General features: G+C 40.2%; 2 protein-coding genes across 5 annotated transcripts; both read right to left on the bottom strand.

The window, feature by feature from the left end:
• Positions 1–200: 200 nt before the first annotated feature.
• Positions 201–29,902, bottom strand: LOC120517875. Of its 2 annotated transcripts, XM_039740381.1 has the most exons (9): positions 29,352–29,902; positions 15,801–15,878; positions 15,681–15,713; positions 13,524–13,607; positions 7,724–7,821; positions 7,517–7,644; positions 6,623–6,706; positions 6,478–6,543; positions 201–510 (listed from the first exon to the last, which is right to left on the bottom strand). In XM_039740381.1, exons 1-9 carry the CDS (start codon positions 29,466–29,468, stop codon positions 422–424), a joined length of 777 nt encoding a protein of 258 aa, XP_039596315.1. In that variant the 5' UTR covers positions 29,469–29,902; the 3' UTR covers positions 201–421. The 2 variants fall into 2 exon arrangements, with proteins under 2 accessions (XP_039596315.1, XP_039596316.1); XM_039740382.1 differs by lacking the exon at positions 13,524–13,607 and having other exon boundaries at positions 29,352–29,901.
• A 5,920-nt stretch (positions 29,903–35,822) lies between these two features.
• On the bottom strand, positions 35,823–90,581 carry LOC120518227 (mitochondrial Rho GTPase 1-A). 3 transcript variants are annotated; one of them, XM_039740916.1, is made up of 20 exons: positions 90,253–90,581; positions 83,267–83,325; positions 74,453–74,534; positions 74,140–74,183; positions 73,991–74,044; positions 73,830–73,882; positions 73,250–73,358; positions 67,734–67,835; positions 65,494–65,592; positions 58,251–58,359; positions 57,984–58,104; positions 57,464–57,548; positions 57,177–57,322; positions 56,777–56,877; positions 56,572–56,702; positions 55,845–55,928; positions 55,091–55,213; positions 54,571–54,773; positions 46,201–46,323; positions 35,823–36,267 (listed from the first exon to the last, which is right to left on the bottom strand). In XM_039740916.1, the coding sequence occupies exons 1-20, from the start codon at positions 90,287–90,289 to the stop codon at positions 36,150–36,152; spliced, it is 1,983 nt and encodes a 660-aa protein (XP_039596850.1). In that variant the 5' UTR covers positions 90,290–90,581; the 3' UTR covers positions 35,823–36,149. The 3 variants fall into 3 exon arrangements, with proteins under 3 accessions (XP_039596850.1, XP_039596851.1, XP_039596852.1); XM_039740917.1 differs by lacking the exon at positions 46,201–46,323; XM_039740918.1 differs by lacking the exons at positions 73,830–73,882; positions 73,991–74,044; positions 83,267–83,325; positions 90,253–90,581 and having other exon boundaries at positions 74,453–74,536.
• Between the last annotated feature and the right edge of the window lie 17,300 nt (positions 90,582–107,881).

Raw genomic sequence — 107,881 nt, forward strand, 5'->3', positions numbered from 1 at the left:
GGGACACAGGATTTGTGAGGTGGGCACACTACCCACAGCACCAATCTAAAATCAACCTAACAATGAATAACTTTACAGCCAGATATCACTTTGAAGAGTGACTTTGGGGACCTCCACTATACAACACTCCCAAAAATGGACCTACCTTCAGAACGTGGTGAAGGAATTTCAGTCAATGATAACTGAAAGTGATCCCTAGATGTGCTTAGCCATTTTATTGCAAGTTGTTAACTGAGTTCTTTCGGGTTTGGTAGAAGTGAAAAATGTGGGATAAGCACGGAGTACCCCCTAAACAGTCATAAAGCACAGGTCTTTCAGGCAGCGAGAAGGGCCGATTGTCAGCTCTCTGGATGCACATAGTCATCATCGCCAGCACAGTGAACAGCATCATCATCATCTCTTCCCAAGCAGTGAAGGCATTTTAGCTGCTTTCCGTCTTGCTGTTGATCCAGTCTACATTAGAACTGCTTAAACTGGATTTGATGTCTTCTAGGAGGTGCATCTCAGTGTCTGAAGGAGGAATACAAGGTGAGAAAGTGGGGTCAGCAAAAGAGGACACGGGGGAGCAAGAAGACGAGCTTGATAAATAAAACGTCTAAAAGGAAGGCAGCTCAGCTTCACAAGTACTTTTCGTTAGGCATGTGCCACCAGGTCGTCTCTTCACGCGCTGGATGTTTCTGGGCACAGGGAAGGGAAATCTGAGGTAGAGAGAATAGACAACCTTGACAGGCAAGGGACCTGATTTAGGCAAAACCTGTGGTCATTATGTGAACTGTGTGGGTTGGGACACCCTGGCAATCCCTGACTCAAGTGAGAAATGGAAGGCACTTGATTTACGAGCAATCATGAATGGAGAAAACCTTGGGATCCTTGAGTGAAAAGTGTGGTAATTTTGGGACATTTCAGAGGTGAAAGGCAAAGGGACTTGATTTAGGGACGCCCTGGAGGTCACTGTGTAAACTGGGAGATGAGGGGATTTGATTTAGGGGCACCCTGGCAGTCACTGTGTAAACTGGGAGATGAGGGGACTTGATTTAGGGACGCCCTGGAGGTCACTGTGTAAACTTGGAGATGAGGGGACTTGATTTTGGGGCACCCTAGCATTCATTGTTGTCATAAAAGTGACACTGGGGTGTCACTGGTTTTGGCCAAGGTACACAAGTGGGAAAGTATGAAAGGGGACACAGAGCCACTAACCTACTTTCCATTTGTGCCTTTAAATTGGAGGACTGGCACCTGGGGGATGCCCGAGGTCACTTCTTCTTCAGTGACACTCGCCCCGTACCTTCCAGTCCAACGACTATAATATAAGTAACGGTCATTCCAGAAGCTGGCGTTCATTTGGGAACCTGCTTCTCGGGAGGACGGCGCTCCACCTTAAGGCTGTGTCACATTATACAACTTTGCCATGCAACTCTTCCTGCTTTTATCCTTCATTTACATAATATTAGCGAGTTGGTGGTGCTCAGCGGTTAAGGACAGTCGTCTAGTCTGATATACCCAGCAACTCTCTCCAACTAGTCCAAGACGCAGGTGTTTTGGACCTCACAAACAGTCTGTCTGATGTCTCGTATTTCACTTATCGCGACAGAAGGGAAAAAAGAAAAAAGGGAAGAACTCGCCCATAGCTGTTAACCCTTTGTACGCCACTTGTTCCGTCGGTCAGGCAGTACGTAATGGGCTGTCACAAAATGTGGGGAGCAGGACTGTGCCAGAATGTTGGCACATGGTCGACTAATCTCAAGGTTATTAAATAAAAAAAAGAAAAACGTAACGATATAAATCCACTAATAACTAAACACAACTCCCCCATGGGCGTCTTTCTGGATTCCTATTTGTCTGCGATCTTCAGTAAATCTTGGCATCAACTTTACTGACCGGTAAACATGGAGTAAAACAAGTGAGGCCTGTCACGGCGAAAAGTCGGAAAATATAGAAATAACCTGACTGTATGTTCAAAACCTTGTTACATTTTATATTCCTTTTCGCTGTAAATTTTCTGACAATCACTTACTGCCATTCGTTTACGGTGCGTCTTGCTTGTCTCTGTCAGGTTGTACCGTCCTGCGTTGCTGTCATGGTGAGTCTGTAGTGTCACCTATGATACAGTGGGCTCTCTTTGGTAGCCCATTACTGAACAACAACAAGCGATATTGAAATTAAATCTAAACTTACTTGTGTCACATAATTTACATGTTACACGCTTACAATGTCCAAATGAGCTTTTGAAATGAAGACAGGACTCTTAACCAGTGAATGAGGGGAGAGGCTGATCTCCAGTTCAAAAGATCGAACCCATTTGGATGTTGTGAGCGTGTGATTGGATAACCGATATTTGAATTATGCAAACGTATTTCTTGACCATCACCATAAACCACACCGGGTAAGTAACAGATTAAAACGTTTGGGCGGAGTATTCCTTAAAGTAATTTCTGTTTTCCTCTGTAACAAAGAATATATTGTTCAAATAAGAAAGAATTGTCAATCACAATTATGATGTCATTAGAAACTGATTGGTTAATTCAGTTGATCTGGACTGTCTTTGTTCTGATTGGGTGAGAGATTGTGTGTGAGTCTACCATTGCTGACGTGAGCATCTTGTAGGTGTCATCTGCACACCTATGCCACCGGGAACATTTTTTGAGGACATTTTAACTGAGAGGTGACCACTTGTGGAGTTACTGTTTTAACTGGGCAATAAGGGCATTGGGATCGGTGGCATACTGAGAGTGAGAGACTGAACTGAGAAGAAATAATCATTTAACATGGCTCATCAGACGCTGTACACCAAACATGGCTGACAAACATACTAAAAGATTAAAGGTTCCCAAAGCACTGTTTTATCTACACCAATGACTAACGCATTTCCTACAACTCTCCATGGAAGAAATATTTAATAACAGTTGTGTTAATTCACCCGTAAAAATCTTCCATCTGGGCTCCTACTCTGAAGGAAGGACTTGAAGCAACAACTTGAATTCATCATATTTAGACCCTTTATAACTGTGGGCCTTTCTATCATGTCACCTCTAATCTCCAGCTGTCTAGTTTGACACAGCGGTGCTCGAAAGTTAGTGAACCCTTCAGAAGTTTCCAGATTTCTTTATAAATAAGGACATTGTCATATTTACACACTTGTCCTAAAAGAAAGCGAAGAGAACACAATGGAGCAAATGAGACAAAAAAATCATACTCGGTCATTTATTTATTGGGGAAAACGATCCAATGTGACAAATCCGTGAGTGGCACAAGTATTTTGGTATTTGGTGTGACGCCCTTTTGCTGAAATAGCTGCAACTAAATGTCTCCGTCAGGACTTCATTAGTCCTGCAAATCAGCTTGGAGGAATTTTAGCTCATTCCTCCATACAGAAATACCTCAACTCAGGGATGTTGGTGGGTTTTCTCAAAATGAACCGCATGCTTCAGGTCCTTACACGACATTTCTAATGGGTTAAGGTCAGGACTTTGACTTGGCCATTCCAAAACCTTTATTTTGTTATTCTTCCACCACAACTTGTGCGCTTGAAGTCATTGTCTTGCTGCATGACTCAGTTTCTTTTGACATGTAGTCCACAGACAGATGTCCTGACCTTTGCCATTAGAATTTGCTGGTTTAATTCAGAATTCATTTTCCCGTCCACAATGGCCCAGACACAGCAAAACAGGCCCAACGCAAGATACTGCGACCACCATGTTTCACAGATGGGATGAGGTTCTCATGCTGGAAGGCAGTGTTTTTCTTTCTCGCTTCTCCTTTGAACCAAAAAGTTGTATTTTGGTCTCATCTGTCCATAAAGCATTACTCCAGTAGCTTGTAGGCTTGTCCACATTTTCTGCAGCAAGCTGTAGACAGAGAGTAATGTTTTTTTTGGAAAGCAGTGGCTTTCTCTTTACAACCCTGGCATGCACACCACTGCTGTTCAGTGTTCTCCTGATGGTGGACATTAACATAAGCCAGTGTGAGATGGGCTTTTAGTTGCTTAGAGGTTACCTTGGTTCTTTTGTGACTTCGCGGATAATAACACGCCTTGCACTTGAAGTGATCTTTGGTGGTCTCTTGGGGAGAGCAACAATAGTCTGAAACTTCCTCCATTTGTACACAATCTGCCTGACTGTGGATTGGTGCAGTCCAAACTCTTTAGGGATGGTTTTGTAGCCTTTCCCAATACAATGAGCATCAACAGTTCAGTTTCTGAGGTCCTCTGAAATGTCCTTTGTCCGTGACATGATACATAGATACTGCAGAAACATGTTTAAAGATGAAGCCCTCGACAGAACCCTGTTCTTGTAAAACAAGAACATCAAGTGACACATTGACTGGCAACACCTGATTCTGGTCTCACCTTCAAATTACCTGCTAGGTTCACACACCTTTGCCACTCACAGATATGTAATACTGGGTCATCTTCCTCAATAAATAAATGACCAAGTATGATATTTTTCTCTTGTTTGTTTAGCTGGGTTCTTCATATCTACTTTTAGGATTCGTCTCAAAATCTGATGATGATTTAAGTCGTACTTAAGTCGTACATGCAGGAATGTGGAAAATTCTGACGGGCTCAGTAACTTTCAAGTGCTGCTGGAATAGTCAGCCCCTGCAGTCGCCCTTCTCTTGCAGACTAGTAGACCTTCACTGGTGTCCTTACTGTATATACTGAGGAGACCAAAATGGCACAACCTACTGGAAGTCAATTGCCAAATTTCAAAATCCATTAATATTCTTATGGACATCATTCTTCTACTTTGCTTCTCCTTTTATTATACACAAGGGACTTTGTCCCCTGTTCACTTTGCTCGCCAACCATCTTCCCGGGCCTGCGCTATACGCCAGCCACTTTGTGTCTCTGCCGCTCGTGTTGTGAAGAGGGGGGCTGAAGCACCCCAAGGAGACACAGTCGCTCCTCTGAAACCCCCTCTTAAACGGTGATACAATGGGAAACAAATAGTTTTTTTTTCTTTTTTTTTACCTCCTCTTTGCTCGATCAGCTGCTGGCTTACTGCTGCTGCCATGCCGCGTGATCTGCATCTTGCGCAGCACTTTGAACATTTAAAAGCCTGTACAGCAGCTGTCCTTTGGTCTCTCTTCTCCCCTAGACATCACCTGCTCCTGTTGGGGGTCCCACTCCCAAGGTGCACCCCTATGAAGAGGAAGATTTTCTATTCTTTTAATTGAGAGATGGAACAGTTCCCTCCAACTAACCACAGAGCTCGATTCACTCCTGAAAGAGACTTATGTTTGTTTGAAATGTCTGAATAACATTTCTGTCTCTAAACTCTCCTGTGTGTCTGTGCAACTCTGTGACCCAAGCGTGACAGCGTATGTGGATTTCACTTTCACCAAACAACAAATCTTTTAATTCTCACGGATATGCCTCTTCATTGGGAAGTGAGGTATATGGCCGGCTTGTCATCCCGGCCAATACCCCCAGGCCGCCAGATGGAGCCCTCCCTGCAGTATGGAGGTTCCCTGAAGACCAGCAGGGAATCATGGACTATAAAGTTTTTATACACGGCCCTACTGAATACAACAGGGGCTACAAGAGGGAGCTGCAGGGAGGACCGAAGAATCATATGTGCCCTATAACCCGGAAGTGCGTCATAGGAAGAGCGACAACAGAAGTGACGTACTTCCGGGGTGAAGAAAAGAACTTGTACCTGACCCGGAAGTGATAAAGAATCACATGGACTGGGGATTGGGAACACTTCTGGGTCAGGGAAGATAAAAGGTCTGTGGGAGCTCCCAGACGGCAAGCTGGGCTGGGTGGAAGGGTGGCAACGCATCTGGGAGTGGTGGAGAGTATTATTGTTAGTGATTTGTGATTGTTATATGAGTATAGTGGAGGAGAGGGTGCTTTGTGCACTGTTGCATTTAAATAAAATCAACCTTTGGACTTTTTCCTGGTGTCTGAAGTCTTGGACAGGGGTTCAAGGGAGCGATACTGCCCCTATCTTTCACAGAAGTAACACTACCTTACCCTGATGGCAACATGAATCAGACGATCTTCAAGTCACCGACTTAAAAGTTTAAAGCTGAACAATAACTACATACTTCTGTCATATCGCCTATGTCCATATATTCAATCTCTTTTCGCTGTTCTGTTATTTCACCGAGTAATAATTTCCATTTGTTTGCGCTAATTTGATCTTTACCAACAGCTTTTTGAGACTTTCGAATTTTAGTACGTTCATTATCGCTAACCTGCTCTGCATGTGTATCACGCCAACGTTTTTGAATTCTTTACGATATTCTACTTTGTCATCTACTCTTTGTCTTTTATTTGCGGTCGCGGGCGTGGTTAAATCTCTTGGCACAAAGTCTCGTCTTGCGGGACGTGAAAGTGTCTCTCTTCCCAAGATTTTTTTATTATAACAGAGAGATTTGTTTTTTGTGATTAGGCCATATCACTTTGTGACAAAGCATTTTGTGGGCTCTGCCAGGAGGGACGGCATGTTTGAAACAAGCAGAAATGCTCACCCAGGTTTTCCAGCGGAGCCTCAAAGTGTAGATTTCTTGGGACATCATAGAGGTTGTGACAGCCCACTTGTTAAGAGAAGACAAAGATCGGCTTAATCAGGCGACCAATCAGCCCAGGAGAGGACAAAAACAGCATCTAACCTACCAGCAGGTCCGGGTGAGGTGGCTTTCAGAACAGACTTCGGTACATCATAAAGGTTGGCCTCTTCTGATGGATGCTGATCCTCATCTGAAATGAAAATGCAGCACAAGATCTACTGTATCATGTGTCAGTGTGAGTCTGTGTGATGAACAGCAGGCCCTGACTGGAATTATGAGTGACACCAGCAGTCAGAAACAGAAGACAGAGAAACCTGGATTGAAGTTAGTCTTCTAAAGCAATGAGCAGCACTAACCAAAGTACCACGATGCCAAACTCTGGCCTGCAATTTCATCCTGGGTGCGACGTTAATCTGCCAGCAGGTCCTCCAACTTACAGGGAAAACTGGGGGGTTGGTGGCAGGATTGGCGCTCCAGCCACCATAAAAAAACTCCCACTGTTCCAGTGTGCTGCTGAGGTGCCACCCGCTGCACTCGGGTCCCAATCCAGGTGGTTCATTGTGTGGTGGGTGCAGCAACACACTAACCTCTGCAATTTAGGTGGACAAAGCTGTACCTCCTGAAGCAGGAGAACCTCCTCTAGTTGTTAATCATTCAAGGCATTGACTGGAGAAACGTAACAAGACTCACGACTACCCCTTGACCAGACTGGCTGTATAGAAGAGGAGAGCAGTTAAGTAGAACTCAGTGCCAAACCTCTCCATGTTCAGCAGCAATAAGGTCTTTCTGAAGAGACCATGGAACAGTTAGCACCTACTCCTGTTGGTTATCTTTACAGAATTAGACCCACTTAAAAACATTCCAGGAAAGAATTTTGAAAATGGCAAAGTAACACTTTGAGGTACTTCTAAATTGCTGTAATCTCACATCCATTTATCTTGCCATCCTGGACAGTCCTAGAAGCTAAAATGTGCACAAGCAGTTGGTCTTCCCAGGTTACCTGAGGCGTTCAGGTCCCTTGCTTGTCCTGGGTGGCACGGCGGACAGACTCCAAATTCTGCTGTGTCCTGGAGAGTGCTGACTTGCGTGCCAATGAGTGCCCTCTCCTTAAGCTCGGGTATGTCATGCCTGAGAAAGAGACAAGAACATCAAACGTTTGTACAGCGAAAGCCACCCACCCCACCGCCACCTTCACCCCTCTACTCACCATGTGCAGCCTGACTGGTTGTGGCCTGGTCCAGGAAGCTGCATGGCTTTCCACAGGAACTCCATCCACACGGATCTCAGCTGCTCTGTTTCTGCTGACTGAGGAGAAGTGGAAGATGTGAAAACTGAGCCACACCTTCAAAAAGTGCGATAAATGAGTTGGATTCTTTGTAACTTTGTAACAGTTTTCATATCGTTTAGGATTTTTGGCTGTAAGGAATGGTGAGTGAAATAAATCAATGATCATAAATGGCAGCAACAGAATCCACTTTCATGTTCTAGAATGTTTTGGCAGATCTTCACCTTAGGAAACATATGAAGGTTCATGTAACGTAACGTTCTTCAACCAACTTAATCCAATTTAGAGTCATTGGGTGGCCAAGCATATCCAAGCAGCAATAAGTTCAAGTCAGGATAGGAAAGTAAATCAACAAATTAAGCAAGAACATGGGGGGTACAAACCCAGTGTCTTACTGGACTTGAAGCTATCTGAGGCCAAAGAATGGCATTCATCTTCAAAGATGCCATGACAAATGGAACCATGTTTTTATGGAAGGAAAGATATGTTTCCCCGTCTCCTTTTGAATGCTTCTTGAGGATTATTAAGGATTGTTTCGAGTCTAGGCTTTCCCTATTGGGGGCTTCTGGTTTGAGTAAAAGTCCATTTTGATGATTTAGGATTTAGGATTCAAAGCCTCATTTTGGCATCTTAAGAGGGCCTTAGGCTCGATTTCAGAGGTTTAGGCCTTACTTTCACAATAAATAAATAAATAAAATCACACAATTAGAGGAGAAAATGTATAAGAAGAATCTGTAGGGTGGTCCAGATCTAATTATGCAATTTTCAATACGCTATAATTTATTAAGTTTATTACATAGAAAATCACCTGAAAAATCCAGACCCATCGAGAAGTGTGAGAACTGATGACATGAAAAATCGTATTTGCGCCAAACTAGAATCATCCCCACATAAATCAAAGTCATCCAGACGATCTGGAACTGCATAGTCAGATCTGGACCACCCTGTATAAATAAATAACACACTCCTGATAGTGGCATACAGAGCCAAATAGCTGTGACCTATCATGTCAAACGCCATTTTCTGTTTACTTCTCTAGTGTTCTTACAGAGGAACTTGACGTAACTTTTGGACTTTCTTAACAGGAGGGTAATCCTGCCTTCAAGAAATGTGGAATTTAAATGAATTGATAACTCAGTGACTTCTTCTAAACCTGCCTATTGCTAATTTAGATATGATGCGGCCTTTAAGTGAATAAACTGTGTAACCAAGACTATATTATAGAGCAGTGTTTCTCAACCACTGGGCCCCGATTGTATTGTTCATAACAATAAGTGGTATTGTTGGTGTTGGTATTGTTCATAATAAGAAGTGGGTTGCAAGTTGGTTGTGCAGTCTGTCATGGTGGGTCCCCTCCATTCTTATGTTTGTGCTCAGTTCACCAAGAGGAAGACCCCTTGGGGGAAAAAGTGGGTTGCGACAATAGAAAGGTTAACAAAAATTGTTGTAGAGCTCATAAAAGAGAAACAATTAGATGCAATTGTGTGTATTTAAACAGGAGTTTAGAAAAATTGTTTGGGGAAACTAAATGCAGGCACAAGGTCATTCACGCACAGGTCACAAGGACTAACAACATCTTGCTGTCAGGAGATTAGAAGTGGAAAAGCTGTGGAGGGTGACTTCATATATAAGAGGGTGAACTGTGAATGAACAATGAATGCACAGGCCATCGGGAGAGGCAAAGGTTTAGGGGACATTGTGGGCCGAGTCTGAAACAACTTTAGAACAGGAGAAAAGAGAGGAATTGGATCTGCTCTTCTTTCGAAGCAGCAGCTAAACAAACTGACAGGAATAAAAAATGTGTTTTAACACAGAATTCTGGGACATGTTTACGCAAATAGATAAGAACTCTGGGAAAAATATACAAATGTAAAGCAAATGTTAAAAACTAGTGTTATTATCTATTAGACTACTACGGGGCTTTGCCCCCCTGCTTGCCTTGCTCGCCAACCCCCCGGCCTACGCTGCACATCAGCCACTTCGCATCTCTGCCACTTCGCGTCTCTGGATTTCACTTTCACGATCTTTACTATCATTTTTTTGAGATTTTCGAATTTTTGCACTTTCATAACCTCTAACCTGCTCTGCATGTGTATTGCACCAACGTTTTTGAACCTCTGTACTACTTTCTACTTTGTCTTCTACTCTTTGTCTTTTATTTCTGACCCCGCTTGGAGCTGAGGGCGCAGGAACTGTGTCTGACAATAGCTGTCACACGAATGAGAAGTGAGTGGACCGTGGGCACACCAGCTACTTCACGTCTCTGCTGCTCGCGTATGTGGATTTCACTTTCCCCAAACACCAAATCTTTTAATTCTCGCAGCTGTCCTTTTGTCTCACTGCCTTGTCTCTCTTCTCCCCCAGACATCACCTGCTCCTGTTGGGGGTCCTGCTCCCAAGGTGCACCCCTAAGAAGAGGAAGATTTTCTATTCTTTTAAATGCGAGATGGAACAGTCCCATCCAACTAAACACAGAGCTCAATTCACTCCTGGAAGAGACCTGTGTTTGTTTGAAATGTTTGAATAAAATTTCTGTCACTAAACTCTCCTGTGGATCTGTGCAACTCTGTGACCCAAGCATGACAGCGTATGTAGATTTTACTTTCACCAAACAACAAATCTTTTAATTCTCGCAGATATGCTTTGTCATAGGGAAAAAACACTACTTTTCCCTGATGGCAACATGAATTAGACGATCCACAAGTCTCAGTCTTAAAGTTTAAAGCCGAACAATAACTACAAACGTCTGTCATATCACCTATGTCCATATATTCAATCTCTTTTCGCTGTTCCGTTATTTCACCGAGCAATAAATTCTGTTTGCTAGTTGAGATCACCTCCGAGAAAGTCTTATGCCAGGATTTCCTTTTATAACAGAGAGATGTTTTTAAGCTCAGATAAATTAACCAGTGTGTATATGTTTGTAAGAAGATGTGAAATGGGGGCTTTTAGGAAATTTGCTGTTTAACTTATATGTTGTAATCACCTTAAAATAATATCAGGTCGACTGACAAAAAAAAGCAAGGGAAATTCTCAATCATCCACTTTTTGACTGATATCAGGTCAGGTCAGTTAGGTGAACATGGAGTGGTACAGTGTGTTGTCGCACCCACCACACAACGAAACAGCTTTAGATCCTGGTTGACAACCCCCCAGGCAAACACGCAGTCCAGTCGTACCCTCTGGAAATGACCCTCTATCTGCTGCAGTCAGGTGTTATGTGGACGTACCCTTGGCCTGGTCCAGCCACTCGGGTCGTCAATAATGAAGATCCAGTGAGCTGGATTGCACCACAGGCCCGTAGTGCCATAACTCCATAACTGACGTTCACTCACAATTCAGGTAATGTGCCTCATTCAGGACTCCATGAGTAACCGTTCATTTGACACAAAGTTAAACCAGCAGTACCCAAGGATTCTCCAAAGAGGCACAATACTGAAGGAGTCCAGTCTTCATCTCAGGTCACTGGATAGCATCCATGTCTCGCAACCATATAGCAAGACAGGAAGCACCAGGACTCTAAAGATTTGGATCTTCCATGTCTTTGATTGATATCACTTACTAGAAATAGCCATCAAGCCACAGTATAAGAGAAGGCACCTCTGTTGGCTTAATGGAGAAGCTATACAGCTGTTGATATGAGAAATGTGAACAGCAATGTTTAGTACAAGAAAGAGTTGGTTTAGGAAATTCGGAAGGCCGCACCGAAACAACATGTTGTCAGAATACAAAAGTAAGGCACAACATACAAAATTAAACTGCACCCCAATAGAGAAGAGGAGAAAGGCCGTGCCATGATGGCACATATACAGAATGCCTTCATTGAATAAAGAAAAAGTGACACTTTAATTTACACGGACATCCCTCTTTTGGCTATATGGACTTTGGTTTAAATCATTCAGGTTATATGCTTTCTTCTACTTTTGACTATTTGTATTTAAGGAGTGTTTTCTTTGCATATGTATATAAGTAATGGTGCTGAAGGATATAGGTGTTCCAACAGGACTGCGGCTCGTGAGAGATGCGAGTTCTGGCCCTTGCTAATATATTGAACTGAGGTAGTCAGCCTCGGCCATTACTGTCTGTTATGAGTGAATGTCACACAGGGCTGTACATGTAAATCAAAGCTAGTAATTTAGTCATTTCCACTATTATTTGTCCACCAATATTAAAAGAACCTTAGAAGTTAAACAATACAGTGGAACCTTGGTTTACGAGTAACTTGGTTTATGAGTGTTTTGCAAGACGAGCAAAATGTTTTAATACATTTTGACTTGATAAACGAGCGATGTCTTGCAATACGAGTAGTATGGATACACTTTGTCTGCTGAGTGTCATGTGATCACAACTGAGCTGATGGTTCTTCCCTCTCTCTCTCTCTCTCTCCCTCTCTCTCTTGCTCGCTCGCTTGTCCCTCTCTCTCTCTCTATCTCATGTGCGTGCGTGCGTGCGTGCGTCCGCCTGTCCGTCCCCCCCTCTCTCTCTCTCGCGTCTCTATCTTTCTCTCGCTCTCTCACTCTCTTTCTTCTCTTGAGGGCAATCGTCTCCTATTCTTTGTCTGAGTCTGCGTGCCTCACTCATATAGTCAACATCCGTACGAGCGTATACTGTTTACTACAGCATTGTGACTGTGTGTGTATGTGTGTATGTACTGTGAAGTGCAAGTCCCTGTCTTGCGCCCCAAAACACGAAGCTGAGTCTCAGTACTTTAACAACACCAGCTTTATTCAGCTTGAAACAGCAACAGCGCGGTTATTTATTGTAGCGGGACCTTTATAATGTTCCATGTATCACCCATCGACAGCAGGCGCATATAGCATGCCTGCGATCTTTTTGGATACGCTTATTCGGCGAACCGCAATAGCACTGGGAGACTGCGATTGCTTTGGGACGCTCTTCCGCGTGTCGTCCCATTGGGTGGAATCCCACAAGAGTTTAGAAACTCACTCACGCCAGCCATGATTCTTTTAAAGTGCAGGTTAATTTGTTTTATGTATTTTTACTTTAGATTTTGTATTAATCATTTTTATATGAATAGTTTTGGGTTGTGGAATGAATCATCTGAGTTTCCATTATTTCTTATGGGGAAGTGCTTTGGATTGCGAGCACGTTTCCGGAACGAATTATGCTTGCAAACCGAGGTTCCACTGTATATGGAAATCATTTGAACGAACCAGAAAGGTGCTAACTTTGGTACAGTGGTATCTACTGCTGTCTTAAAGTTCCAGGGGCTTAAGTTCAGGTCAGGCCCTCTGCATACTCTGCCTGTGCTTCTGTACCTTTCCCTCATGGCACTCAACTTTTTCACCAACATCATAAAGACGTTAATACATAACGTCTATATGGGCCTCATACAAACGGGTGTGTGTTTCCCTACACATCCAGAAGTGAGTCCTGCCTTGTGTCCAGTGCTGCCTGACACTCTGAACTGAATTACAATGGTTTGATGATGGATGGATGGATGAAAATTACAGCTACTAAAACAATCAATACGTGCCTTAGGAGGGACACAGCAATACAAACCTTGACCAGGAGTACTGGTAGATTGCCAACACTGAACAGCAAAACTTCAAAATTGGAAAGAAGTGATTTGACCCTGTAGGCCACCAACAGTCACAATCTATCAGTGCAGATTTCCTACATGAGAGCACTGAAATACATAATTGTCTTTAGATGGTGCCTTTCATTAAGATGAAGGAAGAAAAAGGAAAGTGACACCTACCAGCAGCTTCCTCTTGCCATTCTTCATGACAATCTCAAAGAGGAACTCATTGTGCTCTGTCTTCACTTCACGCACGGACTGAATCTGAAAACGTCAATGTAAAAGGGCTGCAGGTCAGGCTGACAAAGAGATGGCAGACAGTAGGACAAAGGAAATGGGAGGGGCAAGCTTATTAGTGGGCCACACTTCTCAAGAACGCCACACCCACTATGCTAATGTGTTGGGGTTGTCAGGGTGGTGGAGTGAGATTTTTGTATATAAGTTGATACGTATTTTGTATGTCTTTATTTGTAAGCTAGGCATACCAATTGTAATATTAGTGTTTACTTAAGCTTTTTGTACTTTCATGTCTAACCAACCAACCTCCGAGTTGTAAGGACTGACTCAGGATGTGAAATTTATTGCAGGTTTAGGGGGGGATACCTCGTACTGGTCTGGCAAGGGTAATTTAGTGCAGGACATTCGATTAGCTAACCCTCACTGAAGGGCCAATAACCTACCTAGTTGGCACACTTCAACTAAAAAAACGGGATGGAATTCTATAAGCCTATCCACTACTGGTAAAAAGGCAGTGTGTGCACCCATTGGTCTGAAGTATGGCTGTTTGGGCCATTCTGTACCACAACGCCCTATTGGCCTCAGGATTTGGACAGGAATATATAAAGTTGGTCGCTTTACCCTTTCCTCCCTCCCTCTCACATAGCATGGCAATGAAGAGAATACAATGAGGAGCACAACTTGGTATGCAGCCTGTCCTGGAGAAAATGGGCTAGAAATGATGACTTGACTATTGACTTTTGAGTAACTACAAGTCTGTGTGCCACCTGAAACTACACATCTAGCATTTATGAGGTTATATGATTATAATTTGTCAATATTCAAATGTAATCTGCTTTATTATTATCATTATTTTATGAATATTGTCAATAATACATTATAAAAATGTGTAACTTAACTCCTGTGTGTCTTTCCACTCCATCTAATTGCCTGACGTTATAGATGTAGAAGGGAAGGTGGGGAGAAGTGCTAAAGTACAATACCTTATGAACACTGGGAAGCTTATGGGATATGAGGCATTCTGATAAAGTCTACACAATAACGTCACATGACAAAACAATTGGCGTAGTCGGCAGGATTTTGGGGTAAGCATGTTTTTACTGTTTTGATGTATGTGTGTGTGTGTATGTAAATATAGGGCACCGAGTATACAACTGTGGTGGAAGTAAGACATTGTTTGGTTGATAAACGGCATATTATCAAAAATGTGTTGAGGCTTCACGAGTGTCACAAGGACACCCACATGTTTGTTAGTGCTGGTGATAAACATCAGTTTAGAAGAATGGTCCCCAGTGTGGAGTTTGATTTCTAGGTGGATGGTTGCATACGACACTTTCCAATTTGTTGGGGCAGGACAAGAACACCCCTACCCTCCTCCTGGCTCTGCCACTATTGGGCAATTTCTGCTAGGTTTAATCCCAGAGGGTGAACTAGGCCAAAGAATTGGGAAATACTCAAGTTTGACAGCTTCAGAGGGCAAAAAGAACACATGTTATGCCAGCACCTGAGAGAATACATACACCAGTCTCAAGGTGTAGTAGGCCATGGAGTGTATACAAAAAATGGTTGCCATGGCACACCTCATGACAGGAAGAACCACATAACAAAGTACACATTTCCATGGGTGTTGTCCCAGGTCACAGAGTCTAGTTATCTGTGGGCAGCAGGCACAGAAAGTTTTAAAATGTGCCAAGTCATATTCTCAAGGGACAACGGGGCACAGAACATGTCAGATCCTGAGGGCAAGAGGACCACATATTGTGCCTGTGAGATGCAGGTCCCAAAGTGTGAGGTTACCAGGCCACTATGGGTGGAAGATTTAAGGTGTGCCAGGTTACAGAATATGCCAGTCTGTGGAACCAGTTTAATTAAACAGTCAGTGTGGTACAGAGCAGGATTTTAGGGACCTTGAAATGTCCACTTGATGTTTTCTTAGAGAAATTAGGTGGAGAGGATTGGCAAGCTTTGTTGGGCTTTTTAAAACATTCTAATGTTCAGTCATAGGGAATGCTGGAGTGAGTGTGCCCATCTTGGACAGCCACAAAACACAACGTGACACATTTAAGAGGCTCTGCCTAGGCCCCATGCTCCCCTACTCACTGTGTACACGTAGTACTGTCCTCTCAAGTGGCTCTGTGGGCACAAGAAGAGACAAACAGCGATCAGCACAAACATCTCACATCTGGTAACATGAAAGGAAGATCAGGAACCAACACTCACCGCATCTCCGTTTTTTTTTGTGTAGAAGAACAGTGTGCAGTTATGAAGTCTGAACCAGTATGTCATCCAGGTCATCTTCTGCGAAACAGAAGTTAAAGGGTGTAACAGCCGACCCAATTGTCCGGGACGGCAGCTACACCACCAAGACACGTGGTGGCCTGGCAAGATGAGGAACGTTAGACCCGAGAAGCCGTACTTCTTCCAGATAAACTTCTCCAGTTGACAGTTAAATAATCATAAGGCAAACAGTTGGTAAAATAATAATAATGGATGTATATATTAATAGTGACAGGAAAAAAGACAGCAAAACAATATATAATTCATTCCCTTCAACGCTCCCGTCATTACACCCCAAAAGTACCTGGCAGAATAATAAACTGCTCAAAAAAATGAAAGGGACACTTTGAAAACACATCAGATCTCAATGGGAAAAAAACTCCTCCTGGATATCTCTACTGCTATGGACTGATATGGTAATGTTTTAGGAATGAAAGGACGCCACATCGTTCGATGGAAATGAAAATGATCAACCTACAGAGGGCTGAATACAAAGACACCCCCCGAAAATCAAAGGGAAAAAATAATGCGGCAGGCAGGCTCATCCATTTTGCCGAAATTTCATTGCAGCAACTCCAAATCGTACTCCGTAGTTTGTATGGCCCCCCCACACACCCCCCGTGCTTGTATACATGCCTGTCAATGTTGGGACATGCTCGTAATGAGATGACGGATGGTGTCCTGGGGGATCTCCTCCCAAATCTGGACCAGGGAATCACTGAGCTCCCGGACAGTCTGAAGTGCAACATGGCGGCGTCGGATGGACCAAAACATAATGTCCCACCCAGAGGTGTTCTATTGGATTGACGTCAGTCGAGTGAGCATGGGGGCCAGTCAATGGTATCAATTCCTTCTTCCTCCAGGAACTGTCTGCATACTCTCGCCACATAAGGCCGGACATTGTTGTCATGCACCAGGAAGAACCCAGGAGCCACTGCACCAGTATAGGGTCTGACAATGGCTCCAAGGATTTCATCCTGATACCTAATGTCAGTCAAGGTGCTGTTGTCAAGTCTTTAGAGGTCTGTGTGTCCCTCCATGGATATGCCTTCCCAGGCAGCATAACGTTCTCCACGGCTTTTCCAGACCCTTTTAACGTCTGTCACATGTGCTCAGGGTGAACCTGCTCTTATCTGTGAAAAGCACAGGGCACCAGTGGTGGACCTGCCAATTCTGGTATTCTATGGCAAATGCCAATCAAGCTCCACAGTGCCAGGCGGGCAGTGCACACAGGGCCCACTAGAGGACGTCAGGCCCTCAGGCCACCCTCATGAAATCTGTTTCTGATTGTTTGGTCAGAGACATTCACACCAATGGTCAGCCTGCTGGAGGTCATTTTGTAGGCTCTGTAGTGCTCATCCTGTTCCTCCTTGCCAGTCCTGCTGATAGGTTAAGGACCTTCTACGAGAGGCCCTGTCCAACTCTCCTAAAGTAACTGCCTGTCTCCTGGAATCCTCCTCCATGCCCCTGAGACTGTACTGAGAGACGCAGCAAACCTTCTGGCAATGCCACGTATTGATGTGCCATCCTGGAGAAGTTGGACTACCTGTGCCAGCTCTGTAGGGTCCAGGTATGGCCTCATGATACCAGTAGTGACACTGACCATAGCCAAATGCAAAACTAGTGAAGAAACAGATGAGGAGCGGAAAAATGTCAGTGGCCTCCTGTTAAGCTATTTCTGTTTTGGGGGTCGTCTCAGTGTTGCCCCTCTAGTGCACCAAAGCAGCTGAAACTGATGAACAAGCCCCTCTGCTACTTAACTGACCAGATCAACAGCCCACAAGTTTCACTGACTTGATACTATACTCTGCTCCTTTAATTTCTTTGAGCAGTATTTAATAATAAAAGGTGCAACTACAAAAACAAAATATACAACACAAGCCCACCCTTAACCCCACACTGAACATGAAACAAAATGACACACAAGGGAACACAAAACTCCTACGAAAGCCCAAAGCTTAAACAGAGGATGAATAATGGCAGTGAACTTGGTTCAATCGTAGAAGTGTCCTACGGCGATTATATACAAACAACAATGATGGCCTGCTCCTCTCCCAAAGGACAAAAAGCAGTCTCAGTGTTTTTGATTCTCGGCGTCTCAACGTGATCGCCGGGGTTTGTTTTCCGTTGTATCGGTGAAATTGTCAAGTCTGCCGTTGAAAGCGGCCTGCAGCAGAAGGTGTTGGTGATTCGAATTGTTGTGCTTTTCTTGCCTTTGCAATGAGTTGTCAGTGTGGAAACAAAACAGGTCTCCTCTCTCTTTCCCTCCTTATGTTTTAAATACTGTAGTATTGACACGGATGCAAATGATGAGACTGACAGGATGAACTATCGTGAAGGGCCACGGTTCCACGGCGTTATCCTTCCCAGTTTGTTTCCAGGGGACAATATTTACACAGACACACAAGACCATGTAAACAGGACAACGCTACGAGAGACACAACTCAGCACAAAATACATTTAAGAGGACGTTAATCATGTAGTGTCGCTGCATTGGGCTGACATTCTTTAAAATGCAGTAGTGCTGTCAAGTTGCCATCATCAAGAGCAGAAAGCAAAATTTCATGCGTTGTGGACGTTGAAGCGCTGATGGAATTAGAAGATTAACACCCTTAGACGGCCTATAAGACGCCCTGCGCTCCTCTCAGGTCCTCAGTTTTTGCTACTGTGGTGACGTGTGGCATGTTGGTTGGCCATGCAAAGAAGAATTTGTGGTAGTAAATTTTGTTATATGTGTTATTTTGTCTCTTTTTGAGTTTTGACATATGCAGTATCCGTTTTTGCTGTGATTTTCATGTTTTGCCTTTCACAAGATGCGTTGCAGTTGGGTCATGTGACCACGTCCATCATTTTGGTAACATCACTGGATGTAAGGCACGGCAGTCAATAAAGCTGGCAAGACTCAAGTGAACGAATTCGGACCCATCTGCACATAGAATCCGCACCTCCACTGGAGCGACATAACTACCGTATATACTCACGTATAAGTCGGGTCTCGAAACCCCAAAAATCGATCATAAAATCAAACCCCGACTTATACGTCCCGTTCAAAAATGCGACACTTAATTTGTTTTTTTAACATCTTCTTGCCTCCTCCAATCTCACACCAGTTTCTCAGACACAGAGAATTTTCTTCCAACGGCGCAGTTACCAATTTCTTTCGCTACTTCAACGACGTTTAATTTAAAACCAGCTTCATATTTTCTTCTGATTGAACGCTCCCATTGTAGATAAGGGATGCTCTTACGATAACGGTGTATGAGGGTGTGAGACACGAGAAACACAAATCAGTGCAAACGTCGCTTCGGAATAGTTTGGGTATTACAGTGTGGTCACGTAGGCACAATACTCTCTCAGGTGGCCGTTAGCATATCGTAATCTCTTAGAACAATAGCGGGAGTTTTCTGCATTCGACTTATACGACCGACATTATAAAATACCAGAAATTCTACAGTAAAATCAAGTCCCGAGAACTTAAACGTGAGTAAATATGGTACACGTAGCAGAGCTCCAGGGTCGACGCAGCTGCTGTTGGCAGAGGTCTATGAGGACGGCTCATGACGGACCTCGAAAAACACGCTGCTGGCAAAGTGCTTTACTGGACAAGCATGGCCCCTCACTCTTGATCCATTTGTGTCTAGATACACAGTGCAGTGGGCACACTACCTGCTGGACTGGAGAGCTGAAGGTCACTTTTATTTGAGTGACCCTTGACGTAATGAGGCACAAACTGCAGGAGTGTCATTACAATCCACGGTGAAATCGGCCTTTTAGTAATGCATCGGATTCAAAGTAAATGGTGTCATCAATGTCATCCAACTGTGCCCATTTAAGCCGTGGGGCCGTTCAACCACCATTTGTTGGGAGATGGAGGTTGGTGTTAGTGGTCTGTGCTCCAGGTAAGCCAACGCACCAGGACTGGGCAATTTAAAAGCAGGAGGGACTGCTTAGCGGTGGCATTGAGGTGGTGCAGTGACTGTTTCTCTTTGGTTCCACGTTGGCACTCACCCACCAGCCACCCTAATCTGTTTTAGGTGACAGCAGAAAGAATAATGAGGCAGATCGGCGGCGGTGTCAAAATGAAAGTAAAGGTAAAACAAGACAATCGTGAGCACATAATAAAGAAGCCAAATCGAGGAGCAAAACTCCAAGTGAAAATAAGGAAGAAAGGTCGAATGTCAGTAAATGAAAAATAACAAAGAATGAAAACATAAAGCGCAGAGAGGGTTTTTAAGGATGACCTTTGAACCGGTCGGGTTTTTAGTGTCAGGGTCAAGACCCCTGTAACTTCGCCCCTAACTACCGCAGCGGCGTCCTAACAACGGGTAATCGCAAAAAAAAAAAAAAAAGCGCTGATTAACATAAATGGAAACCAATAATATCTGTCCATCAATTAATTAATGAGCTCCTTAACTACAAAACGTACAGAAACTTAATAATAAAGTAGCAAAAAAATGAAATAGTCAAATAATTCAGAACCGCAGGGAATTCTCCAGTAGGCATGGCTGAAGTAAAAGAATGGCGTGTTTCCCTTAGGTTTTAAGGTTTTCACCCCGACCCAATTTTTGTTTATTTGTTATTGTGTTATTCGTGTAAATGTTGTACTGTTATAAGTAAGTCTCACTTTGCATATTTTTTATATATTTTTTCGTTTACTCGTTTTCCTTTAACAACAAAACAGTAAAACACCTGCAGTGGGGCGCACTGAAGCATAGACACCACTGCAGGACGGGGCGGAGTCGGATGTAAGCGGGGTTAAAAAAATGAGCATCACCATATAAGGATGGTACGGCATTAGATGTATGTTTTAATTTGCTAAAAAATTATATTCTTTAGTAATGACTTGGAGGCTTTGCCCCCTGCTCACTTCGCTCGCCAGCCCCCAGGCGGGCGCTACTTGCTAGCCACTTCGCGTCTCTGCCGCTAGCGTATGGGGATGCGGATGTACAATTTAAACAGATTTTTATTTTCATTGGAATTGTTACATATGCTTAATAGAACTATTTTACATCACAGCGAGTAATTAACCATATTAAAATAAGTATAAAACGTAATAATTTAAAAGTAAATTATGTTTCATGTTGCGTTAGAGGTATTCGTTGTGTTATACAATTTTATTCTGTTTGGCTTTGAACTTAACATGTAAATACTTTTCAAACTTACACTTTTACTGTAAAACGTCAGTCAACACAATTTTTTGAATTAAATTTTCGTCAGGATCGCATTGAATTTTGATTCTGTGTTTGGACTTTCATCGTGATAATGCAACGTATATCTGCCCGTGAGTGAGTTTTGTTTCTTTCTCTCCATTAAATAAAATGACTTTTTTGAATGTTTGTCTCTGTGATTTGTTAATTGTCTTTGCAAAAGCTATTCTAACAGGAAACTGTAGACGTTTTAATACGAATGGCATATCAAGATCTCTTTGGTGTCTAATGTTATCCCCTGATGATGTACTACATTACCTTACTCGGATACGCCCTTCTTTCTACATTAATTCGGTTGGTGGAAGACCTGACGGTGTTAACGGTTGTAGATATTCTTCATGATATTGTAAGTTGATGTTTTCCTCTTCCACATGATCACCACCGACTGTTTCAGCAGAGTCTACTGATATGCATTTAACCAATCTGCTGTGTAACCGATTGACTTTATATGTGTTAATTCATTTGACTTCATCGTTTCTCTGTGCGGGCGGCACGGTGGTGCAGTGGTAGCGCTGCTGCCTCGCAGTTAGGAGACCCGGGTTCGCTTCCCGGGTCCTCCCTGCGTGGAGTTTGTATGTTCTCCCGTGTCTGCGTGGGTTTCCTCCGGGCGCTCCGGTTTCCTCCCTCAATCCAAAGACATGCAGGTTAGGTGGGTTGGCGATTCTAAATTGGCCCTAGTGTGTGCTTGGTGTGTGGGTGTGTTTGTGTGTGTCCTGTGGTGGGTTGGCACCCTGCCCAGGATTGGTTCCTGCCTTGTGCCCTGTGTTGGCTGGGATTGGCTCCAGCTGACCCCCGTGACCCTGTATTCGGATTCAGCGGGTTAGAAAATGGTTGGTTGGTTTCTCTGTGCTAGGACTGCCCAGGTACTCATTTTTTCTGTTGATAACCCTTCGTGATGAAATTCTTCAATAAGATTTTGACATAATACGTCTTCTCTAATTGGGAACTTAAAGTGAGGAAAACGTTAAAAGTTTATAAGAGCGGAGAGATCGGGAACTGTGTCTGACAAAAGCATTCACACGAATGAGAGGTGAGAGGACTGTGTGTGGTTGAAAACGGTTGAGAGGAGGGCGGGACTTGAAAAAAATCTCATGGCCAAAGTCTCGTGAGATTTGAAAAAATCTTCCAGAAAGTCTTGTGTCATCTCAGGATTTTTTTTTATATAATCGAGAGATACTGTTTATTTGTTCATCACCATGCAAGGTAAGCAGCGGTTCTTACTGTCCCAGAATGCACTCTGTGGCCGTGCCGTGTCCGAGTCAGAGTGCGATCATACAGACTGTAAATCTGAGTCAGTAATTCCTCAAACTCATCACTACAAGTCAGACAATTCAGAGAAAACAGCACTACCTACATTTTCCAAGCTGTTAAGTAATGCTGACTTTTCACTTTAGTCAATTGTGTGAAATAAAAAAATATAACCTGTGTTATATGGTTCAAAGCCCCATACCAGGCTGAGAGACCAGTTTAATGTAAGGACAGTAGGGGGAACACTCACATGGACTATTTGCTCCCTGGTGGCATTCTCCCGGAGCTATGATGCATATATGGATACCTGCAGGGCAAGCTGGGAATTGTAGTCCTGTTAAACAGCCCTGTTGAGTTTCCATGGGTGCGGCCATTGGAAGCGGCAGGGACAGACTGTCCCAATCATTTAAGGAACTTCCGCCCGACCCAGAACTGCTTCCAACATGCAGTGCAGTAACACCAGAGGTACAGTGCATCCAGAAAGTATTCACAGCGCGTCACTTTTTCCACATTTTGTTACGTTACAGCCTTATTCCAAAATGGATTCAATTCATTTTTTTTCCTCAGAATTCTACACACAACACCCCATAATGACAACGTGAAAAAAGTTTACTTGAGGTTTTTGCAAATTTATTAAAAATAAAAAAACTGAGAAATCCCATGTACATAAGTATTCACAGCCTTTGCTCAATACTTTGTCGATGCACCTTTGGCAACAATTACAGCCTCAAGTCTTTTTGAATATGATGCCACAAGCTTGGCACACCTATCCTTGGCCAGTTTCGCCCATTCCTCTTTGCAGCACCTCTCAAGCTCAATCAGGTTGGATGGGAAGCGTCGGTGCACAGCCATTTTAAGATCTCTCCAGAGATGTTCAATCAGATTCAAGTCTGGGCTCTGGCTGGGCCACTCAAGGACATTCACAGAGTTGTCCTGAAGCCACTCCTTTGATATCTTGGCTGTGTGCTTAGGGTCGTTGTCCTGCTGAAAGATGAACCGTCGCCCCAGTCTGAGGTCAAGAGCGCTCTGGAGCAGGTTTTCATCCAGGATGTCTCTGTACATTGCTGCAGTCATCTTTCCCTTTATCCTGACTAGTCTCCCAGTTCCTGCCGCTGAAAAACATCCCCACAGCATGATGCTGCCACCACCATGCTTCACTGTAGGGATGGTATTGGCCTGGTGATGAGCGGTGCCTGGTTTCCTCCAAACGTGACACCTGGCATTCACAAGAAAGAGTTCAATCTTTGTCTCATCAGACCAGAGAATTTTGTTTCTCATGGTCTGAGAGTCCTTCAGGTGCCTTTTGGCAAACTCCAGGTGGGCTGCCATGTGCCTTTTACTAAGGAGTGGCTTTCGTCTGGCCACTCTACCATACAGGCCTGATTGGTGGATTGCTGCAGAGATGGTTGTCCTTCTGGAAGGTTCTACTCTCTCCACAGAGGACCTCTGGAGTTCTGACAGAGTGACCATCGGGTTCTTGGTCACCTCCCTGACTAAGGCCCTTCTCCCCCGATTGCTCAGTTTAGATGGCCGGCCAGCTCTAGATGAGTCCTGGTGGTTTCGAACTTCTTCCACTTACGGATGATGGAGGCCACTGTGCTCATTGGGACAGTCAAAGCAGCAGAAATTTTTCTTTAACCTTCCTCAGATTTGTGCCTCAAGACAATCCTGTATCAGAGGTCTACAGACAATTCCTTTGACTTCATGCTTGGTTTGTGCTCTGACATGAACTGTCAACTGTGGGACCTTCTATAGACAGGTGTGTGCCTTTCCAAATCATGTCCAATCAACTGAATTTACCACAGGTGGACTCCAATTAAGCTGCAGAAACATCTCAAGGATGATCAGGGGAAACAGGATGCACCAGAGCTCAATTTGGAGCTTCATGGCAAAGGCTGTGAATACTTATGTACATGTGCTTTCTCAGTTTCTTTATTTTTAATAAATTTGCAAAAACCTCAAGTAAACTTTGTTCACGTTGTCATTATGGGGTGTTGTGTGTAGAATTCTGAGGAAAAAAATGAATTGAATCCATTTTGGAATAAGGCTGTAACATAACAAAATGTGGAAAAAGTGATGCACTGTACTTCAGGGTCCGCCATAAAAGGGCTCTGATGCCTCATCTCCATCTGGAGACACGAAGCTGACCCGGAGGAGTGTAAGGTGAAGAAGAATGAGTGGGAGAGAAGGGAATTGTACTCAGATAATTCTATTTCTGAGAGAAAGAACTTTGTGAAGGTATTGTGAAAATAAAAATGACTCGCTTGAACCCAGGACTTATGTTTGTGTTTTTGAGGGTTTGGGGGTTCAGTGGTGCCTCCCTACATGTCACGCCTGATTAGCCAGAAATACCACTTTTGTGGTCAAATTGCACTTGGAGCGAAGTGATACATATTTTATATGTTAAGTTTGCTCTTTATTTCCACGGAAAATATACAGTTTACATTTGTTTTTCTTTTACAGACCATGTAACAAATCAGTACCAACCTACCTTGTGTTTCTCCAGATAGTCCGATTGGAAATTCAGATGAACGTACTGAAGTGGGACGGTGAGCTCCCCGATCAGACAGCAGTTCACTTCTTCCGCTCCATGAATCGGAAGCGGGGCGGGGCCTATTTTATACCTGGTGAAAATGACGTCAGGCTTGGAGACACGCCCCCCGCCAGCACGCTGCACGCGGACGTTTTTCTAACTAGACGCGGCGAAATATGCTCAGCAAAAAAGTTTGAAATGCACCTGCTCATCACTGTGGACCCTCACTCGCTCATAATTCACCGCTATTGGTCAATAGGTGTGCCACTTCCACTTAGGTCTGTCAATAGCAGGCACCTCACGCGCTGGTATTTGGTGCTCATCAGAGTGTATGCGGTATAAAATTAGCTGCTGCGGGGCACCGTACGAATCTAAAGATTATAATGATTCAATATTTAACATACACTGTCAATTATTGGCAAAACGCCACAATGATCCGCTTTCTGTCATGTTCGGATGCAGCCAGCTTCTTTAGCTGGTGACGTCAGCATATACTTTGAATCTCCTTCGGGTAACACTTTGAAAAATGTCATGTTTAATAATCTGAGCTCCATTTAGCCACAGAGCCTCCACCTCCAACATCTCACAAGAACACAGGAATCTTTACGTCACTTGAGCCGAGTCTGCCGGTTATGAAAGCAACTTCACTCACGTGATATTGTAAAATGCTGTAATTAAAAAACATGTTTTATGTGCCCTACTAGTACGTGTAATTATATTCAGTCGGCACTTATTTTTGAAAATGTTACTGTTACAAAAATATGTAATTACGAAAACTGTGATACAAACTCTGATAAACTTTCCACAATTGTAATAAACGCTCCAAACTTTGACAGCAGCTTGCCAAGTCTCTGAACGCTACGCCGTGCTGACATTTCCTTACTCGTTCTGTCACTTGAACGTGGAGTCTGCGGTCTGTGCAAGCTGTTGAGCTGGGTCGGCTCCAGGATTTGAGCTGCCCGGGGCGAAGTTGTAAATGGCGCCCGACATCCCCTTTGCTTTGATAGGAATCATCACTGCCAGACCTGTACTTTGAGACCTGGGGACAATACTGTCACAAAAATATACGTTCTTGAGAAGTGCAATTTCAGAAAGTAAAGTAGAAATCAGAGTATATTTCATAGTATTCATTGATTGCTTTTAACGCTTCTTCAAAGACAATTAAGTAACACTTCACTCATTGTACACGTCTATAATTATTTATTTAAACCACCAATGCAAAATGTACCTTTTGATAAGTGATATTTTATATATACATATATAATACATTGTACTGTTTTTTTTTAACTAAGACATTACCGTAACATATACATGTCGCTTAAATAACATAAATCGAAAAGTTAGCATAATGGCAACATTCAGTGAAACTGAGAATATGATTAAATATGAATCTTTACCCACAATTCCTACACAGTGTGCTCGTGTCTGCAAATAACGCAATCCACCTCTCCAAAGAAATGCACAACTGCGTTAGCGTGCGCAGAGCAAATCTTACAAATGGTGGCGAGTAACAGACGACGATATTTGTCAAGTTTTAACAGAATTTTTCATATATGTCCATTTGTGAGACAATCATAGCTTGGATTAAACCATCTTTTAGCAATTCACTCAGGAGCTACAGTCCTGTTGCCGTTTTAATCGTTTATATTTTATTTCGCCATGCCTGTCTCTTCTATACTACAGTTCGAGGATTATTATTATTGGCATCATCATCATCATCACTAATATGTGAAAATAATATAGAACAATAGAATTTGCTTCGAGTCCGAGTGCTCGTGGGTCTGTATTATTTAAATAAAAATGTCTCGTCGCTCAGATTGTGCTGTGCATCGTGCTGACAGTGCAGGCGCTGCTGAGGCGCACAACAGAAAGATTTCCTTGTGTTCCGAAGCGGTCCGGACAAATGTTTCTGAAGAAAGATAGGAATATCGCAGTAATGCACCCTGTCCACGAGAGGGCGCGCTTGTCTGGATGGCCTATGACCAGAAACGGCCCTGCCGCAGAGCCAGCCCAAGCCAATTTGGGCTCCATTTTTATCTGCGTGATGCTGTATACAGCTGTTTAAAAGCAAAGTCTACTAATGCATGCAATTACATTCTGGTATAACACATATTTTTCGCAGTTAAATAAACACAAATGTCATAACTGACTGTTTAAAGTAAATAAAAAATAGAAAAAGTCTGCAACTTTCAAATGAATCGGTACACCATGAGCCTACAATTCTAACTTGCTATGAAATGTAGCTGGGCGCCCCGTAGTGAACGCTCCAACACCGAAGAAAAGTGGCCTGAAAGAAAACAATCATCCATCCTCTCCGTATCAAGATCGCTTACTCATGTTCAGGATCAATGGAGGCTGGAGCTATCCTGCCAGCTTTGGGTGCAAGGCCAGAAGTATTTCTTATCATCTTAACATACATTATCTGAGATATAATTGGTTTTGTTTTTTTTTTTTTAAATGGATCACAGATAGGTGAAATGGCTTGCCTGTGGTCACACAGTGTCAGTAGCTGGATTTGAACCCACAGCATCCTTAACTACTACATCACGATGCCTACAGGAATAACCCTGAATGGGATGACAATCCAACATGGAGCTCACTCACATACAGTATGCTTGGCATTGAGGGTGCCAATTCACATACAATACACATTGTAAGGATGTGGAAGGAGAAGAAGCCCACACAGGCAGTGGGAGAACATGCAGACATTACTCCATCCATCTGTTGAAATGACAAATGCAATGCACAGGTCTCTGTTACATGCCACTTGATATGGGAGTCATAAAAGCAGTGTTAATGTTTGTGATGCGCTCTCTGTTGAAATGACAAATCTCTGTTGCATGTCGCTTGGTAAGGGATTCATAAAAACAGTGTTATTGCTATTTAATGCGTCATCTGTTGGAATGATAAATGCAATTCATATATCTCTGTTGCATACCATTTGGTATGGGATTTGAAAGCAGTGTTAATGTTTGTGATGCACCATCTGCTGGAATGACAGAGACATAGCAATCAGACAGACCCACATACACAGTATGCAGGCGCACAGACACTTTATGTTAAGGTGAATAATTATGAAGAATTTGTGGCACAAAGCATGATGTGCCAGTATGCAACCATTAATGTCCGGTACAGTACCATTTTAAATATTTGGAAGCTCATTTTTAGCACCGGTATACTGCTATGAGGTGACTTTAGGGCTCAGAGGATGCCCAAACAGCACAGCATCCTCAGGTTCTTCTCCATCCCTACACCGTGTCCCACATTTTCATTTTAATTAAGCACTGAGGCTACTTGATAATAATATTATTATTAAGGTGGCACGGTGGCGCAGTGGTAGCGCTGCTGCCTCGCAGTTAAGAGACCCGGGTTCGCTTTCCGGGTCCTCCCTGCGTGGAGTTTGCATGTTCTCCCCGTGTCTGCGTGGGTTTCCTCCCAAAGACATGCAGGTTAGGTGCATTGGCGATCCTAAATTGTCCCTAGTGTGTGCTTGGTGTGTTGCAAATGGATGTTTGCATTAATATAGCTCTTTTCTCACTACTCAAAGCACTCAGCAATTGCAGGTTAAGGGCAAGTTGGTCAAGGGCCCAACAGAGCAGAGTCCCTTTTGGCATTTTACAGGATTTGAGCCGGCAACCTTCCGATTGGCAGGCAGATCCCTAGCCTCAGAGCCACCACTCCGCCTACTTGCCCCCACCAGACATACTAGAGCCCCACTGTCTTCATCCTGAGGTAACTGCAGCCATCTAGTGACTTGAATGGATTAAGCCATCATCACTTGTCCTACTCTGGTGTCCCCAAGGACTTTCTTACACTCAAAGACGGACTGAGGCTACTCTTGTGACTCCCCCTTCTCCAGCATGTGGCCTCGTGATAAGCCCCTCTCCTCTCTTTTGTCACCATTTTGTCTTTGCCTGCCAGGCCGCCTGTCACGTCACACTGAGTTGTGAAAGTTGCTCACTGCAGTGCATGTGTAATCTGCAAAGTCTGAGAATTCTGAGGCACAACTTGTTTCCGTGCCACCCTGCTGTCCACATTGGCATTGCTCTTTTTTCTCCCTGCCCCCTATCTCTGCCCTTCTGGGAATGCCATCATGAGCCTCACGGGACATTTCCCTTTTTTTTTTTTTTTTGAGAGGACCGGTTCCTTTTATCAAACACGGAAGTTAAACTGCTGTATGAATATCAAGCTTTATGAGAGGGGCCAAGAGGCCATCAATGCGTGTGACTGTACAAAGGGCAGGAGGAGGAGGAAGAGGAGGAGAAGGAGTCATTTAAAAGGTCTTTAAACAGCAGGTAGACTTAGAAAAACAGCCAGGGTAGATAGATGCCAGCTGGAGAAAGCAACCTTGGCAAAAACTGAGACAGGAGGATGCCTGGAGAGGTGGGAGAGGAAACCCACCTTATCTAGTCATTTCGACCTGCCAGTGCCACCCCTTGAACCCCATGACCACCCAACCCCTCTACAGCCACCCCATCACAGAAGACAGCCCAGATGTCAACTCACCATCTTGTCCTTGCGCTTCTTGAGAAAGCCCTCAAATACCAGGTCTGCCGGCTCCTCCTGGGACATGTCTGAGTGTTGAGCGTTTTGTCGTCCAGTGTCAGCTTTTCCGTGCCACATACTGTGAGTGTGTGCGCTTTGTGTGTGTGTGTGTGTGTTTACGTACGACTCGGCCAACTTCCCTTTCTGAGCCTCTCAGTTCTAATCCAGTGAGTGAACAGGTGTGTGCGCGTGTGTCTTGTGTGCTGCCACCATTTCACTCTGAGCGACCAAGCTGGGACACAACACTCCTCATGACCACTCAAGTGCCAGCGGCAGGAGGACATGGCAATCCGCCATGCTGGCGCTGTGGTGAGAAGGTGTGTGATTTGAGTCAGTTAACTGTGTGTGTAAAGAGAGTTAGACGTGAAGAATAGAAAACGAGTCGGGTTGAGTGATTAAGGAATTGGACTGCAGGGTCTCAGGTTCAACACAACCACTGAGTGATTCACCCACACTATACAACTAAAAGTATGTGGACCCCTCTCCTCCATGTTATCCAGTTGAGGCGTTTCAGCCGCACCCATAAACTCCATGCCGTCTCCATTGACAAACATTGGCAGAAGAATGGATCATAGTGAACAGCTCAGTGACTTCAAACGTGGCACCGTCATAGGATGCCCCCTTTGCCACAAGTCAATATGTGAAATTCCTCCTCTCGTAGGTCTGCCTCGGTTAACTGTTAAGTGTAATTGTGTAGAGGAGGCATCAAGAAGCAACAGTGCTAGGTCATGCAGACTGACAGTGCTGGGCCACCAAGAAATGTCCTCTCCTCTGTTACATCTCTCACAACGGACTGGAAGCAGCATCAGCACAAGAACTGCATGTCAAGAGCTTCACAAAGTGGCCAAGAAGCTGCACACAAGCCCAGGATCACTTTGGATAATGCCAAGTGTTGGCAGCAATGGTGTAAAACTCCGACATTGGACTCTGGAGCAGTGGAAATGCGCTCTCTGGAGTGAAGAATCAACACTTCACTATCTGGCAGCCTGATGGACCAATCTGGGTTTGACACATGCCAGGAGAACACTACCTTCTGGTCTGCATGGTGCCTACTGTAAAGTCTGAGGCTGTTTATCAGGATCTGGGCTCAGCCCCTTTGGTTCCAGTGATGAGTCCAGAGACACTTTAGACAACCCGTGTGTCCAACTTTGTGAAGGCCCGTTTTGTGTTCCAGCATGACTGTAACCCCTGTGCACAAAGCCAGGTCTATAAAAACATGGAGGAACTCGAGTGGCCTACACAGAGCCCTAACCTCAACCCTACTGAACACCACTGGGATGAATGAGACCATCAGTTGCGAGCCAGGTCTTCTTGTCTAACATCAGTGCCTGGCCTCACAAATGCTCTTTTTGGCCAAAACTCCCACACACTTCAAAATCTAATATGGTGGAAAGCCTTCCCAGGAGAGTGGAGGCTGTAATAGCTGCGAATGGGTATTTCATCATCATATTAATGTCCAACAGGCTCATACAGACGTGATGGTTAGGAGTCCACAAATGTTTATTTTGACTGGGCTTATGTTTATAAACATTTGAATAGTGGACACTGGACAATGAAGTGAAGGGTGGCACAGTGGCCAGTGCTGCTGTCTTACAAATCCTCACTCCTTTTGTGACTGTGAACTAAATTATTTTGGTGTTGCTGTCTTCATTAAATTCAGATTTAAACTGCTTGTACAAGCTTCCACCTACAGTAACTTCTATAAACCATACATACAGTTGTGCTTGAAAGTTTGTGAACCCTTTAGAATTTTCTGTATTTCTGCATAAATATGACCTAAAACATCATCAGATTTTCACTCAAGTCCTAAAAGTAGATAAAGAGAAACTAGTTAAACAAATGAGACAAAAATATTATACTTGGTCATTTATTTATTAAGGAAACTGATTGAATATTACATATTTGTGAGTGGCAAAAGTATGTGAACCTTTGCTTTCAGTATCTGGTGTGACCCCCTTACTTAACGTTTCCGGTAACTTCTGATCATTCCTGCACATCGGATTGGAGGCGCGTTCCTCTGTACAGAACAGTTTCAGCTCTGGGATGTTGGTGGGTTTCCTCACATGAACTGTTTGCTTCAGGTCCTTCTACAACATTTCGATTGGATTAAGGTCAGGACTTTGACTCATCCGTCCACAAAACATTCTTCAATAGCCTTCTGGTTTGTCCACATGATCTTTAGCAAACTGCAGACGAGCAGCAATGTTTTTTTGGAGAGCAGTGGCTTTCTCTTTGCAACCCTGCCATGCACACCATTGTTGTTCAGTGTTCTCCTGATGGTGGACTCATGAACATGAGCCAATGTGAGCGAGGCCTTCAGTTACTTAGAAGTTACCCTGGGGTCCTTTGTGACCTCGCCGACTATTACACACCTTGCTTTTGGAGTGATCTTTGTTGGTCGGCCACTCCTGGGGAGGGTAACAATGGTCTTGAATTTCCTCTATTTGTACACAATCTGTCTGACTGTGGATTGGTGGAGTCCAAACTCTTTAGAGATGGTGTTGTAACCTTTTCCAGCCTGATGAGCATCAACAACTCTTTTTTTGAGGTCCTCAGAAATCTCCTTTGTTCGTGCCATGATACACTTCCACAAACATGTGTTGTGAAGAGCAGACTTTGATAGATCCCTGTTCTTTAAATAACACAGGGTGCCCACTCACACCTGATTGGCATCCCATTGATTGAAAACACCAGACTCGAATTTCACCTTCAAACTAACTGATCATCCGTGAGGTTCACATACGTTTGCCACTCACAAATATGTAATGTTCAATCAGTTTCCTTAATAAATAAATGACCAAGTATAATATTTTGGTCTCACTTGTTTAACTGGTTTTTCTTTATCTACTTTTAGGACTTGAGTGAAAATCTGATGATGTTTTAGGTCATATTTATACAGAAATATAGAAAATTCTAAAGGTTTCATAAAACTGTCAAGCACAACTGTATTTTCTTAAAGGATGTGGGGTCTAATCCATCAGCAGAGGTCAGCTTGCTTGCTATTTGCTAATGTACTGCAAATTAAAGGAAAGCCCTCATATATCACCAATTGGAAGTGGGCAAAACTCTCCAAATTAACACAAGTGACCAACAGAAAATAGTATTCTTTTCATTTGCCTCAAGCAGGCATTAGCACTGCCATGCTATTTTATCCAAGTGTTGCGCACTTCTGTACTGTTGATTCAAAACACAGCAGCAAGGATCACAAGTAGAATGAAGACGGGCAACCATATGATCGATCCCAGTACCTGAATCAATACAGTGGCTTCCAAAGGTTGTTCTCTACCTCATTACATGTTATAAATGGCTTATACTGCTTAAGTACAGTGCAGTGAAAATGTATTTGCCCCCTTCCAGAGTTTGTCTATTTTTGCTTTCTCATAACATGTAATAGTTTCTGATCACCAAACAAATTTAATATAATACAAAAGGCAAATGCAATGCAGACTCTTTAAATGATCATTTGATTGACTGAAGGAAAAAAGTCCACCAACTCGTGTATCACTGCTTTGTTGTATAGGGGTCTAGGTGACCCTAATTTCCCCTTTAGACTCTTTATTGTGTAGACCTTAACAAAATGTCTGAAATCCCTTTCAATGAGTGCTCTGTGGTCAGGTTTGTACTTCCTCACCACTGTCCTTTATCTACAACCTCAGGCAATTGGATCGTGTGAACGAGCAGGCAAAACAAGGAGCTACAGATTTATTTATGCATTATAGGTAAGTAGTCAAAGTGCCCAGGTATATTTGTACAATGGGATAATGAAAGAAAGCAAAGCTTTTTGTTTTTTTAAATGGTGACCCTGTTGTTTTTGCTAGGTGTCTCATCATTCTTCCACACTTTGGCATGCTTAAATTATGAAGAAAACCCACCAAAGCAGTTCCCCCTAACAACTCTTTGATCCTCCATTGTGTTGTGCTTAACTTCCACTCTTGATCAGGCCTCATCCAGCACCCCAGGGCAAAAGTGCACAATACTCCTTTTTATATTAGAGTACAGTACATAGGAGAGACACGCGGCGTTGCCTGGTTCAATAATGTTAAGCTCTGATCATTTTGTCTGCTAGTTTGGCTTCAGTCTGTTCAAATGTTTCACTTGTTCTGAGCCAGCAGGTGGCACTGGTATGCAAACAGAAGCATACTGGGGGCAAAAAAAAAAAACAAAACACTGGGCCGGTCAACATTTTGGGTTTCAAAGTAGTCTACCTTGTCCCTATGGACCTAGAGAGCAACTATCGAAAATCTGGTCCAGATAAGTCAATGGGTGTAGGATTGTATAGGGAATATACAGACAGAGAGGCATGTTATGGTCTTCTTATATAATACGCTACCGTGGCTGTTTGTTTGTCTATCCAGGATTTTAAATCACCTGTAACTCGCAAACCGTTTTACCCATTGACTTGAAATTTGGTACACATATATTACGCAACGTCTACTATACGCTTTCGGGGTGATGATTTTTATTACTCTTTTTATTTTATTTTAGTATCAACTCCCTGCAATGCACAGCAGGGTGGCCGTGCGCCGTATGCGTATGGGCGCCTTTCTCATTCCCTACCACCTTCGCTAACCATTCTTGAGGCGGATTGAAGACATAAGTGCCAGCTTAAGTGAAGAATTAAAGAAAACGTACTAAGTGATTGCAACAGAAAAACTAACTTAATCAGTTTTAAAGCAAAAAGATGCCGACAAAAGAAGAGAAGAAGCGGGCCGCTAGGGTGGAGAAAAGAAGAGCTGCTCAGGAAGCTGCAAGTGCATCAACCTCTGAGCAAACGAATAGTAGACAGAGACAGAGAAAGAGGAGGAAAAATAGGAATGCTCAAGTCAAGTGTATTCACAGCACGTTATCGTGCAGTAGGCCGTTACTGGTATTTTATATTCAGTATATATAGACACGCCCAAATTAATAAGCAAAATAAAATGTGTGACAAATACCATTACAGCCTAAGCAGCAGTGCACCTTGCGTCCATAGGTGGCTGTCAGTCATACGTTGTTCTGAACTAGGCGTCCCAAGGCACAAAGGACCTAAAACAGAATACTTAAAAGAGCTGAAATACAGAGCAAAAGGTCAAAAATAAAATGCAGCAGATCACAAAAAGCACAAGGCCGACCCCCATTTTTCAATTACAATATCAGAATCAGCCAATCCAGTAACATAAAACTGGTGATCGGTATCGGTCCTAAAAATCCTGACTGGAGCATCCCTGGAAACTTTACATGGTGGCATAAATGGAGCACCAGATTAATGGGCGGTGGTGCAGAAAACACGTTCTGAGAGGTGTCCTCTATTCAATGTTTATTAAAAGAAAAAAAAAGCTGTTACGACATTAAGAGCTTAGGTAATTTGTGTGGGAAGTTCAACTGCATATGGGACAAGGGTGAATTAAGCAATTAAGAAAGAAAGAAAGATGAAATGGATACTGCTGTGCAGAACTTCATTTCACAGAGAAGAAGTGCTGGGTACAATGAAAGGACTGATGTGGCAGTGGGAAGCCATTTTGTGACCAATGCGTTTTGGCACTATAGGCAGATAGAATAAGAGGTGAAAAATACCCAGTGATGAAAGTTGAGGGGAGACTGAGGAGCAGGACTGTCTGTCAGTCAAGGGTATCCATCGACCCAAACAAATGAGAAGGGAATCTGAGGCGATACCAGTGTAGGCAGAGAGGATGGGGTGCCTTTGGAAATGTCTGTCTAGGATAGGGGGGTTTCTTTGGGAATGATCTGACAGTCTGAGGAAGAGCAGGGCCATGAATCTACTGGTCCATTTCTGATTTCCCCTCCCGCTACATCTTGAATGGTATTTAAAAATCACTAGCTGAAAGTACTTTTTTTTTTAATTAGAGCTGTGTCTGCATGAATACATAAATCGATGGCTGGCACAGAAAGACATCAGACCCGGCATGTTGAGCACACAGTTGTTTATTGAAAGTATTGGGGAGAACCAGAAGTATCTGAGTAAGAAAAAAAAAAAAAAAAAAGATTACAGTAGAGACATTCAGGGGCTAGCAGGAAAAGCAAGATCTTGCAGTGTCAAAATAAAAAAATAAATAATAAATTAAATTAAAAAAAAAAAGTAAATAAAACGGTGTCAAATCCACTGCACCTTCTAAAGGACACATGCAGTTTAAACAACAAAACAAGTGTGTGTGTGCTGAGAGGGAAGTCCAAACCTAGTGGGATGCACAAAGGGTTGTAAATAGTGAAGGAAACAGAGCAGCTTTCTGTGTGCAGCCAATACTTCTACTGTAGCTAAATATAATTCATCTGGTAAGATTTATAGGAATGGGGCTTGCTGCAATTAAATGATAGGTAAGCACTTCAGGCCCCCCCACCCTTTTTCTTTTTTTTTTTTTCAGAGCAGCAGCATGACGGGGATATTTAAAATAACTTTTGTTTTCTACTTTGTGCAGCATTGCCAAATAAAAAAAACCAAGCCAAATAAATTATTTATTATAAACATCTATAATGAAACAAGATTAACATAAAAAAGCGAGATGGCTTGGAGTCAGCTTTCCTGTCCCGCTGTACATTATATACAAAGTGAAACCATTCCAGCCACAGTTCACCTCTCTCTTGAAGCCCCCCCACCCCACCAATAATACTGAAAATATACATATCCCATTTAAAATAAGAAAAAGCTTTCTGCAGTTGGGGCACATGGCAGGAATGACAGGACAATGGCTTTGCTAAAATAAAAACAAGAAGGAAACTTTACAGACTCCAAATGGAAAAAGGAAATCGAGCTCTTTTGACAGATCACCGCTGCTTCAAGAGAGCTCTATACATGGCGAATCCAAGAACGGCAAACACCGTTGCTCCCACACTCGCACGGAGCCAGAAAGTGGAGTTCTTCAAGTCAGCTTGAGTCACATGCCTGACAGAGAAAGGAGGAGAAGGTTAGCTGCGGATCAGAGAATGGTACCCTGTGGACACAAGGGAACCGGCTGGGACGTAGATGGGGCATTCGAAATTTCAGTATTCACCCACTGCTTCTGCGATAAATAGGGAGGAACTAGCGGTCAATGCAGACATCCTCCCCATTATCAGATCTCAGTCACAGAAATTTTTGCAGTAATAATCTGATTTGACTTACTTTGTGCGTTTTTTTTCAGCATATTTCGAAAAAACTGACCATATGACATTAGATGCCAAGAGCATATCTTATAGGATAGCCATCATCACACAGCCAGTCCCCTTTAGTCGTATCGTGATTCAGCTAGTCACTGATAAATGGGTATAGGATATTAAGCATTAATAATGATTGATTATTAATGTTTGTAGGGCAGCACCATCCAAATGTGTTTGTAGGGCACAAACCTCTATTTCAATTGAAATGCAGGCTCTCTCCTATATGTTAACAGTTAATGGCAAACTTTGACATTTAAAAGAGAAAAAAAAAAAGACACAAAAAGAAAAAACACACATAGCAGCAAAGGTGTCAAAAGCAAGCAGACAGAGCAGAAATAAAGCCAGATGAAGCTGAGGGTCTAAATAAAAACAAAGAATAAGGCTGGGAAAAGTGCGAGAACAGAAACAGGTGGGACAGAGAAATTCTATTCTTGGAAGAAGAACAAATAGCAGAATTAGTTTATTTTCTGCCTACTTGAATTTTAAAAATTTCATAAAACAAAGGTCTTTTAAGGTTATTTTACCATTCTTTAATTATTTACTGAGATATCTGTGACATAGACATTCATTCATTGCTTTAGGCTTGAATATTTTTTATTTGTATTCTCCAATTCGTATGTGGTAAAAAGGTTTAGCAAATGCCCATGTTATTCAAAGATAAAAGAAACTGAACAATGCAATGGAAGTGAAGCAAATATAATGAAAAAGAAAAATATGAAAACAATCACTTGGTTGTTTCTTCTTACATCTGTGGACTTCTGATTTTCTCAGTAATCCAAGGCAAAGGAATGCCAAAAAAGACTGGACTGGCAAATTAATGATGCTACATCACCAAAAAATGAAGACAAACACAATTTTCAAAGATTTCCCAAAATCACCAAACCTGCTATAAGTAGCTTATAAAAGTCTAATAAATAATTACAATCAAAATCATAAAAAGCAATATTACACCTCACAGCTAAATGTAATATGAAATTCACTTTCTGCCAGGGCCCTGACTACTGTACATTTAATGCTGTTTAATTGCATATTGATGTTGAACACATGACACTTTCTCTTCATCCATCCACATGGCCTCACTTATTGTTGATATTGCTTTTGTAGTACAATGTCTAGTTTGCTGACTAGGCTGTTGTACCGTGTTAGCCATTATGAATGTAGAGAAAAGCCAAGCAAAATGACACCTTTTATTGGCTAACTAAAAAGATTACAATATGCAAGCTTTCAAGTCAACTCAGGCCGCTTCCTCAGGCGAGATGTAAGAAGGGGCCTGAGTTGACTTGAAAGTTTGCATATTGTAATCTTTTTAGTTGCATTTAAAAGAAAAAAATGACATACAATGCAAGTATATGCAACGTTTAGGACCTTAAAGAACATTTAAACTTGGGAGTCTTAAGAAAGCACATATGGATCAGCACACTTTTGCAATGAGCCAATCTGTGTGACAAATCTCATTCAGTAAGTACTGTGATGTAGACTTAAGTTTAAATAGATAAACCTGCCATTTTTGCCTATCAATTTACACACAATAACAAAGTGAATACTGTACATGTTTTCAGAAAGAGTTTCAAATTTATTAAAAATCAAAAACTGAAATCTCTCTCAGAACCTTTGCAGTGGCACTTCAAATGCTCTTTGCATTGATTCTCCTTGAGATGTGTCTAGAACTTGACTGGCCAACTGAACGCTTCTTGGTGGCTGGGACAGGAAGACTGGTCAGAATTGAAGGAAGGATGAATGCGGCTAAATACAGAGAGGTCCTTAAAAAGAAAACTTGCACCAGAGTTCATATGACTGGGATGATGGTTCAGTTTTTAGCATGATGATCACCTGAAGCATATAGCCAAGACAATGCTGAAGTGACCCTGTGACAAGTCTCTGGCTGTCCTTGATTGGCCCTGCCAAAGCCCCAACTTAAACCGCATAGAACATCTGTGGAGAAACCTGAAGATGGCAGTTTATGGACTATTTAATCTAATGGAGATTAAAAGGATCTGCCAGGACGAATGGGATAAACTGGCCAGATCCAGATGTGCATAACTGGTAGAGACTTCCCCATGAAGACTCAAAGCTGTATCTGCTGCCAAAAGGGTCTACAAAGTACGGAATTAAGGGTCTCAATACATATGTGAATGATTTTAAATAAATTTGCAAACCTTTCTGAAAACATGTTTTCACTTTGTCATTATGGATTATTGAGTGTGGATTGATATGCAAAAATAGCAAATGTAGATTTAATTTGAAAAGGATACAACACAATAATGTGTGCAGGAAGTGGAAGTGTCTGAATGCTTTCTAAACTCACTCTAGATGTTACATGAACAACATATTATAAAATTGTTCAAATATCCATGGAGAAAATTTACATAAATTGAATGGTATCACTCCAGATTAAATCAGAATGAAAAACAAGCACTTTCATTGGATACCATGAACAAAGCTGACGTTAATTTTTCCACACAGCTAGACAATATACATCTCACTAAAGATAAAGAAGATATACAGTAAAAGAAAACCTAATTAATGCCTTTACAACCCAGCCCAAGCAAACAAGCAGTTTGTAGTAACACCACACTTCTGAATAGTAGAACTACTGACAATTTCACTGATACGATGCAGGGTGTCTTTTAATGGAAAGAAACTTATGGATGCTGACTAAATAGAAAAAGATGGGCTGCCCCTCACAATGGTGACAAAAGAGATACATATAATAGTTTATATATCAATTTGAAATTGATTTGGTGAATTGAAAGACTGTAGATAGCACTGATATTTCATACTTTAAATAATCTAAGGTTAATGTTCACTGCTTTAGACCTTTGTAGTATTTTAGTATTAAGTGTATATAGAGTATGACATTAATGCATAAGAGCGGTTTGTATTGACTGGTACTGTATTTTCATTTGGTGCTGTCTTTAGTAATTCGATGTATCATTTTATATTGCTTTATGTGCTTTGTAGTCAGTTGTATCATTTTATTCTATTTTGCATTGTATGACGAATAAAGTATTACAGGCCTCTTTCCTTACTTCTGTTTATTGCTGGTGGGCATTGTTTTGATATTAGCTGTGCATATGGAAATACTGTGGAGAAGGAAGGTTTGCAACAAATTTAAGTAGACTATATACAGTAATTGTGGGAAACATCATTTTTCTTCAGAAAGGTGAAAGATCAAGTACCCTATAACAAAAAAATACATCAATTATTAAACTCCCTAGGCCTTTACATGTTTTCAAGATACTGGCACAAAGTAACTGACTACTTCATGACAACAGAATAAGCTTTGGACCTGACAAAACCGATACAGAAATAGATAACCATGTTATGCAGTGTTCACTTGTAAAAGCAAAATACAGTTGTGCTTGAAAGTTTGTGAACCCTTTAGAATTTTCTATATTTCTGCATAAATATGACCTAAAACATCATCAGATTTTCACTCAAGACCTAAAAGTAGATAAAGAGAAACTAGTTAAACAAATGAGACAAAAATATTATACTTGGTCATTTATTTATTAAGGAAAATGATCGAATATTACATATTTGTGAGTGGCAAAAATATGTGAACCTTTGCTTTCAGTATCTGGTGTGACCCCCCTTTGCAGCAATAACTGCAACTAAACATTTCCGGTAACTTCTGATCATTCCTGCACACCATTCCTCCATACAGAGCAGCTTCAACTCTGGGATGTTGGTGGGTTTCCAGACATGAACTGCTCACTTCAGGTCCTTCCACAACATCTCGATTGGATTAAGGTCAGGACTTTGACTTGGCCATTCCAAAACATTAACTTTATTCTTCTTTAACCATTCTTTGGTAGAACGACTTGTGTGCTTAGGGTCGTTGTCTTGCGGCATGACCCTCCTTCTCTTGAGATTCAGTTCATAGACAGATGTCCTGATATTTTCCTTTAGAATTCTCTGATATAATTCAGAATTCACTGTCAATGAAGGCAAGCCATCCTGCCCCAGATGCAGCCAAACAGGCCTAAACCATGATACTACCACCACCATGTTTCACAGATTTGATAAGGTTCTTATGCTGGAATGCAGTGTTTTCCTTTCTTCAAACATAACGCTTTTCATTTACACCAAAAAGTTCTATTTCGGTCTCATCTGTCCACAAAACATTCTTCCAGTAGCCTTCTGGTTTGTCCACATGATCTTTAGTAAACTGCAGACGAGCAGCAATGTTTTTTTTGGAGAGCAGTGACTTTCTCCTTGTAACCCTGCCATGCACACCATTGTTGTTCAGTGTTCTCCTGATGGTGGACTCGTGAACATGAACATTAGCCAATGTGAGCGAGGCCTTCAGTTGCTTAGAAGTTACCCTGGGGTCCTTTGTGACCTCGCCGAATATTACACAACTTGCTCTTGGGGTGATCTTTGTTGGTCGACCACTCCTGGGGAGGGTAACGATGGTCTTGAATTTCCTCCATTTGTACACAATCTGTCTGACTGTGGATTGGTGGAGTCCAAACTCTTTAGAGATGGTGTTGTAACCTTTTCCAGCCTGATGAGCATCAACAACTCTTTTTGTGAGGTCCTCAGAAATCTCCTTTGTTCATGCCATGATACACTTCCACGAACATGTGTTGTGAAGAGCAGACTTTGATAGATCCCTGATCTTTAAATAACACAGGGTGCCCAATCACCCCTGATTGGCATCCCATTGACTGAAAACACCGGACTCAAATTTCACCTTCAAACTAACTGATCATCCGTGAGGTTCACATACTTTTGCCACTCACAAATATGTAATGTTCAATCAGTTTCCTTAATAAATAAATGACCAAGTATAATATTTTTGTCTCATTTGTTTAACTGGTTTCTCTTTGTCTACTTTTAGGACTTGAGTGAAAATCTGATGATGTTTTAGGTCATATTTATGCAGAATTCTAGAAAATTCTAAAGGGTTCACAAACTTTCAAGCACAACTGTACCCAAATAAAAAGTGCAGAAATCCACTGCTACCTTCTTGCAAAAGAAGTGCTCATTTAAAAAAAAGACAGTCCAACAAACAATATGGCGATCTCCTCTGAAAAACACCAAGAGCATCTCTTTCACAGTTTAATGCAGAAATTGTCTGAGTGTGTCTGCCAGTGGGATCCAAATCTACTTTCAAAAGGCACATTGGTAACTAAATAACTAAAGTGTACTTCAATATGTTTTTGGGTAATACCACTGGAAAAAATGTTCTACTCAAAGACTAATACCATGATTATATTTATAACAATATATATATATATATATATATATACAGTATATATATATATATATATATATATATATATATATATATATATATATATATATATATATATATATATATATAAAGTGCTTTGTGATAATTTGCTCTTTGCAAGTCATAATTGGAAGGAAATTTGCAGCTTCCTGTCACTTAGCTATTGTTCCTGGAGTAAAATAAATTTATATAAAGGCTAATAAAAATTAAAAATGCTAAAAGTTTTGATCTGATCCAAGTCAGAAAGAAGCACTAAGGTCACTATCTTTACAATCACAATTATGTAATCACTTATTTGCTTCAAACACATTCTAGAAATCAAACGTACTGTAGTTTCACACCGTCTAATCTTGGACAATTGGGGGTCTATGTTCAGTGTGACTTGAGTAGTATACCACAACAACCTCTACTATATGATTAATTACAAACATCTCTGCCACTATTTGTTTTATTGGCCTTTGGGAACATACCCAAACCAGATATTTTAAAAAGCACAGATTAAAACTGAAAAAGGGTAGCAAGCTTTTATGTAAAAAGGAAATAAAAGAGCCTTTAACCCTACAATATCAGTTATTAATTCACAAAAATACCCCCCAACCCAACATTAAAAAGTCAAATAATTAGCTGACCTGTCAATAATATACCAAGTTAAAGTTTCCCATGTATTTGACTGAAGGCTACACAGAAGGAAACAGCTATTCCAAAATAACACACTTATATTCCAGAATTCTAATTAATTAACAAATCAAATAACTAGCAGCAGCAAAAATTGTTACCAGTGTAATATATAACAAGCAACAATAATCCAAAAGTAGCCTAAATGCTGCAGGAGCTTGCCGTTCATTTAAATGTGTTTTCACAGAATGTACATTCCTGAAGTTGCAGACATAACGTACTTAAGCAGTTTCCTTACATTTGCCAAACGTATTTTTCTACTATACAGTATGCATAAAAACAGCCAGGAAAATAAAGCAGACACGGAAAAGAATGCTTCTGCATGTGAATTAGCATTCCTCAGGGCACCGTTTCCATTAATGGTGAAAATAATTTTTACAAAGTAACAAGGACTAAAGATGAAATCAGGCCCATACTGTCGCATAATGGATAACTCATTCTTGAGAAATAATGTGTCACTCCCTTACGAATGGACAGAAAGCATTTGCCAAGAATGCTTCAGTAAATTTCAAAAGTAAATTAATTGGAAGGAAGGATTTGCTGAACCTTTGAAAACCACATAAAGATAGTGAAAAATAAAAACTTATTTGAAAATGCTGGTAAAGAAAGATACCTTCTCTGTCTCATTTATATATGAGGCTTACTTTCTACACATCTGCATAAGACACTAGACATCAAAATGAATAAAAGCCCTGGGTGACCTTGTCTACAGATGTTATTTTGCTTGTCTTCATTTCCATACCATTTACATGTAGTCTGCATTACTTAGAAAAAGATAGTAGACAAATAATGTATTCAATTTAAAATCAATTTCCTGAACACCAAGAATCTGTGACATGACTTAAAAACAGCAGCCCAGAAGTGCTGTCCTAGAATCTTGTCCGAATTTGGCCTACTCTGCCATTTCGTGACTTTGTCAAATACCCACTTTAGGAATTGGAATAATAATTCAAGTAGGATATTTCAGGGTTTGAGTCTGTAATACTTGCTGACAAATTACTTTGTCTTTTAAATTTTCTCACTTCTGAACATATGCATTTGCAATACAAATTCAGTTTCATCATTATATTTAAAACTTTAAAAAAACAGTTAAAATATTTTGCAAAGCAATGTATGTTTCCGAAATAAACCATCTTCCTTCCAACACACTCCCTTCCAAAAACTACTGCATCAAACCATACTTCATCTACAGTCTACTGATATTGAAAGTCAAGAGAAAAACACAAGTGAGAAACACAGGAATTACTGCAGAGCCAGAGATGATCTGCAAAACAGATGATGTGGCATGATGTTAATCTCAAGTTTGTCTGACGAAAAATGTCTTCAGAGCTACTCAAACATCAATACATTGGAAAAACAACAGAGTCTGGTCAATTCTTCTTGTTTATCTGGATAAAAAACTCCCTTGGACTACATAGCTTGACTTTCTGCTCTCAAGTGACTATCACATTTCTTTATTTGCAAAATGGTTGGGGGATTGTTACAGAGGAGGCACAACAAAGTAAAGCTGACATGAATTGGTCTGAACATTTTAAGTGAACTTCAGTGCATAATTGATAAAATTATACATCTACCATGCATAAAGTAAAGGATGTGCCAAACGTCTCTCACCCTCCCATCATCAGGGAACTGAGAGTTCCTCCGAGAACATGATAGTGTCTGGTTGATAAAGCATGAAGGAGGAATGTGTGCGTACAGTCAGGATGCACAGGTGAGAAGAAAAGCGGCAGAAACATGACTCAGAGAAAAGTGAAAAGATGCAGAAGCACAAGAGAGAGTGCCAGCCAGACAAATGAAAATGCACACCTATGGGGGGGAAAAAAGAAGCACGTTAAGACAACAAAAACATATGGTGGTCTGTTTCAGGCGTAGTCTTCTGATAATTCAAACCAACCAGTGCAGAGTCATGCTTTCCATTGTTATGCCCAACTTGATTCTTCAGAAGAAAAAAAAAAAAAAGTTAAATTTTCTCAGCTTCTTTGGTATGTCTCCCCATGCCAGCATATGCTTGTCTCAAAAGCAACGGCATGTGGAACAGATGAGCAGTGCCTGGGATGCTCCAAAAGACCGGAAGGGTCCTAAAATAAACTTGAGGCACAATGTGTACTCCCATTCAATACACATGTGCAGTGAAGCCATTGTTAAAAGAAATAGTTTCAACTTACATGAATACTCCACCCAAAAATATACTTCCTCCAGAAAAACATGGGGTAAGTAACATATATATAAATAAATAAATAAATATAAATAAATAAATAAAAAAAATATATATATATATATATATATATATATATATATATATATATATATATATATATATATATAAATAAATACATATATAAATATAAATAAATAAATATATATAAATATATAGTACATATATACATATATAAATAAATATATACATATATATAAATAAATAAATATATATATTATATATTATATTTATATATATATTATATATATATATTTATATATTATGCGCGGGACTGGTTCCTGCCTTGTGCCCTGTGTTGGCTGGGATTGGCTCCAGCAGACCCCCCGTGACCCTGTGTTTGGATTCAGTGGGTTGGGAAATGGATGGATGGATATAATTATAATTGTATAATTTTTGGGAGGAGTATTCCTTTAAGCTACAAATTTTACCTTTTTTGTAACTACTAAATTACCTTCACAATACAAGTAACTTCACACAGAAAAGGCACTTAGTATTGATATCAAAAATGAAAATAATTTAAATTTACATTACTTCCTCCAGGGTAACTTGAAAAGCATCCTGGCAGGTTTGAAATACCAAGTCACAGCAGATTTAGACTCACAAGAAACGAGGGACATTTGAAAATTTGAATTGTTTTAGAAACTTCATAAAGGACATTCATGCATTCTCAGATGAATTCACTCTTGATACTCAGCAGCATACTCAGCTTAGAGGACACCCCAGACCACAGTGGACCTCACAGATGTTAAAACAAGAAAGGGAAACATTTCACCAGGAAGTTCTCAATAAACAAAGGTAAAATTATCATTGCAGAGACCATTAACGCAGAAAGCTAATTTAAACTGGAGACTGTAGATGGTCAAATTTCCAGTGAACATAAAACACTGGACAAATTTTTGCGAATGGGACATTTTGAATGAACTTCTTAAAATTTTCACTTTCTTTAAAATACACTATTATACATATGCTTTAACTTTAACAAGATTTAAATGTTAACACTCAGGAATAAACAAATACCATAAAAAGACCAGCCTGTGTAAATATTTAAATAGAGGTTTCACATGGTAGTAATGAAGATTAAGTTTTGAGAGCATGGGTCACAACATACATAAGGCTGCTCTGAGGACAAATAGCATGCATGAAATCTTGTATGAGGTTTCCAAAGTATGTGAAATGTATTTTATAATGAGCAGAAATACAACCAACCTGGCTGAGATTCCTGTCAGTGCCAAAGGGTAATGAATTGGCACCTCCTCAGAGGATCTGGCAGGCTGCATTTGTGCCGCACTATCGTGTTATTTACCTGCACATTTGCACTGAGCACATCCACCTGCGTCGAGTGCACAGTTTTTGACAAGTGAATTATTTACACATTTAAAAGGCAACTCATTGGTAGAGTGCCAAGCTGGCAAAAAAAAGCTAACTCTATATTTCCAAAAGCTAAGTTTCTATCTCCATACTCCAGGTATACTCTGCAAGTGGATTTGCAGGGGTGCAGACAGCAGGGTCACACGCCCACAACGCCCAGAAGGAAAAGTTGACACCTGTTCAGGACAGCAGTGAAGAGTTTGGTCTTTACAGACTGCAGCAAGTCTGAGCTCAAGAAGTTCTGACAGAGGCAAAAGGTGCACCTGTTGCAGGTGCACAGGCAGCGTAACCGGGCATGGCTGCGGAGACACACACAAGGAAAGTAGTTGAGTGCTTAACCATAAGATACCCTACCTAACAGAGAACCAGAAGACATATAGCAATTTGGCCAAAAGTAAAGCTGTGCAGAAAAAGCAATTGGAAATGGTACTATAGAGGCAGTGCTAGGGGGGCAAGCCATATGGGAAGGTTGGGGGTTGAAGGCACTTGTGGCTTCGCATAACCCTTGATACCATGCAAATGAACAGAATAGCTTTCCAGCTGTGGGAGAACATGCATGAAAAGCGGATTGCCATGTGACATATACACTGACAGAAGCACAAATAACTGAACACCTGTATGTGCGCACACACACACACACACACACACAGATTACTTATCAGCAGTTAATCAACTGCCGTGTATTCTAAGCTACACACAGATACACAAAGAAAGGTAGGGAAGTATGCTCACACCCACACAGACTATGGGCTAGTGCCTGCATAAGTATACACATAACACCATACAAACAGGCAGCCAAGCGCCCACACTCACACCCACCCACAAACAAAGAGGTTGCCAGGCAAGCAAATGTGCATGTGTACACACAGGGAGATGAACACACACACAAAATGAAGTTGCCAAACATACATACAGGCTGCTAAGTGTAAAAATGCAGATATAAGTAGACGCATAGGCAAAAATGCAAAAAAAACACACACACATACAAACGAGTGTCTGCGTATACACACACACACGCACGCACGCACGCACGCACACACACACACACACACACACAAAAGAAAACAGGCACCCTTCCACATAAATCAAAGAAAGCTGAAACGGGAACACAAATACACTAGCAGTCAAAATGTTTTAGAACACGTCAGTTTTTCCAATTTTTCTTCAAATTTAATAAGTTGAAATGCAAAGAATAACCTAAAGTGGTGAAAAGGCAAGCAGTAAACTTCCAGAGGTTTACATTTCAAGTTTAGGTTAGCAACAATTTAAAAAAAGAACATTTCAGAATATTACAACAGACTTTCTTCTGGGATCAACACATAGGTTACAGCCTACTGTTGTTCTGCAGAAATTAAAATAAATTAAGTCTTGCAGGTTGAAGCAAACAATTTGCACAGGAGTCCCAACTTCTGTTGATTACTTAAAAACCCTCCGTCTGTCTTAAAGCAGAGTGGGGACAGACTAGGTTACTACACCCTCTGAAGTCCTACTTGGACAATATTACACTGATACAGAACAAATAAAACAATGGCAAATAAAAAACTAAGTCAAGGAATCATTTACATGTACAACATTGTATTCAAATTTTTGATTCATCAAAGCAGCCACCTTTTGCTGATATAAAAGGCAAATTGTGGCAACCCCTTTGATCCAGAATGCCAGTCAAATGTGCAAGTCGTCAACTATGCCTGCAACAAAAGGACCCCAGACCATCACACTTCCTCCTCCATGTTTGAAGGTTGATTTCACACATTGAGGAATCCTCCTTTCACCAACTGGATGATTCACTGGTCCATAAGACTTTTTAATTCACTGGTCCATAAGACTTTTTAATTCACTGGTCCATAAGACTTTTTAATTCACTGGTCCATAAGACTTTCTTCCACAACTGATATTTCAGGGCCCTATTTTGTCATTTAAGGAACGGCTTTCTTACTGCCACTCATCCTGTCAAACCTGCAACACAAAGTCTCTTCATCACAGTCGAAACCGAGACTTGCTTTTTTCAACCTGCACTGTTAAGCTGTTGTGCTGTGAGGTGCCTATCATGCAAGTTGGTGACCATCGGAAACTTGTCTTCTGACTGACTTATGACTTTGGGTCTGCCAGATCTCTTCCTATCAAAGTTTTTTTCCAGTTTCCAATTGCCTTTGGACTGTGCAGGACACTATACTCACCGACACAATGATTTTTTTCCAGTTTCTCCAAATGAAAGGCCTACACTTCTAAGAGTAGTAATGCTCTGTCCCATATAATTTAATTGCCGTTTTCTTGCCATTATCACTGCTATTTTGACCAAGCAGTACTTCAGAGGGTGTAGTAACACAATCCTGTTCCCACTCTGCTTTAAGACAGACGGAGGGTTTTTAAGTAATCAACAGAAGCTGGGACACCTGTGCAAATTGTTTGCTTTAACTTGAAAGGCTTCATTTACTTCAATTATTGCAGAACCTCGGTAGGTTTTAACCTTTTAGTTGTTCCCTGAAGATGGCCCATTTGTAATATTCTGAAATGTCCTTTTTTGTTCAGTTTTTGCTAACCTGAAATTTACATTTACACCTCTGGCAGTTTACTGCTTACCTTTTCACCATTTTAGGTAATTCACTGAATTTCAATTGATTAAAGTTAAAGAAAAGCTGGAAACACTGAGGTGTTGTAAAACTTTTAACCTGCAGTGTAAATATAGGCAAACGTGCTTATACACATTAGAAAAAGTTTGCAAATTTGTACACACATAGGAAGGTGCACATATAAACAGATAAAAAGGAAAGCTCAACACACAGATATATGCAAAGGCAAGGAGAAAGCCACACACAGGTAAAAAGACAGGCAAAAAAATCAAGCACAGATTGATAAGCTTCTGTTCTGGACCACTCCCCCATCACCCTAATGAGAAAACAGATAACTTAGAGCAAATAAGTATTTAAAAGGTAGGTAAGAAGAAAAAACGCCAAAGAAGCAGCTCCCATAATGGCCACCCTTTGTAGCTCTGGCTCAGCTCAACACAGTCAGTAGCCTGGTAAGCCAGAAAGATGATCATGCTTTGCTTTTAATAGCAGAAAGCTCAGCTTATAGTTCTAAACAGTAGTCAAATTGAATTCAGCATTACTACAGAACACAGCAAGACTGAAAAAAATAAAAAGAAAGACATTTTGCAGGTAGTACTGGGAATATATAGTCATTTTGTGACTTTCTAATCTGTAAATTGAGCAAAAATAAAAAAAAAAAAAAAAAACAGCCATTTCCTTATATAAACAAGTCAAGAAAATCTAGTGATAATGGTTTCAGGAGCCTTGATATTAATTACACTCAGAATGCCACAAGCTAAAGGCAAGTAGAGAATTCACAGTTGTACAGTTTTAGCCACCAGCACAAAAAGGTGAAAATAACTAAAGTGCACACTTTCATAAGCATAGGGGTGGAGGGTGTAAGGTTTTGTCTTTAAACTAGGCGGCAGCTCTGTGAACAAAGCACTGTTGGAAGCATATATTTTTAAATATACATTTGCACAATATATTCATATGCCAAAATGTTCTACACCAAAGAGAGCAAACACACTGTCCAAACCCAAGCTTTAGATTTACGTTATTTACATACTGCATACCATACAGTGACAGGTGAGAACCTCCACCACAGGCTCAGGGGTGATATCACGATGGTAATGCCCATCATTGAAGTATGTAAAACTGTTTTTTTTTTTTTAAATGCATCCAAATGTACAGACACAAGTTAAGCAAAATACTAGCTCAAATTAACTGCATTTCATATGATTCAGTAAGTCAATACAAGCTGAAAATTGTGACTTTGTTTCATATTAAAAATACAGCATCACTCTAATAAAATTCTCCTTGTAGCCGGTTCCCCTAAATTAAATCAATTAACTAAACTGAAAAGAATGTTTTAAAAATGTTCTACTCTAATGTACTCTTTTACTTAGTTTCAGTTGTTGATTGTTGTCTTATTGTGAGCTTTTGATTATCAAAAACAATTATATGTCCAGAGATTCTGTCTTCAAACAAGTTTGAGGTTAGCTTTCTGCTTAAACCAACCTGTAGTATATCGTCATTGGAATATACGTCTTGAAATCAAACTAAATGACGGCTGTGAAGTATTTACCAGGGCCAAGGACACCATACCAAGATGACACAAGGCAGGAGGAACCTTCCAGAAAAATCATTCCAGAGGCAGATAGGGAGCACCACTGTGGCAGGAGGAAAAGAACTGCATTTGTTAATATGGTACACTAAGTAGGATACAGAGGCCATCAGGGCAGCGGTACACAAAGTGTTCTTGACTGAGTAGCAGTGAACACTTTGAGTCCAGCAGACACATACTAGCATAATTCTGTATTACATTTCCCACATTTATTTGACAAAAGGCATTTATGTGAAAAATACTAAGATTCAAATCAAGTGTTTCTGGATTGTTGAGTTAAAGTCCTGGATTTCAGCCAGTAATCCATAATATCACTCCAGCCATGAAGATCGATTAACAATAAGGCACTCTGTGAGCACTGATGTGTACATCTCCAGCAGCATGGACTTTATGGACTGCCTTGACTAGACAAGGCTCTCTAGACTAAGATCAAAAGGAGTTCAGAAGAGAGACCTAGGCAGTGACCAAGATCGGATAGACCTGAAAGAGTCTGAGATTGAAGAAGTGATGCATGTACAGCAAGCAAGGTGGTAGGGAAAGAGAGAGAACAGGGCAACCACAATGAGCAAGAAGGTGTGGAATTGAACAAAGATAGGTGGTGTGTACAGTGGTGGTAGCTTTAGATCTATTTCTCATGTATGTAATACACTGATTTAGTAGCACTGATGTCATCTAGCCGCCTTTGACTGTTACAAATAAATACTTACGAAAGTACTTGCATAACTGACTCTCACATCTGAACAATTTAAAAGTCACTTTTCCCTTATGACTGCCAAGCTGTGGATACTTCAGTCACAATTGGGGTTCACTGGTGATTCGAGGACCACACTTTTAAAACCACCGCACTTGGACAGTAGATGTAGTATGTATGCTGTGTATCACAGATGGAAGCAATACGAGATTCCATAAAATGCTAAGCAGAATAAGACCCAAACAGTTACTAAGGAAGTCTGGCCTTCTACCTAAAGGAATAGGTCAGGTAGAGAAAGCTAAGCAAGTTAAAATCTGCCACAAATAAACACATTGGATTCATTAGTATCTTTCACCTGACCCTCAGTTCATCTTCTAAAAACTAATTCATGTTGTAATTTTTTTCAAGCTATTAATATAATTGATGTTTTCTGCAAAACTCAAAGGCCACTCGGAATTCACAACCTATTTCTCCTAGTATTTGGAAAGTGATGTACTTGATACAACTGCAGATCAAAATGCAACAAAATGAAAAACCCAGACGGTGAGGGTGAAAATATTAAACGCACCAGTTAATAGAAAATTGACAATGTATGCAGAAGTGAAAAGAAAGACATGCATCTTATTCGCAAAAGAAGTGTGGTAGTCCTCAAAAAGTTAAATCTGATGCACTCTAAAGAAAAACAAGCTCATGATATTTTAGAGCTGTTGTACAAGGCCTGAAAGAAAAAAAATCTAATTAACTAAAAGCATTGCAACAAAACATCCTGCATTTCCTAAGACAATGTGGATACAGTGATTTATGTATTTCAAAAAAACTATATATGTCTTTATCTGGCCCATATTTTAGATGTTACTAATTTATCACTACAGTAACTAATGCAGACATTGTACATATTCTTGCATATTTACACCATTATTTCGTAAGTATCCTGAGACGCTAAATTAATTAGCAACAATGACAATTAAAAATAAAACAATCTGACCGGTCAGCTATCCTGTCATTAAAAAGCTCATGCTGAAGTCAGCATGCTATCATGCCAGATTATTTTCTATAGTCAAGTATGCTCCATACATCTCTCAAATAGTCTCAATAGACTGATCCTGACGCCAAGAAAAAAACTTTTTATTTCTGTTTTTGTAAACTATGGAGAAGCTGATAATAATGATACTGATGGATATACATTTTAGAGTTTCTGACTTAATGGCTTATGACTTGACAGTTGATCTACTTCCTTTTTCTGTTGTCACTATTGCTCTACTGTAAGGAATTTGTTAGCAATATTCTGTTAATGCAGCCTGTATGGTCTGAGAGGCAGTAAAGGACCTCTTTACAGTACTGTTATATGCAAGGTCAGCTTTATACTATAGAAAAGGTATTAACGCCCTCTCTAATACCAACATTATCGCAAACAATTAAAAATAATAGAATCATAAAAATGAAACAATATATGCTACAGTTTTATAGCATTCCATGCATTAACCATGAGCATCACTAGGGCTTAGAATTCTACATACAGTACAGGCCAAAAGTTTGGACGCACCTCCTCATTCAATATGTTTTATTTATTTTCATGACCATTTACATTGATAGATTCTCACTGAAGGCATCAAAACTATGAATGAACACATGTGGAGTTATGTACTTAACAAAAAAAGGTGAAATAACTGAAAACATGTTTTATATTATAGTTTCTTCAAAATAGCCACCATTTGCTCTGAGTACTGCTTTGCACACTCTTGGCATTCTCTCGATGAGCTTCAACAGGTAGTCACCTGAAATGGTTTCCACTTCACAGGTGTGCCTTATCAGGGTTATTTAGTGGGATTTCTTGCTTTATCAATGGGGTTGGGACCAGCAGTTGTGTTGTGCAGAAGTCAGGTTAGTTGGACGATCATTTATTTTTCAACAGGACAATGACCCCAAACACACCTCCAGGCTGTGTAAGGGCTATTTGACCAAGAAGGAGAGTGATGGAGTGCTGTAAATGGTCATGCAAATAAAGAAAACACATTGAATGAGGAGGTGTGTCCAAACTTTTGGCCTGTACTGTAAATATGCTTAAATCTTAGCGTCTCTCAGGTTAGGTTTTTATAATCTGAAGTGTTAAAACCAAATAACACTCAGCATTAAATTCTCTTGCTATCTAGTGGATAGAATAACATCATACTGCAAAAAAAAAACAAAACATAATGAATATTTCTATTCATTTTTATAAGCTGTAAATCCAGTTTTAAAACAAACTGAAAGTGAACCATTAGTTAAAAGTGATAGTGATGATAATGCAAATTGGTCAGCAGACATATATAGCATGAATGATTTTTATGTCACAGTATATAACCAAATCACTGTGACAATATCTGGTGACTGAAGTCGTGTAACGCTGGAGTAGGGTGCAATATGTATATTGCCAAAAAGGCAAAATGATTGCAATGAAGTGGAAAGACAAGACAGATGTTAGCCTCAGCAGCAACTCTCTACATGTGTGTCAGAGGAAAGGGGGAAGGCACTAAACATTGTGCTGTGGACGCCTACATAATGCAAGGGGTGCGTCAATTATGTGGATCAGGCACTGACATTTCACCTTCCTATGCACAAGCAACAGAAAAAATATAAGTGCACAAAGAAACACACGTCTACTGTACCGACTGCAATGTTAGGCTGTGTGTTTGTGACTGTTTCAAAACACAAAGGGTCTACATCAGTACAGTGGTGGACACCAGACATACTTTTTCTATCATATTTATGTTGACATTTTGGTATTTACATGTTTCTGTTACATGTAATAACATTTTTATTGAAAGAAAATCAACATGTTTGGCTCATTTGTCTTGGATTAAAAACTAAGGAAGCTAAGCAAGGAAACCAGAAAGGGACTTAACTTGGAGGTTCCCATGTAAAGAGAGTGTTACTAGAGGTAGTTATATCATAATAGCAATTAGCATGAAAATTAAGCTTTTGACATAGCAGTGTTTTTTAACTAAATAAATTAGATAAGTACTAAATAATACTAAACAAGCTAACACAGTAGTTCTAGGTCTGGTGTTTCTCTCTCAGGGAATGCAGAATGCATCAATCAGTTACCTGGCAGGAGACATGATAAAATCTTAAAAGGTTCATCATACAGCACATCAAACAGTAACATACAGTAATATCTGGTGTCATTTAAGTCTGCAGAGACACTTCAAGAAATGTACACAGATATACTGTAGTATAAGACGACCATGCAAAATAAAAAAACACAACAACAACATATGCCACTCTACAACATAATGTAAACGACATTGTGAGACAAAGAAGCTCTGAACCATACGTAACAACGAGTTGTGGAAAGATATATCCCAAACTTGCTTTTGGGAGTAAAAGTCACTGATTAATGACACACATAAGGCATAACAATGGTGATTAAGAATTAAGTAATGATATTATCTTTGTGTATAAAAGCATTTACATTAGATTTCAGATTTATGAAAACAGTAGAACATTTCTAATCATAGGTAATTGACTAATATATAATTATAATTTGTTTTAATTCATATGGTTGCTACACATATTCACTGTGACTTGAAGCAACACAACCCTGTAAAATGTCTTTCTTTAAAATAAAATAAAATAAAAAATTGCAAAGGGACATGCTCTAAAGTCTCATAAATAAGAGTGACACTATCAGTGCACACTGCCAGGGCACATCTCTACTTACGGATACATGGCCATGGTGGTTAGTTTGGAGTAGATGTCCTTATTGGGAACGTCCACAGTGTTGCAGGTGAACTGTTGAGGGGGTGGCAGCTTATGTTTTCTGCAGAATTCCAAGGGGGAGAGGCTGTAGTCTTGCCTCACCTCATGAAGGTCTGACTTAGCAGCTACTACCATGCAAGGTGTTTTACTGTCCATGAAGTGTTGCTGCAATGGGATAATTCTCAATTAATAAAGATTAATGTTCACTGTGTTTGGAGCTGTGACACAGTCAGCCTCATGTTGGTACACACTTTCATAGTTATTTCAGGATATTATGTTACTATCAGTAACTTTCAGAACTACACATGTTAAAAACCAACACTCAACAATGAGGGTTAATAATAATAATATAAAAGTAAACCAAAATAAACATTCCAACTAAAAAAGTGTAGAAACAAAGGTACTTGTGTTGGTTCCATAATTTAAAGTCCACGCTTTAACAGCCTATTATAATTACTAGTCTAGAACACATGTAAAGTTACCTTGAAAATTCGAGCACAGAACTCAAATGACAGAGGATTGCTGATATCGTACACAAGACAGACGGCGTCACAGGACAAATCAGAGTCACTGAGGAATTCACAATCTGGAAGTACTTCATGTAACTTTAAAAACAGAAAGCAGCGTATGTTTGGTACGTTTGGCAGCAAGGCATCCAAATGTTTTATGTTTGTATTTGATATGTGCAATTCACAAAATGTTACACAGAAAAGAAGTCATGAAACTTAGCCATTAGGCCAATTTTAGTTTGTTTAGTGTTACAAGAAAGTCGCCTGTCAGATCACATACACACTTGCCAGGCTGGGCATGGCAAGATCAAACATGCCAAGATCTTTGTGCCTTACCAGTTTCAGCCAGCTGGAGCGAGCAAGCAAACAAATAAATAGCATTGATTTTATACAACAGCTTTCAATAATGACCACCATTTTAATGTGCTTAACATGCATGTAGCTACTAGATAATGTCTAATACTTTTTGTTTAAAAATTAACTCATAAGCAGACAGAGTAACTTGCTCAGGGTCACAGGTGGAAGGGGTGACACTTCAGTCTTGTGATTTCAAATCTTTTGCCATAACCAACAGGCCATAATGAATGTAGTTCCTGTTTATATTACATTATATTTATTACATTTATATTATGCCCTAGCGCATAATTTGAGAAATCCTAAACAGTGCAAAAAAAGAATAAATTAAAAGTGACTTGCTAGTGTAATGATGCCTGAATCATTCACTTACCAGAAGGTACTTCTCCTGTCCATAGATATAAGTGGTGTTTATAGCGTAGTATGACCTGTGATCTTCACGAATTTGTCTTTGTCGCTGCAATATATAAAGATTACTCAAGAATTAATAATCTGCTGTGCAAATACTAGTCTGGCCTTCGAGAGTCTACCAGGGGCCTTACTCATACACAGTAATAAAGTGTGGATTAATATGATTTCTACAGTAACCCAAAAGCAATATCAGTGTGGTTTATATTTAAAAAGTATATTCTATATATCAGTAATAGCTATTAGTCTATGGACACATATGCAGGATTTAATTCAAGCTGTTTCTTATTCATTATGAATTAACATGCAAATATTGGGAAAAAATACTTACACTGTTATAACAGTATAATATTAAAGAAACCTAATACATTTTCAACTGCATCAATTAAACAATAGGCTATGCATTATTACCGGTTCTGTGCTAGGCACTCAAGTATTATGCAATATTTTATAAGTGTACTTTTTCTTCACTTGTGTATTTACGACATTTTTATACTATATGGTCGTTGAGTAGCTATGTGGTAATGAAAATATCAGATAATGGAATAAAGAAAAGATTCTGTATAATGTTACAAATAAGCGCAGCCCTTCAACAAAGTAAATCTGATGAAGAATGTTCAAAACTATGCACAAATGACACATGGGAAGTGATTAGAAAAGTTAAGGGCTGAATTGTGACCACGAAATCTTACCATCAGATTACGTCCCAAGAAGGCTTGCAGTAAGCCACTCTTTCCGCAGCCTCTTATACCAATAACATTACACCTGAAGACATTTCTCTGGGTTTGTTTCTTTTGCAGGTCAATCTTCTTATCTCTGGTGACTGAGGAACAAAAGTTACTTAAGAGTAGCCTTACAAATAAAACCACCAAACCACAGAATAAGACTGAAACTCACCAGTAACAGCTGCTGCCTGTGACTCCTGCTCTGTGATGATGGAGTAACCCAAATAACCTAAGTACTCAAGACATCTTTGGACATCTAGATATGTTGTCAACCTAAAGGAAAGGAAAGGAAAAGCATTGAACAAGTGAAGCAAAGGGAGAACAGAAATGCTTGGTTGCTTACTGAAGTCAAGTAGCAGTAAAATTCATAAGAATGTACGCTACCATAAATCACTCCACAAGATGACTGCAAGTCATTATACATTATTTTACTTTTCATAGGAAGTGAACTGACATCTTTACTGTTTACAGTTTAATGTATCAAGCATTAATATTAAAAAACAACACCTTCCATTTACTCCCAGTTTCCAAACATTTTATAAAATTAATTCATTAAAAAGCAAGATACTTGCGTCCACTGAGAAAGATAGCCCTGATAGGTTATCCAACCCTGGTCATTGGTGCAAACTGTATTATTCACATCAGGACCCCATGGCATGTAGGGAAATACTTTAAAAAGATCCTTTAACTCTTCTGGAGACAAAGCACAGTCCCTGTCCTATGCAAAAAGTAATAAGAACAACAATATTAACAGTTCAAAGAGCAAATACAGTATATGGAGAGGACACATTAAATCAGTTTCGTTCTCACTTCAAACTGCCTTTAGAAAAGGCAAAAGTAGTTCTTTGTATCAACATACCAAGTCATGTTTATCAAAAACACTCTGAAGGAACAAATAAGCATTGTGGTTCAACTCGGTTGTGCAGTCTGGGGGAATTTTTAGCCTGTAAGCAAAAAGGACAAAAAATGTAATAGGACACCAAAATAAAAATACACTTCACACACTTCACGTGAACTCTGATTTGAATGAAAAGGCAGTGGAGCACAATCTGTCCTTTAAAATTACCTCTTCAAAAAGAAAAGTATGGTGAACATTCAGGATGTTGAACATTTAACGTACTTTATATACTTCATTATGATCTATAAGAGGTTCTTAAAAACTTTTTTTTTTTTTTGTTTTTTAAAGATCCAGTTGAACTTTATGTCTAATAAGTAAGGTCCTTTTAAATGACAATCTTTCTTTGACACACAACACAACACAGAAAAGATAGACAGAAAAGACAAGCAGCAGAGTGACTGGAAACGAAAGAGACAAACTGGAGTTGGAGGGTAGGTTGGGATCAGGGGTATTCCATTTAAAATTGTTATTGTGTACATACGGAGGGAAGAGATAGTCCTGGGTCAGTTCCAGGTCATCATCATATCCAAAACGACGTAGTACTGTCCATGTAGTCTCATGCCTGCCTCTCTGAATAAACAGGGTATGCAGAAACAAAAATCCTGGAAATGCACACAAGAGACACTTAACAAGATAAACATTCTAAAGCATTACTTAACCATATTGTGATAGAAGAAAGAAATAAGTGAAGCAGAACAAATAATTAAATCCTGGTTCAGAATTATACAGCTCTCATCACTTTGCTTACCCTTTAAAGTAAGCCCATTGTCATAGACTCCATCACTCATGTTTTTCCTAACCACATTCTTCACATCCTCTAAAGCCTGTGGGGCCAGGGGAGTGTTAAAACATGTTCTCTGAAATAAAAAGTAAGAACAAAAATGCAGATATAACACTGTCAAGAGTAAGGAGTAAAGAAGTACATACACAATACACATTATGAATATCACAGAAGACAATAATTAACATATGAATGTTTCATAATAGAATTACATAAATGTGCAAAAATCATAGAATGCAAGTAAAGAAAATCTATGGACTAAGGTTGCAAGTAACTTACACTCTATATATACAGTGTGTATGTATATCTACTCTCTATCTATCTATCTATCTATCTATCTATATATATATATATATATATATATATATATATACACACACACACACACACACAGTTAGGTCCATAAATATTTGGACAGAGACCACTTTTTTCTCATTTTGGTTCTGTACATTATCACATTGAATTTGAAATGAAACAACTCAGATGCAGTTGAAGTGCAGACTTTCAGCTTTAATTCAGTGGGTTGAACAAAAAGATTGCATAAAAATGTGAGGCAACTAAAGTATTTTTTTAACACAATCCCTTCATTTCAGGGGCTCAGAAGTAACTGGACAATTGACTCAAAGGCAATTTCATGGGTAGGTGTAGCAAGTCCGTCGTTATGTCATTATCAATTAAGCAGATAAAAGGCCTGGAGTTGATTTGAGGTGTGCTTGCATGTGGAAGATTTTGCTGTGAACAGACAACATGCGGTCAAAGGAGCTCTCCATGCAGGTGAAAGAAGCCATCCTTAAGCTGTGAAAACAGAAAAAACCCACCCGAGAAATTGCTACAATATTACGAGTGGCAAAATCTACAGCACTGGTGAACTCAGCAACGCAAAAAGACCTGGACGTCCACGGAAGACAACAGCGATGGATGATCGCAGAATCATTTCCATGGTGAAGACAAACCCCTTCACAACAGCCAACCAAGTGAACAACACTCTCCAGGGGGTCGGCGTATCGATATCCAAGTCTACCATAAAGAGAAGACTGCATTAAAGTAAATACAGAGGGTGTACTGCAAGGTGCAAGCCACTCCTAAACCTCAACAATAGAAAGGCTAGATTGGACTTTGCTAAAGAACATCTAAAAAAGCCAACACAGTCCTGGAAAAACATTCTTTGGACAGATGAAACCAAGATCAACCTCTACCAGAATGATGGCAAGAAAAAAGTATGGAGAAGGCGTGGAACAGCTCATTATCCAAAGCATAGCACATCATCTGTAAAACACGGTGGAGTCAGGCAGTGTGATGGCTTAGGCGTGCATGGCTGCCAGTGGCACTAGGACACTAGTGTTTATTGATGATGTGACACAAGACAGAAGCAGCCGAATGAATTCTGAAGTGTTCAGAGACATACTGTCTGCTCAAATCCAGCTAAATGCAGTCAAATTGATTGGGCGGCATTTCATAATACAGATGGACAATGACCCAAAACATACAGCCAAAGCAACCCAGGAGTTTATTAAAGCAAAGAAGTGGAAAATTATTGAATGGCCAAGTCAGTCACCTGATCTTAACCCAATTGAGCAGGCATTTCACTTGTTGAAGACTAAACCTCGGCCAGAAAGGCCCACAAGCAAACAGCAACTGAAAGCCACTGCAGTAAAGGCCTGGCAGAGCATTAAAAAGGAGGAAACCCAGCATCTGGTGATGTCCATGAGTTCAAGACTACAGGCTGTCATTGCCAGCAAAGGGTTTTCAACCAAGTATTAGAAATGAACATTTTATTTCCAGTTATTTAATTTCTCCAATTACTTTTCAGCCCCTGAAATAAAGGGATTGTGTTAAAAAAATACTTTAGTTCCCACACATTTTTATGCAATCGTTTTGTTCACCCCACTGAATTAAAGCTGAAAGTCTGCACTTCAACTGCATCGGAGTTTTTCATTTAAACTTCATTGTGGTAATGTACAGAACCAAAATTAGAAAAAAGTTGTCTCTGTCCAAATATTTATGGACCTGTGTGTGTGTGTATATGTATACAGTATATATACACACACACATATATATATATATATATATATATATATATATATATATATATATATATATATATATATATATATATATATATATATACAGTGGTGTGAAAAATATTTGCCCCTTCCTGATTTCTTATTCTTTTGCATGTTTGTCACACAAAATGTTTCTGATCATCAAACACATTTAACCATTAGTCAAATATAACACAAGTAAACACAAAATGCAGTTTTAAATGATGGTTTTATTATTTAGGGAGAAAAAATCAAAACCTACATGACCCTGTGTGAAAAAGTAATTGCCCTCTGAACCTAATAACTGCTTGGGCCACCCTTAGCAGCAATAACTGCAATCAAGCGTTTGCGATAACTTGCAATGAGTCTTTTACAGCTCTGGAGGAATTTTGGCCCACTCATCTTTGCAGAATTGTTGTAATTCAGCTTTATTTGAGGGTTTTCTAGCATGAACCGCCTTTTGAAGGTCATGCCATAGCATCTCAATTGGATTCAGGTCAGGACTTTGACTAGGCCACTCCAAAGTCTTCATTTTGTTTTTCTTCAGCCATTCAGAGGTGGATTTGCTGGTGTGTTTTGGGTCATTGTCCTGTTGCAGCACCCAAGATCGCTTCAGCTTGAGTTGACGAACAGATGGCGGACATTCTCCTTCAGGATTTTTGGTAGACAGTAGAATTCATGGTTCCATCTATCACAGCAAGCCTTCCAGGTCCTGAAGCAGCAAAACAACCCCAGACCATCACACTACCACCACCATATTTTACTGTTGGTATGATGTTCTTTTTCTGAAATGCTGTGTTCCTTTTACGCCAGATGTAACGGGACATTTGCCTTCCAAAAAGTTCAACTTTTGTCTCATCAGTCCACAAGGTATTTTCCCAAAAGTCTTGGCAATCATTGAGATGTTTCTTAGCAAAATTGAGACGAGCCCTAATGTTCTTTTGCTTAACAGTGGTTTGCGTCTTGGAAATCTGCCATGCAGGCCGTTTTTGCCCAGTCTCTTTCTTATGGTGGAGTCGTGAACACTGACCTTAATTGAGGCAAGTGAGGCCTGCAGTTCTTTAGACGTTGTCCTGGGGTCTTTTGTGACCTCTCGGATGAGTCGTCTCTGCGCTCTTGGGGTAATTTTGGTCGGCCGGCCACTCCTGGGAAGGTTCACCACTGTTCCATGATTTTGCCATTTGTGGATAATGGCTCTGACTGTGGTTCACTGGAGTCCCAAAGCTTTAGAAATGGCTTTATAACCTTTACCAGACTGATAGATCTCAATTACTTCTGTTCTCATTTGTTCCTGAATTTCTTTGGATCTTGGCATGATGTCTAGCTTTTGAGGTGCTTTTGGTCTACTTCTCTGTGTCAGGCAGCTCCTATTGAAGTGATTTCTTGATTGAAACAGGTGTGGCAGTAATCAGTCCTGGGGGTGGCTACGGAAATTGAACTCAGGTGTGATACACCACAGTTAGGTTATTTTTGAACAAGGGGGCAATTACTTTTTCACACAGGGCCATGAAGGTTTGGATTTTTGTTCTCCCTAAATAATAAAAACCATCATTTAAAAACTGCATTTTGTGTTTACTTGTGTTATATTTGACTAATGGTTAAATGTGTTTGATGATCAGAAACATTTTGTGTGACAAACATGCAAAAGAAGAAGAAATCAGGAAGGGGGCAAATAGTTTTTCACACCACTGTATATATATATATATATATATACACACACACATATATACATATATATATACACATATATATAAATATATATACATATATATATATATATACACTATACACATAATATATACATACACAGTGGTGCTTGAGAGTTTGTGAACCCTTTAGAATTTTTTATATTTCTGTATAAATATGACCTAAAACATCATCAGATTTTCACTCAAGTCCTAAAAGTATATAAAGAGAAACCAGTTAAACAAATGAGACAAAAATATTATACTTGATCATTTGTTTATTGAGAAAATTATCAAATATTACATATTTGTGAGTGGCAAAAGTATGTGAACCTCATGGATGATCAGTTAGTTTGAAGGTGAAATTCGAGTCCGGTGTTTTCAATCAATGGGATGCCAATCAGGGGTGATTGGGCACCCTGTGTTATTTAAAGAACAGGATCTATCAAAGTCTGCTCTTCACAACACGTGTTTGTGGAAGTGTATCATGGCACGAACAAAGGAGATTTCTGAGGACCTCACAAAAAGAGTTGTTGATGCTCATCAGGCTAGAAAAGATTCCAAAACCATCTCTAAAGAGTTTGGACTCTACCAATCCACAGTCAGACAGATTGTGTACAAATGGAGGAAATTCAAGACCATTGTTACCCTCCCCAGGAGTGGTCGACCAACAAAGATCACCCCAAGAGCAAGGTGTGTAATAGTCGGCGAGGTCACAAAGGACCCCAGGGTAACTTCTAAGCAACTGAAGGCCTCGCTCACATTGGCTAATGTTCATGTTCATGAGTCCACCATCAGGAGAACACTGAACACTGCTCTCCAAAAAAAAAAATTGCTGCTCGTCTGCAGTTTGCTAAAGATCACATGGACAAACCAGAAGGCTACTGTAAGAATGTTTTGTGGACGGAGGAGACCAAAATAGAACTTGTTGGTTTAAATGAAAAGTGTTATGTTTGGAGAAAGGAAAACACTGCATTCCAGCATAAGAACCTTATCCCATCTGTGAAACATGGTGGTGGTAGTATCATGGTTTGGGCCTGTTTTGATCCATCTGGGCCAGGATGGTTTGCCTTCATTGTTGAAACAATGAATTCTGAATTATATGAGAGAATTCTAAAGGAAAATGTCAGGACATCTGTCCATGAACTGAATCTCAAGAGAAGGTGGGTCATGCAGCAAGACAACGACCATAAGCACACAAGTCGTTCTACCAAAGAATGGTTAAAGAAGAATAAAGTGAATGTTTTGGAATGGCCAAGTCAAAGTCCTGACCTTAATCCAGTCGAAATATTGTGGAAGGACCTGAAGCGAGCAGTTCATGTGAGGAAACCCACCAACTTCCCAGAGTTGAAGCTGTTCTGTACGAGGAATGGGCTAAAATTCCTCCAAGCCTGTGTGCAGGAATGATCAGAAGTTATCGGAAATGTTTAGTTGCAGTTATTGCTGCAGGGGGTCACACCAGATACTGAAAGCAAAGGTTCACATACTTTTGCCACTAACAAATATGTAATATTCGATCATTTTTCTTAATAAATAAATGACCAAGTATAATATTTTGTCTCAATTGTTTAACTGGTTTCTCTTTATCTACTTTTAGGACTTGCGTGAAAATCTGATGATGTTTTAGGTCATATTAATGCAGAAATATAGAAAATTCTAAAGGGTTCACAAACTTTCAAGCACCACTGCGTATATATAAAATCCTTAGCCTAAAAAGTGCCACGATTTTGGGCACTGATTTTATGTCACGTCTTTATGTCATGTTTTTTGTCACTCTTTAAATCAGGCTTATTTTAAAACCTACATATATATGTTTGGTATCATTCTTTTCAGAATTTATCAAACTTTAATGTGATGTTGTTAGATGTTCAGATTTCTATTCAGTTTTTAAATTATAAACTAAAATATCAAGAACTCATGTCCCGCGAGATAAGACTTTGAGCCAACAGATTTAACCATGCCCTGGGCCAGAAATAAAAGACAAAGAGTAGGACAGCTGCTGTACAGGCTTTTAAATGGTCAAAGTGCAGCACGAGATGCAAATCACGCGGCACGGCAGCAGGAGCAATCAAGCAGCTGATCGAGCACAGAGGAGGTATAAAAAATAAATAAATAAATAAATAAATATTTGTTTCCCATTGTTTCACCATTTAAGAGGGGGTTTCGGAGGAACGACCGTGTCCCCTTGGGGTGCGTTCAGCCCCCCTCTTCACAACACAAGAGATGAGAAGAGTCTGGCGCATTTTTTTTTAAATGGACAGCCCAGGCACCTTCATAAGGGAGATTACTTCCCCTGGAATGGCACAGGGCTGTCCCCTTGGCTTACAACTGTGCCCCAGGAATATAACTCTTCTGTTGTGCTAAACATGTTCCTGGTGTCTGCTGTTTCAGGGAGCTGGTACGCCCCCTGGAAGTTACTATATACAGTATATATATATATATATATATATATATATATATATATATATATATATATATATATATATATATATATATATATATATATATATATATATATATATATATATGCACACACACACATAGTTTATATTACATATATTCAATGGGAATTATTTTCCAAGTTTCCCACCAGAATACAAAGCACAGCATACACATATGCACACACACATACACACTCTAGCTGTGTGCACTGCTTGGGAGAAAAAAAAAATTTACTATTTCCTGAACTTGGAGAGGCATCAGCTAACTCTTTAGAATTACCCAGTGCAGAGGAAGTGGACCTACCTGTGCTTGCTGCCCCACTGGCTTTCGTAAGAAGATGCTGGCGATACCATATTTTAGCCATATGGCTGACAAGTGAGTCCCATTAAGCTTTATCTCAAGAAAATATTTTCAGATAGACAATATTTTTAGTGAAACTTTCAAGCCTTGCCCTCAATTGCTGAGGTGTTTCATTTGCATGTTGCTGAGCTTCATTTTGATGTTGTGTCTCTTCATCTGTGTTATGAGCACAACAGTCACTGCACGGTGCTGTTTGCTGCACACAGGTCTTTCATAGTGTTACTTGAGGTGCGTGCAAGTGCAAAAAAGTTTTAAAGTACATACTTGCGCCATCTAGTGACTATGTTTGAGCATGAATGGACTGCTCCATACACATATATACAGCATACACAGTATAGAAACACAAACACACAGAATGAATGGTATTTTACTGTTTATTGTAAGGTGTTTTGTGTTTTTATTGCATGTTATTCATAATTTTATTTCAACTACATATGTAGAATAATTGTGCAAATGGTTATGAGAAATATTCAAAAATAAGTGAAATCAATAAAAAAAAATGTGAGTAATCCTGAGTAAGACTACTCATCAACTGATTTGATATAGGACTTGTCAGGAAACAATCTGGAAAGGACCAGCGACAGGGGGATTACCATAGATTTTTCCCAGTATTCTTTACAACAATTCCAAAATAGAGGAAATCAGTCAAAACATTCCATGTAAAATACACCACTACCATACCTGGAAGAAGTTTAGCTCAGAATCATTGAGAATTCCATCATTGTCCTGATCCGAGATTTTAAAAATGCGAGTCAAGGCTTTAATACAGGCAGGCTTCATCTGTAATGAGACAGAAGCCGATTATTAAGTAATCCTGAACATGTGTAGCATTCTCTCCAAGTGTGAACTTCGCTGGGTCAAATCCTTAGATTCAGTGACTAGACGATGAAAATGATAATTTTGTGTACTGAGTATAGATATCAGTACTTAGCAAGAACTAAAGCAATGACTCCTTCTTCAAAAAAATCACAGTGAACATTATCACAGCAAGCTATAAATAACACTTAACATCACAGTACATGATGAAAAAATGTAAGGCATCTAAATAATAAAATAAATACTTTGACTCACAAAGGATAAAATGATTCATGGATGTCACTAGTGCTTGAATGGTTTCAATACTGCTAAACTTAGAATTAAACAAGGGATAGGTGGCACTGGACTTGAAGGGCCACAGTGGCTGCAGCCTTTTGTTACAAGCAATTTCCTAATTAGATAACAGTTCATTTGATTTAAGTAATATGTCAGCTAGTAACATACTCTGCTTACCGCACCCTTTATGCAATTATTTCACAATTTTTTTCCAGCCTATACTTTACTTTCTGAGAAATGTAACAAAATGAACTGAGGAGGATTAGAAACTCACAATTCAGCATCATCTTGACCCTTTCAATTGATTCACAAAATCTATACATATAAAGGAGAGTTGGGATCCGAGAGACTGTGTTTGTGTGTTTGTGGAGGGATGGAGAGTTAAGGCGGGTGGGGGAGTCACGTGATCATCTCCCCTCCCATTCACCTCATTTCATTCACTTCATTTCGCTCCAAGCTGAGCTCCGCAGCTGACGCGGTCTTGCCGTTCTTTTTCCTTAGTGTTTAGTCCTCTCTCCTTTACTGATTTACTGTTTACTAGACGCGGTACTTACTGAATAGTATTTTTTCCTTTAGTGTTTCTACGTGTTTAGTAGACACTGTGTGCCGCTGTTCCCGGCGGTTTTGCGGTTTACTGTTACTTTCTACTTCGTTTTTGTACTTTAGTGTTTAGTAAACTTTTACTTTATCTCATTTCCTGTTGTTTTTTACTGTTGTTCCCGGCGCTGTTGCCCTTTTTTACTTTATCTCATTCAGTGTTTGGTAGACTTTTACTTTATCTCATTTACTGTTGTTCCCGGCGCTGTTGCCGTTTTTCCCGTTTCTATTTTTTATGTAGCATGTTCACGAATTAGTCATAGAGAAAATGTATATATTTTGGCTCCAGGAGGACAAACCAAAAATGTTGTATATAAAGAAACTCTATAAGTCGCTTGTAGATACATAATTATTCCAACTACAGCAAAGCGCACGAGGCCTGCTAGTACTGTACTAAAAGTACACAAAAGTAAATAAAAATGGCACCAATTAAGTCATGGTTACCCTTCAGGATAATTGATACCTTCCAGGTTAAACTTTGCCTACAAATTAAATTACTGTTTAAATTAATAATTTAGTTAATGCATTCATCTTTGTCGTTTAGCAAACATTTATACATATTTATCCTTCTGTTAGGATCCTTAATAGTAAAAGGCGGCTACAAGGCAGCTAAATTCTAAATATTATTCACCCTCCAGTAAATACTGTAAGTGTTGTGGCTAAAAGTAAACAGTGTAAATAAAACCCAATGGTCTAAATCTTTGACTATCTTTTTATTTAAATGCAAGAGCAAAAAAGGAGGGCAGTTGAAAATGAAGTTGTATAACAAGCTTAAGTATCTGCTTCAGACTGGATGCAACAAAAACAAGCCAAGGATAACACAAAGGGACAAAATGAAATATAACTCTGTTAGAGAATTTTCCACAATGAGCGAAGGTTAGGACAGGGTCACAGTCTCATCGTGTTTAGAATAATTGACCAAAAACATCTGACAGCAGAAAAGGCCTCTTAGTATAAAAATTAAAATTCAACATACTGAGTGGTACACCAATTAGAAAAGGAAAATTTGGTTTGTGACAATGCAATAAATTATAAATGTATACAACTGTCTACATTTGTAATACAGTGTTGTGATATAAAAATGTAAATTTATGTAACCTTGTTCACACATGCACATACACATACACACAAACAAAACGAAACCTCCATTCACTATTAGGAATGCAACATGGTAAAGACAATAATAAATAAAGAATGACTGAACTAAAAAAACGATTACTGTAAGGGCGCACCTCTTTTTCTTCAGGGCAGTATAAGGGTCCTGTTGGATGCAAGACAGCTTTCTGTGCATAATAAAACAGCTCCGAGATGTTCTTCAGGTTTTTGGCCGAGCACTTGAAGAACAACAAATTTTATTATTTAAAATAAAAAAGTAGTATTCCAAAGAAAATTTACTCAACTTTGAGATCAAACATTAAACAGAACTCACAAACTGATGTGAGTTTCATGAATTTTATTTCCTTAAACATTAACTTTAACAACCACACCTTAGGCAGCCTATCTTTCATTTTTCTATTCTTTAATATGTAAAGCACTTTGAGCTACTGTTTGTATGAAAATGTGCTATAGAAATAAATGTTGTTGTTGTTGTTCTTTCAGCTCTCTAGCTACTTACATGCTTTAATAGTTTTCACATTTACATCAAATTTCTCAATTATTCCAATCTGAATATACATACATCCTAGCACAAGTCCTTTTGAACCTTAACACATTGTTTCATAAGAACCCAGTTTTGTACCACTAGGTCAGTTAATGAGATTACAATAACAAAGATTCTAATGTTTGCATAAAGCACAGTACATTAAAGCAGACTGGCACGGATATTTGCTATGTTTATTTAATGACAAGATTAAATTAATATGAAGTAAAATGCAAACATTTTGAAAACAGATCAATTCTCCAGGAGAAACAATGTAATTTTCTAGTAATAAAAACAGTTTCCAATCCAATAAAGTCAGTTTCCAACCCGCTATATCCTAACAAAGGGTCACAGGGGTCTGCTGGAACCAATCCCAGACAGCACAGGGTGCAAGGCAGAAATAAATCCCGGGTAGGGCGTCAGCCTACCGCAGGATACACACACAAATCCACAAACTAGGGACAATTTAGGATCGCCAATCCACCTAACCTGCATGTCTTTGGACTGTGGGAGGAAACCGGAGCACCCCGAGTAAACCCACGCAGACGCGGGGAGAACATGCAAACTCCACGCAGGGAGTACCCGGGAAGCGAACCCAGGTCTCCTTACTGCGAGGCAGGAGTGCTACCACTGCGCCACCATGCTGCCCAATTCATTTTTGTACATGTACAGAAATACAACACTTATAAACAAAGCATGGGTGATACATTCCCAAACATATTTAATATTACTGGTTAAATCTATAAAGAAAAGCAAATTGTCTCCTTCAGTACTTTTAGTACTTTAGTACTTAAAAGAGCATTAGCTAATATTTCACATCCCTTTCCTCATCCTACACATTTTATGTCCTTCCCTGTCACCTGCTGGTGGTAGTGGTGACCTTGTTTCTCTATGTACAATGTATTTAATGAATGATAGACAGATACTTTATTAATCCCAAGGGGAAATTTCATGATTTGCCTAAACTAAACTAAAAATCAATCATATAAATACTACAGGAAGAATAATTAAATTGACAAGATCAAAAATGTTTATAATCCATTTTCAAAGCAACCACTGAAAAGTTATTTCAGAGATCATTTATGAAAGATGAATCCTGAGAAGTTAAGAGTTAGATGCCAACTCACTATTGGTATAGAGCTATGTTTGTGATGACTTTCCTCCCATTTGTTACAGTACAGTAGACAGGATTCAAAATTGTATGGCATAACAGTTAAGAAACTGGACTATAAATATCAGAATTTCAGATTCAATCCTCACACCTGATTCAAAGTGTGAACCCTTATATATTATTATATATTATATATATATATATATAAAAAAACACAACGTGACGAAACTTTTTGGAAGAGAGATTTTTTTTCAAGTCCCACCCTTTTCTCAAAGAAGACCATGGTCCTCTCATCTTTCATGCTTTTGTCTGACACACTTCCTGCATTCTCAGCTCTTATAAATTTTAACATTTTCCTCACTTTAAGTTCCCAATTAAAAAAGACATATTATATCCAAATCTTTTTGAAGAATTTCATAAAAAAGAGTTATCAACAGAAAAAGGAGTACACGGGCAATCCTAGCACCGAGAAACAAGGAAGTTGAACAAATTAAAGCCAAAAATGACGATCGGTTACACGGCAAATTGCTTAAATGCATATCAATAGACTATGCTGAAACAGTTGGTGGTGATCGTGTTGAGGATGAAGACAACAACTTACAATATCCCAAAGAATATCTACAACCGTTAACACCATCTGTTCTTCCACCACACAAATTACTGTAGAAAGAAGGATGTATCCAAGAAAGGTAATGTAGTAAATCTTCCATGGATTACATTAGACAACAAAGGAGATCTTGATATGCCATTCGTATTAAAACATTAACAGTTGCCCCTTAGAATATCTTTTGCAAAGACAATTAACAAATCTCAGAGCCAAACATTCGAAAAAGTAATTTTATTTAATAGAGAGAAAGAAACAAAATTCAATCACAGGCAGTTATATGTTGCTTTGATACATATGTAACAATTCCCATGAAAATAAAAAATCTGTTTAAATTGTACTTCCGTATCCCCATACGTGAGTGCAGGACCGGGGGTTGGTGAACAAGGTGAGCAGGGAGCAAAGCCCCCTAGAGTGTGTGTGTGTGTGTATTTTATATACAGTGGAACCTCGGTTTGCGAGCATAACTCTTTCCGGAAACGTGCTCGCAGTCCAAAGCACTCGTATATCAAAGTGAATTTCCCCATAAGAAATAATGGAAACTCAGATGATTCGTTCCACAATCCAAAACTATTCATATAAAAATGATTAATACAAAAAAAATATAAAGTAAAAATACATAAAACAAAATAACCTGCACTTTACCTTTGAAAAGAATCATGGCTGGTGGCTCGTAAACCAAGTTATTTGCAAAACGAGGTTCCACTGTATATGTGTATATATATATATATATATATATATATATAAATATATATGTGTATATATAAATATATATATATATGTATATATATGTATATATATGTATATATATATATATATATATATATATGTATATATAAATATATATATATATAAATAAATATATATAAATATATATATAAATATATATATATATATAAATAAATAAATATATATATAAATAAATAAATATATATATATATATAAATAAATAAATATATATATATATATATATATAAATATATATATATATATATATATATTATATATATATACCTGTACATATACAAACCGGATTCCCAAAAAGTTGGGACACTATACAAATCATGAATAAAAACTGAATGCAATGATGTGGAGGTGCCAACTTCTAATATTTTATTCAGAATAGAACATAAATCACGGAACAAAGTTTAAACTGAGTAAATGTATCATTTTAAGGGAAAAATATGTTGATTCAGAATTTCATGGTGTCAACAAATCCCAAAAAAGTTGGGACAAGGCCATTTTCACCACTGTGTGGCATCTCCCCTTCTTACAACACTCAACAGACGTCTGGGGACCGAGGAGACCAGTTTCTCAAGTTTAGAAATAGGAATGCTCTCCCATTCTTGTCTAATACAGGCCTCTAACTGTTCAATCGTCTTGGGCCTTCTTTGTCGCACCTTCCTCTTTATGATGCGCCAAATGTTCTCTATAGGTGAAAGATCTGGACTGCAGACTGGCCATTTCAGTACCGGATCCTTCTCCTACGCAGCCATGATGTTGTGATTGATGCAGAATGTGGTCTGGCATTATCTTGTTGAAAAATGCAGGGTCTTCCCTGAAAGAGATGACGTCTGGATGGGAGCATATGTTGTTCTAGAACCTGAATATATTTTTCTGCATTGATGGTGCCTTTCCAGACATGCAAGCTGCCCATGCCACACGCACTCATGCAACCCCATACCATCAGAGATGCAGGCTTCTGAACTGAGTGTTGATAACAACTTGGGTTGTCCTTGTCCTCTTTGGTCCGGATGACATGGCACCCCAGATTTCCAAAAGAACTTGAATCGTGACTCGCCTGACCACAGAACAGTCTTCCATTTTGCCACACTCCATTTTAAATGATCCCTGGCCCAGTGACAACGCCTGAGCTTGTGGATCTTGCTTAGAAATGGCTTCTTCTTTGCACTGTAGAGTTTCAGCTGGCAACGGCGGATGGCACGGTGGATTGTGTTCACTGACAATGGTTTCTGGAAGTATTCCTGAGCCCATTCTGTGATTTCCTTTACACTAGCATTTCTGTTTGTGGTGCATTGTTGTTTAAGGGCCCGGAGATCACGGGCATCCAGTATGGTTTTACGGCCTTGACCCTTACTCACAGAGATTGTTCCAGATTCTCTGAATCTTCGGATGATGTTATGCACAGTTGATGATGATAGATGCAAAGTCTTTGCAATTTTTCGCTGGGTAACACCTTTCTGATATTGCTCCACTATCTTTCTGCGCAACATTGTGGGAATTGGTGATCCTCTACCCATCTTGGCTTCTGAGAGACACTGCCACTCTGAGAAGCTCTTTTTATACCCAATCATGTTGCCAATTGACCTAATTAGTGTTAATTGGTCTTCCAGCTCTTCGTTATGCTCAAATTTACTTTTTCCAGCCTCTTATTGCTACTTGTCCCAACTTTTTTGGGATTTGTTGACACCGTGAAATTTTGAATCAACATATTTTTCCTTTAAAATGATACATTTACTCGGATTAAACGTTTGATCTGTCATCTACGTTCTATTACAAATAAAATATTGACATTTGCCATCTGCACATCATTGCATTCAGTTTTTATTCACAATTTGTTTAGTGTCTCAACTTTTTTGGAATCTGGTTTGTGTGTGTGTGTGTGTGTGTGTGTGTATATATATATATATACACACACACACACATATACATATATGTATATACATATATACTGTATATATACATATATCTACAGTATATATCTATCTGCAGTGGGCTGACACCCTGCCCGGGGTTTGTTTCCTGCCTTGCGCCCTGTGCTGGCTGGGATTGGCTCCAGCAGATCCCCTGTGACCCTGTAATTAGGATATAGCCGGTTGGATCATGGATGGATGGAGGGACGGATATTATATATATATACACACACACACACACTGTATATATTAGCAAATACACTATACCTCTATATTTGTTAAGCTAATTGTGATACTGTCGATTACAGAAACCGTGCAAAGCCTAGTTCTGGTCAAATGGTGTTTCTCTTTCATAGTACATTTCTAATGTGCAATTAATATTTTATTGCATCAGATGAATATTTTGCACAAGTTTTGTCTTGCCTGACACTTTATACAGAATACTGATATTTTAATTTAAAATTGTACTAATTTATATAGATTTACTTTTCACATTTTTCGACACTGATTCTTACAATACTAGATAAATTCAAGTCTCAGCTAGCACATGATGTTGTTACTGTGCCAATGGAAATTTAAAGCCCTTGGCAAACACAAGGTATTAATCCATCCATTTTCAAAATGGCTATGACCTAAAATTACAAGCATATTGTGGCAGTAGAGAACCTACATTCCAATCTCTTGTACAGACAGGGGTACAGAGTTAAAGGTACATAGTTTAAAAATGTAATATCATTTACCTCCACACACGTCTCAATCTCTGTATACTTATTCATGATAGGAAGGATTGTTTCCATGCTGCTGTGTTCTACCAAGTCTGATTTATTTCCCACCAAGATCAATGGCACTCTTGCATGTTAAAAAATGAAAAACACAATTAGGAAACACAAGATAAAGAATAATAAACTAACACACTTCAGCAATTTAGAGTCAGCATAAAGTAAATAGTCAACCCTTAAAATGTGAACATCAGCCAGTGGAATGCTTGCCAGAACATACAGAAAAGTAGGTCACCAACAGCGGCTACTTAGATCCATCAAAATTTTGACATCGGTCAGTGATTTAATTTTCAATATCTTGAAAAATAAGCTACTAATGGTCATTAATCACGTGGGGGGAAAAAAAGAGTAGTGGAAAAATGCTAGCAGAAAAGAATAATCACAAAGTTTATAATAAGGAAAACACTTCATCTTGACTTTCCTATTGTGTTTTTGTTTTCAATCAAATCAAATTAAATATCATTAAACCACTTAATAATGCAGACCATCATATCTGCTTGTAGAGCAAATCTGAAAGCCACAACAAAACCGCTCTCTGTACCTGCTATCCTTATCGGTACGATCACTAATTAGGGGAATCCATCGACTGGTCACCTTTAAAAAAAAAATATAAAATAAAAAAAAAAATAAAAATAAAAAAACTTTTATAATTTGGCTGCTGCTAAAGCTATAACTTTTGAAATATTTTCTAAATGGATATACCTTCTCTATTGAAGTTTTATTGTTCACAGCATACACAATGCAAATTACATTGGCCTGAAAGAAGAGCATAAAATGCAAAGTTGCAGCTAAAGGAAAAAAACAACAAAAACAAAAACAACAAATGGCAGCATCTGAAGAAAAGCACATACCTTGGAGATCTCCTGGGAAAGCTGCTCATCTGTCTGCTCAGCTTCTGGAGATGAAAAGCATAAGCACGGTTTACTATGCTTAATAAAGACTTTAAATCTGACAGAAACGATAGCTATGATAGTTAAAATTGACAGTAATGATAGTTTATTTGCACAATAGCGCAAGTAAAGTGAACTTCTGTTGTAAATTTAAAAATGGCTAAAAGCCTTAGGTTCTGTTATTGACATTGAGAAATGAAGCACCTTTTGGAAGCCAATCTGATAAACAGTTGAAATACAATATTTTGTGACATTTCAGTTGAGCTTTTCTTACCTGAATAATCTACAATGTGCGTTGGGACACGCTCTGGGGTGACATCAGCAGGAATGGTGATCTCCTCAGCTCGAAGTGGAACCTTAAACAACGCGTATCAGATTACAGTTACTAACAGGTTTCTGTAATTTCTCTTTGATGCATACTACCACCGGAATGACCCAGACTTAGCATTATAATTTTCTTCTGTACCACAATTGTTCCTTTTTCAGACCATTTCACGGTTATGTAAACTAGTAGGCATGAAAAGACAGGGTAGTCTGAAAATTACAAAGAAGGAAATAAAGGCAAAGCCAGAATCCATTTGGACATAATTTTTAATTTGTAACATTTCATATTTCACAGAGATCTTAATTAGTTTCAATTTCCATTATCAAGCACTTCTTTTTTTTCTATCTAAAAAATGGCTTGCAAAGAACACTATAATGTACAGGCAAGAGGAATGTATTTTTCAGGGTAATCAATACTGACAATGCCAAGATTTTTATTCTCATCGGCCTGTGCACCACTGTAGGCAAGGGTTTGAAAAATTCCAGGTGACAGATTCACAGGCTGCTGCCAAAGAATATCATCCTAGTACTCAAGATCAGACTAATTTAAAAAAAGGTCGTAATTTGGAAAACACAAAGAATCATTTTCAGAGTTGGAGGTCTCATCTTGTTCGTCTAAAACACAAGCAACACTCTCCTATCCCCTCCCTATATTTTTATGCAATAGCTACCCGACGGTTTATACCTGGCGCTAAGTGACTTTGTGTTTCTGATAATCAGGAGCAAAACGACCAGTGGCGCTGATGCAGGCTCTTCATATTACTTTTTGATAATTGTACTGGTCAGTGCAATTGGCTGTTAATAAGTTATACTCATTTTCTTTCCCCCTTTAGTGACCTAAAACAACAGTAGAATTTATTGCCATTTTGATCTAGTTATCCCTCTTGATATTGAAGCAGAGCTTTAGGGTGCATGTGTTGTCAGCAATGATGGAGTTTGTCTGACCTTCATAGTACTGTTTGAATCTTCAGCATTTTCCTGAACTGTGGTGGTGAACTACACGATGCTTATAACTGGGTTTAGTGGGTTAACTTATGTAGGACTTTGGGAATCTTTGACACTACAAATTCACTTTTTTTCTTCCTGGTAGTAATTGAATGATTCAAGTAGCATTAGAATTACTTGAGGTAAAGAGCCATAATGCCCCCAAACAGAACAATTTTCACACTTAAAATATAATGGTGGGGTAGAAAAACAAATGCTTGCAAAAGTAAACATTATATTAGTAATAACTGTCATTACAACGCTAAAACTCAGCTTTGACTTTCTAATGTTCTACTTGAATTGTTTAACCACTTACATCTCTCCTACCTCTTCCTTATATGACCGTTACAGCAAAGCCCTCCACTATCACAAACCACAGTAACACAACCAACAGCACAATGCTCAGAACTATTAAAGAGGACAAACTATTATTTATTAGTCAATTATTTAAACATGTAGATTCAAATTACTTGAAATTAATGCTGATAAATTACCTCAACTGTATTGCCAGTCACAGACAAAAAAAAAATATTCATGGCTTGCAGGCCGCACCAATCAACCAAGTGTCACACGTTTGCATACAGTGAGCAACGGTTAATCTGATGATGGATTAGGCAAGGGCTAATCTACATTAGCAAGCAGGTTTGAAACTTGTATCAGTGGTTCTCAAAAGTATAGCCAATGAACCTCCTGAGATGTATGAAGATATGTCAAGTGTGACACTCCTCATATCTGAACAAAGTGACTTTTAAATTGTTCAGAAATATCAGTCTGTTATACAAAAATGTATAAAATCCAGGCTACCATCCAACATCTGCACTAGGAAATTAATTTAGGTCTATGAGGAACGGATCTAAAACTTCCAACTTTGGAGCACACAATCTTACTTATTTGCTAAGTAACTTTAAAGCTTCAGTGGCTTTGCCATACATTGCCACAGGGAGTACCCAAAAGAATTAATGAACAAGAACAAGTGAAAACGTTATTAATGAACAAAAAGTTAACAGTATGAATGCCTTCTCTGCTTTTTGCCAATGCCATTAAACTGCTCAAAAAAGAATTAAATGCCACCATCGGCTGCTGTGAATCAGAAAACAAGCCTGAAGCCTGTGATGATTTTCTTATGTTTTATAAATGCCTTTAGCACTTTGTGTGATTTTAAGTAAATAACATTACATGAACCACCGATGATTTGCAGTATTATCACTGGCCGCTGCCTCACCCAATCACACTGCCTCAACAAATCCATAGAAAAGAGCTGGACTAAAACTAAACTGTCACTTTATTTATAGCTTTTTGTTGCCAGATTGTATGAATCACACTCTATCTAATGTGCAACTGAGCCCTGCAAAGGGCTGGCATACTAGTATGTGCATTTCTTGCCTTATACCCAGTGCTGCTGGGAAATTAAAATACAGGTATTTTTACTTTAATAAAACAAGTGTAGTATTAGGTTACTCGTTACTTTAAAAAAATAACAGGAATACATAATGTGTTACTTTAACGCATTACCCGCAGCACTGCTCTCAAGATTGTGTTGCTGAGCTTAGCACTGTACATTCAGCTCATCAGCATAAATTTAGCTATTTCCGAAATATTGAGACAGATTAATTCAACAAGGAGGAAGAATAATGCAATTTCCCCAAGATGTGCTTCAGGAATATCATTTTTGTGGATGTTACCACCTGTGGCTGCTGAAAGCTTGTGTGAAGCTAAACACACGCGCAGGTGAACCGAGTGCAACGGCCTACAAAATCCTCAATGGTAACCCAGTCAAGGGTTTACATGGCCAAGTAACCAGGTCACTCCAGGAGAAAAACCGGAATAAGGGTTTACATGGCCTTTAAAAAAAAAAAAAAAAAAAACAGGTTTCTGTGAATAACTGTAACAGCACATGCAAATGCACTCATTGCTTTATTATAGTTAAAAAGGCAAAAAAGGGGAACTAATGGGAAATAACAAAACAGGTTAAGCATTTAAAACTACGGACCACTTTTCTGAAAGCCAAGAAGGAGAAGAGAAAACACCTGATACCTGAAAGACAAGATCAATTACAGAAAAAAATAATCACAGATTGTGAAACTGGTCACAGTGGGCCACCCAGCACTAAACTAGAAAAAAACTGATCTAACTGTGTGTGTTCATCACAAAGCATCTGTATTTATAAAATATCATCAAAGAAATGATAGACAGAAAAAAATGAAGGAGTAAGAATTACTAATCTGCTCTTGATCAAAAACCGCTAAGATGATATTCTCATAACAAAGAAATCTACGGTATAATAATGATTTTACATGACTGAATGAAAGCACTAGCCAGCCATATTCATCAGGGATTGGCTCCTAATTAAGTTATTGGGTTGTTATAAAAACAAGCAGCCATCGCATTCCACCAGGATCAAACATGAGGACCTCGACAGCGACTTTTACTTGAGTGCTGTTTCCTTCTGCTCTGCTCTGGTTTATTTCCTGTGATCTTTTCCTAACTTTTGGCACTTGTGTAAATTCAGTTCCTTTGATGTCTAACTTTTATTAGTCACTATGCAGGTCTCTCTTTTAAATTCACTTTTACATCAGCCTAGATCAGGGGTGCCCAATAATTCGATTATGATTGACTGGTAGATCGGAAAGGTAGTGCAGGTAGACCACGTTGCATTCAAAAAAATTTTTTTTTTTAAATGTTAGTCTATCATACATCCTCCCTACGGCATTTGCCACTTGATTGACATACACGGTGGCCAGTCTGAGATCTCTCTTCTTCTAACACACTGTTCATCCCGTACACACGATCAAACGCGCGAGCTACTGCAAAACTCCGGCTATCTAAGGATCTAGTTAGCCTTCCAATTTATATCGACTAAAGAAGGGATTTAAAATAAAAAATAAAAAAATTTGTTGGTTACGGGTTGGAGGTGGAATTGGAAGAGGATTTTTTTTTTTCACGATGTCACAATCAAAATGCGTTTGTCTGATCTGTCAATCTATCATTGCTATTCCAAAAAAGGAAAATGTGGAAAGGCACTTTCAAACTGTTCATAAAAACTACGAAACTGACTTCCTTCCAAAAAGCGATATGAGAAAGAGAAAGAGGGAACTAAAAGCGCAGTTAATCGGACAGCCGTCATTTTTCACTCGGCTGAATTCAAAAGCAAAGGCAGAAACACCGAAGCATCGTTCCGGGTGAGTCACTTGATCATTAAGCATAAGAAGTGCTTCCAAGATGAAGAGATGATAAAAGATGCCTTTGTTGAGGAAGAAGGCTAGGGAGAAATTCCTGCTAAGATTCCAAGACCCCCGGCCGGAGAAAAAGGAGTTTCTTCTAGTCATTAAACATGCAGAATACAAGCAACTTAATAACGATCAATGGCCATGAGACTTGCCATTTTTTTTCCAATCTGACCAACATGTTGAATGAGCTTAATTTACAGCTGCAAGGAAAAGAGAAAACCATGGTCAGTATGATTAGGTCAGTTAATGCTTTCAAACGAAAAATGCAACATCTGTCCTCAAAGCTGCAGCTCCTTGATTTGGGGGAACATCCAAAACCTCGCGTCAGAGCTGGAGACGCAATGGAAGGCGTGTGTGCAACTTGACAGCATCCACTACACAGAGCAGATTGAAAATTGTCAGTCAGACTTTAACTAATGGAAAAAAAGTAACGATTCGAGTGTTGCCCAATGTAGCGGAGTAAGAGTAGCGTTTCTTCTTCTCAAATGTACTCAGGTAAAAGTAAAAAGTATGGTGCAGTAAAACTACTCTTAGAAGTACATTTTTTTTAAAAAGTTACTCAAGTAAATGTAACTCGTTACTATCCACCTCTGATACTCAGTATATGTGTGTATATATATATATATATATATATATATATATATATATATATATATATACATATATACTCAGCAAAAAAGAAACGTCCTCTGACTTTCAACTGTTTTACTTTCAGTAAACTTAATGTGTAAATATTTGTATGAACACTAAAAGAGTCAACACCATAAGACATAAACTAAAAATGTTTCACAATGTGTCCCTGAATGAAGGGAGGCTCAAAATCCAAAGTACCAGTCAGTATCCGGTGTGGCCACCAGCTGCTTGAAGTACTGCAGTGCATCTCCTCCTCATGGACTGGACCAGATTTGTCAGTTCTTGCTGTGAGATGTTACCCCACTCTTCCACCAAGGCACCTGCAAGTTCCTGGACATTTCTGGGGAATGGCCTAGCCCTCACTCTGCGATCCAACAGGTCCCAGACGTGCTCAATTCCTTCGACGATAAACACAAATCCGTCCATCACACTGGTGAGACAAAACCGTGACTCATCAGTGAAGAGCACTTTTTGCCACTCCTGTCTGGTCCAGCGAAGGTGGGTTTGTGCCCATAGGCGGTGTTGCTGGTGATGTCTGGTAAGGACCTGCCTTACAACAGGCCTACAAGCCCTCAGTCCTATTGCGGACTGTCTGAGCACTGATGGAGGGATTGTGTGTTCCTGGTGTGACTCGGGCAGTTGTTGTGGCCATCCTGTACCTGTCACACAGGTGTGATATTCGGATGTACCGATCCTGTGCAGGTGTTGTTACACGTGGTCTTCCACTGCGAGGATGATCAGCTGTCCTTCCTGTCTCCCTGTAGCGCTGTCTTAGGCGTCTCACAGTGCGGACATGGCAGTTTATTGGCCTAGCCACATCAGCAGTCCTCATGCCTCCCTGCAGCAGGCCTAATGCACGTTCACACAGATGAGCAGGGACCCTGGGCATCTTTCTTTGGGTGTTTTTCACAGTCGGTAGACAAGTCTCTTTAGTGTCCTGCGTTTTTAGAACTGTGACCTTAAATGCCTACTTTCTGTAAGCTGTTAAGGTCTTAACGACTATTCCACAGGTGCATGTTAATTAATTGATTATGGTTAATTGAACATGCATGGAAAACATTGTTTAAACCCTTTACAATGAAAATCTGTAAAGTTATTTGGATTTTAAAACATTATTGTTGAAATACACAGTCCTGAAAAGGATGTTTCTTTTTGCTGAGTATATATATATATATATATATATATATATATATATATATATATATATATATATATATACATACACACGCACAGTACAGGCCGAAAGTTTGGACACACCTCCTCATTTAATGTGTTTTCTTTATTTATATATAGTTTGTTCAAAATAGCCACCCTTTGCTGTAATTACTGCTTTGCACACTCTTGGCATTCTCTCGATGAGCTTCAACAGGTAGTCTCCTGAAATAAAACCATTGTGTGCAAAGCAGTAATTACAGCAAAGGGTGGCTATTTTGAACAAACTAGAATATGTTTTCGGTTATTTCACCTTTTTTTGTTAAGTACATAACTCCACATGTGTTCATTCATAGTTTTGATGCCTTCAGTGAGAATCTATCAATGTAAATGGTCATGAAGATAAAGAAAACACATTGAATGAGGAGGTGTGTCCAAACTTTTGGCCTGTACTGTATATATATATAGAATTTTTAATGTAGGTAGATAATTTTGACCTGGTCATTTTAAAAGTAGCTTGCAAGCCTAAAAAAGTGTGGGCACCCCTGGCCTAGAGAGACCAACTGTGGCCACTGAATACTTTAAATTTCACGCTTCTGCTGCATCACTGCCTACTGTTATACTATCTCCATGGCCGTGTGGTCCACGGCTGAAATTCAGAAATTTAAAACATAAACCCAGCAAGAATTAATTAGAATTTTGGCAGTTTTAACATACATATCTTTAGCAAAATAAATAAATACGCATATGTTTGACAACTTTATAAAACTGACCTCAGTCTAAAACACTTTTAAGTACCTCTGACCTATATGAAATATGTCTTCTTTTGACTGGATGAATATATTGGTTAGGAATGTTTTAAAAATTAAAAAAAAGAAAGAAAACTAAATGCATACAATATTTCATTTGTCATTTTTTTCTGCTATTGATGAGACTTAGTAATCCTTTTCACTACTCTGACAAAGCAAAATGTTTGTTTCATACATTTGGGAAAAACGCCTGCAATTGTATATAAAATCCCCCTGGAATTTAATCAGTGGGGGCAAAAACCTCCCATCTAAAAAATGATTTCTTACCTTTGTCACATTACACAACTTTTCCTACAACGTTAACTTGTTTTGTTCATTTAAAAAGTCTTTAGAAAATCACAGTGAGTTGCCGATAGTAATATTACACTCCTGTTGCTCAGTTATAGCAATTTTAGCAGCAGCTAGAAGTCTCTGCAACTTGTTGATATAAAATTGATAATAATATTAATAGTATTAAAATTAGTTTGATTTTTCTATCTATCCATCCATCCATTTTCCAACCCGCTGAATCCGAATACAGGGTCACGGGGGTCTGCTGGAGCCAATCCCAGCCAACACAGGGCCACAAGGCAGGAACCAATCCTGGGCAGGGTGCCAACCCACTGCAGGACACACACCCACGCACCAAGCACACACTAGGGCCAATTTAGAATCGCCAATCCACCTAACTGGCATGTCTTTGGACTGTGGGAGGAAACCGGAGCGCCCGGAGGAAACCCACGCAGACACAGGGAGAACATGCAAACTCCACGCAGGGAGGACCCGGGAAGCGAACCCGGGTCTCCTAACTGCGAGGCAGCAGCGCTACCACTGCGCCACCGTGCCACCCAGCTTGATTTGTTCTCCTACCGATTCACACCTTGTAGGGATGACCCCTTGTTTGTACGAGTTACAAGTTAATGAAAGCTCAGACAGTAGCACAATGAATGCAATAATCACACACACCCTAAAGAACAATAATGACTTCAAGGGAACAATTAAAACAAGCATTTCAGAAAGGCTTAGCAAACTAAGGAGTCTCCACAAAGGTCTGTTCAATGCTTCGTGTTTCCTTGGTGCAGGGCACTTTGTCATGTTCTAAGGTACTCCACATTGAGCGGTTGTGAAAATGAGTTGACCCAACCAGCTTCACCGTATTTTTGTAATAATTTAGATAAACCCCAGTCAGATGCCATGAGGGGACAGTCACTCATTGTCTAATATGACAAGATTCAGCAACTGCAGCTGTTAAAGCTGACATACTCGCCAACTCGAGGTCATGTCAAGTTATGTAATATGACCCGACCTTATAATTCAAAGCAAAAAAAAAAAAAAAGAAAGAAATCACCTTGCAATGGTCTTGTTAAACCAAAGTGTAATTTAACTCTTTCTTCACATCCATAAATCACAACTTGAATTAAAAACACTGAAAATACTGTACCCTTCTTTAGAATGTAAACATATTCACATTTTCTTCTTAGCAAAATTATAACCACCAAAGCTAATCCGTGATTACAGAATTGTTGTTTGGAATCTAATGGCAATGTATAAAATTATTTCCTCCATGCATTCACTTAAGACTGAATAAACAAACTCCAGATAATAGAATAAATATGTGTCCCAAATAAAGGAACACAAAACTCAAATAATAACCATAAATGAATAAAATGATAAGAATGTGCTGCTGACACACCTAATCCTAACATTTTCAGAATAGGAGATGTAACTTCTAAAACAAAGAACATGGTTATATTTCATCTCTTCACCCAGTAATACACATTAAAAGAGCAAGAAGAAGAACGAGGTTCAGCCTGTGATGAAGAATGATGAAATTAGTGAAAGCAGCTTAGAAAGGCTGGATTGAATCTGCATTTATGATCTTAAAGTACTTGCTTTGGCCAAGATAACGGTTAGAAAATTACAAACAGATTTCTGCACCAATTCTAATTGAAGTCAGGCCTGCTTTATACAATAGCTTACCTCATCTGGAAACTCTTCACTGACCAGCGACATAATTAAAGATGTTTTACCAACTCTTGCTGCAAAACAGAACAAAGAGTAGCGTGAAACCACAGTGGCAGCTGGCCGAGGGACATAAATAATTGAATTGTACACTAAAACATCGCTGTCCAGTCCTGAGGGAACATGAATATTATTTCAAATTTGTTGCATTTTTTGCAATGAAAGTATATCTTAAGACAGGTACAAAACAAAGAGCTTTAACAATAAAAAGATTACAGATTTCAGTAGCAACTTTCTCTTCTGTCATGCCACCACCACCTACTCAAAGCATCATGATGCACCAACATTGATGGACTGAAAGCCAGAAGTCTACGTGACCATCATCATCAGGTCCTTCCATGAAAACCCTAAATACAAAGAGGACTGTTTGACTTATGTTAGGTAGATTGCCCAGAGGGGACTGGGCGGTCTCTTGGTCTGGAACCCCTACAGATTTTATTTTTTTCTCCAGCCTTTGGAGTTTTTTGTTTGTTTTTTCTGTCCACCCTGGCCATCGGACCTTACTCTTATTCTATGTTAATTAATGTTGACTTATGTTTATTTTTTATTGTGTCTTCTATTTTTCTATTCATTTTGTAAAGCACTTTGAGCTACATTTTTTTTGTATGAATATGTGCTATATAAATAAATGTTGATTGATTGATTGATGTCTCAAATGATGCACGTAACACACATCAGGAATTAAACTAAACTATGAAAAGCTACAACTGTCATTTATAAAGTGGACTGGCTATCAGAAACAAAATCACGTTAATCATTGTAATTGACAAATTTAGCATTACTTGAAAAGACAATTCCAGGTACAGTAAGAACAAGCTTCACATTGTTTGGAGTCTAAAAATGAACTGATCTGCAAAAGGTTTTATAATAGAAGTGTAGAAGGCAGGCGCATTTTATATAATTTTGTGTAACTGTGGGTCTGTATCTGATGACAAGCATTCCTTAAGAATAATATAAATTTCAACATTGACGTTGACCCTGCATTTATAAGACAGACGCATATCACAGTATTTTTCAGTTCAAACAAACACTTGTTGCATTATGTTGTAATTATTTGTATTACTTATCATTTAGCTGACACCGATGTACCTGAGATACAACTGGACGCGCTTCTTGTGGTTTTCTGCTCAAGTCACAGAGTGTCAGTACAGGGATGGGAACTCACAACCTCAGGGTCTGAAGTCTACACTCCAAAGCCTTCACCAGTACGCCACACTGACTGCATATTTTAGAATTAGACACTGGAGTGTAAATATGTGTGTGTCAAGCAAGAAATGTACTCTACAAAATTCACATTACGAAGAGAAAACGTTGATCGGCCTCAAGAAAGATTAAGTTACAGTAAAACTCACAGCCCTGCTTGGATTTTTATTAGTCTAAATACTAATGAACATTTGTATATCTTGTACACAGGTCCAGTTTTAATTCAGTTGACTTTTTCATTTCAAGTAATCAGGTAAATGGGTCTTCCCTCAGTTTCAGTCCAGATGCAGGACTATAATGATGTCGCCCAGCCTGAACGGATGATTAATGTGGCCGATTAAATTACATCTCATTCTCAACCACACAACTAAATCATCAGCCTAATGGCGCCTAGTAGTGGCCTCTCCTCGCTGTCACTGTTAAAACATTCAAGTATAAAAGACTTCCTTTTCCCCCAAATTTCCTGCATAACGCCCAGATTCTTCATTTTATCCATCCAGTCATGCCCCTAATTTCTCACAAACAAAGGTGTCACTTTTTTTAATTTCCTAAACTCCATTATTTAACACACAATACATTACACTATTGGTCTCTTTTCAATTCGTTAAGTGTTACTCTTTACAAGGATCCGATGTTAGTTATGGTCTGATTTCCATAATATTCTTGGATTGACTGTAACAGACGGCAACAGCACACACCCCCTCACTGTGCGTCAGTCACCTTCTAGGATAACATTTAATTCACATGTCAAACTTTGCCCTCATGTAGAAGTTGTGTCTCTGTTCACCAACTCATCTGCAGGTTTTATTTGTTTTTTTTACGATTTTCATTCACTTTTATGACGGCTCTGGTTTCTTCTTCCTTTCTAGTCATGCATTCTTTACTCCTTCCACGCATTTCTGTATTCCTTTAATTGTTACTATCTTCTTATTCTTTTAAACTTTGTTTCTTGACCACCACAGTGCCTCTGCCCCTATTACTAATTTCACACACTGTTTACTTTGTAGCTGTTTGACTCTTTTGAACTTTTCCATGCCACACAACACCATGTCTCGCACTATATACTTCCTTAGAAGGCTGGCGTCCTTCAACATCTGCAATAACATACTGCAGATGTTCTATCAGACAGTTGTGGCGAGCGCCCTCTTCTACGTGGTGGTGTGCAACATAAAGGACGACGCCTCACGCCTGGACAAACTGGTGAGGAAGGCAGGCTCTATTGTAGGCACGGAGCTGGGCAGCTTGACATCCATGGCAGAGCGACGGGCACTGAGCAGGCTCCTGTCAATCATGGAGAATCCACTGCATCCACTGAACAGGATCATCGCCAGACAGAGGAGCAGCTTCAGCGACAGACTGCTGTCACCATCCTGCTCCACTGACAGACTGAGGAGATCATTCCTCCACCACACCATGCGACTCTTCAAGTCCACTAGGGGGGTAAACGTTAACATTATACAAAGTTATTGTCTGTTATACCTGCATTTTTAGCACTCTTTAATTTTATATATTTTTTTTTTCTTATCATCAGTATGCTGCTGCTGGAGTATGTAAATCTCTCCTTGGGATTAATAAAGTATCTATTTCTGTTCCTTTAAACAAATTACTCCATTTTGTTTCCATTGTGTACCATAGATCTTTTACGATTTCACACATTTGCAGCGTGTTACAGTTTCTTCTTCTCTGCAAGCTTCTCTTGGGCCGATTTTTCCTTTTTCTAAATTCGACATTAAGCCTGCCACCCTTATTGGTTACACTGTCCTTACGTACTACTATGCAATATCTTTATGTTTGTTTGTTAGGTATTTACGTGTTCTCTGTTTCCATACTAGGCTTTCCAGAATTATCAAAAAAATCAATGAGTATTGATTTTAACCTTTTTTTAAGTTGTTTCATTATTCATGGCATCGGCTTACACATACACTTCCAGTTCGGTACGGCCTTTGATAATCGAGCCTCATAGGCTACCAATGGACAAGGCTAGGGTTGCAGCACTGTTTCCAGCCATTCACTGGAGTTAATAAGATGACAACTCCAGCCATCGAGGCCTTTGCCAGGTTACTTAATTAAAAAAAAAAGACAGCCAGAACGGCTGGAAATAAATCAGCTTTGTACCAGATAGAGACAGAAAAAAAATCACAAGACACACGCAAGCCTGTCTGCAAGACTTGCTACTGCACAATACCAACTAAAGGGGCTAACACAACCAATTTAGTCAGACACTTGAAGAACAGACACGTGAGTCAACACAAAAACGTTTGAGAGGTAGGTATCTTATTTTTAAATTATGGTAACATGAATCTGTAGAAGCCTGTAAACTGTTGCGTTTGAAGCTGAGATGGAACGTTTGTTTGTTTGTTTTTCCCTACAGGATAAAACATTTTATGTAGTAAGTTTAAAGAATAATGACAGAGGGTATTGTAATTATTTTTAACTGCAGGCCAGTTTCATTCTGCACTGTTCATTCAGGACAACTGTAAACTGTAATTTGTAATATATATAACAATTTCAAAAATTCTTTTTTTTGTCTGTCAATATGGGGTGCTGTGTGTACATTAATGAGGAAAAAAATTAATTTAAATGATTTTAGCAAATGGCTGCAATATAACAAAGAGTGAAAAATTGAAGGGGGTCTGTACCCACTGTGTGTATATACACATAGTGTAAGGCGCTAAAGCTTTGCATTGCTCAATTGCATAAAGAGTGCCACTACTCCTCCACGTGCTCCCTTAAACTCTTGCTGCAAACTGTAATTTGTAGAGTTTCTTCCTTTTACTATGTGCAATTTTAAAATTATACATCACCACATTTTTTATATATATATATATATATATACACACACAGTGGTGTGAAAAACTATTTGCCCCCTTCCTGATTTCTTATTCTTTTGCATGTTTGTCACACAAAATGTTTCTGATCATCAAACACATTTAACCATTAGTCAAATATAACACAAGTAAACACAAAATGCAGTTTTTAAATTATGGTTTTTATTATTTAGGGAAAAAAAAATCCAAACCTACATGGCCCTGTGTGAAAAAGTAATTGCCCCCTGAACCTAATAACTGGTTGGGCCACCTTTAGCAGCAATAACTGCAATCAGTCTTTTACAGCGCTCTGGAGGAATTGTGGCCCACTCATCTTTGCAGAATTGTTGTAATTCAGCTTTATTTGAGGGTTTTCTAGCATGAACCGCCTTTTTAAGGTCATGCCATAGCATCTCAATTGGATTCAGGTCAGGACTTTGACTAGGCCACTCCAAAGTCTTCATTTTGTTTTTCTTCAGCCATTCAGAGGTGGATTGGCTGGTGTGTTTTGGGTCATTGTCCTGTTGCAGCACCCAAGATCGCTTCAGCTTGAGTTGACGAACAGATGGCCGGACATTCTCCTTCAGGATTTTTTGTTAGACAGTAGAATTCATGGTTCCATCTATCACAGCAAGCCTTCCAGGTCCTGAAGCAGCAAAACAACCCCAGACCATCACACTACCACCACCATATTTTACTGTTGGTATGATGTTCTTTTCTGAAATGCTGTGTTCCTTTTCGCCAGATGTAGCGGGACATTTGCCTTCCAAAGAGTTCAACTTTTGTCTCATCAGTCCACAAGGTATTTTCCCAAAAGTCTTGGCAATCATTGAGATGTTTCTTAGCAAAATTGAGACGAGCCCTAATGTTCTTTTTGCTTAACAGTGGTCTGCGTCTTGGAAATCTGCCATGCAGGCCGGTTTTGCCCAGTCTCGTTCTTATGGTGGAGTCGTGAACACTGACCTTAATTGAGGCAAGTGAGGCCTGCAGTTCTTTAGATGTTGTCCTGGGGTCTTTTGTGACCTGTCGGATGAGTCGTCTCTGCGCTCTTGGGGTAATTTTGGTCGGCCGGCCACTCCTGGGAAGGTTCACCACTGTTCCATGTTTTTGCCATTTGTGGATAATGGCTCTCACTGTGGTTCTCTGGAGTCCCAAAGCTTTAGAAATGGCTTTATAACCTTTACCAGACTGATAGATCTCAATTACTTCTGTTCTCATTTGTTCCTGAATTTCTTTGGATCTTGGCATGATGTCTAGCTTTTGAGGTGCTTTTGGTCTACTTCTCTGTGTCAGGCAGCTCCTATTTAAGTGATTTCTTGATTGAAACAAGTGTGGCAGTAATCAGGCCTGGGGGTGGCTACGGAAATTGAACTCAGGTGTGATACACCACAGTTAGGTTATTTTTAACAAGGGGGCAATTACTTTTCACACAGGGCCATGTAGGTTTGGATTTTTTCTCCCTAAATAATAAAACCATCATTTAAAAACTGCATTTTGTGTTTACTTGTGTTATATTTGACTAATGGTTAAATGTGTTTGATGATCAGAAACATTTTGTGTGACAAACATGCAAAAGAATAAGAAATCAGGAAGGGGGCAAATAGTTTTTCACACCACTGTATATATATATATATATATATATATATATATACACACAAACACACACACAGTGTAAGGCGCTATAACTTTGCAGTGCTCAATCGTATAAAGAGTGCAGCTATTCCGCCACATGCTCAAATACACAGATTTAAACTTGCTAACCTTTTGTTCAGAGAGCGTCTCTCTCACCATTTACAAAAAATCTGCACTACTTGAAGTGTTTGCATTTAATGACTTAAACTTTTTTTTCATCAATTTAAAGATCTGAATGCATACAGAATTGCTATTTATTTAAGTACATTTTTTTATTGAGATCCATTTCATACTGCATTGGGTATCAGAAATGGCATCAAATTTCAAAACTTATCTTTGTATTGCATCAAAATTTGAAATTTTGGTAGTGTCAACCCTATTCCATACTATTGCTGATTTATCATATGAAAAAAATACTCTTAATTCTTCAAAGTTCTTTGAAGATAAAGTTGGAAAATTGACCAAATGTCTCCAATTTCCCCATTTCTCTGGCCTTTCCTTCCCCCTCATTTGCACTTTTTAATAGCTTTACACTCTGTCACGATGTTCTGGTCCCATTAACACGGTTGGTTTATCGAACCCCGGTTGTACAATTTGATTTTTCTCGATACAGGTCCAAATAAATATCTAGTCATATCTGTTGATTTCCCGTGTACATTTATCGCAATTAAAGCTGTACTCCAAGTCTAGTCCTGTGCCACATTCTAACAATCTGCACCAAGCCCTCGCTCTCTCAGCATCATCTTCTCACTCCTGGGACGGCTTCTCTACATCGCCTTCTCCCTCCAGGGATGCTTGCTCGGCATTACGATTTCACTCCAGTGACGTGCTCTCAGCATCGACTTTTCATATCCCTGACATTTTCCCTTTTCCTGTCACTTCTTCTATGCCCTGCTTCCAGAGATGATCACTTTTTGTCACTCTGGTCACGCCCCCCAGCCCCATTTTCACTTCAACATCCTTTACTCGGCACACAGCTATCACCTCCACAGAAGGACATGTCTCTACATTTTGGATCCCTCCTCTTGTAATCGGCGACACCGGTAATTTAGACAGCCAACATCGATTCCTCAGTCCGTCGAAAGCATGCCCTATATTTAGTGGGAAATCCCAGCACATCGTCAGCATGAACTCCACATTTCAGATAAATCATCTTTTCTTGCTATCCCCCCCCCCCCCCCCCCAAGCCATTGGTGCTCCCGCTCTTAGCTCGGTATTCTCTATCCAGGTACTTATTTCCCAACCACTAAGCGTCGCAAGGTGAAGGGATGTCTAAAATCTTTGTACATGCATGCAACTTACGCTCTCCCACCAGAAGGATCCTCACGTCCTTCCTCATGTTGGCGGCCTCCTGCTCCTCCACTCCTCTCCTCTCCGGCTCTCAGGAGTGAGTGCTCCAGGCCTGCGATTCAGCGGCCTCGACACGGAGGACAAAGCGGACAGCGCGGTTTAACGTGTATGGCTTCAACAGAGACACTCGTGACAAGGTCCACCGTTGGGCATTGCGAGGTACAACAACTTCCACAGCTTCGGGCGCCAATTCACCTCACTCCTTTCCTTCACGATTTAGGTGACATTCTGCAACGAGCACAACTCTCAGTTCACACGCGCAAACTCCTCCCTCAGCGACAGAGGCCGCTACGGCGAACAAAGAGGGTCAAACCGCGCGAACCACGCTACTCGCTGGTGATGTTCGCTCAGTAAGCGCATAATGCCTTATCTATAAGTTCACAATACAAATGTACTGCATTTGAGGAGGGTTGAAGCTAAGGTGGAAACAAGATTTTGAAAAGAACAAGGACAGTCTGTATTGGTAGAAATGGAAAACATCATTTTAACAGAAAATGACATCTAATATAGATGAGGATTCTAAAGTGATTTGGTCAGCACTACGGTATGATTGCAAGTTGTGGATACAACTGTATAAGTTTCTTCTGCGGCAGGATGTGGATGTGAAATTACTGGTACATTACACATATCGTGGACAGGGAGAATAATTAATAAGAGGTTCTACCTAAACTGAACAAGACTCTGACATTGGAAAATACATTAAAAAGAAGAAAACTGAAATACTTTGGACACACAAAGGTCAGGTCAGGTTGGGGGTCATGCACTGATACAGAGCGTTGCTGCACCCACCACGTGACAAAACAGCTCGGGATCCTGGCTGGCAACCCCCCAAGGCAGACACTCAGTCCAGTCCCACTCTGCAGAAATGACCCTCTATCTGCTGCAGCCAGGAGTTACATGGGCGTCCCCTTGGCCTGGTCCAGCCAGTCAGGTCCTCAACAATGAAGATCCTGCAAGTTGGATCTCCCTAGGGGAACCACATAACTAATGCTCCCTCACAATGCAGGTAATGTGCCTCATCCAGGACAATGTGAGCTACCACTTGTTCGCAACAAGGTGAAACCATAAGTACCCAAGAATTCTCTGAAGAGACACAGTACCAAAGGAGTCCAAGCTTCATCTCAGATCACTGGATAGTATCCAGAATCCATGTCACCAAACCATACAGCAAACCAGGAAGCACCAGGGCTCGGCCCTTCGTCTTTTTGCTGAAATATTGGGAGCACCGCACACTCCTTTCCAGCGATGTCTACCGACTTCACAGGAAGAGTCAACAGAGACATGAATGTCGCTGCCAAGGTAAGTAAACCTCTCAATGAGTTCAACACTCTCTCCACAGACAGACACACAACTGATGGCTGTGCCCAAGAGGTCATTAAACTGCAAAAAACACACTACTTTAACATGGCTTTCTCATAACTTCATTTTAATTTAATTCTGATTTAATATGCTCTGCATATTCAATTAATTATCATTACTATTCCTGGTGGCTCCAAAATCTGTACTAACCCCTACTCTCTTGTCTGTTCGTTTTCTGGTTTTCTGTGGTGGTGACCTGCACCACCACCACCTTGATCAAAGCTCCATGATGTTCCTACATTGATGGATTAAAGGCCAGAAGTCCAAGTGACCGTCATCATCAAGTCCTTCCATGAGAACCATGAATACCATGAGGACTGATTGGGGTCGATTATGTGAGGTAGAATGCCTACAGGGGGCCGGGTGGTCTCATTCCCTGGAACCCCTGCAGATTTTATTTTTTTTTTTTTTCTCCAGCCGTTTGGAGTTTTTTTTTTATTTTTTCTGTCCTCCCTGGCCATTGGACCTTACTCTTATTCTATGTTAATTAGTGTTCTCTGATTTTAAATTCTTACTTTGTTTTTTTTGTCTTTCTTCATCATGTAAAGCACTTTGAGCTGCATCATTTGTATAAATTGTGCTATATAAATAAGGGTTGCTGTTGTTGTTGTTAAAGGCCCGGATCTTGGTTTTTATTCAGGACACTCACAAACCCAGACACTCAGACTCCTCACTTAGTCTCTCGAGAGCCCCAATCAGAGACTCCATTGACTCAGCGAAGATCACAACATCGTTGGCAAAGTCAAGATCAGTGAATCTTTCTTCACCAACAGATGCCCCACAACCCTGCCCAACACAACAACAACATTTATTTATATAGTCCATTTTCATACAAAAAGTAGGTCAAAGTGCTTTACATAATGAAGAAAAGAAAAATAAAAGAATATTTTTCACAATAAGAAATTCAAATAAGACAACATTAGTTGACATAGAAAAGGAGTAAGGTCCGATGGCCAGGGTGGACAGAAAAAACAGAAGAAAAAAAAGACGGCTGGAGAGAAAAAATAAAATCTGCAGGGGTTCCAGGGAATGAGACCACCCAGTCCCCTGTAGGCATTCTACATAACATAAATGAAATAGTCCTCTTTGTAGTTAGGGTTTTCACGGAGTCACTTGATGATGATGGTCATGCAGACTTCTGGCTTTTAATCCATCCATCATTGTTGCAACATCACGGTGCTTTGAGTAGATGGTGGTGGCGCAAGGACACCGGAAAAGGAAACAGAAGAGAGAGTGGGGGTTAGTATGGATTTTAGAGCCACCATGAATAGTTATTATAATGAGTTGGATATACAGATTATCAGGATTTTGATTACAGTGAAGTTATGAGAAGGTCATGTTAAAGTAATGTGTTTTCAGCAGTGTTTTAAAGTGCTCTACTGTATCAGCCTGGCGAATTCCTATTGGCAGGCTTAGGAAAAGAAAATCAGAACACATCACACCAGTCTTAGCGTCACTACACTGGTTACCTGTGTCATTCAGAATTGACTTTAAAATTCTGCTTATGGTTTATAAAGCCTTAAATAATCTCGCCCCATCTTATATATCGGAATGTCTGACACCTTATATTCCAAATTGTAACCTCAGATCCTCAAATGAGTGTCTCCTTAGAATTCCAAGAACAAAACTTAAAAGAAGTGGTGAGGCGGGCCTTCTGCTGCTATGCACCTAAAATCTGGAATAGCCTGCCAATAGGAATTCGCCAGGCTGATACAGTAGAGCACTTTAAAACACTGCTGAAAACACATTACTTTAATATGGCGTTTTTATAACTTCATTTTAATCTTAATTTAATTAAATCCTGATACTCTGTATGTTCAATTCATCATAATAACTATTCATGGTGGCTCTAAAATCGGTACTGACCCCTACTCTCTTTTCTGTTTCTTTTTCCGGTTTCTTTGTGGTGGTGGCCTGCGCCACCACCACCTACTCAAAGCATCATGATGCTCCAACAACGATGGATGGATTTAAAGGCAGAAGTCTACGTGACCATCATCATCATCAAGCCCTTCCGTGAGAACCCTAAATCCAAAGAGGACTGTTTCATTTATGTTAGGTAGAATGCCCAGAGGGGACTGGGCGGTATCATGGTCTGGAATCCCTACAGATTTTATTTTTCTCCAGCCGTCTGGAGTTTTTTTGTTTTTTCTGTCCCCCCTGGCCATTGAACCTTACTCTTATTCGATGTTACTTAATGTTGATTTATTTTGTTTTATAATTGTGTCTTTCATTTTTCTATTCTTTAATATGTAAAGCACTTTGAGCTACTGTTTGTATGAAAATGTGTTATATAAATAAATGTTGTTGTTGTTGTTGTTATTCCAGATTGTAGGTGCATAGCAACAGAAGGCCGCCTCACCACTTCTTTTAAGTTTTGTTCTTGGAATTCTAAGGAGACACTCATTTGAAGATCTAAGGTTACGATATGGAATATAAGGTGTCAGGCATTCTTATATATAAGATGGAGTGAGATTATTTAAGGCTTTATAAACCATAAGCAGAATTTTAAAGTCAATCCTGAATGACTCAGGTAACCAGTGTAGTGACATCAAAACTGGAGAAATGTGTTCGGATTTTCTTTTCACAGTTAGGATCCTAGCAGCTGCATTCTGCACTCGTTGCAAAAGATTTATGTCTTTTTTGGGTAGTCCAGAGAGGAGTGCGTTACAGTAATCTAGTCGACTGTCCCTACAACACCCAGTCCATACAAGCATTGAACAGAGTGGGAGAAGAACACACCCCATGGCCCACCCCAGAATCAATTGGGGAAAAACAGACATTCTGCCTCCACTGTGCACAGCATTGACAGTACCAGTGTACAGGTTGGCCAAGATATCCAGCAACTTCAGGCGGCCCCCACAAAGTCTCAGGATGTCCCACAGTAAAGCATGATCAACTGGGTCAAACACTTTACGAAAATCAACAAAGGGTGGTAAGAAACTCAGCCAATATTAGCGTTTGTGTCCAATGAGAACCTTCAGTGCCAGGTTACGATTGATGGAAGACTTCTTAGGAGTAAAATCAGACTGCTCCAGTCACTGGTAGGTGAGCACGTGATCGTGGATTTACTAACCTTCTTCTATTTGTTCTTTTTCTATTCTCAAACAAATTTGGGACAGTATAGAAAAGGCAAATAAAAACAGAAAGCAGTGATTACTAAATTATAGGAAATGATCTGACCTGAAATGACCTGAAAACAATATAACGCCCCATAATTTGATGTTACAACTAATACCTTTTTTTTTTTTTTGAAAACTAAACAATTATTTTGATTTTGATACTTGTAACAAATTCCAGTAAAAAGTTTGGCCAGTGAAGAATTCACCCCTTTGTAACACTGCCTTTCCTTCTCACAACACTAAGAAACATTTCATTACTGAAGACACCAATTTATGGAGGGTTTCAGGTGAAATTTAATCCCATTCCTCTTACAAGTCTTAAGGTGTACAACAGTATGGGGTCTTCATTGTCATAAAATGCACCACATGCATCTCGACTGGGGAGAGGTCAGCTCTGCAGGCGGGCCAGTCAAGCATTCCCACCCTCTTTCTATGTTTAGAGTTTAGGAGTCACCTTCAACATTCTGAAAAGGTAAGCAATTCCATCCCAAGCCACAAGAGGACATCATCATTGATACACTCTTCTTCTTTGTCCATCCATCCATCCATTCTCCAACCCGCTGAATCCAGACACAGTGGTCTGCTGGAGCCAATCCCAGCCAACACAGGGCGCAAGGCAGGAACCAATCCCAGGCAGGGCGCCAACCCACCTCAGGCATACGCACCCACACACTAGGGATAATTTAGAATTGCCAGTCCACCTAACCTGCATGTCTTTGGACTGTGGGAGGAAGCCCACGCAGACATGGGGAGAACATGCAAACTCCACTCAGGGAGGACCTGGGAACCGAACCCAGCAGCACTACCTGTGCCACCGTGCCGCCTCTTCTTCTTTGTCCACAGTTGAAAAGCTTAACTGATGGAGGAACCCAGAGGTCTCTACCATATTAGTCCACAACAGGTGCCACACAAGACGAGTCACGTTCTCAGGAAGAACATGCACCAAATAATCACAAACTACTTATCTTGACGGTCTTCTCCCAACACTGGTTTCACCTCAACACAGCCAATGTGACCGTTTGCCCCTGTCAGGGATGCCAGGGGCCATGACCCGGCCGGGACGCCATGAGGGACCGGATGTGGGTCTGCGCCCACCCTGGATCACGTGGGGGTCGCCTTCCTGGTTGCTCTGGGGGCCACGGGTACAGGGCATGGAAGCTCCACCTTGTAGGGGTCCATGGTCACCGGCAGGAGGCACCCCAAAGCCTTGGGGACCTGTCACCCCAGCACTTCCGCCACACCAGGAAGTGCTGGGGGGAAGATTTAGGATGGCGCCCAGAGAGCAGCCGGGAGGACAGCCGGCACTTCCGCCACGATGGGGCGTGGCCAGAGGAGGAATGCCGGGAACACCTGGTGCTCATCCGGGAACCATATAAAAGGGGCCGTCTCCATTCATTCAGGGCTGGAGTCGGGAGGCGGAAGGACAAAGCTCAGGAGATCTGTGGAGAGCTGTGGAGGTGGCCCGAAGAAAAGGCATTGAGTGGCCAGGACTTTGTATTTGGGGTTCGTTTGTGCACTGAACTGGGTCTGTGTGACCAATTAAATACTTGTAAATATTGTAAATAAACGTGTGGTGGTTGAGAAACAACATGTCCGCCTGTCTGTGTCCGGGTTGGCTCCACACCCCATATTTCAAAGGCTTGACAGCGTACCAGTTTTTCCAAGTCCAAGTGCCAATCTCAGCACTGCTGACCTTGGTCTGATGGTGTCAGTCCTTACCTTGCCAGTATTTCTTTCTTGAGGAGCATGTAATGTTACGCCGTCTTCTGCTCCATGTCAAAGCAGACACACTGTGCCTCACCGTCCAAAATGGCACAAAGATTTGTGCCCAGTCACCGGGTGGCCACTTGTGTCTCATTGCAGTTCTTTTGAAAATAAGCAAAAAGATTTCTATATCCTCACCAGGACACAATGGGGCAGTCCAAGAAGACATTCAGCTCTAAATACTTCACCACAGCAAAACCAGTCTGTTAGGTGGCCACCTGTAGTTGGAGTTGCCTCAGCTGTTCATCCACCCTTATTATATCTGCAGGTCTACGGTCTGACATGTTCCACAAAAGATCCTACCGACTACGCCACCGTAAAGAACAAGTTCAAAAACAAAGTGATGACAACTCCATGTAATACGATTGAAAGAATAAGCAAAATAACAGGAACACAAGGGTGGAAAACAAAGGGCTCTAACAAAGCTGGCACAATAGAAAACAAAACAGTATAGAGACTCGTTAACAGCCTGGTCTCCTGGTTCAGAGTGAACGTCTTTTTCTGGTTGACAAGAATATACAAGAGTATATTAATGCTGGTGCCCCTTTATGGCTTCTCGAGGTGGAATCGCTTACCTTTTCGATGTCTTGAAGCACTCGTGCCTGACAGCCGCCGTACCTCTGTAATGTGCGCAGAATGTGGTTTTGCATTGTCTTGCTGAAATTTCCACATGAGCCTCCATTGAAGAGATGTTGTCTTGAAGGTAGCATGAGAGCGTCTATCTGCAGCTTAATTCTATGTTGATCTTTTTTAAATTGAACAGTTATTTATTTACTTGACAACATGCAAGTAAGCATTTTTAATAATACTCTATACATGTCATAATCCTACTACTACTATTACAAGTTAGAGTTGTGTTTTAAGAATGATGGAAAGAAGGCATGGGAAGATTTACAGACAATTGCTAACTAAAAGCTATTGAAAGTGAACTGTTTTTGAAAATCATCTGAATAATTTTATGGCAGGTTTAATACCAATAATTTTGTTTTAGTGCAGACAGAGGTCGTTAACAAAGCAAGGCATTTTCCAGCTTCTGCAGGAATAACAGCGGCTGCAGTCAGATAACAAATTACATATGGAAACCAGAGAAAGCTCAAAGCCCAGGTAGAAAACAGATGATGGGGCCTGATGGAACGTGCAGATAGGTTAGGTCTCCATTTTCTGAAGCTGTTCTAATGGTAAATGATGGAGATGTCCCTGGTTAAAAAATATATATTTCATTGGCGGACTTACTTTTTCACCCAGTAAATGGAGGCTTCTGGAATGGCAAGTCAAAGCCAGGAATTAAGTCCCATCCAGATGCTGTGAGGATGCAAAACAAATGTCGCCGTCTTCTCTGCAATAGTCACCAGATGAACTGAACTGAGGGATGAATTCTGCACTAAGAATTTACTTTATTATCACCTATAACTACTGATTAGGCTAACATTCGACACGCATATGTTTTTGACGTTATTTATTGCACTGGGTGTGTTAGGCATAGTTTATGCTTGACGCGTTCGCAGTAGGCGCGGACAATTGGCGTTAGATTTGGAGCAATATCTAGTTTTTGCATCTTCGGCGCGCGTGCTTTTTTAACTACACTGCGCAGCTCGGCGCTAGCGGAGCAACCAGGGCCGTTTCTGGACATAGGCGGTCTAGGCAAAGCCTAGGGCGCCCTCTCGTGGTCATGGCATACTACTACAACACCCAGTAGAGATTTCTATTTTTATTTTGTTTAAAAAAATGTGTCCGGAACGGAACACAAAGAAATGTTTCTGTTGTTCGCCTCAGCAGTGGCTGCACTGCCTGTACGATGCACAGAACAATCTCTTCCTGGGAAAAGACGCGGCTATTTTTTAAACAATAAAGACATACACAAACTCGGACTCACAGCAAACTCCATTGTTTTATATTATTTTTGCATACTTTGTTCGGTCTTAACCTCTGTCAACCTACACAGTCCAACAATAACATGAATAACAACAACAATGATGATGCTAATAATAATAATTTTCAAACTGTAGCACAGAAGATACGGGCATGGCGAAATAAAATTCAACGATTAAAACGGCAACTGTAGCTCTTGAGTGAATTGTTAAAAGCTGATTTAATCCAAACTGTGATCGTCTCCCAAATGGACATACTTTAAAACGTGTGTTCAGACTTCTCAAATATCGACCTCTGTTGCTCATCACCATTTGTGTGATTCGCTCTGCGCAAGCTGAAGAAGTTATGCGTTTTTTGGAGAGGTGGATTACGTTATTTGCATACACGAGCACACAGTAGAAAGGAATTGTGGGTAAAGATTCCAATTTAAAGATAATCATTATATTCTCGGTTTTACTGAATGTTGTTATTATGCTAACTTTTCAATTTGTTGTATTCATTTATGCGACATGTATATGTTAAGATAATGCCTTAGTTAAATGAAACAAGTTATATTTTATAATGTAACTATCATACGTAGGAACACGTTTAGCTGGTGGTTTAAATAGGTAACTATAGAAACTGACTTGTAAAAATCCCCGTTTTCTTTAGAGAGACGTTAGAAGCAATAAATAAAAACTACTAATACAGTCCGATTCCTACTTATTCTCTGAATTGGCATCCCTCAAGTGCGTACTTTTCTGAGTCTTCTCCCCTGTCTAGCAGTGATGATTCCTCTCAAAGAATATCAACGTGCTCGTCTAATGGTCCGCAACAAGCAAGTGTCATTGTCGCTGACTCTGACACGCGCGCGCCTTGTGGTGGGGACTGTGCGCCGGTTTAACGCGTCAAGTATAAACCAGGCCTAAAGTATCGTGGTGTCCGTCCGACGGTACAGAGTCTATTAACTGCGCCGCTCTTCGCGCTACTCCCGACAAAAGCCCGTTATCGGGATAAAGGATAACTTACCGAGATGACGCCCAGCAGCAGTGTGACGTCTTGGACTATAGATGCGATGAGACTCTCGTGAGACTAACTATATTCGGTTTTAACTGGATTTAATTTACAGGATTCTGACTTTTTTCCTTCAAGAATAAAGCTTGGCTTTTTGAATTGTGTACGGCGGCAAAGTTCCACTAATATAATTCTGCAGCCGGGAGTCTCTATTTTGGAGGTCCAAGTAAGTGGAGATCACTAGTGATGGGAACTCCGGCTCTTTTCAAAGCTTCGGCTCTTTTGGATCGGCTCCCTTTAAAGAGCCGGCTCTTACGGCTCCCGAATGGCTCTTCGTTTAGTATCACTTGGATGCTTATATTTTAGCCTAATTAAGCAATTATGGTTTGTGTATAAGACATTTCTTATTTATTGTTTTCAGGCATTACGTATTTGTATGCATTTTTTCATTACAAAAAATACACAGTTACTATTGTTTAACATTTTAATAAAAGCTTTAAATTAACAACATAACACAAAACCACAGCAAACAAATTAAATAAAGGCCAAACTCAGCAACAATACAACACTATGACTCTTTGAATAAAAGTTTTTAGGCCAGGTTGGCATTCAGAAATGCCAGATGCCTCAGCTTAGATGGGCTGATGTAATTTCTCCTCTCCGTGATTATTTGTCCTGTTTTTGAGAAGACTCTTTCTGAGGGGAGCGATGTAGCGACAATGCAACGTCTTCCTACCAGCACTGCAGCAGGAGTACTTGGCTCTTTTCCAGGGTCAGTGGATGGCAGGAGAGAGGGCACGCTCTCCTCCAGTTGCACGGATGGGTGGGAGGTTCTTATATGTCTGTGCAGGTTTGTTGTTCACCCTGCTCTAACGGATATTTTCATATTACAAATTCTTTACTTAGCTTTGCAGTTCCCAGTATTACTTAGATGCAAACAGATGCTGCTTCTTTTTCGTCTTTCACTCATTTCTTCACTCTTCTTTTTTTCTTCACGATGCGCTTGCATTTAAATCTGGCTCCTCGTCTTTCGCAGCAACAGGTACACAGAGCGACACTGGCCTGTACCAACACTCGCTGTCTTCGGGGCGTCTGTCCCCCTTCCTTCCTTCACATAATGGTTCGATCCCATTCCGATGTGTAGTTCGTGAACAAGCCGGCATTATGAGCCAATGTTCTGTGTGCCCATATAAATATAGTCCCGCCCCTGCCGAATGGATTTTCAGCAGAGCTGAGCAGGAGCGGCTGAAGCTTCGGCTCTTCTCAATGGGCATCGGCTCCTCTCGTTCGCTTCAAAGCATCGATCACTCCAAAGGGCGCTCATTGATCCTAGCTGTACATCTCTAGGGCTCTGCTCACTTACTATTGCTAAGGTAAGAGTTGTGGCAGGGTACTGATCGAATTCAAATAATGACGACTGTCCATTAAGTCAACTCGTGGTACGGGCAGCTCATGTATGGAAGCTCCAGACTGCAGAGATGCCGCACTCGCAGTTAGCGGCTCATGCTTCGAGCAAGGGGAAGACCTGCAGCCTTACGACAAGTATCCATTTTGGGAGGAGCGTTCATTACGATCAATAAAGACTCATTTTTATTCACAGTTGGCGATTTGGCGACTGTCCCTTTTCCTTCCTTATAACTGATACTGGAGAAAGTTGGGTGAAACGACACATTTTATTGGCTAACTAAATAGATTACAAATGCAAGCTTTCGAGGCAGCTAAGGCCACTTCATCAGGTAAGGTGTAACAAAGAAACTGAAAAATACTCAAGCTTATATTGGGACAGGAAAGTGATTTTTTTTCTTTCATCTTAGCAACCTTTTTGTTCAAATGTTAGCAAAATGAATACACCTGAGATGCATTAACCCTGAAAGAAGAGAACAATGAACTAATAAAATGTAGAGATCAGATAACCGTCACTAGAGAAAGTCCTGTAAGGTTTTTTTTTGAAGTGCATTGTCTGTAAGATAGGCCACTGTTGTAGTCAGCTGGTCAATCAGTCTGTTAGTCCACATATCTGGTCATAAAACTCTTGTCTCTATTCAGACCATTTTGTAGAATGTTGAATTTAAGCATACGTTTGTATTCCCATACTCTCCGCTCCTGTTGGGTCTTGAAATTACCCATAAGCACAGTGACCCTCAGATCCTTAATGCCAGAGGCGCCCACACTTTTTCGGCTTGCGAGCTACTTTTAAGATGACCAGGTCAAAATGATCTACCTACATTAAAAATTATATATATATACTGAGCACTTTATTCATAAATGTATGTTGTCGTACCTTGCATAACTGAATAACCTTTATGGCACAATAACAATTCAATACATTTATGGTCACTACATTATTTGGAATTAATAATCTCCATGTGGGGGAAAAGGCTGACTCGCATAAATAAGTAGAGCCGAATAATGCAGTCAAGGAGCTTTTGAATTCAGCCGACTGAAAAATGAGGGCTGTCCGATTAACTATGATTTTAGTTCCCTCTCCTTTCTCTTTCTCATATCGCTTTTGGAAGGACGTCAGTTTCGTAGTTTTTATGAACAGTTCGAAAGTGCCATTCCACATTTTCCTTCTTTGGAATAGCAGTGATAGATTGACAGATCCGACAAACGGACTCCGATTGTGACACTGTGAAAGAAAAAAATCCTCTTCCAATTCCACATCCAGCCCATACCCTCCCCAAACATTTTTTTTTAAATCCCTTCTTTAGTCGATATAAATTGGAAGGCTAACTGGATCACAGCCGTAGTTTTGCAGTAGCTTGCGCGTTTGATCGTGCGTGCGGGATGACCAGTGTGTGAGAAGAAGAGAGATCTCAGACTGGCCTGTATGTCAATCAAGTGGCAAATGCCATAGGGAGGATATATGATAGACTAACGTTTAAAAAAAATCTTTTTTGAATGCAACGCAATCTACCTTCACTGTCTTTGCGGTCTACCGGTCGATCGACGCCTTGGCACCCTTGCTTTATGCTGAGGCCACTGCGAGAGTGACGTTAATCAGAAGGTATATGACCGTTGAAGTTATATGAATTACCAGCAGGGGGGGCTCCTCGACAAATGATGTTTAAAGCTGTCTTGTCAGCAGAGGGAGCTGTTGGAAACACATGTTCATTTTTTTTAAGCTATCGTGACCCCCGTGACCCTGTAGTTAGGGTATAGCGCAGGGGTCCTCAATCACAGTCCTGGAGGGCCGCAGTGGCTGCAGGTTTTTGTTCAAACTCGGTTGCCTAATTAGAAAGCAATTCTTGCCAATAACTTACGCTCATGGCTTGTTAGTGCTTTAACTCTGCTAAGTCAGGTAATTCCTTTCCTTTCCTTCCTAAGGACATCATCCAAATGATTTGAAGGCTAAAATGGACGAGTAATTCCCAGTCCTTCACGTTTTTCTCTTCACTATCCTTCCAGGTATTTAATTAAACCCAACAGTGCATGAGAAATACACACGGGTGTAAATGGTAACAAGCTAAACAGAGAAATGCTGGTCTCCTTTGTCATTTGCATGTTATTGCTAATTAGGAGCAATTAAAAACCAAGAATAAAGCCGCTTAAGACTAAAATAAGCAATAAGGGTTTAAAATCCTAACGAGCGAGACAACTAAAGTGAAGCAGAAGTGTTACTTGAGCAATAAGAGCTTCTTATTAAGCAATTGGGTTGGAGCAAAAACCTGCAGCCACTGCGGCCCTCCAGGACTGTACAGGATTGAGGACCCCTGGTATAGCGGGTTGGATAATGGATGGATGGATGGATGGATTTTGTTTCATTCTTGACGTTGGTTTGTGTGATGTCCAACACAATATTTTTTGTAGCTTTGTTACTGGTTTTTAGAGACATGAATCACTCTCATTAGTGTTAATTAAATTAAGTAAATGTGTGCCTTGTCAGTTAGTGGATGAATTTCCTGTGTTCTGGTGCAATGCAATCTCATTTCTCTGAGATGACTGTTTAGGAACACAGCCAGGAAACATTTGCTAGTCCAGGCACAATGATAGAAGAATTGTTGCCAAGGGGGCTTCAACAAAGTACTGACTTAAGGGTCTGAATACTTACATGAATGAGAGACTTCAGTATTTTGATTTTGAATATATTTGCAAAGGCGGAACGGCGGTGCAGTGGTAGTGCTGCTGCTTCACAGTTAGGAGACCCGGGTTTGTTTCCCGGGTCCTCCCTGCGTGGAGTTTGCATGTTCTCCCTGCGTCTGCGTGGGTTTCCTCCCACAGTCCAGAGACATGCAGGTTAGGTGGATTGGCGATTCTAAATTGTCCGTAGTGTGTGCCCTGCGGTGGGCTGGCGCCCTGCCCAGGGTTTGTTTCCTGCCTTGCGCCCTGTGTTGGCTGGGATTGGCTCCAGCAGACCCCCGTGACCCTGTAGTTAGCATATAGTGGGTTGGATAATGGATGGATGGATGGATGGGTATGTTTGCAAAGCTTTCTGAAAACATTTCACGTTGTCATTATGGTTTATTGAGTGTAGATTGATGGTCAGAAATGGGAAATGTATCGATTTTAAATTCCATCTACTACGCAATAAACTGTGCAGAAAGTGAAGGATTGTGAATATCTGAATCCACCGTAATAAATCAATGACATTCACAACATGTCTCGAAGGTTGGTTGCCTCCTTCAGACTTGCTGCACTGTCCCTCATGTTTCAAAATATATTCCTTGTCGCACTTCATGTGGACGTACACATCATTTTCATCCAGAGAGTCCCTTCCTCGTACCCCCGGCCCCTTCTGTTGTTGTGCCTGGACTATCAAATGTGTGACCAGGCCCAGTTCTGCCAGTCGTGCAAAGGGTGCATGCACGAAGGCGGCCAAACAAAACGCAGGCTCGGCGCAGGGCTCATCTTTTCCTGTCGAATGTCGGTAACTTGCTTCAAAGAAAAACAGGCAAGTCACGACACGTGAATTGTGGCAGCTCAAGTACGCAGCACATCAATCAAAAGTTTTTGTAGTGTTAACCGGAATTTTACGGATGAATTAATTAAACTGGCGGCACGGTGGCGTCCTCCCTGCGTGGAGTTTGCATGTTCTCCCCGTGTCTGCGTGGGTTTCCTCTGGGCGCTCCGGTTTTCTCCCACAATCCAAAGACATGCAGGTTAGGTGGATTGGCGATTCTAAATTGACCCTAGTGTGTGCTTGGTGTGTTTGTGTGTGTCCTGCGGTGGGTTGGCACCCTGCCCAGGATTGGTTCCTGCCTTGTGCCCTGTGTTGGCTGGGATTGGCTCCAGCAGACCCCCGTGACCCTGTATTCGGATTCAGCGGGTTAGAAAATGGATGGATGGATGGAATTAATTAAACTTGTCGCGATTGGTTAAATGCATAAGTCAAGTTTTCTTCTACCTACAAAGACATTTTCTTAAATTTTGTTTTGACATTAAGTAAATTGCGTAAATGTTTTAATTTTAAATACACTGCTTTAGAAAACGAGTGAAGGTATTATAGGGTGAGGGTGCGGCTGAAACGAAATGGCATGATGGCGGCTTCGCCTCTAGAACCGGGCCTGTGTGTGACCTTCCTGACCAAAAGCTCTACTCATTCAACCATAATAGCAAGTTCATTAAAACTAAGAAAAAAAGAATTGGCAGCAAAAACGGGTTACCAATTAAGGAAATGGTTAGAATGAAACCCTGCTGCCACTGCGGCCCTTCAGGATCAGAGTTGGAAACCCCTGATCTTGACAGTTTTGTCATGGGAACTCCAATGGAGGCTTCAGAAACAGTGAGTCAGCAGAACTAACCACTACGCCACCACACTGCACAGACCCCAAAATGTAACGCATTTCCCACCTCCCAGCATTTGTCGGGTTCAGTAGACGTCTGTTTATCTCCAATGAGACCTCGTTGAAATGTTCTAGTATTCTTTGTGACTAGCTGATTGTTTCAATAATGCTTAAACTTTATTTCTATTAACAAATCTTTATGGTTCCCTATTTGATATGTTTCCCTATTTCTTTGTTTTACATGTACTGTACGCTGTGCTCTTATCTCCCCAAACATAGCTGTTCCTACTTCATTTCCTGTGTGTGTGTCTAACAAATAAGGTTTATTTCAGCTTTCATTGCCTGATAAACAGGCTGTTCTTTTTTGCTTTTTGCTATTTGATTGTGTGTTTTATTTGAGATTGCGCTGCAAGTCACCAGAGAAACATGAACATGCTGTTCAATATCTAATCTGCACATTTTGTTTTTTTAGTTTTCTCCAAGCTGTGTAACCTTTAGTAACCAAATAGCTGACATGTTCAGTAATATCTTTTAATACAATCTGCTTCAAAAGGACAACTATTCCTATGTGTAGAAAAAGAAAAGTGAACGCACCCGCGATCAAGCCCTGTGACAGGTTGTGCTATGGCACATTAAACACACTTCAGTTTTTTTTTTCTTTTAAGACTGTTTGCCCATAGGAGATTTTGGAATTTCTCAAATTCGTACATTGCACTCTATTCAAGACATCTCAAAGAAAATTGAACTTTCCTGACTAATTTTCTTTTAAAGGAATGGTACAATACTGTACTCCAATACTGGTGATGCGGTGAAGGAGATCGATCGCATTCTCGTGGGCAGACGCTGGAGGCTCTTGCAAAACCGCAGGGTCTACAGAAGTGCCCAGACTGTCAATTCTGACCATAGTCTTGTTGTTGCTACTCTTAGGATCCAGTTGGACTTGGCCAGACTCTAAGACCAGGCTGTTTCTAATGAGTTTGCACGCAGTTTGTGTGAGGAACTTTCAGATTTGGGTACGACTGCCGATCCTAATGTGATGTGGGAGACCTTCCCTGACCTGACCCTGAAGGTTGCTGAGGGTTGTGTTGGTGTTACCGGTGTTCCCAGAAGGAGGTGTTTCATCTCACAGGGCACCCTGGATATCATCGAGGGGAGTCACAGTGCACGGCTCAATGGCAACTCTTGTCTGTACCGGGAATGGAGAAGGATGGCTGCGAGGGCAGATAAAGAGGCGTTTGTTAGAGGAATCTGTGAGCAAGTGACACATCATCTGTGGTCTAGCGACCCACGTCCTGTTTATAGAGGAATCAAAGCATTATGCACATCTGAATCTGTTCCTCAGAAAGTCACAGTCAGGGCGGCTGTCCTTACGGATGATACTGCAGTTGTGACCCGCTGGGCTGGCTACTTTGAGCAGTTGTTCAAAGCTGATCCTCCCGCTAGGATCTCCTCTGGAGATAAGTAGGTGGATGAGCCTATGGTGTCCCTGGTGAACAAATAGTCAATTATCCAGACCACAGTTTGTGAGGGTCAGTGACTGTGTTTCTGAAGTGGATGTGAGTAACACTGGAGCACCAAAAGACACAGTTCTGTCACCTTTTCTGTTGACTCTGCACACCTCAGACTATAAATAATACACCACGTCATGTCACTTGCATTAATTCTCTGGTGATTCTGCACTAATGGGGTTTACTGATAAGGGGGATGAGACCGAGGAGAGGAGTCAGGTGGAGAACTTTGAGCATTGTCTGCAATCCAACATCCAAGAAAATGGTTATTGACTTAACAACGCATCACGGAGTCTCTGCGCCCTATCATTATCTAGAGAATGAATCCGTAGGTGCAGATACCTGGGGGAACCGCATCAGTGACAAGATGGACTAGTCTAGTAACACAGAAGAGCTATATTAGAATGACTGTGCTCCTTTAATGTGGGGACAGGCAGCCACAGGTTCCATAATTCTGTGATGGCCAGTGTGATGTTCTACACTGTAGTGTGCTGAGCTGATAACATCACTTCAAGAAAGGCCCACTGAATCAACAAGCTGACTAAGAAGGCAGGCTCTGTTATGGGATGCATTCTCAACTCACTGGGGGTAGAAGAAAAGGAGAGAATAAAGACAAAATGATGACCGATATGAACAATGCTGCACATCCTCTCTGTGACACACTAGCACAGAGGACTTCCAGCCAAGAAATTATTCAGCAAAAATGTGTCAAGAGACGACTCTGGGGCTCCTTCATACCTACAGCAATACACATTCCTTAGTTTGTATTTCACAAACCACTCACTGCTCTGAGCCATAAGTAACAAGAAAAGTGCCTCATAAAAGTAAATTGTCTATTTCCAGAACCTGCTTTATCCTTAATGGGACAATGGTGAGAACATCACTCAACAGCACTGGGAACAAAGCAGGAAGCAGCTGTGGATATGGCACCACTCCGTCACAGAGCATAAGCACATCCATTTCACTTATATGGAGTCAATTTAGAATTGCCAGTTAAACTAACCTGTAAACGTTTAGGATGCAGGATGAAACTGGGGTATCTGGAGTAAGTTCTTGTGGATGTGGTGAGAACATGCAAACACTTTGCAGGCAGAATAAATGAACTAAAGATACAAATGGAAATGTAGAGAATGAAAATCAAATTACCCATTGTGGTGTATGGCAGGCCGTTCATCCCGGCCAATACCCCCAAGCCGCCAGGTCGAGCCCATCTCTGCAGTATGGAGGTTCCCCGAAGACCAGT

This window comes from Polypterus senegalus, chromosome 17, assembly GCF_016835505.1.
Source record: "Polypterus senegalus isolate Bchr_013 chromosome 17, ASM1683550v1, whole genome shotgun sequence".
NCBI classification, from domain to species: domain Eukaryota; kingdom Metazoa; phylum Chordata; class Cladistia; order Polypteriformes; family Polypteridae; genus Polypterus; species Polypterus senegalus.

Bases quoted from the DNA above. Each gene is read 5' to 3' on its own strand.
- LOC120517875 (XM_039740381.1), bottom strand. From the start codon at position 29,468: ATGTGGCACGGAAAAGCTGACACTGGACGACAAAACGCTCAACACTCA. The intron at 7,822-13,523 runs GTAGGTGTCACT...ACTTCTCCTCAG, and splicing joins ATGGCAAGAGGAAGCTGCTG to TCAGCAGAAACAGAGCAGCT. The intron at 6,707-7,516 runs GTAACCTGGGAA...TTTTCATTTCAG, and splicing joins AAGGGACCTGAACGCCTCAG to ATGAGGATCAGCATCCATCA.
- LOC120518227 (XM_039740916.1), bottom strand. From the start codon at position 90,289: ATGAGGAAGGACGTGAGGATCCTTCTGGTGGGAGAGC. The intron at 65,593-67,733 runs GTGCGCCCTTAC...GTCTCATTACAG, and splicing joins ACTGCCCTGAAGAAAAAGAG to ATGAAGCCTGCCTGTATTAA. The intron at 36,268-46,200 runs GTGTCAACTTTT...TTTCTCTGTCAG, and splicing joins TTCACTGCTGTCCTGAACAG to GCATGTGACTCAAGCTGACT.